Source organism: Erpetoichthys calabaricus, chromosome 17, assembly GCF_900747795.2.
Source record: "Erpetoichthys calabaricus chromosome 17, fErpCal1.3, whole genome shotgun sequence".
In the NCBI taxonomy this organism is placed as follows: Eukaryota; Metazoa; Chordata; class Cladistia; order Polypteriformes; family Polypteridae; genus Erpetoichthys; species Erpetoichthys calabaricus.
In genome coordinates this window covers 81346276-81468676 of record NC_041410.2, presented here as the reverse complement: position 1 = coordinate 81468676, position 122401 = coordinate 81346276, and the positions used below count along the sequence as shown (strand labels likewise).

General features: G+C 41.2%; 2 protein-coding genes across 2 annotated transcripts in view; one reads left to right on the top strand and one right to left on the bottom strand.

Moving 5' to 3' along the window:
* The first annotated feature begins 1576 nt into the window (after nt 1-1576).
* LOC114667806 (aminopeptidase N-like) lies at nt 1577-96640 on the top strand. The gene is made up of 20 exons (XM_028823279.2): nt 1577-2273; nt 16487-16629; nt 21433-21569; nt 25388-25514; nt 28215-28369; nt 33365-33478; nt 34660-34803; nt 46749-46814; nt 48323-48388; nt 48731-48906; nt 53447-53523; nt 58122-58255; nt 61627-61682; nt 66866-67013; nt 70650-70741; nt 76419-76529; nt 77202-77369; nt 87161-87301; nt 91238-91319; nt 95715-96640. Exons 1-20 carry the CDS (start codon nt 1642-1644, stop codon nt 95865-95867), a joined length of 2922 nt encoding a protein of 973 aa, XP_028679112.2. The 5' UTR covers nt 1577-1641; the 3' UTR covers nt 95868-96640.
* A 25684-nt stretch (nt 96641-122324) lies between these two features.
* Nucleotides 122325-122401, bottom strand: part of ankrd34c (ankyrin repeat domain 34C) — a 2920-nt gene continuing 2843 nt past the window's right edge. The window contains exon 1 of the mRNA XM_028823190.2: nt 122325-122401. This exon is cut by the window's right edge and continues 2843 nt beyond it. The gene's annotated coding sequence lies outside the window, so the exon portion shown is untranslated.

The following is a 122401-nucleotide window of genomic DNA, read 5'->3' as shown; positions in this document are numbered from 1 at the left end:
TAAGCATTGACAATTAAAAATCCTTAAATAACAGTGTTATTTAAGTGTAGTCAAATTTTTAAAGTCTGACATATACAGTACATGAAATGTGTGTCAGGCAATACAAGTAAGGAAGTAGCCCTGAAATGTGAGAGGCTTAGAAAACTGGGGTCATGTTTATTTTGCCAGGCTTTTTAACAAAAGGGTTTGTTTTCTCCTGTCTTTCATCCATCCGTTCATCTTGTGACCCTTTGATCCATCTGACGGAGTCGGAGTCTCATCTGGCACCGCGACTGCATAGCAGGATCCCACCCTGGCAGGGTCTCTAGTGTACTATGGGGGAAGGTAAAGAAGCACTTGCGTCTGGCCAATTTAGAGTTGAAGAGAGATAGGACTTAGACACCATCTCTGCAATATATAAAATTATTTTACAGTCCCTCCTTTTCAAAGATCCAAGAGGACAATGGGAAAAAGATCTCTTAATATATCAGAAAGGGAGTGGAAATTAGCAATGCAGAGAATTCATTCGAGCTCCACATGCGCAAAGCATACAATTATTCAATAAACAATGATATATCGAGCACATCTGTCTCACCTAAAACTGTCCAAAATGTTTCCAGGGCAAGATCCAACCTGCGAACGCTGCAATCAAGTCCTAGCCTCACTCTGGTCACATATTTTGGGCCTGCGCCAAATTAACATAATTTTGAACCAAACTTTTTAAGTGCCTTTCAGACAGCCTTGGTGTCACAATCCCTCCTAACCCATTAACAGCTGTGTTTGGTGTTCTTCCAGATGGGCTTAAAGTGGAGAAGGACAAACAAACGGTGATTGCATTCACTACACTTTTGGCACGCAGATTTATTTTGCTAAACTGGAAGAATCCTAACTCTCCTCTTTTAAGTCAGAGGGAAACCGATGTTTTATACTATTTGAAATTGGAAAAAAATCATATATTCAGTTAGAGGATCTGTACAGAATTTTTTTAAAACCTGGCAGGATATAATCAATAAAATTTTAGAATAAGCTCTTAAAGCACCGAGGAAGTAATTACGTCCGCATTTCTTTTTCTTCTCCATTCATCTCTACAGGCCTATTAAACTCATCAATTTAGTTGTTTACAAGCCTTACCCCGTTAGCCATGCTCTCTCTCTCAGGGGGCAGGGGTCGACTTGTTTTTCAATCCTATTTTTTGTAAAAATTGATTTGTATGAATGATTACAATAAAATTAAAAAAAAAAAAAAAAAAGAGTTGAAGAGAGACACACAGGAACGACATGACATGGCCAGCCATTGAACTTGGGGGGGCCTTGAGCTGTGAGGCAGAACACGTAATCACTCCATCATCTTACTTCAGACGTTAATCTTATAAATTCACTGATCTAAAACAAGACCGTTCTTTGTCAAGCTAATCTGAATTGCACAGTGGGAAGTTGTTAATTAACCTTTTGATAAAGCATTCACCACAAACAGTGACTGTAGAGCACATTTTAAACAGCACTGGTTATTTTTTTCCCAAAGGGCCCTCTCTGACCTTAATACATTATCATTTATCTGAAAATAGAGCAAAGAAAATGAAACATCTATATGTACTAGGTATAAAGGTGAGAGCTCAGCATGAGGAGTTAGTCTGCCCTGTTCATCTCATGAAGGGACTTCAGGATGAAGCAAGGCTTTTACATTAGCAAGGCTTTGGCAGTGGTGTTTGTCTTCTTGGCAGTAATCGGTATAGTCATCATAATCTCATTGGCAGTTGTCTGCTCCGAGGAGAAAGCTAAGAATGTGGGCAATGCTGTCACCCCTATTCAGAGCATCAGACCCAGCACATCCACTACCTTGTGGACTACACCTTCTACTGCCATGATGAGCACCTCTCAACCAAAAAAAACATGGAATCACATCAGACTCCCCATGACTTTGATTCCGGAATTTTACAATGTGACACTTTGGCCAAGGCTTACCCAGCCCATCAATGGCATGTACATCTTCACCGGAAATTCTACCGTCAGGTTCACCTGTAAAGAAGCAACCAACTTGATCCTGATTCATTGCAACATGCTGAATTTGACTCTGTTTGATGGCCACCATGCAATCCTCACTGGTGGAGATGGAGCAAACCCGCCAGCCATCATAAACAGCTGGTGGGAGAAAGACACTCAGTATCTGGTGCTGCAGCTACAGGGAGAACTGCAAGCTGGGAAGTCCTACAGCCTCTTCACGGAGTTTACTGGGGAGCTGGCGGATGACCTGGCCGGCTTCTACCGCAGTGAGTACACGGAAGATGGAGAAAAGAGGTAAACTAATGTGAATGAATATAAAGGGAGGGAGAGCTACAAGATGAGGATGATTTATGATAACTTGACACAATCCAGACTGGCTCACCAGTCATCTATTTATGAACCTTGTAAGGTTTGAATTATTGGATTTGGAGCCTTTCCCAACAGCATTGGACACAAGTCAGGAACCAGCCTTACAGAGGACACCAGTCTGTTAGGGAGTAAACTCGCTTACACATCCATACTGACTCGAAAGAGCATTAAGTAAGGTTATAAAGCAACCAAGTAAACCGTTTATACATTTTATGAATTCAAAATTTCACACATGTTGGGCACAACTTGCAGTTGAAGTTCTATGTGGCTTTCTATTATAGTACTATCTATCTATCTATTTTCCAACCCGCTGGATCTGAACACAGGGGTCTGCTGGAGCCAATCCCAGCCAACACTGGGTGCAAGGCAGGAACCAATCCTGGGCAGGGCGTCAACCCACCGCAGGACAGACACACACACACCAAGCACACACTAGGGACAATTTAGAATCACCAATGTACCTAACCTGCATGTCTTTGGACTGTGGGAGAAAACCGGAGCACCCAGAGGAAACCCACGTAGACACAGGGAGAACATGTAAACTCCACACAGGGAGGACCCGGGGAGCAAACCCAGGTCTACTTACTGTGAGAAAGCAGCGCTACCACTGTGCCGCCCCTCTATCTATCTAATCTTTTCATTTTTATGAATTGTCATGCTAATTCCATTCCAATTCATGCCGTCATGTCAGAAAATGATTTTGGATAAAGCAAAACTGATCATTAGAATTGGGCTGATTACTGTGCTGTATGTCACAGCAACTAAGCTCTGCTTCTAAATTTCCTTCTCTTGAAGTTATTTATGATATATTTATATATGTATTTTACTAGCTATTCTACCTGTGTAAGTTGGGTTGAAATCGAACTAATCAACATAGCCCTCAGTGTTAACATTTGCAGTACAGGGTCTATTGCAATGTATTTTGTAATGCACGTTGTAATAAAATGCATTACATTTGTCATTCCAACAGGTGACACTTCACAAATATTTGCAGGAATAAAATGCATTACTACAGTTGTCTGTGATGCGCCATTTGTTGGAATGACAAATTCATTTTATTTCTACAAATCTTTGTGATATTCAATCTGTTGGAATGATAGAGACATAGCAATGGATATACAGACACTCGGACACTCATCCAAATGTTATCATTATTTGCTTGAAGAACATTGACATAACATCCCAAAGCACTTTTTTGTCACCAGGTCTGTGTTTTCGTCTGTCAGTGGACTGATGTCATTGAAATTTAGTACACTCAAGTTCAGTTTTTGGTTGAAATATTTTGAATAAAATGCACTATGCAATTATTTTTACATTTAAAGAATGCCCATTTAAAAAGCACTGTCTTTATCAGCTGATCATTTTACTCTTCAAATTGTGTTCAGAACAATTACTGATGAATACTTCGAAATCATTTCAGTTTTTATTGGTCTAGTACCTCCTTACTCACTTGCCTGAAAACCCTCACACATGACATACCATTCAACTCAGCCTGACGTTTAGTTATGCTAGACATCAAACCTTTTATTATTCCCAATATTTTTGTCCCTCTAGACACAACAAACCCTCATTTTAAGGTGATTTTTGTATTATGCTTTGTTTAGGAAATTACACCCATATGATAATATGTAACCAATAAGTGTCTTCAGCAAAAATGATCAGAAGGACTGACCCCAGAGGGCCATCCCCTAATGGGATATGAGGGGTCAGAGTTACTCCGTTTCACAAAAGCTAAAAACAAACTAGTGATTGGTAATATAGGCATGTGGAGTGTCATTTCCCTCTGAAGCGCCAAGGTCCATGTTCTGTCCAGCCCCTGCTTGATTGCCTTATTGACATAAGGAGTTGGATGGCATTAAATTTTCTAAATTTTAATGAGAACAAAACAGAAGTCATGCTATTTAGGCCCAATAGCACCAGCGGGACCCCCTGCGTCGACTTTTCCACTGTGGCTCAATTTGAGAAATCTATGATCACAAATTTAGGTGTAAAAATGGATTCCACTTTAAAACTTGATAGCCATGTGAACGCAGTGGTAAAATCTTGCTTTTTCCAGTTGAGGCGGCTGTCAAAAATCAAGCCTGTTTTGTCTAAGCGCAACCTTGAAACAGTGATACATGCTTTTATAACATCTTGTCTAGATTACTGCAATGCGCTTCTTTTTAGCCAGGCCTCCATGGCTCGCCTACAGCTGGTGCACAACGCTGCTGCTCAATTTTTAACTGGCACAAGAAAGCTTGAGCATGTTACCCCGATTTTGGCTTCCCTCCACTAGCTTCCGATTCATTTTTTAATCCATTTTAAGATCCTTGTATTTGTTTTTAAATCTTTTAATGGGTGTGCCCCTCTTTATTTGTCGGAACTGCTGCACCCTTACGTACCGTCTCAGTCTCTCAGGTCAGCAGACCAGATGATTTTTTTACGCGTTCCCAAGGCACGATGCGAACTCCGAGGTGATCGAGCTTTTTCAGTTTCAGCCCCAAAACTCTGGAATGATTTGCCGTTGCACGTTAATCAGGCTCCTTCGCTAGCTGCCTTTAAATCCTATTTAAAAACACATTTTTACTGTCTGGCTTTTAACCCTGTATAATATGTTGGCTATTTGTATACTTTTTATACTTTCTATTAAGAATCTCTTCAGTTCTTATGTGGTTATGTGTTGTTTGTCTTTGTACAGCACTTTGGTCAGCCTTGAGGTTGTTTAATTTATTTAATTTAAATAAATAAATTTTATGCTATTTTGAGGTTACTAATCATGAATATGATTATATTTTTGATATTTGATTACTGATTAGTGGTCCTAGGCCTATAAGAGCCAATCTGAGAAGGTTACAAATTTTAAATATAAGCATGCGGGGTATCAGTTCAGATTATATCAAGGTACTTTCCTAGGGTTCTGGCCCTATATGGACCACTATCAGAGGTGAGAATATTGGGGGGGACAAAAATAACGAGAATTTTTTTTCTGGAGGCTGGAAGGGCATTAGTTCCAGTGTTAGCCACTAGGTGCATGCACTAGGTTGCCCTCTGCATCATTTAGCCAAGCGGCATCCTTGAAGTTCTCAAGCGATTGTGTGCTGCAGTGCGAAGAAAACGACGGAGTTGTGGTGATCAGACAAGTGGCTTCTGCATCACGACAATGCTGCCACCCTCACAGCACTGAGTGTGCGACAGTTTCTCACCAAAAACAGGATGACAACGGATTCCCATCCACCCAACTCCCTGGACCCCGCACCCTGCGGTTTTTACTTATTTCCAAGAATGAGGAGGTGACCTTAAAGGAAAGCATTTCCAGGATGTAGAGGAGGTCAAGAAGCAAACGACGGAGGCACTGAAGGCTGTCGCTTTGCAAGAGTTTCAGAACAGTTTTGAACAATGGAAAAAAGAGGTGGGACAACCGTATTATGTCTCAGGGAGAGAAGTTTGAGGGTGATTACATTTTGGAAATGTTCTGAGAAGTGTACGATTTAAAAAAAAAAAAAATTCTCATTATTTTTGGGTCCTCCCTTGTATTTAGACTCAATAAATTTAAGACCAAATTTCAATATTTCAAATATTTGATACAAGTATTCTTCTTGCAGTGGGCTGGCGCCCTGCCCGGGGTTTGTTTCCTGTCTTGCACCCTGTGTTGGCTGGGATTGGCTCCAGCAGACCCCCGTGACCCTGTCGTTAGGATATAGCGGGTTGGATAATGGATGGATGGAAGTATTCTTCTTTACTATTGTAATGTGAAAAAGACACAGTCATAGGCAGGTCAGGGGGCCAACAGGAGGAGGAGGTTAGGAGCATGCACTGATACAGCACATTGCTGCACCCATCACATGACAAACCACCTCAGGATCCCAGATTAGGACCCAAGTGCAGCCATGTGACGGGTGACACCTCCTCACCACACTAGATCAAATGGAATGGAACAGTGGGAGGTTTTGTATGGTGGCTGGAGTGCCAATCCTGCCACCAACCCCCAGGGTTTTCCTGCAGGTTGGAGGGCCTACATGCAGGGCTGGATGCAGATTAACGTCATACTCAGGACGAAGCAATTGCAGATTAAGGGCCCTGCTCAAGGTCACCCCATTTCATATCAACAGACACAGGAAAATGAAGAAAAGAAAAAAAAAAGTGGCTCTGGTTAGCTTCATTCTCCCACGAGATCTTATGGCTGTCGCTGGTCAAGGTCTGATGCCTGGCTCCCTTGTTATCTGTTTTTTTTATAGCACTGGTGCAGGAAGGGGAGGGGTGTTCCTGGGGGCATGGGGCGGAGCTACACTCTTCCTTCAGCAACATTTAGATGGTACTGAGAAAAGAGATGATACTGCTAGCGCCAGCACCCCCTCTCATCCTGGGGTGGAACTGCTTACCTCACCAGAGCCAGGAAGGTGATCCCCAGGCACACATGCATGACCTCAAGAAGTAAATGAATTAGATTATTATGAACACCCTGAGGGTGAACTAAACGCTAATTCAGACTTTCCGCCTTCAAAGAGGTTATTTCAACTTACATATTGTCTTCGTTTATATGTCTGATAGCTGCTTCTGTCACCAAAACTCATCCCTAATACAAATTGTTGGAATTGAGCACACAGCTAGCAACTTACCATCATGTCAGCTGCTTACTTCACATACGTTTCAACTCTCCATCGAGTATGTCTTTCAGATTATTATGTTTAAGAAACATGAATTAAATTAGCCATGGACACACCACATCCAACAGCTATGAGAACAAATGATGAGTCTCGAGTTGGCGTCTGCTGGGTGTCAAAACTGCTTCAGCTACTCCAAACCTATATGGGCTCAGCATTTAATTACATGATATTATAAAATGATGTTAAAAACATGAATTTTATTTACTCGTCTGAAATATGTAATTATATTTGATTATCACTGTTATTTCTGAATATGACTTATTGTTACAAAACAAGTTTTAATATCTATGTTGACATAAATAAAAAAATGAAAAATGCTTACCTAAGAACCAATTCAATGTTACACCATTCTTACGTTTTCTGTCATGCTATTGTTGTGCATTTCCCAGGAGAGGAGCTCAGAGTAAAACTAAAGGTAGCTCAGCGATTTCTCTTTGGCGTCTGCATGTCCTCTTCATGTTCATGTTGGATTTGTTCTGCTGTCCACGCATATGCTGTTAGGTGGATTGACAACTGTGAATAAGAGTATCTGTAAGTGGGCTCTACAATGACCTGGCATGCCATCCAGGGTTGTCTTCTGCCATGTGTTTGTCGCTGCTGGACCCAAATTTAGTGCTCTCTGGCCCACTACTGGAGAAGTGAATTCAGAAAAATGGGAAAATAAATGAATGAATGGGATTATCGCATGATTCTTCATCCAGGATGCAATTTAAGAAATGAAAGTACCACAATAAGAGGTGTCCCAAGTAAAGTTAGAAGTTTTGTTTAAAGCTGAAGCTTTCAGACCTTTTTTAAAAAACATTTGGGTGGGTTATTGGAATAATTTAGCTAACCAAACGAGCTCTATGGACTGGATAGATAGATAGATAGATAGATAGATAGATAGATAGATAGATAGATAGATAGATAGATAGATAGATAGATACTGTATTAATCCCAAGGGGAAATTCACATATGCCAGCAGCAGCATACTGATAAAAACAATATTAAATTAAAGAGTGATAACAATTCAGGTATACAGACAGACAATAACTTTGTATAATGTTAACGTTTACCCCTCCGGATGGAATTGAAGAGTCACATAATGTGGGGGAGGAACGATCTCCTCAGTCTGTCAGTGGAGCAGGACATTGACAGCAGTCTGTCGCTGAAGCTGCTCCTCTGTCTGGAGATGATACTGTTCAGTGGATGCAGTGGATTCTCCATGATTGACAGGAGTCTGCTCAGCGCCCGTTACTATGCCACGGATGTCAGACTGTTCAGCTCCGTGCCTACAGTAGAGCCTGCCTTCCTCACCAGTTTGTCCAGGCGTGAAGCGTCCCTCTTCTTTATGCTGTCTCCCCAGCACACTACTGCGTGGAAGAGGGCGCTTGCCACAACTGTCTGATAGAACATCTGCAGCATCTTATTGCAGATGTTGAAGGACGCCATTCTTCTAAGGAAGTATAGTCGGCTCTGTCCTCTCTTGCACAGAGCATCAGTATTGGCAGTCCAGTCCAATTTATCATCCAGCTGCACTCCCAGATATTTATAGGTCTGCACCATCTGCACACAGTCACCTCTGATGATCACGGGGTCCATGAGGGGCCTGGGCCTCCTAAAATCCACCACCATCTCCTTGGTTTTGTTGGTGTTCAGGTGTAGCTGGTTTGAGTCACACCATTTAACAAAGTCCTTGATTAGGTTCCTATACTCCTTCTCCTGCCCACTCCTGATGCAGCCCACGATAGCAGTGTCGTCAGCGAACTTTTGCATGTGGCAGGACTCCAAGTTGTATTGGAAGTCTGATGTATAACAGGACCGGAGTAAGTACAGTCCCCTGCGGCACTCCTGTGCTGCTGACCACAATGTCAGACCTGCAGTTCCTGAGACGCACATACTGAGGTCTATCTGTAAGATAATTCACGATCCATGCCATCAGGTATGAATCTACTCCCATCCCTGTCAGCTTGTCCCTAAGGAGCAGAGGTTGGATTGTGTTGAAGGTGCTAGAGAAGTCCAGAAACATAACTCTTACAGCACCACTGCCTCTGTCCAAGTGGGAGAGGGATCGGTGTAGCATATAGATGATGGCATCCTCTGCTCCCACCTTCTCCTGATATGCAAACTGCAGAGGGTCGAGGGCGTGGCGGACCTGTGGCCTCAGGTGGTGAAGCAGCAGCCGCTCCATGGCCTTCATCACATGTGACGTCAGAGCGACAGGCCAGAAGTCATTCAGCTCACCAGGACATGATACCTTTGGGACTGGGGAGATACAAGATGTTTTCCAAAGCCTCGGGACTCTCCCCTGTTCCAGGCTCAGGTTGAAGATGCGCTGTAGAGGACTCCCCAGCTCCAGCGCACAGACCTTCAGCAGTCGTGGCGATATCCATCTGGACCCGCTGCTTTGCTGGCACAGAGTCTCCTCAGCTCCCTGCTTACCTGAGCTGCTGTAATTGTGGTTGGGGGAAAACTCTCTCCTATGTTGGTATCAGCAGAAGGATGGGTGGAGGGTGCAGTACTCCGAGGTGAGAGTAGGTTAGGGTGGTCAAACCTTTTAAAAAAGTTGTTCATCTGGTTTGCTCTCTCCACATCTCTCTCGATGGTGGCACCCCGCTTTGAGCTGCAGCCAGTGATGATCTTCATCCCATCCCACACTTCCTTCATGCTGTTATTCTGCAACTTCTGCTCCAGCTTCCTCCTGTACTGCTCCTTCGCCGCCCTGAGCTGGACTTGGAGTTCCTTCTGCACGCGCTTGAGCTCATGCTGATCACCGCCTTTAAAAGCCCATTAAAAGGCTTTTAATGGTCCATCGTCTTCTGTTCTTCGGTAGGAAACCATTGCATAATGATAGATAAATAAGTAGAAATGGGACAAGACTGAGCAGCTACAATACTGATTGTTCACAAACAATCACAGCTCCTTCAATAGCAAATGCTTCAGATTTTAGAGATAAAATAGCCAGAGCCTTGAAAAGGTTAACATGGCAACCTGCAATCATGATACCACCTCAGAACAAAGTGTGTCTCCATCTGGCTTGGGCTTTTGACTTTTCCTTCTTTTCTTTGTGTGATGCCAAAGTGGCCCAAATGTCTTATCACAGAGAATGGCCAACACAGAAGACATGATGTGGAAAGTCACTTTAAGAATAAGTGAATGAATAATGGCCTGAAGGATGTTCATGCTAGGCTAATGCACAGTGTGTTCCTTGCACTGACTTACAAGTCCATGGCAGTCTAATCAACAGGTAGCTCTAATAGAACTCCAGTCTCATTAGTGAATGAGACCTTTGACTCCTGTGGGATTGTGGTTCAGTGTTCACAACATCACAGCCCTCATGTATTCAGCATTTATTTCAATGTATGTCCAGAACTTTTATACACACAAATTACTGATATTCTGTATGGACTGCACAATAAATGTTTCTTTATGTTGTGAATGCCATGGAGGACAAACGAGCATACCAGCTGGACGGTAACATGGCTCCTACCAAGATGGAAGGTGCCAGGAATGGATGAGTAGAAGCTGGAGGCCAGGAGCAGTTCCATCCCCCATACATTAGAGCAGGCATGTCAAACTCACTACCATTGGTGGGCTGCTTCGACTGGCATACGTGCGTCAGCGGGCCGCACTGTAACAAATACTATTATACAAAGTTACTGTAGCTTTCTTTCCAATACTGAAAAGTTTAAAGAAAAGCAATTTATTTCCATACAATCTCCGTACAACAGCGTACAATTAAGAGTCTTAGTCTCTTAGCTAGGTCCTTATATTACTATATTATTTTCATTACTTATATAGGAGTCTTACAGTGTGAGATTTATTTCTTTTGTCCCGACACTTGGTATCTCTTGTTAGTAACCAGTAAGTCAATATCAGGCTTAAAATCTTGTGCAGCTGTAACTTTTATGAGGGATGAAAGGTGCTTGACGGAAGTCTTGAGTGATGTGGGGTTTTGGTAGCTTTCATTAACGAAAACAATTGCTCATAAAGGTAAGTGCTTCTGCACATAGGCAATACTCTCGATGCCAACTTAAGGATCTGTACATACGAGGGTGGCAGGTAAGCATACAAGCCTGGCACACCAACTTTGTTGTATTTTGCCATCAGAATAGAATCTGACTGCAGTTCAATCAATTCCATTTGGATATTCTCAGGCGCATTCTCAACGTTGTAAGAGTATGGTGACGTAAACAGCAGAAAGTCCTGTTCGTGTGAACTGAAATCACGAAATCGCTCACTGAATTCATCCATCCATCCATTTTCCAACCCGCTGAATCCGAATACAGGGTCACGGGGGTCTGCTGGAGCCAATCCCAGCCAACACAGGGCACAAGGCAGGAACCAATCCCGGGCAGGGTGCCAACCCACCGCAGGACACACACAAACACACCCACACACCAAGCACACACTAGGGACAATTTAGAATCAGCAATCCACTTAACCTGCATTTCTTTGGACTGTGGGAGGAAACTGGAGCGCCCGGAGGAAACCCACGCAGACACGGGGAGAACATGCAAACTCCACGCAGGGTGGACCCGGGAAGCGAACCCAGGTCTCCTAACTGCGAGGCAGCAGCGCTACCACTGCGCCACCGTGCCGCCCTACACTGAATTCATTGCTCAGTAATTCAAATTGGAAAACAAATCCTCCAAAAATCTAATTTTACTTTACTAAGTTTACTTCAAAGCTTATATTGTAAAATAAGCCGTTATGCAAAAAGCCCCCTGACCTACACTAATTTTACAAACTCAAAATCACAAAAATTTGTTAATAAATCACCAACTTCTCGCGTCTACTTCAGATCTTCAGCTGTAGTCTGCACTAACTGTTCGTTACAATACTAGCACAAAATTACATAAAACTAGAGCAAAAAAACGTGAAAATATGCGAGCTATTACTACACGTGATGGTCAGTTCTGCCCAGTGGCCAGTCTCAGCAGCCCAGCCAGTAGCGGCTCTAGGCTCGTGGCGGCCCTGGGCAGAGAAAGAATCGGTGTACCTTCGCCCATCCGTTGCGGACACTGCATAGCCGCCTTGTGCTCATGACAAATTTCTATATGCTCGTGTCCATAACTTGAAAACCAAGTGGCGGCCCATGATATTCTCATTATGGCAGAACGTTATACTACTACATATAGCTTACTGCTCTGACTCAATCGATATTAGTAAATACAGCATACTAATTAACAAGAAACACAATGTCGTCAGCTGTGTCGTTATTTTCTCTTTCTGTTTTACATTCAATATATATTGGTGTGGCGGCCCTGTGCAGGTGCACAGTTTGCACATGCCTAAGGCTACCCCCTGCTGCAGCCTAGCACTTCAGTTGCGACATCGTGGCTCATTAACTTTGGTCAAGGCTCGTTGCTATACTAGCAGATGACGTTTCCGGTACCATAATGCCATGGGAAAACGGACTTTTGTCAGAAGGCAGAGGTAAGAAAAGTCAATAAATAACACTGAAGATGCAGAATGATTCAATCACAAACGGTAGTAATCATTTTGTACAAGATTAGTGCTAACTAGGATCTGTCATGCGGGCTGCACAGATTTCTGTTGCGGGCCGCATGCGGCTCAGGGGCCACGTGTTTGACATGTCTGCATTAGAGGGCAGTGGTCTGTTGGAGGCGTCTCAGCATGGACGCCCACAGGAGTTCAATGGAAGTGGAGTCCAGAAGTGCAGCCTGTTGGGGTCCCTGGGTGCATGCAACAAAGGGGTGCTATCGGGGGAGGACTGCCCTAGTTTGCAAACAACCAGGAAGTGCTCCCCGTAAATAATAATGGCGGGTCACGGGAAGCCACTCCAGATCCAGCATAAAGGAGCCTGACACTCAACTGGAGGTGGATGGAGAGGAAAAAGTTGAATGGTTTTGTGTGATCATTTGTTGTGTACATAACAGAAAGTGCTTGGTGGATTAAAAATCCACAGCTAAGGCACAATATTACACTGAATTAATCAATGAAAATGTTCACAGACCTAAAATAGTATTCAGCACAATTATCTCCATCTTAAATCCTCCTGCTGCTACTGCTGCTGTTGCCTTTTTGTCCTACTACTGAAACCTGTGAGAAGTTTTGAATTTCTTCATTGATAAAGTTAACAAACATAAAATCTAGCATTTCACCCCCAGACGCAGATCCCTTAGAGACGCGTCATCCAATCAGCTGCCTCCAGAAATTTCAGCCAGTGCCGTCTGCCCAGCTCTCTGACGTGGTCTCACAAATGAATGCCACTTACTGCCCCTTAGACATCATACCTTCACATCTTTTTAAGGAAGTTTGTATTACCATCTGCCCCCTTATTTTGACTATAATTAATAGCTCATTAATCAGAGGTGTCATACCTTCAAGTTTTAAACATGCAATTGTGCAACTTCTATTAAAGAAACCTAGTCTAGACCCCAACGACCATAAAAACCATAAAAAATCTCCAAGCTACCATTTATTTCCAAAATATTGGAAAAAGTTGTATGCTCCCAGATCTCCTCCTCCTTGATCAAGTTTAAATAGCATTTTTGACAAATTCCAGTCTGGCTTTAGAGCCCCGCATAGCACAAAATCTTCTCTGCTGAAGGTACAGAATGACATTCTTCTCACTGTCGATTCTGCTTCATGTGCAGTTTTAGCCCTGCTTGATCTCAGCGCTGCTTTTGATACCATGATATTCTTTTAAAACGCTTGGAGGCGGAAGTTGGTTTACAGGGCCAAGTGTTAAAATGGTTTACCTCCTACCTGTGAGAAAGAAGCTTCTCTGTCAGAACAGGCAACTGTTCTTCATCCTCCACTCCCATTAAATGTGGTTTGATTTTAGAGCCTCTTTTATTCTCACATGCTACCCCTTGACTGTTTTCTATCATTGTTACACAGATGACACTCAGTTACAGCTGATAGTGCCTCCTCTCTGAAGAACCTTTTTAATTGCTTCGATCACAGGTGTCAAACTCCAGTCCTGGAGGGCCGGAGTGGCTGCAGGTTTTCATTCTAACCCTTTTCCTAATCAGTGACCAGTTTTCACTGCTAATTCACTTTTTTTCCCCTTTATTTTAACAGCCATGTTAGAAGGATTCAGTTCTCTGAATTGATTCGTTTCCTCATTAAATGACAGCCAAATAGAAATGAGATATGAAACGAGCCAACAGATGACCAGCTTAAACTGGGGCTTCAAACTCCAACAAGTTTCTTTAATGAGAAGCCGATGCTTGCTTGCTGTTAATTAAACCCGTTATTTAATTCCACGGCTTGTTGCTGCTCTCATTATGCAACAGCAGACATTTCAAAAACTGTTGATTTTCTGTTTTTTTATAAGAACGTCGTCAAAGTTTTTTGAGATATTAACCTTACTGAGACCATCACCTTTCTTTATTTTCAGATATTGTGTGATGTGGCGGCTTGTTTTGTCTCATTATTGTTTGGCTGGTAATTAAGGAAAAAAACTAAAGGGCCTGAGTCAAGTTAATTAAAAGAAGTAATTAGCAGCAAAAATTGGTCACTAATTAAGAAGATGGTTAGAATGAAAACCTGCAGCCACTGCGGCCCTCCAGGACTGGAGTTCGACACCCCTGGTAGATGATATTAAATGCTGGATGGCAAGGAACTTCCTTCAACTAAATGAAAACAAAACTGAAGTAATTATATTTACCCCGCCAAACTCTGTCACTAGCCTGTGCAGCACATTTGGTCCACTACCTGTAAATCTGCATAATGAGGTTAAACACCTTGGTGTGTTTTTGGATGCTTCATTGAATTTTAATAAGTCAGCAATGTTGTAAAGGGTAGCTTTTATCATCTTAGAACTATAGCTAAGTTAAAGGCGATTTTATATCATAAGAACTTAGAAATAGTTATCCATGCTTTTATTACCTCTTGGCTTGACTACTGTAATTTCCTGTATATAGGGCTGTCCCGTTCCACACTTTCTAGACTTCAGATGATTCAGAAAGCAGCTGCTGGACTTTTAACTGGAATAAAGACAAGACAACATGTCACTCCTGTTCTAGCTCATTTGCACTGGTTACCTGTTTAAAAATTGTGCTATTTGTTTTTAAAGCTCTTAATGGATTAGCCCCTCAGTACACTTCAGATGTGTTATTTCTGTATTCAGCCCTCTGGTCACTTAGGTCATCTTCACAGCAGCTCCTCTCAGTTCCTCATTCACGTCACAAAACCAAAAGGGATCGGGCTTTCTCTGTAGCTGCTCCCAGACATTGGAATAGTCTTCCACTCAACATTAAGTCCTGCCGTACTACTGATGAGTTTAAAGCTAAATTAAAGACCCACCTTTTTTTTCTCTTGCTTTCATTTCAGTTTGAGGTTCTCCTAGGACTTTTGTTAGTCCACTAATAAAATCTCATTTTAATAACTCTTACCCTCTTCTTCTTAATCTGCTGTTTGTTGTATTACATTTAGTTTAATTTTAATTTAGTTTTTATTTTCTTACGTTTTTATGTATGTTTTCAGGTTATTTTATTTACAAGTAACCCCGCGATTCGCCAGCGAATCGGAAATCCTAGAATGGAAATCAGTTTCTGTTCCGTCCGATATGTGGATGGATGACATATCATGGAGGGCATGTGCGTCTGGGGAAATGTAATTTAATCCAATAAGCATATCTGTACTAAAGCGGTTTCATTTTGTGGAGACGTGAGTCTGTTGCCTTCGCTGACACCGACTGCTTGAACAGGTTGTGTTGTTTGGGGGCCACCTACTGACTCTGGGAAGCCGCTGCGTCTGACTGTGGGGCGAGCGCCACAGCGCAATACGCGCCTCGGTAGGAAGCCGCTGCATGAAGACATATCATGGAAGGTATATGCGGTGGTGTGGGCGGTCGCGTCCGGGTGGCTGTACAACCTGGCGTGCACGCTTTACCCTAGGTGTAGTTCACAGGTCGTAGTCTCGTTTCTGTGTTTTCTTTGGTTTGAGCCGTGACTCCTTTCGCAAGCGCGTTGTAGGCACGCGCGTTGTCACAGGGGTTTCCGTACTGTAATACAACCTTCGAATCCTCTCGTTTCTTTTTTTGCTCTGTGGCGGGCGGCAGTGCGCGTGCGCCTCGATGTGCCCAGCGCCCTGCGTCCATATCCGGTTTACAACCTTCGGTTAGTAAGATGGATATTTCTCATATTATACTATGTGATTTGATTTATAAAGTTTTGCTATGTATGTAGTATTTGTTATTTAATTCTTTTAGACTAGAAAGTACTTTAGGTCAGCACCTGTTGTTTTTAAATGTGCTATATAAATAAATGACGTGACTATTTAAACCAGTGACTGTGCTGGGCATTATTATGTCTGGCATTTTGGGGCTTGGTGATGCCCCCTACTGGTTACATTATGTATTTTCTGATATTTTTGTATCTTTACATTTGAATTATATGTTTTTGCTGCATGTATTTTTACTTTTTAAACTAAGTGTACTTTCCTTTCTGTGGGATTTGTAGATGGAAGTGTTCTTTACAAGAATACAATGAACCGAAGGAAAGGTGTCACCTGAGCCTTCATGACTCTGGTATTTTTCAGAATTATTGCAACCACCCAGATGCAACCTACAGATGCAAGGAAAGCGTTTCCCTGTTTTGATGAACCAGCCTTGAAAGCCCGGTTCTCGTTCACAGTCATCCATGAGCCTCAGTTCCTCGCCTTGTCTAACAGTCCTTTGGCAGGTAAAAATCCAAGGTTTTAGTGTATTTGAAAACCTTGATGACTAACTTACATTTATAGTAGTGAACTGATTAAAAACTAATGTTATTAACATATTGTGACTCAAGAGATCAATCCTATTTTTCTGCATTTCATAAGTGCATCACATATCCATCCATCCATCCATCCATTGTCTCCCACTTATCCGAGGTCGGGTCGCGGGGGCAGCAGCTTGAGCAGAGATGCCCAGACTTCCCTCTCCCCGGCCACTTCTTCTAGCTCTTCCGGGAGAATCCCAAGGCGTTCCCAGGCCAGTCGAGAGACATAGTCCCTCCAACGTGTCCTGGGTCTTCCCTGGGGCCTCCTCCCGGTTGGACGTGCCCGGAACACCTCACCAGGGAGGCGTCCAGGAGGCATCCTGATCAGATGCCCGAGCCACCTCATCTGACTCCTCTCGATGCGGAGGAGCAGCGGCTCTACTCTGAGCCCCTCCCGGATGACTGAGCTTCTCACCTTATCTTTAAGGGAAAGCCCAGACACCCTGCGGAGGAAACTCATTTCATCCGCTTGTATTCGCGATCTCGTTCTTTCGGTCACTACCCATAGTTCATGACCATAGGTGAGGGTAGGAACATAGATTGACTGGTAAATTGAGAGCTTCGCCTTGCGGCTCAGCTCCTTTTTCACCACGACAGACCGATGCAGCGCCCGCATTACTGCGGATGCCGCACCGATCCGTCTGTCGATCTCACGCTCCATTCTTCCCTCACTCGTGAACAAGATCCCGAGATACTTGAACTCCTCCACTTGAAGCAGGATCTCGCTACCAACCCTGAGAGGGCACTCCACCCTTTTCCGGCTGAGGACCATGGTCTCGGATTTGGAGGTGCTGATTCTCATTCCAGCCGCTTCACACTCGGCTGCGAACCGATCCAGAGAGAGCTGAAGATCACGGCCTGATGAAGCGAACAGGACAACATCATCTGCAAAAAGCAGTGACCCAATCCTGAGCCCACCAAACCGGACCCCCTCAATGCCCTGGCTGCGCCTAGAAATTCTGTCCATAAAAGTTATGAACAGAATCGGTGACAAAGGGCAGCCCTGGCGGAGTCCAACTCTCACTGGAAACGGGTTCGACTTACTGCCGGCAATGCGGACCAAGCTCTGGCACCGATCGTACAGGGACCGAACAGCCCTTATCAGGGGGGCCGGTACCCCATACTCTCTGAGTACCCCCCACAGGATTCCCCGAGGGACACGGTCGAATGCCTTTTCTAAGTCCACAAAACACATGTAGACTGGTTGGGCAAACTCCCATGCACCCTCCAGGACCCTGCTAAGGGTATAGAGCTGGTCCACTGTTCCGCGACCAGGACGAAAACCACACTGTTCCTCCTGAATCCGAGGCTCGACTATCTGACGGACCCTCCTCTCCAGGACCCCTGAATAGACTTTTCCAGGGAGGCTGAGGAGTGTGATCCCTCTGTAGCTGGAACACACCCTCCGGTCCCCCTTCTTAAAGAGGGGGACCACCACCCCAGTCTGCCAATCCAGAGGCACTGTCCCTGATGTCCATGCGATGTTGCAGAGGCGTGTCAACCAAGACAGTCCTACAACATCCAGAGCCTTGAGGAACTCCGGGCGTATCTCATCCACCCCTGGGGCCCTGCCACCAAGGAGTTTTTTGACCACCTCGGTGACCTCAGTCCCAGAGATGGGGGAGCCCACCTCTGAGTCCCCAGGCTCTGCTTCCTCATTGGAAGGCATGTTAATGGGATTGAGGAGGTCTTCGAAGTACTCCCCCCACCGACCCACAACGTCCCGAGTCGAGGTCAGCAGCGCACCATCCCCACCATATACAGTGTTGACACTGCACTGCTTCCCCTTCCTGAGACGCCGGATGGTGGACCAGAATCTCTTCGAAGCCGTCCGAAAGTCATTCTCCATGGCCTCCCCAAACTCCTCCCACGCCCGAGTTTTTGCCTCAGCAACCACCAAAGCCGCATTCCGCTTGGCCTGCCGGTACCTATCAGCTGCCTCCAGGGTCCCACAGGACAAAAGGGTCCTGTAGGACTCTTTCTTCAGCTTGACGGCATTCTTCACCACCGGTGTCCACCAACGGGTTCGGGGATTGCCGCCACGACAGGCACCGACCACCTTACGGCCACAGCTCCGGTCAGCCGCCTCAACAATAGAGGCACGGAACATGGCCCATTCGGACTCGATGTCCCCCACCTCCCTCGGGACATGGTCGAAGTTCTGCCGGAGGTGGGAGTTGAAGCTACTTCTGACAGGGGGCTCTGCCAGATGTTCCCAGCAGACCCTCACAACACGTTTGGGCCTACCACGCCTGACCGGCATCCTCCCCCACCATCGAAGCCAACTCACCACCAGGTGGTAATCAGTTGACAGCTCCGCCCCTCTCTTCACCCGAGTGTCCAAGACATGTGGCCGCAAGTCAGACGACATGACCACAAAGTCGATCATCGAACTGAGGCCTAGGGTGTCCTGGTGCCAAGTGCACATATGAACACCCCTATGCTTGAACATGGTGTTCGTTATGGACAATCCGTGACGAGCACAGAAGTCCAATAACAAAACACCGCTCGGGTTCAGATCGGGGGGGCCATTCCTCCCAATCACGCCCTTCCAGGTCTCACTGTCATTGCCCACGTGAGCATTGAAGTCTCCCAGCAGAACGAGGGAGTCCCCAGAAGGTATGCCCTCTAGCACCCCCCTCCAGGGACTCCAAAAAGGGTGGGTACTCCGAACTGCTGTTCGGTGCATACGCACAAACAACAGTTAGGACCCGTCCCCCCACCCGAAGGCGAAGGGAGGCTACCCTCTCGTCCACCGGGGTAAACCCCAATGTACAGGCTCCAAGTCGGGGGGCAATAAGTATACCCACACCCGCTCGGCGCCTCTCACCGGGGGCAACTCCAGAGTGGTACAGAGTCCAGCCCCTCTCAAGGAGATTGGTTCCAGAGTCCAAGCTGTGCGTCGAGGTGAGCCCGACTATATCTAGCCGGAACCTCTCAACTTCGCACACTAGCTCAGGCTCCTTCCCCTTCAGAGAGGTGACATTCCACGTCCCAAGAGCCAGCTTCTGTAGCCGAGGATCGGACCGCCAAGGTCCCCGCCTTCGGCCACCACCCAACTCACACTGCACCCGACCTCCTTGGCCCCTCCCATAGGTGGTGAGCCCATGGGAAGGGGGACCCACGTTGCCTCTTCGGGCTGTGCCCGGCCGAGCCCCATGGGTGCAGGCCCGGCCACCAGGCGCTCGCCATTGAGCCCCACCTCCAGGCCTGGCTCCAGAGTGGGGCCCCGGTGACCCGCGTCTGGGCAAGGGAAAACGGCGTCCAAAGTTTTCATTCATCATAGAAGGTTTGAACTGCTCTTTGTCTCATCCCTCACCTAGGACCAGTTTGCCTTGGGTGGCCCTACCAGGGGCATAAAGCCCCGGACAACAGAGCTCCTAAGATCATTGGGACACGCAAACCCCGACACCACGATAAGGTGGCGGTTAAAGGAGGGGGTGCATCACATAAACAAACCTAATCTGTCTTTTGTTCCACACCTCCTCTGCCATCAACACTGGGTGTTTTCTTTCTGTCACTCCACATCAGTGAGTGACATGGCCACGCCCATCACAATACATTTGGCCACGCCTTCTGCATACTGATGAGATCTGGCCACGCCCCCTCACCGCTAGGCCACTACAGTTACCTGGCAGTCACTTGAGGCCTGTTCATCTTAACTGTTGGGATTTATAAGCAGACGTCTCACCTTTCTCACCTTACTCAGTCTCTGACTTTTGTATTTCTTTCTTGATTTTTCTGTAGTCTTTATGTACATCATTCTTCCCCTTTTAGCTAAAGGTTTTCTTAATAAATTTTACATAAATTCACTTTTTCATACTTGAATATTTTTGACTACATTCTCAGACCAAATGAGTTTCATGACCACATCAACTTGTCCTTGTCAGCTTCATATTTTAAAGTCATTCTTTAACAGTGCTGTCTCCCGTAACATATCTAAGTTCCCAGTCTTCTGCTCAAATGGCAGTTAACTATGACTTCACAGCAGTGCTCCCCCATGAAGGTACTGCTCCCTTAAATTCTACCCATTTTGGGGTTATAGTAAATTAGAGCCTTTTTAGCAGGTTTTGATACAAGGCATGGATGATCCATGGATCAGTTGTCACTCCACAACAGGACACATGAACTCTTTGAATTTAGAGCTACTAACTCGGGTTTCCTCCCACATCCCAAGGATGTGTGTGCGCATATCATAAAGAAACAAGTTACGTATCATCCATATTCCTAACAAGCAGTGCCAAACACAATTGTGTAAACTCTTGAAGATAACACATCTGACTCATGAAGTCACCATTTTGTCCTGTGATGCTGCAGGGAGCATTCAAGATTTCTGCATTTTGGGAGGAGCAGCTCTGACATGAAGGTCTTTAGCTGCATGCTTTGACTTTTCTTTGCAGCCTCTAATCAAAAGTTTTGTAGGAGGTTTTCTTAATGGTTTTCAGATAGATAGATAGATAGATAGATAGATAGATAGATAGATAGATAGATAGATAGATAGATAGATAGATAGATAGATAGATAGATAGATAGATAGATAGATATGAAAGGCAATATATGATAGATAGATAGATAGATAGATAGATAGATAGATAGATAGATAGATAGATAGATAGATAGATAGATAGATAGATAGATAGATAGATAGATAGATAGATAGATAGATAGATATTAATGTGGTCACTTGTTAAAGTTTTTGAACTTTCTGTACCTCATTCTTTCCAACAGAAACAAAGGAGCTCATCATAGAAGGCATTACATGGACCGTCAGTAAATTTGAAGAAACAGAAATCATGTCCACCTACCTCACGGCGTTCATAGTCTGTGACTTTGCTAGCATAGAAGTTGTGGAGGAGAATATTTTGGTAATTTTCATTAATTTGATTCCCCCGTCTGGTTCCTTGTTTGCTGAAATGTTTCATGTTGTAGATGGCACTGGCCTAACTGTTGTACCCAGTCCAGGACACCCAGTTTCTCCATTTGTGTTCTTTGAAAGCTTTGACCTTGTTAAAATTGAAATATTCACTACCCCACCACTACTCACTCGCACAAAGTAAGTGATGCAGTAGACAAGGCATTCATTTAGATGTTTTGTTAATGCAGACTTCAAATTCCTAACAAAAATAACTGAAGAAAGCCCAAAACAAATTTGTGATGGCTTCATCATTGTTTCCTTCAATAGAACATGTGGAAGTTGTGGCAGTGGCAAAGAGTGGCACTCTTTGTAGTGCTTCAGCAATCCACACTGCCCCTTTGTGTGCCTTCTTTTACAAGTTTGTCTTTCAAAAACCCACCAGTCAAGCAAAACTAAATTTTTCAAAAATCATATAGTAATTCAACTAAACATCCATTTACTTTTTCTCCATTAGTTATCAGTAGAAAGGTTGTCATCTTCTCCTCTCCTATAACAAATGACACCTTCCAACATACGTATAAAACTTGTAACCTCCTACATTGTCTAGAAAGTTCTTCTTACCTCTACAACAATCTCTCTTTCTGTCTTTGAGTCTCTGTATGTTCACACATTTTGATCCCAAGCCAAAATCTTAAGCTCTTTTTGGTTGACTTTTATTACTAGACTCAGAAGTGTAGCTACCCAAGTTGGTAAAATATTTGTTCAAAATTGCTATTGTGACAGTTAGTATAGAACCAGAGGAAAACAGCAAGAATTGTCATTGAACCAACCTGGTAGCCCCATCTAATTATTTGTAAGCAAAAAGAATGTGAATTTATGTGAATTTCCCCTTGGGATTAATAAAATATCTATCTATCTATCTATCTATCTATCTATCTATCTATCTATCTATCTATCTATCTATCTATCTATCTATCTATCTATCTATCTATCTATCTATCTATCTATCTATCTATCTATCTATCTATCTATCTATCTATCTATCTATCTATCAAAATGGTTCACAGTGACCATAAAAATAGCCCACACAGAGTTCTCTGTCCTGAGTTTTAGCTGTCAGATCTTGCACAAGAGCTTGTTTGGTCATAAATGAGACACCACCTTCTGGGGCCATCCCTTTTATGCTGCCCTGACCAGAAAGGGGAGGAGCCTGCTCTAGGAGTCACAGACTGGCATGGTTGCCCTCATCGGGTGTCTCCTCTGAGCTGGGGAGGAAAGACAAGACACCATTAGTGAAGCGCCCCTTCTTATCCCGGAGTGGTATCGCTTACCTCAGTTGAGCACAAAGGATGGTCTTCAGTCACACATGCACGACACTGTGTGTTTCGTGTAGGTGATTGTTTTGTTAATCAGTCATTGTTAATAAAGGCACATTAAAATAACAGTGTACTTCAAAATTTAGCACATACTCCTCGTGCAGTTCTGCCTAGTCGTTTGCACACTTCAGTGATTCTCATAAAATGAAACATGACTAATCGTTTTTAGTTAAACATTCAAACACAATTATTAGCTAATCATGCCATAACTATCTATAATTATGTGTTCTGCAAGTCTTTATTTTAGAGTATTGTAAACTTTTAATCTACTGCAAGGAGACCTACATCTCATTTTCATTACTTTAATGTACAGTTAGCATTTTTCTCTGTTTAAATATCTAATTGTTCTCCATTTAGTAAATGTTTGGACTTTTTTAAGTTTCACTACCAGTTGCTCACAAACTTTGACCGCTCCCGCATCCGTCATTTTTTTACATCTGCATCTTTGAAGTACTGAACAAGACCCACAAAACTAATGCCAGGTACAAAATCTTAGAGGTGAAAGTCTTGCACCTTTAAGGCTTCACCACATTTGTCACAGCTCAGACAGTTCAGTTCTTTTCCATCTTAAGGCTAAAAACCAATGAAGATCTGGTCCAAATGTTTGACTTCCTCCTCTTCTTTATTGTGCTTAATTTGATGGTTCTCTGTGCATTTTTTCAATACACCTTGAACATTTGACACTTGGAAATGACACCATATTTATAGCAACATGATTTTTACTGCCGGTTTTATTGAACCTTCTAGGCAATTTTTCAACTTGCATTTAGCCTTCAATCTCAGTTGTTCACATGAGAGTTTAAAGGAAATGTTCTACTGTATCTCCAGGTCCCAAGGATCCCCAGTGTTAGTGCACACCCTTAATTAGTGTACTTTAAACTTAGAGTAGAGGGTTACAAGGCGTCAACAGGCTCAGCGGTGAATCCCTGACATTCAGTGCTCATATCATTACTATGCCCCATCATTTTTAATCACATCTTGCTTTTGCAAAACTTTTGCAAAACTTGTCACAAAACATTACAATACAATTTATTTTTATATAGCCCAAAATCACACAATAAGTGCTGCAATGGGTTTTAACAGGCCCTGCCTTTTGACGGCCCCCCAGTCTTGACTCTCTAACAAGACAAGGAAAAACTCCCAATAAACCCTAGTAAGAATAAAATGGAAGAAACCTTGGGAAAGGCAGTTCAAAGAGAGACCCCTTTCCAGGTAGATTGGGCATGCAGTGGGTATCAAGAAAAAGGGGTAAATACAATACAATACACTGTGTACATGCCCAGCAGGGACGCCCCTACTGCACCTGTTCCGGGGGAGCTACCATGGACAGCTCAATACCTCCCCCGGGACACTTGGTGGCAGCCTCCCTGGCAGACGATGATTCCCCAACTGGGCGCATGGCTCCATGGGAGATGGAGTCCTCCACAGCCTGGTTGGGGGCTCGGATGGCCGCCAGGTTGGAGCTGCATGGACATTGCAGCCCGGCTGGTCAATTCCTCAGCCCCACCCGGAAATGCAATTAGGCCCAGGTGATTAAGCACCTGAAATACTTCCGGTGGGGTATTAAAAAGGCCAGCCACCACCACTCGAGAGAGCCAGAGTCGGGAGGAGGAGGACTAAGCCTGAGGAGGAGTGGTGGTGCTGCCAGAAGGATTGTTGCTGTGGTGAATTGTGCTTGTGTGGGACTGTGTATTGCCTGTGGGTCACGGGGAAGACGTGCGCCCACGGGTGAAGAAAATAAAGAAGTGTGTGTTTAAGACATACGGTGTCTGTCTGTCTGTCTGTGCCTGGGGCCTGGTCTTTTACAACACACAACAGAACACAAGTAATCCTCAATACAATATAATATTGTATTAGAGATATGCAATAGAAATCTTACAAGTTCAGAGCAAAATTTGACAATAGATGATATCACATAATACGATTTGGATTTAAGAGTGCTCGAGACATCGGCCATCAAGCTGCCTCCCCCTATTGGCCATTCCAGAGCTGAGACAGCACAGGGCCAGCCAATCCGATGAAAGGACCCCTCTACCCAATGATCCCTGTGATCCTCCATTAGAAATGACTTTCCCTTAGGTAAGCAAAACAACTTGGCGGTAGGGCAGTGGCACCAAGTGCCACATTTGAGTACCGAGAAGACAATATGTTCTCCATAGAAAATGATCAGCCTTTGGATAACATTCACCTGTAAGCGGTGAATATGTATTTCAACAAATAAAAATGAACAAAGCAGGTCTTAGCAGTAAAGATTTTAGGTTTGTTCCAGCTTTACACCAAAGAGATGGGGGCTTTCATTTCTGGGTCACTAGCCTACCCATTCCATTTAAGCAGATATTTGATTATAGGTATTCAACTGATTTTGGCTCCATGACATTGCTTTATATCGCGTGATAGTTTTTAACACACCAGACAGTGAGGTTAACAAAAGTGCCCAACTTTTCCATTTCAGGTTCGCATTTGGGCTCGCAAGGAAGCAATTTATAAAGGACATGGAAACTACTCTTTAAAGACTGCAGCATCAATCCTGAAGTACCTCGAAGCTTATTATAACATCTCATACCCACTACCAAAGTCAGGTGAGTACTATCAAACAAAAAGGAATACTTGTGAACTTAAACAAAGTCCATTTTAGCCTCATATTAAGTTCAATTCAGTTTATTTTTGTGTAGCACTCTTCACCGAGTGCAGGCTCAGAGTGCTGTAACAAGTTCACAGGTAAAACACAATTTCAAACTTTAAAAATTACTTATTACATAATATATAAACACAGATACAGATTTGTTTAAACACAAAAAACAAAGCAGTTCCAAACTGGTTAATATAAATGGAACCTAATAATATGTGTCCATTAGCATAGTTGTTGAGCTATGGCCTGCTGGAATCTTTAGTAGGCTGACATCTTGAAATCTTAATGTGCACTCTGGTTTGGAGGCATGCTGTTGCATGTTCAAGAAAGTAAGCAGGGCCTTGGCCATTTAAGGCTTTTTAAGTGAGAAGGAGGATGTTGATATCATCTCTAAGCTTATCTGGAAGCCTTTGCAAAGAAGTAAGAGCAGGAGTGATGTAGTCATACTTCTAGTTCTTGTAATCATTCTTGTAACCTTTGAACTGACCAAATCCTGCATTAGCAATGATTTCAATAAGGCATTAAAGTACATTAGAATATTAGAACAATCTAGACAAGAACAGGCCATTCAGCCCAACAAAGCTCGCCAGTCCTATTACCTTAATTGTTCTAAAAAAAACATTGTCGAGTTTTGAAAGTCCCTAAAGTTCTACTGTCTACCACACTACTTGGTAGCTTATTCTAAGTGTCTAAACCTCCTAATGTTTGTGCATATTTACCCTTAACAAATTTCCAACAGTGTCCTCATGTTCTTGATGAACTCATTTTAAGATAACAGTCTCAATCCACCAGACTAATCCCTTCATAATTGTAAACACTTCAATCATGTCACCTCTTAATCTTCTTTTGCTTAAAATAATCAATCTTACTAGAGATATCAAACATAAATTATAGTGAATTTAGTTGTTCCTAATCTTAAAATAAGCTAAAGAGGGCAAAGCTCTAAAAAAGATTTATTGACAAAAATAAGAAAGGTGGGAAAGGGGAAATATAAAGAGTAGCAAAATGCAAAATACAAAATAAATAAACAAAACAAGATTCTGGCTTATGGTTTGGGTTGCAGTCAAAAGCCTTGGGAGACTGATCCCCAGATGCTTAAACCTTCTCCAATGACATGGAATGGGACTCCTCCGGCAGGGAAGGAACTCAAGCTAGAGCATGAGGTGGAGAGGTACCATCTAGATATAGTCAGGCTCGCCTCAATACATAGCAAAAGTTCTGGAATTCCTGAGGAGGGGCTAGACTTTATTCTGTCCAGGAGTTGCCCAGGATGAAAGATGTTGGATGAATGTGGGCCTACTCATAGCCCCCACCCCAGTATGTGTACATTGGAGTTTTTCTCTGTAGGCAAGAGGTTTGCCTTCCTGCAACTTCAAGTAAGAGGAAGAGCTCTGACTATTATCTGTGCTTATGCACCACCAGTTGACTTAGAGTATTTGTCTTCTTAGAGACCTTGGGGGGAATCCTGAAAGGTGTTCCCTTTGGAGACTCTATTGTTCTTCTGGGGTACTTCAATGCTCAAGTGGGCAATTACAGTGAGACCTGGAAAGGTGTGATTAGGAGGACCGGCCTACCCAATCTTAACCTGAGTGGTGTTTTGTTGTTGGACTTTTGTGCTAGTCACAGTTTGTCCATAACAAAAGAAAGAAAGTTGGACAAACTAGGTAGAACTAAATATGTAGTGAGGATGTGCTGTGAATGCTTGGTAGTGGTCCCTGTCCTTCATTGCTGAGGCAGCTGCATGGAAATGCTGCTGTAAGGTCATTGCTGCCTGCTGCTGGGGCAATCCTGGAACCTGGAAAGAACTGTTTGTTAAATGCCATGAAGATGAATTACAGGTGCTTTTATTTCCAATCTCAGTCAAGAAGGACAATAGGGAAGATAAGTCACATTTGTTATGCCCCTATTAAAAATGAGGAGATTTACCATTCTGAGAGGTGAACTCACAAGGGGTTCTGTACATAAAGATGTCTGCAGAGGACCTGGTTCCTGATCTTAACAGCATGTGTATACTCTCATATTAATCTCCTGGGCAAGTAAAGCTATTCTGGGCTATCACTGCAAAGAACTTGTGTGCAGATCTCTAGTGTGTTACATACATACTGGCCAATTCATGCTAGAGAGCAGGAGCACCTAAACTTTAAAGACCTTGACCTGTGGCACAATGTGCTTTTATGCTTATCCTTAAATTTGAAAACCTAAACCCTACTGGACATTCCTGTCATCTCCTGTAATGGTTTGTTTTCAATGCTCTGCCACTGTATATTCATAATGTCCTGTCAAAGGCACACACATTGAACCACTAGTCCAAATTATACCATTCTGAGCTGTCTATTTTATAAGATATTTGTGTGAACAGTTTCAACACATATGTGACATGGTGAACATAATTTTGTAGAACACCCACCCAGAGGATTCATCTCCATGACTGCTATTCCGTTGCAGGGCACACTCATCCACAAAGCCACACTTACTCATATTGATCCAATTTAAACTCATCCAGACATTGACTAGGTTTAGATTTCATCACCATCTCCTCAGAACTGTGAGGCAGCAGAGCTACACACTGCACAGTATTGAACATTAAAGCAATTCAGTTTACCTTTGTAAATTGTATAAAATATTTTTGTATTGTTTTTGTGATTTTCAGACCAGATTGCTGTCCCAGATTTCAATTTTTTTGCCATGGAAAACTGGGGCTTGCTTGTTTACCATGAGAATGGCCTTCTGCTTGATCCAAATGGTTCCTCGACTCAGAACAAAGAGAATATTGCGTTCATTCTTGCTCACGAATTGGCTCATCAGGTAACACGCACAAAATAAGTTTAACATTATGAAGTAAGTCTGTTTTAACATCACATCAGAGCAATTGCAAGTAGAACTTCCCAACAAGAAGAAAATTTGGTGTTAGTGCTTAGATCTGAAAAACAAGCTGGAAGTTTGGGAATCATCTATAGACCCTTGCTTTCTCTATGTAGTCCTTTGCCAGAGATAATGAAACAGTAAGCATTGGTGAGACAACTGTGATTAAAAATGTTAAGTCCTCATCGCAGTGCAGTGTCATTTGAATGTCATCAGAAAGTGATATTGATTATTAAGTTAAAAAAAATGGAGCTTCAATCAATCTTACGTTAGTTTCTGGGGCCATTGTCAAGGCAAAGACTGCAGGGGAGGGTGTCTGAAGTACTGATGGGGCAACAATTTTGCATTTGAAATGCTGTACAGCCTTTTAATAACTTCTACATTCACCTCTCTAAAATGTTTGTAGCTGTACATATTTATAACTTTTAATGCAAGATAGGTACCAGTGGCGGACCGTGCATTTCACACCTAGGCCTTCAGTAGTGCTCCGTCTGAATCAACCCGCCCCTCAAAAACTAATTTATGGTTATAAAAACCATCTTAATATGCAGAAATACAGTATAAAGAGCCATTGCATCGCAGATAGATAACTCCTAAAGCCACAATAAATGCCTTTATTGAATAGACAAACCAGGGATGAACAAATTCCTTTCTACTGCAGCTACAGGCTGCGACACACGTAAAAAACACCAATAATAACTCATAAACTTGCAATACTATTTAGGAAAATTGCAATATTTTACTCACCAAAAGTTCGGATTATTTGTAAACAAAATCCATCCTCCTCTCTTTCCTCAAAAACAGTTCAATTACTCTGTCGTACAGATTATCCGTGCGCTTCAGTTCCATCACGAAGTCCCTTTCTATCGCCATCGAAGCTAATGCTGAAAGTCAAACCTGCCCTGTCGTATTTCTGGCATAAGTTTTAATTGAAAGGGCTGAAAATGTCCGCTCGACAGAAGCAGTGGACATGGGAATGGTCACCGCCAAACATACCAATGTGTACAGCTGCCCCATGATGCTCTCATTCAGATTTTTATATTACACCATCCTATCCAATCAACGGGTCTGAATACGGTGACGTTGTCGTACGCCTGCTAGAGGGCCCTAGTGAAACCAACTCAAAATCTGATTGGTTGAAGCAACGGTTTAATCGACATCTATTTTGTGTTAGAGGGCCTGCAGAACAGATTGTGAAGACCTCCTGGCAGACTTCTTTGACTTTGACCCTGTCTGGCAACAAATGATGGCTGAAATGTGATTATTTAAATGCTTTAATACGAAAATAAAAGTCTGGAAGCAGCACAGCCATCGGAAAAGCTATGAAAGGAAGCGAACAGACTATTTGGAATTATTTAATAAGTATTCATGGACAAAATATAATTAACATCAGTTTGTGATTCAGATATTTTTTTAGGCCAGCAGAGAAGGCCTTGCAGGCCCTGACGGCCCGCCACTGATAGGTACATAAGCTACATGTGGAATGTAATTGTAATAGAGAAGCTCAATTCACTTACTAATCAAAAACACAGAGACTCAAAACAAAAATAAAGTCAACAGTAATGCATTTTATACCATAACTGATACACAAATGCTAAGAAATTACAACCAAAGATGGTTAGAAAATGTAGGGTTTGGGGAAGTTATGGGGCATTAAAATCTTGAAGGTTGATTACAACGGTTAGTTAATGTAAATTAATTTATATTTACTGTACCTTATCTGAAATGTACTTTATTTTTACCCATTGCTTTAGTTCATATATTAACTTACAGAAGACATGCTGTTCAAAAGATGCTGTTCTTGTTCCTGCTTGTGGTATTTAAATATGGAGTATGAGTCAGTGTGAACTGGGTGGAGGAGCTGTTACTTTGCACTCTCATGGGTCAGTTTTGACATGAATTATGATTTAGTGGTTAGTGTAGTTAGCTGATTACTGACAAAATACAACAATTTTCTAGGGCACAAGCTAAGTTAGCAAAAATGCTTAAAAGTCATGTTGTTCAAAACTGTGGGGATTGCTGCACTTCAGATGAGGGGTGAAGTCTCCTTTTACCTCAGTGTGGCACCAGCCTGGTTACCTTTCCACACTACACGGTGTGATACAATTTTAACTGCAACGTTTAAGCAACTTATTGATTGAAAATATCACGATATAGCTGACAAATATAACTTGTTTGCTAATACATTGTAGTGCATATAAAATATATGTAAAATTAGCAGAGTTACCTGGCACTGCCAGGAGTGGAATAAAGTGCAGGTATAGTCACTAAGTTACTTTCTCATGAGAAAATGTTTGACCTAAAACCAAAATTTTATTTAATAAAAACTGCTGTAGGGTTCATATATGCATACCTGTGCCAAGTCACAAAAATGCCTCCTAGGGGCACTTCCCTGTCAGATAGATAGATAGTGTCAAACGTGTGTGCATAAGGGTTCTGGTGATGATAATTCTCTGCCGCTCCAGAGGCTGGTGCTGTGTGATAGCTCCTCCATCTGCAAACCAAAAGATTTCCACCACTGACATCACTTTCTGTGTCCATCTGCGTGGACCTGCCTCTTCCTGGTGGGCATACACATAACCAGAAGCTCTGCCATCTTCGAATCAGTCAGAACCAGAGTGCTGTCTGAAAAGACATTTTGTTAATGCTCTTAATCTCGTTTTCTCTATTTTTTGAATTTCACTTATACAGAGTTTGACCACAGGTGCCCCAACCCTTCTTTTTGTGTCCTCCTGTTCTTATAATAGATAGTAAGGAAAGGCACTAAGATAGATAGATAAAAATATTATAACGATCACCAACCAAAATACACACAAGAATGTCTGGCTTGGATAATAATAAGAGATCTGTTGCCATCCAATAAAAGGCTTGTAGGAAGGAGTTGAATAGATCCAACTGTGATCAGATCTTCCCAGTGGTGCTACAGGGTTACATTTAAAGTCATTCAACATTGACATAAAGCAGGTCCAACTTGTCCACTACGACACATATTGATGGAGGTTTGTAATTGCTCTTTCCAAAGTCTCGTTGATGAAGTAATCATATATTCAAAATAATTCAACATTAGAGTGTTGGTAACATTTCTGTTAGTGAGTCCCAATTTGCAATATAAATATAAAAATGAATCAGGGTGATGTAATTTATCTCCACATTCTCCCTCTTGCCTTTTTGCTTCTTCTTCTGATTGAATTAGGTCAAATCCACCAGCATTAAAATACTGTCTGGAATAGCTGTCTGGAATAGTACGTTTAAACCAGTTTTCTGCACTACCTAAAATGCCACAGTATCTGAATACACCATAATTTTCATGAGAGGTTTATCCATCTTGTTCAAAAGCAATCGACCATTCATCTTTATTGGTGGCAGACCAGATTCTGAATACTATCCCATCTTTGTTTTATGCCCGCCCTGGGCCTTCTTCGGACAAGCCGCTCCTCTGTTAAGGTGTAACAGAGCTCCTCAGGTGCTAGTGATTACAGTGCTACCAGCTGACTATGGCAATATTTAATGTACTCCACTTAACAGACTCGCTTACAGTTTTGGATGCTGCAGAATGTAAGACAGCCATTAGATCCTTCCTTCCGCAACCTCTTACTTCTCTCAAGTTCACACCATGTCCAAAATGCAATAGAGACGAGCCAACGGTTGAGTTTGTGATGACAGCAGCATATCATAAATTTAAAATAAATTTATATATTTATAATGACAAACCTGATGCAAGATCACATCTGATCTTAACATTAATAGTTTAAAAAAAGTTCAAAAACGAGTAACTACTGTGGGAAATATGGGTCCCTGTGACCCCTGAACCCACAGACAACACGTTCTGACACCAGGTAAAATTCTCAATGATGAATTTATTATAACAAAAGTGTGCACAAAGCACCTCCACCTCCACTATACACAATAAATCAATAATCAATACACTAATCAATCCTCCACTCCCAGCAGCTCTGTTCTACACCCTCCCAACTCGGCTCAGTCTGCTGGGGTTTCCCATAGTCCTTTTATATTCCTTGACCCAGAAGTGCTTCTGTCCCTCAGTCCATGTGATTTCATAGCACTTCCGGGTCAGATGGAAAACTCTCCTTTTCTTCAGCCCGGAAGCACTTCCTTTCTTCCCTCTCCGTGACTAGGGAGTACTTCTGGGCTATAATAGAAACCATTGTGCCTCCCTGCAGTGTCCCCTGGCGACCCCCATGGTATCCAGCAGGGCTGTGCAATAAAACTCCATTGTCCATGGTGCCCTGCTGGAATTCGGGGCACCTCCATGTTGCAGGGAGGACTCCATCTAGTGGCGTGGGGGTATTGGCCGGGATAAACTGCTAGCCATATATCACACTACAAAAAAAAAAAAAAAAAAAAAAAGGAGCAGGCAAAGTTTGGAATGAAACCTGGGGAGTCTGGATAAAATTTGGTGGATTTGGTAACTGGACAAACAAACACACATTCAGCTTTAAATATAAAAGTAGATAAAAAAGAGGGAATGTTGTCCTTCCAGTCTTCCTGTTCTGGGATTGAGTTGTGTTAATGCCTTTAAGTTGTCTTTCAAATGTGTAATTTCCTCAGTATCGTTGACACTGCTTAAGCACCCCAACTAACAGAAATGGAAGAGGGAAGGGCCTGTCATCCCTTGAGTTTCTTCTTCTTCTTCTTTGTCTTCTTCAGTTTTAGCCATTACTTTCTAATTTATCTTCTGTGTGTAAATTGGGTGATTAGGTTCCAATAATATCAACAAGTTGGGTGGTAGTTATTGATTTTGTGGAATCCTCTGGGTATTGTAAAAGAAACATTTGTACTTTTTATTACACAAAGCTGTGAGGCCCTGGCCATGCACATGGTGATTATTCTTTGAACCTTATTCTAGACTTACTGTTCAACATTATTATTGTCCCTTTCCATTTTAATAACCTTTCTCAAACGTTGTTGTTTTTCAAGTGGTTTGGCAATCTGGTTACTATGAAATGGTGGAATGACCTGTGGCTCAATGAAGGCTTTGCAACCTATGTGCAGTATCTTGGAGTTGACTTTGTTGAACCATCCTGGAGCATTGTGAGTTTTGTAATGAGACTTGATCTCAATTAAATGTTTTGTGTAAATGTTTATTTAGTCTTAAAATAAACTCAAAATTAAGGTCTTCCATGTGGACTGTCCTCATTACTACTCTGTGGTATTTGTGCACAAGACTGAATCTGAACTGGGATCTACCAAATCTAAACTATCTCATCAGGAGTAAGATGTGCATGTCTTTATATTAATATTCACTTAACCTGGAGAGTTCAATAGAGAACATATTGCTGAGAATAAACGACAGACATAGCAGGATATCTGCTCATTGGTCAGATACCAACCATCTTAACTCTGATTTTGTGTTTTTTATGTTTTGTTTCATTAGATATGACTTATAAAATGTTATTGACCAGCCATCTTTACTAGAGAACAACAGGGAATAGGAGATGAAACCAAACCTATTTAACTCTCTCTCAGATTGGCCAAGTTAGCTAAAGTTCAGTATAAGGGGTAACAAGAGAGCCCCAGTTAAGGCATAACATTATGTCAGCTTAGTTGAAGAGGCAAACAAGAGCTCATATCTCCATATCACAATTCATTAGAATCAACAACTCAAGTATTGTGAGAAAACAGCGTCTTATTATTTTACATATCTATTGCTGGTTAGCTTAGCTAACAAGGGAATGGTGTAAGAAATAGTTCTAGCTTAGATGCTTCACTGTGATAAGTCAGCTTAGCTACACTCATATAAATAAATAATGCAAAGTTAAACCTCATCCATTGCTGATCATAAGAACCAACATAGCCCTCCTCGGATAAACATTGACCACACTGAACAACTCCATTACCACACAGAGAGACACAGGAGAAGCAGTCCCTCCCATTTTGGGTCACCACAAAAATATACCAACAGGTAATTCATTTCAGCACACCATCATGACGCCGAGTATTCTTTACTTTTGGTCTTTTCTTTTGGAAGGCAGTATGGTGTAGTGGTTAAGGTGCTGGACTTCAAACCTTGAGGTTGGGGGTTCAAATCCCAATACCGACACTGTGTGACCACGAGCAAGTCACTTGACCTGCCTGTGCTCCAATTGGACTGCCAAAAGAAATGTCACCACTTGTATTATAAATGTTGTAAGTCACCTTGGATAAAGGCGTCAGCCAAATAAGTATTTTTAATGTCTAATAAGCAAATAACGTTTCTTTTACTGTTCTTATAGAAAGACCTGTTTGTTGTCTATGAGGTCCATTATGTCTTTGGAGTTGATGCCCTTCCATATTCTCGTCCACTAAGTGCCAAAGAAGAAGAGATAAACACGCTTGAAGACATTAATGGGGTTATTGATGCCATCACCTACAGTAAGGTACAAAGCTTTGCCAGCTTAAACAACAAGAATAAAATATTTCAATGTTGGGTGGGATGGTGCCTCACAGCTCCACCAGACTGGGTTCGACTCCTAGCCCAGGTAGGTTGTTCAAACGTTTTGTGTCTCTGTGGCTTTTTGCTTAGTTCCTCCAGTTTTCCTCCTACATACAGGGTAGGAGAGCTGGAAACTTTAAATCAGTCCACCAGTTTTGTGAATGTGCCCAGAAATGACCTGGCACACTGCTCTGGGTTGGTTCCTATTATCATGATTGGCTCTGCTTTCCAGTGACACCAGTTAAAGTGGGTAAAGAAAGATGCATATTTCAGTATAAAATACATTACTAACTTCAGCAATGCCCAACATGACAGTCTGGTGGTATCTGTCTGGAAGACATGTAAATGACAGCTATCCTTTTTATGGTCCCCTGTTGCTATCAGCTTTGGTTGTCAGCCTCTTTAGAGACCCTAAATAAGCGTAATTGGCAGTAAACTGATTTCTTATTTCAGCAACCCATGTTACCTGACACTGAATGAATAGATTGTCTGCATTGAGAGAACTCTTGCAGTGCATTGTAGCATCTGTTTGTATTTACTGATCATCTTACTTACAACCAATCTTTGAATGAGCCAATGATCTGTTCACGTACAATGCTTTATTTTATATACTGCCTTTCTCAAGTATTACCAACATAAGGTGCTTTACATGCACGTAAATGTAGTGTATTTTTCAGAATAGTGCCAAAAGTAATGAGAGAACATTAGAAAATTACCATCTGTGGCTTCACCTGGGGTTTACAAATTCCGCGAAGGTCTACTAACAGGAGTGTGCACCAGGGGAACAGTAAATGAGCCTGAGACCAGACATGCAAGTAGATATACAGTATATATTCTTTCATTGTGCCAAAGTTAATCTATAAAAAACATTTTATTATGACAAAGTTAATTTCAAATTTTAAAAACATTTCAAAGTGCAATTATTTGAATAATAAATATTGAGTTAAAACAACTGGCAAAATTGTTCCTTTAAAAATTCAATTATTCAAATTCCATCCATCCATTATCCAACCCGCTATATCCTAACTACACGGTCACGGGGTCTGCTGGAGCCAATCCCAGCCAACACAGGGCGCAAGGCAGGAAACAAACCTCGGGCAGGGCGCCAGCCCACTGCAGGGTGTGCACACACACACACACACACACCCACACACACACCAAGCACACACTAGGGACAATTTAGAATCGCCTATGCACCTAACCTGCATGTCTTTGGACTGTGGGAGGAAACCGGAGCACCCGGAGGGAACCCACGCATTATTGAAGTTTTCATTGCAAAATCCAGGGTTTCAGTACAATACATTTTCAAGGGCCCTAAAATCAAAATAAGCGCATGATTTCTGTCTCTCTCTAACTAAAAACAAGGTCAGACAGGCAGCTGTGATACCAACCTCATCTAGCAGAGAACCAGCGGTCCAAGTCTTTAAACTTTCCACAAGCTCTGTAACTCCAGCGTTTCCAGAACTCACCTAGAAAATCTAAAATGTGCAACTCTGCACTCCATCCAGAGCTGATCACTCAGGCTGATTGACTATACAATCATCTGTTATGTTAATGACTCTTTTCAAAATTTATTTCTCTGTGAATAATTTTTTCTAGAATTTCCTTTCAGAGTTTTGGAGTCTTTGAATTGTAGAGAACTATTATGGGTTGATATTGTGTTGATTTTTGATTTGTGGAATTATGTATAAATTATTTTTCTTATATTTACATTTTACCGTGTTACCATTTTGTATCTATTGCAGGTGCCGCCAATTTATGGTTCCATATTGCAACGTCTGGTTGTCAGATTTGTGGTTTTTCTGCGGGCATGTGTCATGACATCTTTAGCGATGTTTTATTTATTGGCAAGCTTTCAAGGAAGCTAAGGCCCTTTCATCAGGCAAGGTGTAACAAAGAATGATGAAGGGGCCTTAGCGGCCTCAAAAGCTTGCATTTGTAATCTATTTAGTTAGCCAATAAAAGGTGTCATTTCACCCTACTTTCTCCTGTATCAATCTATGGCTAACATGGTACAACACTCTACTGCTATTCCTTTGTTAAGTCAAATTGTCTTCATTATGATCTTTAATAAAAGTTTTAGCTAACAATTCGGCCTTCTCCACTTCTGTTACCATCATTCATTACCCTCCTCATCTAATGGTAGAAGTCTCTTATCCTTATTAAACCCTGCCATTTTTTAAAATCATTCTACAGATATCTATAACTGAAGTCACTTTCACAATACTTTCACAGAAAGACCTCCAGTAAGTCTTTTTAGCCTGTTTCACCGCCTTTCTTACAACTGCCTGGGCCCTTTTATACACAGCTAGCTGTGTAAGCCTGTGCTGTAAAAAGCCCGGGCTCCTAGAAACTATGGATTCTGACACTTCAATCAATCAATCAATCAATCAATCGCATCAGTTGTGCATTAGCTGCTAAGCGAGGTTCTCTTTCCTTGGCAGTTTTGTTTTGCCAACGTGCTTGCCTCCATTGTCTACTAGCGGCTAACCGAGTTTTTCTCTACTCGGAGCTTTCGTTTTGCCGATATGCTTGCCTTGCTTGTGTACTAGTGGCTAAGCGAGTTTCTCTTCTTGGCAGTTTCACTTTGGCAGCAGAGTTGCTTTCTTTGAGCTTCATGCTGTAGTCTTGCACTTCTGGGCCAGACAGACAGTAATAGTAAACATGACAAACTTTAAAAATCTAAAAACAAACAGGTATTATTAGCTAAGCAGAGGCAAGGTAAGGTCAAAAACGTGGCCAGAGGAAGACTGATTCGAACGGAGGCTGGCATGTGAGTGAGGAGGGCCCCGCCCGGCTCCCCACTCCTGACATCACCCACCCCTTGGCCCACAGCGTCTGCCTCGGATTAACGCAAATTAATCTCTCCTGTAAGCAAACTACGGTTCTTAGCGTGATGAGAGAAGTCGCAAAATCAACCAGAATGTTCACAAGGTTTATAAAAGATTACTACCTTAACTCCCCCTTTCTTATCAAAGACTTCAACGAGTAGTGCGTCAGCTCTTTAATCTACATTCACAACCCTATACTCTACGCCTTTTCTATCAAAACTGGCAACGCCACTCCCTTTCCCCGTTAATCTATCTCACTTTATAGTAATATCGCCAGGAGTCTGAAAATTTAAATGTGACAATAGCCATGTTTCCTGTATCTGATACATACTACTTAAAATCTTGGCCATTTGCAATCAAATTTCTTGCGTTCCATTGCAAAATTCTAATCTCTTAGGTAACTTATCAATTTTGGACTGTTGATGCTCCTCCCATCGAGGTTTCATTTACTGTTTCCCATGTGATACATAGTAATCCCAGATATTTTTCTCCAGCTTTCACTATTATTTTAATTTTTTAGTACGTAGTGTTTGTGCCATACAGTTAACTTCATCTATTATAAACATCACAAAGCTCATTTCATCCACTCTTAGAATATCCATTTTTGGAGAACATTGACATTGACACCCTTTCCCTAATTCAGTATTCTGTTCTTTATTTATTTCTCCTCTCTCAACAGTATTATTGTATTTAACTGTTTGTAATGCCTGTTTGTAATGCCTCTGAATACGATACACCTAATTTTATTTTAACTTCTTGAACCTCTTGTGCTTTCCTAAATGCTTCAAATCCTCTACATGCTGCACTATGTTCTCTACCACAATTACATTTAAATGTCTTACCTTCCTTACACTCTTCACATTTCCCACATCTTTCTTTTCCTCGACATTTTGCCGCCATGTGACCAAATTTTTGGTATTTATAACACATCTTATTGGAAGAGGTAGATATTCTCGCACTGGATAACTAACAAATCCAGCTCTATCAGGGAGTTTTACTTCATCAAAGTAAATCAGTATTGATAAACTATTTACTCTTACCCCATCTCTAAAGACTTGTAACCTCTTAACCTCCTTTAATTTAAGTCCTATTAAATAAGCTTTAATTTGTTCAACACAACACCAGTTATTACACCTGTAATTCACTGCAATTCAATCCACTGCAAGAAACCTCAGTTTTGCAAATACCTACCGCCTTCGCCCCTCTGTGACCAAACTTCATACAATGGGTGACCGAGCCTTTGCAGCTGCTGCTCCACAGCGCTGGAATGTCATACCAGAGAGCCTAAGAACACAGCAGATTGTGGGCTGTTTTAAAAAACAGCTAAAGACTTTTCTACTTAGGAAAGCATATTAACAAGAATGCTATAATTATTGTTGTTTTATCTCTGTTTTTATCTTGCTTTGCCTTTGTTTAAACTTTTTATGTTGCACTTTGAGAATTACTGCTAATGTAAAGTGCCCTATAAATAAAATGCATTATTATTATTCCTGTATTTTCATGTGGCAATAATGGCTCAATTTTATTTACCCAACAGTATTTTCATATGCAATGATTTCTCACATTGTTTCATAACCTTACAAACCACTAACACATTTCCTCCTCTTAAAATTCTGGCATTATCTACATCACCTATTGCTGACTTCAGTTCTCTAGTCATTTTAATTAGATTTATAGCAGGGGGTTGCTCCAAATCAATTTAAGTAATGCCTTCAATTCTTCTTGTCTTTTTGCAAGAAAATCGTAATCTTCTTCTTCATTACTAGATGTTATGCCAATATTTTGTTACTTTTAGGCTTCATAGCTCTGGATTCAACTTTACTCCATCCTTCTTCTACTGACCTTCTTTCTCCACCTATCTTCCAGATCTTCCTCAAAACCTTTCTCTGCTCTGCTACCCAACATCCCTGCATAGGTACTTCCTGAAAATGTGTCAAGGGTTTATATATGTACTCACTAACCTCCTTAAGAACTTAAGGACAAATATCCGGTCCTAGTGATTTGATTTGTTTAATTTCAGCCTATTTAATCTGAGCAGCACTTCTCCCTCTACAATTTCCAAATCACTCACACTCCTTAGAAGTCGCTGGGAGGTTATCCATTTCTTCACATGTGAAGACCTCAGAAAAATTTGAGTTTAGAGTATTCATTATTTCACTGTCTGCACAAAGCCAGCACTAAGATAGATAGATAGATAGATAGATAGATAGATAGATAGATAGATAGATAGATAGATAGATAGATAGATAGATAGATAGATAGATAGATAGATAGATACTTTATTAATCCCAAGGGGACATTCACATACTCCAGCAGCAGCATACTGATAAAGAACAATATTAAATTAAATAGTGATAACAATTTGTAATTTGTAAGTTTATTTATGGTTTTATGGTAGACTAGTTGATTTAAATGTTTCTTTTCCATTAATGTTATGTCTTGTTTTAAATGAAACAGTCATTAGTGTTGCTCTATTGTGAAATTGGGAAGCTCTCCGCTACTTAATGGGGTCAATTGACTGCACTTCGATATGGTGGATGAGTGTTTGGCAAGAGACTGAAAGTACAGGGAAAAGAGTAGCTGTGTGGCTCAGTGATTGGCTGCTAGCAGGAATATATACCTCCTATAAGCCAGGGTGAGTTCCTGATTTTTTTCTTTGTTGATAGAAGAGCTTTATTTTTTGTTTGTAGGCCGTACCAGAGCCTGGACTGTTATTAGTACCCTTGGGGTTTACAAGAGAGGTAGCCCTTACTGCTTTGCCAGATTTTTGCACCTGAATTTTTGTTTGCATTTTGGATTTATTTTTATTCTGAGACACAGGTTTAGTGTTTTTGGGTCTCTTCTTTAATTTTTGTTCATTATATATTTTTTGCACCTTGACCAAGAACTATCAAGGATTGTTATAACAACACCTTGACATCTCATTTAGGTTTCTGTGGTCATCTACAGTTCCAGTTGGTCCCTACTACTAGCTGCACACTTGCTCCTGCATGTGGATTGTGACACAAATCTGTATCCTTATATGTGATTGTTCTGTATTCAATGATTGGCATAATCTATTCTTGCATTTTGCCTTGAGAGTTGTTGCACCACTCTGTGCTTGCTCTTGGTGAGTAGCGATGTACAAAAAGAAAGTACTTTGCATTGTTTTCTTATTACTTGAATTCTTTTTTGTGTGTTGTATATACTGTACCCTATTTTTTGATATTCATTGCATGCTCAACCTATATGGAAGGGGATCTCTCCCTGAATTGCCTTTCCCAAGATTTCTTCCATTTTTGGGGGAGTTTTTCCTTCTCTTCGTAGAGAGTCGTGGCTTTCGGGGCGTCAAACAACAGGGTCTGTTAATGCCCATTGAGGCATTCTCAGTGTGATTTCTGGCGATACAAAAATAAATTGTTGTTGTTATACTCTTTGTATAAAACTGAGTTTGGTTTAGTGCTTTGGTTTTGCAAACAGAGTTTTTGATTTCTTAGTTCCAACTCTAATACATTTAAAGACTTATGTTCATTTCCTAATCCTTCTTTAAATAAAATGGATCAGTCTGCTAGTACTGGCAGTAAATTACTTTTTGTGACAGCCCCAAGGTGCATTTAAAGAAAAGTCAAATAATTCCAAATATGTCATATACAGTGTTAAGTGATCAAGTAACCAGAGCAAATTATTATTGCTCAAAGTACAGCAGCGTAAATTGTTAATGAATAGTACATTACATATTATATATTGTATTACATTAGTATATTGCACATTACCAATATAGCTTATTGCACATGTTCAATTAAAAATTATCTCAGACTGAGGAGATTCAGAGTTCAGAAAGTTTATGACAGATGGGAAAAAGCTATTTTTTAGTCTGTTTGTGCGTACACGGATTGACCTAAAGTGTCTTCCTGACGGGAGGAGCCAGTAGCGTAGCGTGGGTGTCAGCCGCCCGGGGCAGAGGAAAATTCCGCCGTCCCCTTATTTAGGTATGGTTCAAATTTTTACAAGATATTATTATTATTTATTGTGAAATTTTGCCGCCCCCTAAAAGTGCCGCCTGGGGCGGGCCGCCCCTGCCACCCCCACTACGCCACGCCACTGGGAGGAGCTCAAACAAAGAATTTCCAGGATGAGTTTTGTCCTTGAGGATGTTTCTGGCCCTTCTCACACAGCGAGTCTTATACAAGAGTTCAAGTGATGGCAGTTCAGTCCCAGTAATGGCCTCTGCTGTTTTTACGACCCGCTGCAGGGCTTCTTTAGCAGCCTTGGTGCAGCTGTTGTACCTGCAGGCCATCATGCAGTTAGTTAAGATACTCTCTATAGTGCATCTGTAGAATTAACCAGCAGATTCTGGGGGAGGTCAACTCTCCTTAGCTTCCTGAGAAAATAGAGGCATTGTTGTGCTTTGCCTATTATAGCCAAGTTGTTGTCAGCCCAGGACAGGTCCTCTGAGATGGTGACTCCTAGAAACTTAAATCTGGAAACTCTCTCCACAGCATCTGCATTGATTGTTATCGGTCTGTGATTGGTCTTTTTAGTGGTCCTAAAGTCCAGAATAACTTCTTTCGTCTTTTTGGTATTTAAGACCAGGTTGTTGGTGTTGCACCATTCTGTCAGATTCTGAGCCTCTTCCCTATATGCAGCTTCACTGTTGTCTGTTACAAGCCCAATGACAGTTGTATCATCCGCAAATTTAACAATAATGTTTGATTGGTGGATGGGTTGACAGTCATGGGTGAAGAGTGCATTGAGAAGGGGACACATGATGGAGCAGGCAAAACCAGCCGCTCCCTCATCACTTGCATGCCTTTCTTTATAATTACCACAATATCGTCGTGTTCACATGAGATGCTGAGCATCCTCTGAACACTCACCACTCACGCATGTCATGTGATGTCTCATATCCCCTCTAAGCTCCAACATAGTTGATCTGATCTCATTTGCCAGCTGTATTCTGTACTTAATAAAAGCTGAAAAAGAATAAAAAGAAACATCAATGAAGTCCTGCTTTCTGTGGAATTACAGGGAAATGCCTGACACACCTAAGTGCCTCATTCGAGTGTTCATAATTCAGCATAAAAATGAAGAAAAATGACAAAGAAGTCACTGTGCCCTGATTATATTTCATGTGAAAGTGGAAATCCCCCATCGTTGCACTGCACATGGTGAGCCATCATGGGCATTAACAGTGTCAGTCAATGGGTTAAGTGCTTCAAAGAGACATTTCTGATAAGTTCGGTCCATGAACTGCTTTGGCTTTGAGCAATGAATAAAATGTGGCACACTGGTTACAAATAATGAAATGTGAAAATCAGAAGGCCGTCAATAAGGTTCTAAAAACACACTGAGTGGTCACATGGGTGTGTTTAGTGCAGATTGTCAAAAAAACATCAGCCATCTTCTCACTTTAACCTATAAAGTTTTCTTCTGTGGGTATGAGACAAAACTAGTAGCTACGATATGACACATTTAACACTTCCTAGTAATTCTAATATGACATTACATTTGGTATGATATCAGAATTTAAATACAGTGCATCCGGAAAGTATTCACAGCGCATCACTTTTTCCACATTTTGTTATGTTACAGCCTTATTCCAAAATGGATTAAATTCATTTTTTTCCTCAGAATTCTACACACAACACCCCATAATGACAACGTGAAAAAAGTTTACTTGAGGTTTTTGCAAATTTATTAAAAATAAAAACATTGAGAAAGCACATGTACATAAGTATTCACAGCCTTTGCCATGAAGCTCAAAATTGAGCTCAGCTGCATCCTGTTTCCCCTGATCATCCTTGAGATGTTTCTGCAGCTTCATTGGAGTCCACCTGTGGTAAATTCAGTTGACTGGACATGATTTGGAAAGGCAGACACCTGTCTATATAAGGTCCCACAGTTGACAGTTCATGTCAGAGCACAAACCAAGCATGAAGTCAAAGGAATTGTCTGTAGACCTCCGAGACAGGATTGTCTCGAGGCACAAATCTGGGGAAGGTTACAAAAAAATGTCTGCTGCTTTGAAGGTCCCAATGAGCACAGTGGCCTCCATCATCTGTAAGTGGAAGAAGTTCGAAACCACCAGGACTCTTCCAAGAGCTGGCAGGCCATCTAAACTGAGCGATCCGGGGAGAAGGGCCTTAGTCAGGGAGGTGACCAAGAACCCGATGGTCACTCTGTCAGAGCTCCAGAGGTCCTCTGTGGAGAGAGGAGAACCTTCCAGAAGGACAACCATCTCTGCAGCAATCCACCAATCAGGCCTGAATGGTAGAGTGGCCAGAAGGAAGCCACTCCTTAGTAAAAGGCACATGGCAGCCCACCTGGAGTTTGCCAAAAGGCACCTGAAGGACTCTCAGACCATGAGAAAGAAAATTCTCTGGTCTGATGAAACAAAGATTGAACTCTTTGGTGTGAATGCCAGGCGTCACGTTTGGAGGAAACCTGGCATCATCCCTACAGTGAAGCATGGTGGTGGCAGCATCATGCTGTGGGGATGTTTTTCAGCGGCAGGAACTGGGAGACTAGTCAGGATAAAGGGAAAGATGACTGCAGCAATGTACAGAGACATACTGGATGAAAACCTGCTCCAGAGCGCTCTTGACCTCAGACTGGGGCGACGGTTCATCTTTCAGCAGGACAACGACCCTAAGCACACAGCCAAGATATCAAAGGAGTGGCTTCAGGACAACTCTGTGAATGTCCTTGAGTGGCCCAGCCAGAGCCCAGACTTGAATCTGATTGAACATCTCTGGAGAGATCTTAAAATGGCTGTGCACCGACGCTTCCCATCCAACCTGATGGAGCTTGAGAGGTGCTGCAAAGAGGAATGGGCGAAACTGGCCAAGGATAGGTGTGCCAAGCTTGTGGCATCATATTCAAAAAGACTTGAGGCTGTAATTGCTGCCAAAGGTGCATCGACAAAGTATTGAGCAAAGGCTGTGAATACTTATGGACATGGGATTTCTCAGTTTTTTTATTTTTAATAAATTTGCAAAAACCTCAAGTAAACTTTTTTCACGTTGTCATTATGGGGTGTTGTGTGTAGAATTCTGAGGAAAAAAAATGAATTTAATCCATTTTGGAATAAGGCTGTAACATAACAAAATGTGGAAAAAGTGATGCGCTGTGAATACTTTCCGGATGCACTGCATGTCCTTTTTATAGTCTAAGTGACTTTATACAGTAATGTAGAGGCAAGGAGTAAACTAGCAACACTGATGATAGCACATCTCTCTGAGCTACTAGTCCATAATGCTTGTCAATGGCTTATTTTATATTACCAGGGCATTCTCTAAGTAGCAGTGTTTTCTGTTTCTACTCTAGCAGCACTCTTTTTTTACAGCCTGTCAGGTGGTGTCTGACTAGTATGAGACTGCTATGGAAAGGTCGCCACCAGGTTTTCACAGGGTTGAAGAGCTTTCTGCAGACAGCCTCCAGGAACACAAGAGAGCCTCACTGGCAAAAGACGAGGTCCTAGGAATGATTAGGACTGGGTCTGCTAGGGAACTGTAAGCCTTGCAAGTGTGTGGAGTACCTCAAAAGTGCAGCAGGCAGAGATGCCAGCCTAAATAAAAGAGAGAAGAAGACTGGAAGGAAACAATGCAATGCTACCTCAGGATCATAGAGAGCAGAGGAGTTGCCAAGATTGTCCAACTTTCTTCCAAGAAAGAGTGCAAAGCCAAGGAGGGAACGTCAGTGGTGGTAACACCTCCCAGATGTTAGAAGACACACAGTCCCAGATCAGAACCTAAGGAGTGGTGTTGTCCCTCATACAATCTAGGCAGCAGGGCAATTACCTTGGTGGCTTAGCCTTGTTAAGATAACTGAAGGTTCAGGGGGTCTGTTACACCAGGAGCATCTACATTGTGTTCTTCCCTAGTGTTATTGGCTGAAATAGAGGGCCACTCCGATCCCAGAGGTAATTCTAAGGCTTTGGTGAAACTGATTGGTTTTAAAGCCACCTCATGGCCTGACATCCTTTGAATTCAGGGTTGCAAGGAGAATGGAACAAACATACTCATCTTGCACAATAAAGAGAGACCAGGATTATAAGAGAGAAAAGAGAGGTAAAGGGGTTGCTTGGTCTGATACCATAATGTGATATATGATATAATGGACAGCAAGCAGGGGTTGGCATCTTTGCCAGGGTGGTTTAAGGCTCCTTACCTGGCTGGGAGGCCAAGGTAGTGAATAAGCAAGAAGAAAGGCAGGGTGCTCCTTGCCTCAGCCAGGAGACTGGCAGAAGATACCAACACAGAAATGGATAAGCTGGCGTCCCACAAGGCTTGACTAAAGATCCTTGCCTGGCCGGGAAGCCAGTATAATGGAGGGACAGGGGGATACAACATGCCTAGACTGTTTGCTCCCTCTACACACTAGATGGCAGCATACCTGGGCTACGCGAATGTACGGACCACTGCAGGGCTTGCTTGGCACTTTAGTTTTGTGGAGCAGCTTATTGGGTTCTATGGGTGTCTCCAGAGAGTGCTGCAGAGATTAGTGACACACTACTGTGTGGGGCTTCCACCTGACCTGCGGGTGCTTGTTGCAGGCGATGTCCTGGCACCAGAAGTACTCCTGGGCTTTATGTTAAAGGAGCCATTCTGCTTCACCCAGGCAGGTTCATGTTGGGTGGAAGAGAGTAAAGCCCACCTGGGAAGATTTGAGAAAGAAAGAGAAGAAAATAGAAATCTAATTGTTTAATGAAAGTGACAGGAAGCCTGTTTAATTATATTTATTTTAACCAGGATCTTGAGACTGTGATGTTGTGTCTGGTGTGCTATTACACCCCTAACATGTCACAGTGGGTAAGCTAAACCAATGGATAAGTGGGTAAAAAACAACTTAGTTAGGCCCAGTGGCAGCAGGTTTGATGTTTGGGTTATTACTTATTTGTACTTTCAGTTCTCCTTATTGGTAGTCTATTTTGGTAATACGTATGCCATTTTTAGTTTGTCTTTTTTGTGTTTTTGAGGGCTTCCACCTATCGTGTCTTGGAAACTGATGTTTAAGTAACTTTAAATAACTTTCAGTTTGACCAATACTGTATCATGGTTTGAATTTGTCTTCTGAACAGGGAGCTGCGGTGCTGAGAATGCTCTCCAGTTTTTTAACAGAAGACCTCTTCAGGAAAGGACTCAGCGTGAGTTTGTGCTCTTTCCTATTAAGCTTAAAGGACCAAGATGGTTATACAAATTTGGTTAAAAAACACACATAGTAAATATTCAGTAGGGTGGATCAGGGATAGGTTTCTGTATTGGGTTACAAACATTTTAAGTGCTTTCATAAATATTTCTATATGACAAATTCACTAGATGCTGTACATTCCTAGATGCATATCTTGATTTTTATGCATGTTAGAAGACAAATACTTGAAACTTTTACAGGAAAGTTACATATAAAAGAATATTTCTAAATGAAATGAAAGGGGATTCAGGAAAAGTCTTTACATGTAGAGAGAATCAGGAATTGTAGTGGCACAGAGGGCGACATGATTTATGAGGAAAAGAGACGTGTCACCAGAAACTGTGTTTGTGCGGAAGTTTCAGCTGGTGTGTGTGTGTGTGTGTGTGTGTGTGTGCGTGTGTGTGTGTGTGTGTGTGTGTGTGTGTGTGTGTGTGAGAAGACCAAGGCTTTGATGACTTACGAGAAGAGACACTGAGGTTGACAGATGAGCCACCTTATAGTGTGGGCAGAAAATGAGAAGTGAGCTGAAATGAGAGGTACTTGTGCAGCCAGACGGGCACTTGGAGGAGATCATTAAATAGTGAACATATCTGTTCAGTTTTTAAAGGTTTGTTTTGAACACCCATAATTATTGTTTATGTATGCTTATGAAAAGCTGTAAAATAATTTTTTACAATTCTTGTCCTTTTAGTTGAGTGTAGTGATGAGTGAAATGATGTGTGCAAAATTGAATGTTCACAGGAAAAATTTGCAAAATAAATGACGTTTGGATTCCTGCAAAATTGGCAGAACAAGAAAAGTATTTAATTCCCATCTGAAAGCATGTTCATGCATTAACTTTGAATGGTCTGTCAGCCATTTAGTATTTAAATAGGAATCTCTAATGAAAAAAAAAATCACTCATTTTCTGTCATACAAAGACATTTTGTTGAACCGTCAGCCATGTGCTGTAGTTGTTCTGGTACTACGATGCCCACTTTGCCAATTATGGAGGCAATCTTGGCCATTACAATCCTAAAAATACATTGTAAACAGAAAATAACACTCGAAGATGAATGTTGCATGAAATGTTCATATTCTCAACCAGGATAAGGTAGTTGAAAAGTAATGGGGAAATGTATAGTTTTAATAAGAAAAACACAGTAATGTGCGGGTGATGTATTTTGGTGTGGAAAATATGCAGCATAACATATTTTTAATACACACTGCACTTCTCTGCAGTTATGTGAACAAGAGACATAAATATAATTGACTTTGCTGCCATGCAAATTACATGTATTACATGCACAGTTCTAGGAAAAGACATAGGTAAACAGAGAAGTGAAACTAACGTGAAACTAATTTTGTTCTCAGCTTTGCAAAAGTGTATGGGGTTTTGACATGACTAGTTGCAAACAAATTTGCCCAAAGATTTTGAAATCTGACGTCAACCTCTTCAGTAAGGTTTGTGTTTTTCCTTTGCAGTCTTACTTGAAGGCCTTCCAATTTAGAAATACTGTCTACCTGGACCTTTGGAATCATCTGCAACAGGTAATATATACTAAATCAAGAGAAGATGATCAATGCCCTCAGTAGAATGAAGGGCAAATAGTCGGCACAAGGGGCACCAGAACCCTGAAGTTCCCTCATATATCTAGAACACACCTTTATATGTATGAATTAGAGTTAATAATCAATATGGATATCATGCATTTGTGCTGTAGATTATGATTAGAATGCCTTCAGAGAATACATAATCCTTCCCACACATTAATCTATAGGATCGGAAAACTGTTTCTTCTCAATTTATTGAAGGCTAAAAAGTTAACAGGCAATCTGCTGGCTAGCATCTGTCATGAATGTGATGCTAAATGAGATTTCTTCTCACTTCAGGCAGTAAATGAACAGCAAAGCATCCAGCTCCCCACATCGATTAGCGACATCATGAACCGCTGGACAAGGCAGATGGGCTTTCCCCTGGTTACATTCAACACTACAAGTGGGGAAATCTCCCAGAAACATTTTCTCCTGGATCAAAAGGCCATTGTCAGAAGGACATCTGAATATAAGTAGGTCACAAAGCTGGTGGGTTTGGGGTCATGCAGGATCTCATTTAATAAAACATGCTCCACCTCATCAGTATTGAGGTATGTTTTAGAACACCATGATTTAGAATAAAAGTGAAGGGGTCTAAAAATGAATAGATAAACTTGGAGTTTAGCCGAAATGTACCAAAAGAACATAAAGGCAGGTAAAACAGCATTCTCTTCTTTAGACAAATTGTGGTTAAATGTTATGGGTAGCATGGTGAAAGTGCTGCTGCCTTACAAGTCCTGAATCTTTTGTTCAAACTCCAGTCACTGGCCTTTTGTAACTGCGCATTCTGAGTGAGTTTTCTCCACTCTGACCACCATGAGACGTATCTGCACCCCAAACCCCGAGACACAATTAGATGGCATAATTCTGGGTTCAAATACAAGATGGCTTATTGAAAACAATACCTATTACAGACTTCCAAATTTCATCCCAATTAAAACAATACAATGACAGGCTTTCTGTTTCCTCCTTCCACACCTACGACGTAATCTCATCTACCTCCTCCTGGCTCTGATGACATAGGAGAACACTACCGTTTATGGTGCACCTGGGAGTACTTCCAGTGCCACAGCACAGCACCTTGGAAGCACTTCTGGGTCTTGTGGAATCCCTCAAAGAAGGGACAAAGCTCCCCAGTAGACTCCATCTGGTGGCCCCAGGAACCCTGACAGGACTGTCCCACAGGACTGCAATTCCCAACTTGCCCTGTGGGTATTCGTATAGTAGTTCCAGTGGGATGCCGCCACCATATGTACTTGAGGGAACACATAATCCCAGTCTGCATACACCTTCTGTTCTTCTGAGCAGGTCCTCAATCCTGGTAAAGAACTAGCACCTATCCCAGTTAGTACATCATTACATCCTCAACGTTCCATCATGGCCAGAAACCATCATCCATCCAGGTTGGTATGCCAACACATACCATATGGTACTCACACCACACATTCTAATTTGATGCCATGCCCAAAAGACGTTCATTTTAGGTTAACTGGGGAGTCCTGATTTGACCCAGTGTGATGGAGTTTATGTGGGTTTATACATGAGTGAGCCCTTTGATATTAACAAAAAGACTCTGAGCCCTGTGACCTTGATCTGGATAGACAGATTAGCAGATACATGGGTAGATGAATTATTTACGTTTACATAATTGCCTTTCATTAGTGATTACATTCAGCACTCATAGGTTTAGGAAGATAAACATTCGCAGGTCAAATGTCCTCTGAACATAACTTTTCTTGATTATTAGCTATAAAAAGGAATTGTATAAGGCATTCAACAAAGGCAATTAAAATGCAGATATGGAGAGTGATTAAGAACAATAAATTTATATATACACGTAAGGAGGGAATATTTTGCTCAGTGAGGGTGTCTTAACCTTTTTCTTTGAGTATACAAACTTTACATGACTTTATTTTACTTGTTGGTATACATCTAGTTTCTTTTGTTTTTGTTTTTTGCATTTTATTGATTTTATCAAAATCAAATAACATTCCATACAAACAAGTCAAGTTTTACAAAACTAGATTTGAAACAAATCAACCCCCACCCATGAGAAAGAGAGCTAGGCCAGCAGATCAAATAGATAAATTGATTAATGAATAAAAATAAATAAAATTAAAAAATGGGGGAGAAAATCTGCTTCATCGATTAAAAGGCTTATTCTAAAATGTTATTGATTAGATCCTGCCAGGTTTTGAAAACGTTTTGCACAGATCCTCTAAGTGAGAATTTAATTTTTTCCCATTTCAAATGATATATAACATCAGTTATCCTCTGACTTAGAATAGGAGAGTTAGGATTCTTCCAGTTGAGCAAGATAAGTCTACGTGCCAGTAGTGTAGTAAAGGCAATTCCAGTTTGTTTGTCCTTCTCCACTTTAAGCCGATCTGGAAGGACACCAAACACAGCTGTTAATGGGTTAGGAGGGAAAGGCATTTAAACATTTTGGTCCAGAATGATGTTAATTTGGTGCAGGCCCAAAGCATGTGACCCAGTGAGGCCAGAGCTTGATTGCAACGTTCACAGGTTGGATTTTGCCCAGGAAACATTTTGAACAATTTTAAATGAGACAGATGTGCTTGATATATAATTTTAAGTTGAATAATTGTATGCTTTGCGCATATGGAGTTCGAGTGAATTCTGTGCATTGCTACCTTCCAATCCTTTTTTGAGATGTTAAGTGAGAGATCCTTTTCCCACTGTACTCTTGGAGCTTTGAAAGGGAGGGACTGTAAAATGTTTTTATATATTACGGAGATGCTGTTTGAGTCCTCAAGACTGATCAATATTTTTTCCGGCATAGAGGTAAGTGAGAGGTGAGGAAAATTGGGCATGTTCTGTTTAACAAAGTTTCTAATTTGAAGACAGTGAAAGAAATGTGTTGCTGGAAAGTTAAATTTGGAGTGTAATTGTTTGTAGGATGCAAAAACGTCTATGTACAGATCTCTAAGTGATTTAATCCAGAATGTTTTCCACACATTAAAAACTGCATACGTTGTGAGAGGGTGGAATAAGGTGGTTCTCGTGCAGAAGTGCCACCGATAAAAGATTCTCTATCTTAAAATACTTCCTACACTGGTTCCATATTCTGAGTGAGTGAAGTACAATTAGGTTGTGTGGCACCTGGCTGGGGTTCATGCACGTCTGGGATGCCCAGGAGGACCAGAGGAGGTTTTGTGTCTCCTCCAGAACACGAGGGGGCGACCGCCCTGGTTGCTTTGGGGGCCATGGGTACAGAGCATGGAAGCTCTACCCTGTAGGGGCATGTGGTCACCACCAGGGGGCGCCCCAATGCCTTGGGAGCCCTGGACCTCAGCACTTCCACCACACCCGGAAGTGCTGGGGGGAAGAGGAGCAGGGACACCCGGAGTCCTTCCGGTTGCGCAGCCGGCACTTCTGCCACACAAGGGAGTGTCGGTGGAAGAGTGTCGGGAAGCACCTGGAGCCCATCCGGGGTGTATAAAAGGGGCCGCCTCCCTCCAGTCATTGGCAAGAGTCGGGTGGAAGTGGACGAAGCTTGGTGGAGAGGAGTGGAGGCGGACCAGAGACTGAAGGCATTGTGTTGTGTGGCCAAGGACTTAAGGGGTGATTGGTGCTGCGGCACTGGGTTTGTGCACTGTAAATATGTATAATAAACGTGTGTGTGGTGAAACCAACGTGTCTACCTGTCTGTGTCCGGGCTGTTCCCCACAGTTGTTAGTATATTGGCGATGAGTTGTACTTATTGGGATACAAAGCAAGGAATATAAAGAAGTACTGCAGGATTTTATTTCTGTTGTATACCAAGCTTGTGTCTCTTCATTTATTTGTGTCAATGTTCAGGTTTTTATAGCTCCTATATTTTCAGCCCAGTAGTAATATTGAAAGTTGGGTAGAACCATGCCACCTTCTGCCTTAGGTCTTTGTAGGGTCGCTCTTTGGATACGTTGATGTATTAAGTTCCAATTAAATGAGGTTATAGTTGAATCTAATTGCTTAAAAAATTGTTTATTTATGTATATTGGGATGATTTGAAATAAAAAAGAAGCTTAGGAAGGATATTCATCTTAACAACGTTAATTCTTCCAGCTAAAGTGAGATGGAGGGTTGACCATTTATGCAAATCTTGCTTAATGTTTTCCATAAAGACGGCAAAATTTTGTTGATAAAGAGCTTTATGTTTACTTGTCATGTTTACCCCTAGGCATTTAAACTGATCTGCGATGATTAAAGGGAAGGTGTCCAATCTAATATTGTGCACTTGTGAATTCACTGGAAAGAGCACACTTTTATTCAAATTAATTCTGAGACCAGAAATCTTTTGAAATTCTGTAGGTGCTGTTAGGACTGCAGGTACAGTATTTTGTGGATCTGATATTTACAGTACCATATCATCTGTATATAGAGAAATTTTCTGTTCAAGCACTTCTCTGATAATCCCCTTTATCTCATAAACATTTCGATTGTGAACTGCCAGTGGCTCAATGGCGATTGCAAAAAGCAGTGGTGACAAGGGGCATCCTTGTCTGGTACCACGTTCTAGTTTAAAGTAGTCTGAATTAATGTTGTTAATACAAACTGAAGCTTCTGGACTGGTATACAGTAATTTGATCCATGCACAAATGTTCGGGCCAAACCCAAATTTCTCCAATATAATGAAAAGGTAGTTCCATTCAACCATGTCAAATGCTTTGTTCTGCATCCAACGATAATAATATCTCTGGGGTGTTTGACTTTTTGGTTGAATATATTACATTAAGATGTCAAATATTGGAAGCTAAATATCTGCCTTTAATAAATCCAGTTTGGTCATGTGATATTACCGAAGGCAACACTTTCTAACAGAATCCCACTTGAGAAGAAAATGGTGACCCTGACAAAATTACAAAATGTGCTAACAAGAAGCACATTGTACTTTTCCCAATCTACAACACAAAGTCTTTTTGATAGCTTGCTGGTGATGATACTGATTCCTTAAAAGGTATTAATAAATAACAATACATTTGGCCTCCTCACTGGTATCGTTTCTTTCAGCTACACTTGGCACATACCAGTCAGCTGGATGAAGAGTGGCATTCTGCAGCCTCTAGGATGGCTCCTAAATAAGTCAGGTAGGTTTAAAACTTGACTGTCCTGAGTATAAGTTGACTTTCTTTTTTGTAATTTGGTATTATATGACTAGCCATACTGAAATTCGACTGGTTCATCATCCCTTTTCCAAATGTTATGTTACTCTAAATTGCATGAGAAGTGAAATTTTCAGTATGTTGTAAGTGAATAAAGGAGGGCAGCAAACTGATGATGTGTTTTCTGGTAACACTCTACATGACTCTCACTACTCTCACTACAATATAACTGCTGCCGTAATGGGCACCACCTCGAAACAAACCTTTAAATTGAGCTTCTCTAAAAAGACAAATAAAGTACTTTGTATCTATCTAAAGCCTGCTCTGCTGGTGCCATGTAGCCCAGTTTCAGCCTCAGGCCTAAGTCCATGAACATTCAGGTCTTAAGGCATAATGGTGTGATATCTGGCAGTCATCTACTAATGGCCGTATGCCGAGAGTGCTTAGACTTGCCTGTGTGGGATGTAGGAGGAAAACACATTGCCCAGAGAAAGACACACACACATACTAGCAAACAGAGATTAGCAGTAAGATTGTGTCCAGTACAAGTGGACCAGGTTCAATTCTGGGAATCACCCTATGGAAAGATCATTCTATTTACAGTGCTTCCTCGAACCCACAAGAGCAACAAAATAACCACAACAATAACTCAAATCAATAATAATATATTTATACTTTTGTATATTAAAGAATCTTTCAGCATTCAAATCCACAACAAGACTCTGTCAGAGACCCAAGATACTTGTTGTAACTTTAGGATAATATTGTTTTGGTACAATAAATCAGTGTCTAACTTGGGGCATTGCCATTCCTTTTCTATACATCTTTCTCCATACAGAGACCAAGAAGAAATGAAAATGAAAACAAAGAATAAATAATAATAATAAATTAAAACATGTATATGAAAGAATAATATTTAATAATCTGGATATTTATAGGAGTGTATAAAAATTTCAAACACAAGAAAAAGGATTAAATGTAACTCAAGTCTTAACCAAATGTAGCTTAAAGCTGGAAGCACCTGAGGTCTCTGCCTAGTCTTAGAGAAGCCACCAGCAACATTTCCCAAGGTTAGAATCACGTAAACGAGTAACAAACAACCCTCCAGAAAGCAGGAATAAACTGATGGGAAAGCCTATATGTCCCTCTTAAGAAGAGGTGCAAAGAGAATTAAGAGAATCCCCCAAACACCCCTCTTAATGAAGCGGTGTTCAGAATAATGGGAGAGTCGACAAGAGTCAGAAATTACTGGCAGCATTAGTTGGTAATAAAGTTCTGTAAATTAAGAGTCAGATGACATGATGTATTAGATAAGGTCATGTAATTAGAAATTGTCCTGGGTATGACGTTAAAATGCATCCGGCCCTGCAAGCGGCCCTCCAACTTGCAGGGAAATCATGGGGGTTGGTGGTAGGATTGGCACTCCAGCCACCGTAAAAAAAACTTCACAAAGCTCCGAGACTACAGAAAGGACTCCTTTTTGCTCTCCGCAGGATTAGCTCTGCTGCAGCCACCCATAGGAAGGCTGCTTGCATCATGAAGGAGATGGGGGAAAGCCCTTCGGAGCCCCATCCCTGGAAGAGTCTAAACCGTTGGAGAGCCAATAGGGTCAGGTCTGTTGGGGATCGGAACTGGTGAGATGCTGAGGCATCGCCCACTGCACGGCAGCACTCGGGGCCCAATTTGAGGTGGCCCATACGGGTGGGCGCATGGAACGTCTTGTCTCTCCGGCAAGATGATCATCTTCCTCTGCTGTCGGAGGAGCTGCGTAAACTCTGCTTTTCAGTGGCAGCACTTTAGATAGATAGATAGATAGATAGATAGATAGATAGATAGATAGATAGATAGATAGATAGATAGATAGATAGATAGATAGATAGATAGATAGATAGATAGATAGATAGATAGATAGATAGATAGATAGATAGATACTTTATTAATCCCAAGGTGTGCAGACCGGAGACTGGCCAGATCTCTGTAGGTGAATACGCCTTTTTTTGGTCTGGTCAGTCTGATGGCTGTCATACTCGGGGAGTTGCTGTTGCTGTAGCGGATTAGCTTCTTCCGATGGTGTCGGATGTCACTCCTTTCAATGAGCGTATAATGAGACTCAAATTACGGCACTCTCTGGGTGCCTTGTCTGTTGTCTCAGTGTGTGCTCCAACCGCGGTGAGTGATGTCTCAGTGAGGGAGACATTCTATTTGCAGCTTCGCTCGGTGGTTGATGGGTGCCCACGAGGTGACACTCCTCTAGTCATGGGTGACTTCAATGCAGCCACTAGCACTGACAGGGCTAGCTATGAGGATTGTCTTGGTCCCAATGGGTCTGGTGACGGTGGTGAAAGTGACTCCATGTTCCTTGACTTTGCAAAAGCTCAGGGACTACAAATCGCTGGATCCTGGTTCCAGCGCCCTGAACCATATCGTTGGACTTGGTACTCCAATATTGATGGTGCGGTGAAGGAGATCGATCACATCCTCGTGGGCAGACGTTGGAGGCTCTTGCAAAACTGCAGGGTCTACAGAAGTGCCCAGTTTGTGAATTCTAACCACAGACTTGTTGTTGCTACTCTTAGGATGCAGCTTAGGTTCAGTAGGTTACCACCTACTAGGGAAATGAGCCTGGACGTGGCCAGACTCCAAGACCAGGCTGTTTCTAATGAGTTAGCACACAGTTTGTGTGAGGAACTTTCAGATTTGGGTACGACTGCCGATCCTAATGTGACGTGGGAGACTTTCCGTGATAAGACCCTAAAGGTTGCTGAGGGTTGTGTTGGTGTTACCGGTGTTCCCAGAAGGAGGTGTTTCATCTCGCAGGGCACCCTGGATATCATTGAGAGAAGTCGCAGAGCACGGCTCAATGGCATCTCTGGTCTGTACCGGGAACTGAGAGGGACGGCTGCGAGGGCTCTGAGGGCAGATAAGGAGCCGTTTGTTAGAGGAATCTGTGAGCAAGTGACACACCATCTGTGGTCTAGCGACCCACGTCCTGCTTACAGAGGAATAGAAGCATTACGCACATCTGAATCTGTTCCTCGGAGAGTCGCAGTCAGGTCGGCTGATGGAACGGTCCTTACGGATGACACTGCAGTTGTGACCCGCTGGACTGTCTACTTTGAGCAGCTGTTCAAAGCTGATCCTCCGACTAGGACGTTGGACATCTCTGGGTCCACGGTTCTTGAGGCTGATCCTCCAATTGGCTGTGATCCACCCAATCTCACTGAGATTGCACAGGTGGTGAGCCAGCTGAGGTGGGGCAGGGGGAGGCTGCAGGAACCTGTGGTATCCGGGTTGAACTTCTCCAGGGTGGTAGTAAGGCAGTCCTCCTGGCATTGCAAGCAATCTTTGCTTCCATTTGGGAGACTGGCATCATCCCCACTGACTGGAAAATGGGACTTGTCGTCCCTATCTGGAAAGGGAAGGGTGATAGCCTGGATTGCAGCAACTACAGGGGGATAACACTGCTCTCGGTGCCAGGTAAGGTCCTTACTAGGGTCGTCCTCAATAGGATCCGTGATCACTTGCTCACCTACCAGCGACCAGAGCAGTCTGGTTTTCCGCCTAAGAAGTCTACCATCGACCGCATCCTAGCATTGAGGGTTCTCATGGAGTGCAAACGTGAATATCGGCAGAGTTTCTTTGCAGCCTTTGTCGATTTTCGCAAAGCGTTCGACTCAGTTGATCGAGTCCTGGTTCTTCCTGTCTTGCTATATGGTTGCGAGACATGGACGCTATCCAGTGACCCGAGACGAAGACTGGACTCCTTTGGTACTGTGTCTCTGGAAAATCCTTGGGTACCATTGGTTTGACTTCATGTCGAATGAGCGATTGCTCATGGAGTCCCAAATGAGGCACATTACCTGCATTGTGAGGGAGCATCAGTTACGGTACTACAGGCATGTGGTGTGTTTCCCCGAGGGTGATCCGCCTCGTAAGATCCTCATTGTTGGGGACCCGAGTGGCTGGACCAGGCAAAGGGGTTGCTCACGTAACACCTGGCTGCGGCAGATAGAGGGTCATTTCCGGAGAGTGGGACTGGGGGGTTGCCTGGGGGGTTGCAAACCGGGCTCCCGAGTTGTTTTGTTGTGTAGTGGGTGCGGCAACGTACTGTACCAGTGCATGCTCCCCAACTTGACTTGACTTGTAATTAGAAAAAAAGTATAAAAACAGATTAATTGTTTAATTAATTGCTCATTCCATCTACTGAGACATTTTTCCATAACTTCGTGCTAATAAAGAAATGTTCTGTGTTCTCATCCGGTGTCCATTAATGCCTTCTTTGAAGATGGAGAAATGTTTTTTTCCCACAACAGGTGCAAAGCGTATTCAATACTTAGACCATACTTACATACTGTGCTGAATATCATTAATGTTCACTGCTTACTACAGGGATTTAAATGCAAACTTTTGGAGATGTGATGGAGCAGAGCTGACTACAGTGTCTTTATGCCACCCTGTAAATATAAAATGAAATGCAAAGTTTTATTTCATAATCATTTTCTTCATATATGAAATTAATAACACTATCTTGCTGTTGGGTTCAGTTTCATCAACTAATTATTTTTCTTTTCTTGGTAATATAGAAACAAAGCCTGAACTTAAGGTGACTGGAGCCGAGTGGGTGCTGGCAAACATCAACGTCACTGGATACTACAGAGTTAACTATGACATGCAGAACTGGGAGAGACTTCTTTCACAATTACAAAGGGACCATTCAGTAAGTGCTGGAGTCCAAGTCATTTTTGGCATAGACCAAACCCGAGCAATTAACAAAATTCTGAGGCTTGATGCACGTAATGAAGCTCTCAGCTGACCTCCACAGGGAGCCACTGAGTGTCTTATCATCAGGTGTCTGGGTTATTGTCTGGTCACTAGCCCCTGGCTTAATGATGTCAGTGTGCAGCACCACACCTACCATGCAGCTGGTTGATGTACTTATTTGGGAAGTAAATGTTTATGATTTGAGTGCACTACCATAACAAAAAGGGTGTGAAGTTTCCTATGGATTTCAGAAGCTAGGCTAAATCTTCCCAGTCTGCCTGGAATAAGCCACACTCCAAGCAGTATGACCTCCCAACTCCAATAGGAGGCTTCGACCTACTTAGGCCAAAGGGGTCCCAGGCATTCACCGTTCAAAATATTTCTTTACATGTCTCAAAACAAACCAAAATATATACGTAAATGCCCTCCTAGGTAAGGGAAACATGAAAACCTTTAGCTAGGAAGAACAAATCCACAAGTAATCTTTACAAATACAGGATATAACAAAAAGAACAAAAATGACAAAAGGGTGAAAGGGTTTGCCTGAAAGATCTACAGCTAACAAGTTCCAATACACGATCCAAATGACAGCACCCACAAAACAGAATAAGCAATACTAAGGAACAACAATGGACCACTGAAGGATCCACTCTTAGTCATTAAAGGCTAAGGGCAGCCCTTCAATCATGAAAACAGGGTGGGACAGCACAAAATTATTGAATAACAAACAAAATCAATAGATATCACAAAGGAACATGGAAAATAATGATTCATAGTTAATGAAAACAACATATATATATAGAAAATAAATACAAGCCAGAGAATAGACCCTTGTTGTAATATAACAAAAATATAGTTCTCACAAAAATATTCATAAGTGTGTACTATTCTTTTAAATATTCTCCATTTTTGAAAAGACAGACAGACAGACAGGCAGGCAGACATGCAGATAGATAGACAGATAGATAGATGGTCAATACCACAAGTTTGCATTTAAAGGATTTAACATTGGAATACTGCAGGTCCATCTTGTTGTGTCCCCAACAGGAATATGTCATTAGAATTTTGTTCCATCCAAATTTCCCTGGTTGAAGTCACTAGCAATCAGAATGCTGATGTCTGCTTGGCAGCAGACTTCAACATATATTATAACTCTCCTGCAGGTACTTACTTCAAAAATTATATAGAAATATGAACTACAATTAGGCTTAGATACCCCACAACCAACAAATATGGTTGGTGCGTTAAATAATGTCACCTGAGGTGAGACACACTTCTGCCACCCGTCCCATATACAGTATTATCCTTATTAGCCATGAGTTGATACACTCATTCCACTTACAATACAACATATCCTTGGAAAGATGGACAAAATAATACATAAATAACATAACAGTGAAGAAATAAAAAGGACTAATTTAAAATCAGTAAGATAGATCCCAAGAGGCACTAATGACACTAATTCTGCTAAACTGAAATATATACTTTTATTGAGTTTTGCAGTTGCAAAACTGAATGCAAAACAAAACTCGGCCTCCTCCTGTGCACTTCTCTAAATACCTTGGTAGTTTCAAATTGTCTCACAAGGTAATGGGCGGCTGCCATTTTTAACTAAACATGGGTGATGTAAACTTGAGAGACATGTAATAGACATTGTACCTGTACCTGTGACTGACACCTCAATGACATTCCAGAACTTAACACAGTTTAAAAAAATGACATAATTAATACATGCACAATGCAATATGTGAAAATCGGGAAAATGAATGCCAGCCTGATGCACTGACATGCAGCTTTGAAATGCACATGCACTGTTTTGAGACACAGAGGCTCCCTGTGCTTCGAAGCGGTGACAAACTGCCTTATGACAAATTTTCAAACCTTTAAAGTGAAAATATTTTTTAAGGTAGTATATAAATTAGGCACTTGATATGCATGCAACTCTCAAGGTTAGTATGTAACTCATACTTTACTGTCAAGTCAGAAGTTTTTTTTCTATTTAATTTTCTTCTTTTTTCGTCATTCTGGTATGTGTTCACACTATCTATCTATCTATCTATCTATCTATCTATCTATCTATCTATCTATCTATCTATCTATCTATCTATCTATCTATCTATCTATCTATCTATCTATCTATCTATCTATCTATCTATCTATCTATCTAAATAGCTTCTGTAAAAAGCCGGATTTCTCCCTGGGGACTAATAAAGTCTTACCCGTACAACTCTCATTTTTCGTATTATTTCATAATAGTTATTCTGCATAAAAATGCTACCCAGACCAAGGGTGCCACCCGGGCTGATGACCTTGTCGCCTCTTCACTCACGCTGGCCCTGCTAACAATAGCACATCAGTTAATGCAGTTTTTACATCACTTGAGCTAAAATTTCACAAGCTTGCTTTTCAACTATATTACTATAAAATACTATTAGAATCACTCTGTGAAAATAAGTCATTATTACTCTTATTTTTAATATGAAACATTATAATAGAAATAATTACTAAACAAAAATGTGATATCTCAGTCTATGATAAAGTAGGTAAATGAAAATTAAAACACTCCAAATTTCTAGATGGTTAACCAAGTCCCTGAATGCACCTCAGCATTTTGCCATGTGTAAATTTCGGTGTTTATTTTTTAGGCTGGAGTCCCTGAAAGAAATGTAAAATATTATCAGCAAAATGGCTTTGCGCTTACTGAGTGGGTCTGTTTTCAGTAGATTTGTACTCAAAATCTGTGTTGTGTCATTTCGGCTCTAGTGTATAGAATGTGTAGAGATGGATGGATCACCACAGCAAGATACCAATCAGATCAAACGCTCCTCTCATTTCTCACAACCATATAAAGAAATGAACCATTCTGTATAAGGCCATCCATGGCTGCACACATGGATTTGATCTGAACTAAAAGAATGATGCAGGGAGAAACTTTACATGCATATTTCTACAAACACAATGAAGAAATTAGTAATAAAACTTAGTAATAAAAGGTTCCTGTGGTCAATTCTATTTGTGTAAACATGTAGAAACACCCCTGTTGTTTCTCAGTGGGGGTAACATCACCCAGATATGGTGTACAGATTCCTCTTAGTGCCATTTCAATTAAATTATTGGTCAAGGGAACTGCACAATCCAGAATTAGAGTTTCTTTTCTTTCCAAGCACTATTGTGAGGCTTTTGTGCTTGTTTGTTCATTACCTGGTGGTGAGGCTTTATGGATCGTAAAAGGTCACTGTAACTTGTGAACAACCCAAAGGTGATAGTTGTGACAGTTTTTAAGCATGAGTACATTTTTACATGAAGCTTTTCTCCTTCTGTTTTCAGATCATTCCTATAAATAATAGAGCTCAGATCATCAGCGATGCCTTCAGTCTTGCACAGTAAGCCTCTTAAAAGTTTTTTTGTCTAGATCACACTCAGAACTTGAATGTACTTTTCCAATTCGGCCTGCAGAGACGAGAGAGAACTTTGTTAGATTCAACAATCTTTTCCATGTGGAGAGATAATTATTTTTTTAATCTGCAACTTCTTATTTATCTTTTCTTGGAAATGTAGTCAAATGTGAGATGCTGTTAACATGACAGATTTTCACACAGTCTTAGAGTACTCTTTACTGCATGCATAATTGTGTAAAAAATTATTAAAAAAAATTAGATTCCATCTAAGCTAGTGCATTTCTTCAAGTTTCCAGTATTCAGCAGGATATACCTGTTTTACCACCAAAGAGAATACATCTAGCTAGCATCATCTTTAGAAACTAACATTATCCTAAAATTAGCCTTAATCCTCCCTATTAACTCAAAACAATATTGTGGTGGGCAGAAAATAAAAAGAAATTACTTCAAAAAGTACTACTGTCATTTTTCTGTCATTGGCATGATGGTGAGGTGGTTAGCACTACAGCTTCACAAACTCATAATCTTAGGTTTGAATACTTTGTGGAGTTCACTGTATGTGTTCTCCTTGTGTCTGCTTGGACCTTCCATGAGATACTCTGGTTTTCTCCCAAAATCCACAAAGATGTGCATGTGTCAGATGGCCTGGGGCCTCATTTATAAACGGTGTGTACGCACAAAAATACTGCGTACGCCCGTTTCCACTCTCACATCGCAATGTATAAAAACTAAACTTGGAGTAAAGCCATGCACATTTTCACACTAGCTCAATCCCTTGCATACAGCAGGCACATGCACATGCGTTACTTTTCACGCTGACCAGGATTTATGTAGTGGAAGAACGTGGAAATTGGCGAACGCACAGATTTATGCAACTGCATTTTTTTGTCTGTACGCCATGTTTTAGTGTGAATTCTACGCACTGCGTTATGCATGAGGCCCCTGGTGATTTTAAACAGCCTCAGTGCAGGTCTGTGCATCAGTGAGTGGTCCCTGTATTTTGTTCATAGCTGATTTAAAGCCTTCTCCCCAAATGATGATAGGATTGACTCCGATCTTCTGCAACTCCAAAACAGATTGAGCAGGGCTAAAAAATTTATGGTAGCGATACCTAAACTTTGCTTTAATCTTGAAACGAATGTTAAGTAAGTTTATAATTAATAGAAGCTGTAACAGTATAAAATTTTCGCCCTAAATGAAAAAGTAAAGGCAATCTGAAAATGATTTGCTTAACACAACAGAAAGAAGTTAATGCAATACAATGCGTTCACTGTGGGTTATGGATAGTTCAAACATGCATGGTGCAGCACTCCACCTTTAGTCTATTTGACGCCAAAGTCAGATGAACATGTGGGGATTGCACTATTGTTACACAATGAGCTATGACAAGATTTCTTTGGGCAGAAGGAGTGAAACCTGCTGAATTTCACCAAAGGATATTGGCTTGTGCAGATCAGTAAGCTGTTTGGGTACTCATCTTGTGCAAACTTTACTTTTGTCAGCTATGGATCTGCACAAGCCATAGTGTATGATAACTTAGGATATGTAATTGACTCATGGCCATGTGACATGAATGTGTGAATATATGATCTCAAAGCGACTCAAATCTGATTTGAAAAGATCCGATTTATATTTCCAAACAGTCCTTTAAACATCACATTTATATCACATTAAGGCAAACAAATTAGATTTGAATTACTTCAGCCTGCTAATGTGAACATAGCCTTACACAGCAAAATCACCAGTGTTAGCTGTATGACTAGAAAAATTCATTAATTTTTTAAAAAAGTACTTGCAAAGTTCATATATGGATGGGAATCAAATAGCGTAATTCTGTATAACAAGGTTTAAAAAAAGACATAAAATGGATGTAAAATGTTGTCAATCACAGCCATTCAAAACAGGCAGCTATCAACTAGTAACTTGCTGATGTCATTTAGTGCCCTCGCTGAGGTCCGCTGAATTGATTTGAATGATTCATTGAAAAATGTCGCTCAAAATGAACTCATTTGTCCCATCACAATTTATTGTTGGGCTGTGTGTTGTTGGAGAGAAACGTGAACTTTGTTTCTTTGTTGGATGTTACTTTAAGTCTTACTGGCGAAAGGAAACAAACAGAAGTGCAAAATACACAAGAGTCGGATATTGGCACTGAAAAATTTGGTGGTTCTCCAGTGGCGAGTGGAAACCCTACCACTAGCTGTGTTTACTTTAGCGATGAGTGTACTAAACAACGCTATTACTGAGTGTGCTGGAAAATCTACAACCACCCGGCCACCCAAAGACAAATGATCAGCCAGGGTGTGGATTTGTCTGATATCCATGAGCCAACTCAATCGGTATTAAAGATTCCAAATTCTGTTATAGCAGGTAATGCATGCAGCTTTGGGCTCATTGATACACCAGACAACAGTGTGTGGGTAGAATATAGGATATCAACAGATACAATTTTGGCATTTTTGTAATAATCTAGTTGAGGACAGATTCACATGAGTAACCCGAGACTGGAAACACACATATCACAGATGCATGCACAAATTTCAAGGAATGTCAAAATGGTAACCAAACTGTTTGCTGTTATATAATGCTAGTCTGGCCAAACTTACAATCGATATTATTTGACCATTTGTGCCCTACGATGGTCTGGTATAGCATATCTACATCATTAAAAGGTAGGTTGTTGATTTTCATAAAGCGTTCAACTCAGTTGATCGAGCTGCCCTGTGGGACATCCTGAGGGTTTGCGGGATCCCCTCGAGGTTGCTGGATATCATGGCTGGCCTGTACACTGGTACTGTGAGTGCTGAGCATTTACATTTACATTTACATCATTTAGCAGACGCTCTTATCCAGAGCGACTTACAACAGTGTTTGTTAGGTTTTTTTTTTTTTTCGCATACCCCCTTGGGGTCAGAGCGCAGGGTCAGCCATTGTACAGCGCCCCCTGGAGCAATTACAGGTTAAGGGCCTTGCTCAAGGGCCCAGCAGAGTAGGATCACTTTTTGGCACTGACGGGGATTCGAACCGGCAACCTTCGGGATACCAGCGCAGATCCTTAGCCTCAGAGCCACCACTCCGCCCAGAGTGGGGGCAGAACCTCTGTGTTTTTCCAGTTGATTCTGGGGTTCGTCAGTGGTGTGTTCTTGCTCCTACTCTGTTCAATGCTTGTATGGACTGGGTGTTGGGCATGGATGTGGGGTCCAGCGGCTGTGGGGCATCTGTTGGTGAAGAAAGGTTCAAGGATCTTGACTTTGCTGATGATGCTTTGATCTTCACGGAGTCAATGGAGGTTCAAGAGACTGAGTAAGGAATCTGAGTGTCTGGGCTTGCGAGTGTCCTGGATAAAAACCAAGAGCCAGGCCTTTAATGACCTCTTGGGCACAGCCATCAGCAGTGTGTCTGTTTGCGGAGAGAGTGTTGACCTTGTCGAGAGGTTTACTTTCCTTGGCAGTGACATTCATGTCTCTGGTGACTCTTCCTATGAAGTTGGTAGACGGATTGGGAGAGTATCGGGGGTCATGAGGTTGCTGGAAAAGATTTTGTGGAGCTCCCAATATCTATGCAAAAGGACGAAGGTCCAAGTCTTTAGAGTCCTGGTTCTTCCTGTCTTGCTATATGGTAACGAGACATGGACGCTATCCAGTGACCTGAGACGAAGACTGGACTCCTTTGGTACTGTCTCTCCAGAAAATCCTTGGGTACCATTGGTTTGACTTTGTGTCAAATGAGCGGTTGCTCATGGAGTCCCGAATAAGGCGTATTACCTGCATTGTGAGGGAGTGTCAGTTACGGCACTATGGCCATGTGGCCCATTTCCCCGAGAGTGATCCAGCTCGTAAGATCCTCATTGTTGGGGACCCGAGTGGCTGGACCACTCAGTGCTCTATATAGCACTGAGAAAAAAATCTCTTCAGGCATTTGGGCTGGTAATTGTACAAATGAAGCTGATTGGAAATTCAGAATGGGTCCATTGTGAATGAGGATGGATGTATCCATATCTGTGACCTGCAGTGGATTGTCATCCTTTCTAGGTTTGGATTCTTTGTTGGAGCTAATCGTGCTCTTTATGACTCTCCAATGAACACTGAAGATTGATAACGTGGATGGATCATAAAATTAACCTTTTAACCTTGTGCAGACATTTTTATAGGTATATTTTGTGCAATCCAAGTTGTTCTCCCCCTTGTGATGGGTGGCACAGTGCAGTGGACTAGGAGACCACAGAAAAGAATAACATGGAGCCTTTTCATGTGCAGTATCACTGCTGCAAATGTAGTGCAAATGTAATAGGTGTTCTACATGGTCTACAGGCAGAAGAATAGGACATGATGGCAGAAAGAAAGTAAAATGCAATCTTTTGTGAAGAACCAAGTTGCTCCCCCATGATTCTAGAGGGCATGTGACAGATTGGTTTGGGGTAATACGGAAATGCCATTCCTATTAACCACTTAAGTAAGTTGAATCATTATTAATTTAATTGAAATATGTAAAGCTCTCTCTTTCAATCTCCAACTTAAAGTTACGAAAGTATTCTGTGTTTGCTGCTCTGTGTTGTTCAATGACAAACAACTTCCAAGAATTTGTGTTTCACAGTAGACAAAGTTGTTTGAATATGTAAAGCTCCCCTTCACATTATATGATTTTTGCAAGGATTTTCAGCCACTGAATTCCCTTACATAATCTTAATCATAATCCTGTGACTGTCGTTCGCCTAGTCGGAAATTTCAGTCAAACCAGTTTGTGACTTATCTGGACTAAATCAGGCAGATTTGATTTTGTCTTAAATTTTAGGGACGGACTTGTGTATATGCTGACAACCAATGAGTGCTCACCTAGAAGTACAATGCAGCTATGAGGAATAAGAAATCAGGGTGTTTTGAATATTCTTAAATAAAACATCAGCAAACTGGCAGACAAACTTGAATAAAAACCAGGAGATGCACATAAAAAAATAAAACTAAACAAAAAAAGATAAAAAGCAAAATTAAACCGAAGCCCAGTACAATTGGCAATAATCGTGGGCGAAAGAGCCAGAGCATCAAAACCAAAAATACACGTGAAAAAAAGAGCACAAAGATAATACTTCAGAGATATATACACCATGTTTTGCAATAGTTAACAGGTAGACCCTTTTTAATGTCTCTTCTTCTTTGTGTTTATTTTCAAAGGGCAGAATATATCCCAATCACACTGGCCCTCAACACCACCAGGTATCTCTCTAAAGACACCGAATACATACCATGGATTTCAGCCCTGGCAAATCTGAAGCATTTCTTTCTTATGTTTGATCGCTCAGAGGTTTATGGACCAATGCAGGTGTGTACATATTCACCTTAATAAAAGGCTACGTGTCTGTGTGTCTTTCCAGTTGCTGTGTCTCTGTCATTTCAAAAAATGGCACATCACAAGCATTTTAGTAATAAAATGCATTGTATTTGTCATTTCAACAAATTGCGCATCACCAACATTAGCACTGCTTTTACAAATCTCATTACAAACAGCATATTATAGAGAGAGATATACATTGCATGGTGCACTGCATACATTAACACCGAGGTCCACGTTGATTACTTAGATTTCAAGTTGTCTTAGTCGGTTAGCGCATCTCATTTTTATCTATTTCAACATTTACATGTGATATGCATTCATTTTCAGACCCACTTGCTCCTTTTTAGGGTCCTGGAGAAGGGAGAGTACACTCATGCATGTGGTCACAATGAACACATTTAAAGTGACTTTTCAATCGAAAGTGCATTTCTTTGAGAGGTGGGAGGAAAATTGGAAAAGCAGGAGAAATGAAAAACAACAACAGAGACACAGACTTTCCACTCCATCCAGGTAGCCACAGGGCCAGGGGTTGAAACCTGGTGCTCTGGGGCAACAACACTAACCACAGCACTACCATGCCACCTACTGAAAGAGCTAATTGAAGAAGCTAATCAAGCGTGAAAGAGGGAGAGACACATAGCAACGGTGAAAGGACGATCACAGCTACACCGGCACTGTAACGTTAAGGAGGGGAACAGAGTGCGACTGGCAGCAAGTCTTCTTTCACCAGGCATTTCCTGTGGATTGTAACATTGTAAACAATGAGGTCTTTAGGATTTGATTGTTCATTTTATTATTGTTTGATAAATGCACCCTGAGGTGGGTTGGCACCCTGCCCGGGATTGGTTCCTGCCTTGTGCTCTGTGTTGGCTGGGATTGGCTCCAGCAGACCCCCGTGACCCTGTGTTTGGATTCAGCGGGTTGGAAAATGGATGGATGGATGGATAAATGCACCCATTGTTATATGGTGTTCCTCTGGGATCCATTTTGGGCCCTATTTTATTCTCTATATACCTTCAACATATTGGAGCGATTTTTAGGAAATTTAACATTTCTTTTCACTGCTATGCTGATGATACTCAGGTTTATATTCCTGTCTGCAACTCTGCAACAAATCAACTGCACAACTGTCTGTCTGAACTAAGATCCTGGACTGCTAATAATTTTCTTGATCTAAATCAAAATAAAATGGAGGTGCTTATAGTGGGTCCATCGGCTAAAGCCCAAATTGGTCTTGGACTTCTTGGCTCTTTCTCTGTCTTTTCCAAACCTCAAGTTCGCAATCTTGGTGTTACCTTTGATAGTAACTTCTCTTTTGAGAAACAAGTTCTGTAGTCAAGAGTTGCTTTTCCCAGCTTCGTCTATTAGGTAAGATAAAGCCTTTTTTTATCTTCTAGGTATCTTGAGATAGCTACTCATGCTTTTATTTTTTCTCGCCTCGATTACTGCAACTCGCTGTATTCTGGGATTAGCAAATCCCTGATACGTAGGTTACAGTTGGTCCAGAATGCTGCCGCTCGCTTTCTGGTTGGGATCAAGAAAGTATGACTCTGTTTCTCCAATATTAGCTTCTTTACACTGGCTGCCTGTCAGTTTTCGAATCGATTTTAAAATCTTGCTGCTAGTTTTTAAATCTTTACATGGACTTGCTCCTGCCTATTTATCAGAACTGTGTGTTTTACATCAGCCATCTAGAGTGCTTAGATCTTCTGGTCAGTTGTCTCTTGTTGTCCCTCGTACCAAGTGTAAAACTAATGGGGACAGACAGGGATTTTGCAGCTGCTGCGCCTCGCCTGTGGAGCTCTTTACCTCATTACATAAAGGAGTCGTCTACAATTGAACTTTTCAAAACAAGATTAAAGACTCATTTCTATTCACTTGCATTCCGTGACCTTCAGTAATACTGATGTTTTCCTCTTTGTGATTATATAACATCACTTCTATTTATTATGTATCTTATTTTATGTTCATATATTTTATTTCTATTTATGTTTTTTATGTTAATTGTTTTGTTTTTCTTTTATTCTATTGTTGTACAGCACTTTGGCCACAGCATTACTATGTTGTTTTAAATGTGCTATATAAATAAATTGACATTGACATTGCTTAACAGTTACAATATGTTAAATTAGCGCCATATATTTTGTTCACAAAACTAGCTATCACAAATAATACTGTCTTGATTTTTTTCCAGTTTGTGAGAAAAGTATAAGTACAGTAATCCCTCCTCCATCGCGGGGGTTGCGTTCCAGACCCCCCACGAAAGGTGAAAATCTGCGAAGTAGAAACCATATGTTTATATGGTTATTTTTATATTGTCATGCTTGGGTCACATATTTGCACAGAAACACAGGAGGTTGTAGAGAGACAGGAACGTTATTCAAACACTGCAAACAAACATATGTCTCTTTTTCAAAAGTTTAAACTGTGCTCCATGACAAGACAGAGATGACTGTTCCGTCTCACAATTAAATGAATGCAAACATATCTTCCTCTTCAAAGGAGTGCGCATCAGGAGCAGATGTCAGAGAGACAGAGAAAAGCAAACAAATCAATAGGGCTGTTTGGCTTGTAAGTATGCGAAGCACCGCGGCACAAAGCTGTTGAAGGCGGCAGCTCACACCCCCTCCGTCAGGAGCAGAGAAAGTCAGCGCAAGAGAGAGAGAGAAAAGTAAGCTGGGTAGCTTCTCAGCCATCTGCCAATAGCGTCCCTTGTATGAAATCAACTGGGCAAACCAACTGAGGAAGCATGTACCAGAAATTAAAAGACCCATTGTCCGCAGAAATCCGTGAACCAGCAAAAAATCTGCGATATATATTTAAATATGCTTACATATAAAATCCGCGATAGAGTGAAGCCGCGAAAGGCGAAGCGCGATATAGCGAGGGATTACTGTAGCCCTAAAAGATTTTTGGTAGCCTACCACCTATACCATATAAAAGTAATCAACTGCAAAGGATCTGCCTATTGGAAAAAGCTCCGCCCATTATCCTTGATTGACAAGTAATGAAACCATTGTAAGAGACCCCAACAGACTCCAGCTGCAGACCTCCAGATCTCCACTTCGTTGAGGAGGTTCTTGAGGAGGTTGTCTCCTTACATTATATGTCAATGATAGGCCTGGTTACACTGTGGTTACGATTAGGGTTGGGGAGGGTAATCTGACTCAAGCTGAGCAAATAGCACTTGCATTAAAAGGGCCATTCAGAAATTTGCCGTTGTGAAATAAAAACGGTCTTCAAAAAGAGGTCCTTACGAAATAAAACCTGTAATAATAGTAAAATGTGACTTTTTTTTTTTTACACATTTTTTCTCAATTTATTGTATATTGCTATACTTTTGCATGGCATTATTTATTTCATAACTGTCATTTTATTATTTAATTTCAGCACAAATGGTATTCCATACAAAACAGTTCATAAAAACAAATAAGGTTTTCAGGCATATAAAATTTTTGGAAAAAAAGCTAAAAAAACAAGTAATGCTCCAAAAACTGAACAAGCAAATTAATAAAAGGCAGTCTTTTTCAAAAACTAAATGTAACTATGACTCCAGACTGCATTAAGGAAGTTCAGTAATGGCAGTAGATATTTGACAGTGTGAATGTAAACCATCTGTTTCAGGCTTACCTCCGGAAGCAAGTTCACCAGTTGTACGAGCATTTTGAAAACAGCACAGAAAACTTCAAGGAAATCCCATCTGCTCTCACGGCTCAGTAAGTGTTAATAGTCTTTTCTGCCTCTCTTATTACTTGATAATAAATAGAATTGGTATATTTTCTGTCACATACCAAATTTTATTCAGTGACTTAAGTATAATGCAATAAACTATTGTACACTCATCCTTTTTTATTTTCTTGTACAGCTCATCAGTCATCTCAGAGCCTACCATAATAAATTGACCAATGTGTCTGCCTCTCTAACTTTTAATTGGGGAAGAAAAGAGTTTGAAACAGACACAACCACACAGGAATGCCCTGATTTAAGCAATAAAACACAGACAGGAGAAAGCGTCAATCATTATTGTTTATCTAAATCTCGCAAGAGGCAACAACTGCATATCTTATTAGTAACATGTTACAAAGAAAAAAGTGTCCTCTGCGCTATATTTATACAATTCATTGATTAGGTCACTACTCACAAAAGGAATTCATTACATAATTTAAAACTTTTAACATGATTGGTTACACCTAGTTGTTAACGGGACATGGCAAACGTTGATATCTTAAATCAGGGGTTCTCAGACCTGGTCCTGGGGGCACACCGTGGCTGCAGGTTTTTGTTCCAACCAGATTCCTAATCAGTGAGAATACCTGATAACACTGATCTCATTTAATCAGCTGGTATTTCTTTTTCTATTCTCTTATTCTACATTCAGAAAAGCACAGCAGCATGATTTTTACATTTATAAGAAACTTACAAATATTTCTGTTTTTGCTATGGATTTAAATGCTTCACTGTCTTTCTTTATATTTTGTCCTTTCTCTGTGCAGTTTGCTCCCTTCATAACGACAATTAAAAACGAGCAGAGCAGACACCCAGGCAAGCAGCACTGAATCATTAAAGGCTGCAACTACTTTAGTGTCAGACCCTCAAATTAGTAAATAATGGATTGATTAAATAATTAGAACACTTAGAAAAACAGAAAGAAAATTAAGATGAAAATATTGTTAAAAAGAAAAAAACATCAATTATTCCCATATAACTACTTAGTGCATTTTAATATTTTTTTACTTAGTTTTCTAATTTCTATATTGTTCCCAAAACAGGGAATCTGGGAAATAACAGTTCACGTAATTATCCCAGGAGTCCGATTAAAAACTGAGGCTAGTTGGAACAAAAGCCTGCAGCCACAGGGGGTCCACAGGACCAACATTGAGAACCCCTGCCTTAAATGACCACAAATAATTGATGCAATAAATAATAGTCCTGTTAGCTTAGGGTGTACCTGACTTTTTAAATGTATTATTTTTTATTCTCATTTGTAGGAGATGTACTAGATCCTGTCCAGATTTATCCTGTTTTGAACAAAAAGGACGAAGATTTAATTTTTTTTTTATGATCCAGCTGGGTACAAAACAGGAAACGTAGTACTATTGAACAATGGTTATGCTATAACTATAACATTTTATCTTAAGGGGTTATATAAAATAATAAGAAATACATTTATCATATCATAGGGGCGGCACAGTGGCACAGTAGTAGCGCTGCTGCCTCGCAGTTAGGAGATCTGGGTTCGCTTCCCCGGTCCTCCCTGCGTGGAGTTTGCATGTTCTCCCCGTGTCTGCGTGGGTTTCCTCCCATAGTCCAAAGACATGCAGGTTAGGTCGATTGGAGATTTTAAATTGGCCCTAGTGTGTGCTTGGTGTGTGGGTGTGTGTGTGTCCTGTGGTGGGTTGGCACCCTGCCTGGGATTGGTTCCCTGCCTTGCGCCCTGTGTTGGCTGGGATTGGCTCCAGCAGACCCCCTGTGTTCAGATTCAGCGGGTTGGAAAATGGATAGATAGATAGAAAGATAGTACTATAATAGAAAGCCACATAGAACTTCCACTGCAAGTTGTGCCCAACATGTGTGAAATTTTTAATTCATAAAATGGAAAAACGGTTTACTTGGACCTTGCAGTGCACCCTCTGTATTTACTTTCATGCAGTCTTCTCTTTATGGTAGACTTGGATATCGATACGCCTACCCCCTGGAGAGTGTTGTTCACTTGGTTGGCTGTTGTGAAGGGTTTCTCTTCACCATGGAAATGATTCTGTGATCATTCACCACTGTTGTCTTCTGTGGACGTCCAGGTCTTTTGCGTTGCTGAGTTCACCAGTGCTTGCTTTCTTTCTCAGGATGTACCAAACTCTAGATTTTGCCACTCATAATATTGTAGTAATTTCTCAGATGTGTTTTTTCTGTTTCCGCAGCTTAAGGATGGCTTCTTCCACCTGCATGGAGAGCTCCTTTGACCGCATGTTGTCTGTTCACAGCAAAATCTTCCACATGCAAGCACCACACCTCAAATCAACTCCAGGCCTTTTATCTGCTTCATTGATAATGACATAACGACGGACTTGCCCACACCTGCCCATGAAATAGCCTTTGAGTCAATTGTCCAATTACTTTTGAGACCCTGAAATGAAGGGATTGTGTTCAAAAAATGCTTTAGTTGCCTCACATTTTTATGCAATCGTTTTGTTCACCTCACTGTAAAAAGTTGTCTCTGTCCAAATATTTATGGACCTAACTGTAAACCCATTCTTTAATTTCATGGCTTGTTGCTGCTCTCATTGTGCAATAGCAGACATTTCTGAAATTGTGGATTTTCTCTTTTCTAAGAGCAGATCAGCATTCCTGAGACCTTCACCTTTCTTTATTTTCAGCTATTGTATGATGGTCACAGTTTGCTGGTCCTGTTTTGGCTCATTTTGTACCTCATTATTCTTTGGCTGCTAATTAAGGAAAAAGAAGCAATTGAGGGGTCTGAGTCTTCAAGAGCAAGTCAAATAAAATGAATTCAAAAGAAGTTAATTAGCACCAAAAACAGGTCACTAATTAAGAAAAGGGTTAGAATGAAAACCTGCAGCCACTGCGACCCTCCAGGACTGGAGTTGGGCACCCCTGCCTTAAAGGAATATTTCACCCGAAAATTATATATTTTTTATATGCTGCTTACCATTTGTAGTTGTAAATGTCATGTTACTGCTGATTTAAAAATAATCTAACCACAAGGGGGCCAAATCAGCCCAACTTGATGCCAGTCCCAAGCCCAGATAAACAGATAGGGTAGTGGCAGGAACAACAATAACAACATTTATTTGTATAGCACGTTTTCATACAAATGATGTAGCTCAAAGTGCTTCATAAGATGAAGAAAGAAAAGTTTATAAAAAAAATAAAAATATAAAAGTAATATTAGGTAACAAAGAACAAAGTAAGGTTTGATGGCCAGGAGGACAGAAAACCACAAAAAAAACTCCAGAAGACTAGAGATAAAAAACAAAATCTGCAGGCGTCCGAGGACATGAGACCACCCAGCCCCCACTGGGCATTCTACCTAACATAAATTATCTAAATGAGTCCTCGTGGTTTTCAGGCTTCATGTAGAAGAATTAGATGATGATGATCATGTGGACCTCTGGCCTTCAATCCATCAAAGGCATTCAGGAAAAACCTTAATGATGGAATCAGTCTAATCAACCTCTTAATGATGATCAGGATTCAGAAGTTAGCCTGCAGGAAGGGATTTTGAAAAGTGTGGATATGTGGCTCAATGATATTAGTTTTTAAAAAGTTGTTTGCACTTCCTACTGCCTATATGTTGTGAATTTATGGTCCTGTGTTTTACAAGAACAGGTCCATCTTTGTATTGTGAGTTTAATCCCAAATGGAATAGCCAAGACTGTAAAAAACACAAAGAAGCCACTAAAATCAAACATTTGCACTTATGATTGATTTCCTTTGTTGTTGTTTGCTGATGCCTGCCTGTTTTGACATTATCTCATATGATATGATTCATCTGATTGCTATTCTGGATCCTGAAAACACCATTACTGGCTTTCATGCTCCACGATAGTTGACTATGACCTACCGTTCACACACAGCATTTTTATGTTAAGTGACACTCAAAGCCCAGCACAAACAATATGAGGAGACTTCTGTAGGAAATGATGAGTCTCATGCAAAGTTTTCTTTTGTGGAAATGAACAAAAAAATGCACAGACTTTTCTCTTGATGAAAAACTTTTAATACTAGCCAACCCACGGCGTAGCATACTCCGCATAATTATGTATTGATGGGTGAACACTTCCTGAAAGACACAGTTGTTCAAATGGGATTGGTTTTGAGGATACGACTGTAGGTGAATGAAAAGATGGAACTCTGGAGAGGGCAACATACAATACAGCGTTTTACACGCTGCATACAGCGATTCACATCGAAGCATAGACACTGCTAAGACCATGGGATACCCCTCGCAAATTGTTTTACACGCTGCATACAGCGATTCACATCCGCAACAAATATGATTCTTATTAGATGGTCCTGTCGCATCTACCCTCACTCTGGAAGCATACACACTGCCTGGTCATGTGCCTGCTCACAAGAGCAACTAACAGAGACCCACCCACCAACTGTAAGACCATGGAATACCCCTCACAAACTGTTTTACACACCGCATACAGTGATTCACATCCGTGCCAAACAAACTGTTTTACACGCTGCATACAGCTTCTTCTTATGGGGTGGGTTTGAGGAACAACTGTAAGGGAACTCTGGACAGAGCAACATACAATTGTCTGTGACTGAAAACTGGAGGACCACCGCCGCGCCCCCACCTCCCAGAGCGAGGGACGGGGCTGGATGGCAGGCGCACGTGGAGGGCAGAACGGGGTGTGAGGGGAAGGACGCCTAGTGAGGACGATGTATTGTATTGAACAGTCATCTCTTAGTCATCGTTCAGTACGCACTACCTGCTCATGTGCCTGCCCCCAACTCCTCACCTGAATTGGTTTTGTCTGTGTACAGTCCACATGCACTTGTGAGTCACGTTGACTATTCATTTTCCACACACCGCCTCAGTCGGTTTCGCATCTGCTACAGTCCACATGCACCTCTGAGCCACATTGACTTTTCATTGTTCTGTTTGTCCGGGCCGGGTGAGGTTTCCCGTGTTGAATCTAATTCAGCCAAAGGCTCCACACATGGTGGTGCCCTTCCGTCAATTCCTTTAAGTTTCAGCTTTGCAACCATACTCCCCCCGGAACCCAAAGACTTTGGTTGCCCGGCGGATCATGGGAATAACGCCGCCAGATCGCCAGTCGGCATCGTTTATGGTCAGAACTACGACGGTATGTGATCGTCTTCGAACTTCCGAGTTTCGTTCTTGATTAATGAAAACATTGTTGGCAAATGCTTTCGCTCTCGCGCGAATTGTTGGTGGGCAGGGCTCTGACATGCATGTGCCATGGTCGGCTGCTTAGTGAATTGTTGGTGGGCGGGGCTCTGTGAGTTGGCGGGCGTGGCTGTCTTGCGTGCGTCTTGCTTGCCATGGACTTAGTGAATTATATATTTACAGGTAGATGTTTTAAGCAGAGCATTGAACAATTTGGCATATCTTAACATAGGAATGGCAATGAATCCAGATCTCATTAGTCACTTTGGCTGCCTAATAAAAATAATGAGATCAATTCTTATTATTAGCTTTTACTTTCCACATTTACATCCAAGAAGACTTATATTTTCGTGGCTCAACAAAATACAGTAGATTTGTGGCTTCTTGAAAAAAACAATAAAAAAAGCTCTTAAGTATAAATACGTGTAACTGTAGTCATTTGCTACTTCCGTGATCACTGTAAAAACTGAAATTGAATATGGCTTCCTCACTCTTTGTGTTCTTATATTTAGATACAGCCAAAGGGTTGCTGTGTGGATTGCCTGTGAGTATGGATTGAAGAAGTGCCGTGACCTATCTTCTGGACTGTACAAACAATGGATGGATAAACCCTCTGCCAACCCGTAAGTTTGTCTATGCCACTTAGGAGAAGCAGACGGCCAGGGAAAATAGAGGGTGAAAAGGCCAAGATGGCAGTATGTGGAACTCCAGTGGCTCAGGAGTTCAAAGGCTCCGCCCCAAGTTTTTGTTTCAGTCTTGTTGTCACAGAGATGGCAAATCCTGATTTATCTGAATTTTTGTTAAAAAATTTCATTATGAAGACCTAGACATCACCAATTTCAGGGTGTTTTTCTTCTCACTAGACATTTAGAAAATGGAATATTTGCTGATTAAACCTTTAGCTCAGACATGTCTGCACATTATTCTCTTAACTCACTTGCTTGTTTTAACTTTAAGAAGTGTACATTTCTGGAGAACATACCAGTGACCACTGAGTTCTCTAAGAACCCAGTTTGAAAACTGCCATCTCACATCTTCAAATCTTACAAAATCAATTGAAAGGAAATACTCAGTCTCTTGCTATGACACTAAGACTCAGTGGCTAACTAATGCAGCTGCTATGAAAGTGCTCTAATGTCAGTAAAACAGTGATTGTCAAAAAAATATCTGGATTTGTATTTTCAGGAATGCCTTATAATGGAGCCATGTGCGGTTCAAAAGGAGTTTAAATATGGTGTCACACTTACAGATGATCTTAATGGCACATCTTTACTGTGTTTTCCTTTACTAAACAGCATTCATCCAAACCTGAGGTCACTCATCTACTGCAGTGCGATTGCTTCAGGAGGAGTGGAGGTGTGGGATTTTGGATGGAAAATGTTCAGGAATACAACATTCACTGCTGAATCTGACAGGCTGAGATATGCCCTTTCTTGTGCAAAGGAGCCATGGCTGTTGAACAGGTGAGGGTCAAAAAACTTTGAGTTAACAATGTTTTTACTAACTTGAATCACACTGTAGTGCTATAAGTGGTCTAGCCATATCTCATTTAGCATGGCTGTGCATACATTCTCAAAGATACTTGATCCAAGTCAGGACTCTTGGGAAGGTAGGGTGGAGAAATCTATTTTAGCAGCATTCGGTGTAAGACAAGGGAGCCAGTACGTTGCCAGTCCAGGGTCCACTAAAAACACACACACACATTCATGCTCACATGTGGTTGATAGAATCAACAGTAAACCCAACACACATGTCTCTGGGGATGTGAGAGGAAAACAGATTGTCCGGAAGAAAACCCACCCAGACCCATGGAGAATCTGGAGACTCCACAATGACAATAGCCAGACACAGGATTCAAACATAGGATGCTTAATCTGTAATACAACAGCATCAACCACCATGACACCCATATATTTATATTATATTATATTGTTTCTCAACCACTAAGTTGTAAGCCACTTGGGATGTGGGCTGCCGCTGGTGGTTTCTGAGTTGCCATTGTTTACAATGGTAGTGTGTCACGGTGGGTCACTCCGCTCTGACAATTGTGCATGAATTACCAGGGGGTAAGTGCTTTGACAATCACCCTCTATTCACTAAGAGGGAATCCCCACTTCCTTCAGTGCGTTGCAAAGACACATTCATGGGAAAAAGTGGGCCACGACACCAAAAAAGGTTGAGAAACACTTTTATAACACTTTAGTTTAAGTACTGCAAAAATGCATTCATTACAGTGTTATGCAACAAGACTTTAACAAAGGCTTCTTTTGATCTACATAAAACTTATAAAACATTAGTAGATCAGTTATTCATCTCTGTGCTGAAATGATGGTAAAATTACTTGTTAGTATGAAGAATTCACAGGTCTTATACTAAATATGTAATATCAAGAGAAATGTGTCTCAGTTAAGCCACCTCAGACTACTCTAAAGTGAAGTTTTGTTACAATTGTCACTTTGAAGAGGTGAATAACTTATCTATTGATGTTTTATAAGTTTTATGAAGTCCCAAAGAAGCCCTTGTTAAGGCATTGTTGCATAAGAGTAAATGATATGAAATAGATGCATTTTTGCAGTACCTAAACTAAAATTGTTACATATTATATTATATTATATTATATTATATTATATTATATTATATTATGAGAGAGGTATAAAAAGTTTCCGCACTTTCGTATTTTCGTTGGAAATGGTGAAGGCAGGAGGAGAAGTAATTGGGCATTAAAAAGTTGGTACGACGCTGGGAAAATTGAATTGCAAAGGATGGTGACTATGTAGAAAAGTGATGTTATTTGTTTATAAAATTCTTAATAAATAAAGTTAAAAAAAGTGTGAAAACTATTTGAACATCCCTTGTATATTATATTATATTATATTATATTATATTATATATTATCCAGCCCACGGTGTAGCATACGCCGCATAATTATTTATTGATGGGTGAACACTTCCTGAATGACACAGTTGTCCAAATGGAGTGGGTCTGAGGATACGACTGTGAGTGAATGAAAAGATAGACCTCTGGAGAGAGCAACATATAATTGTACGTGACTGAAAACTGGTTTTGGCAGATACAAAGTTGAAAGTTTGTCCCTGTGCCTTATTAATTGTCATTGCAATGGCCAATCTAACAGGAAATTGTCTGCGTGTAAAAGTAAAAGGCAAATTTGAATCTGATGGGGGTCAGGGAAATCCGGGGAATTAGGACAGTTTGTGAGGTAGCAGCCGCGATTGTTTTACACTCTAGTACATTGCGGTGAATGCTGGTAACAGTCAGTATTCTGTCCCCGAACGCCGTATTAGCAAGGCTTCTCTTCCAAGACCCAGTCTGTACGGAGTGTGAGTCGCCCCACTGTTTGTAGTGAACGTGGACAGATAGTTTACTCACCAAGAAGTCAAGGCTGTGAATCCGTATACTTTAATGTAGATTTCTTGCCAGAAGTAATACAAGTATTAGGACATAGAACCATTGATAACTTGAAGGTAAAAGGACGATAATTTCCTTAACCTAAATACAATATGGTGGGAACTAAAGTAAAAACAAAAGCAGCGCCAATAGCAAAAAGGGAGGTAGGGACATACCAAATGTATTACTTAAATGGGGGTGGAGGTAGGAATGTACCAAACAGTTGAATAACAATATTAACACGGGCTGCTGTAGCAGCACACTCCCCGTCTGGTATCGTCAGATAGCACCATTAATCTTGAATATTAACATTACAAGAACAGCCACAATCAACAATAAACCTTAAATGAGTTCTCAGATTCAATAGTCACAAGTAAAACCTTTTCTAACTGAAGATGGTAGAGATTGGTGTGACCTCTGAAGGTTCACGGTACATCAGCCGTGGTGGGACTGAATTGGTCTTTCTGACGAAGTAACAGGACAACTTCGGTGACTGGTCTGAAGAAGGTCTTAACAGTCCCATCTCTGGCAGTCTTTACTTCAACCTTGCGGACCCTTCCGTCATCACTGGGCATGGTCTTTACAATAAGACCCATGGGCCAATCGATCCGATGAGCTTGGTGATCCTTCAGTAAGACCAAATCCCCTTCTTGAAGGTTAGGTATTTGTACTTGCCATCTTCTGCGGTCTTGTAAAAGGTTCAGATACTCTTTTCTCTCTGGTCGTTTCTTCAGTGTTCTCTTAAGTGAAGCAAATCTTGACACCGCTTGCTCACGATTATTGGGAAGAATGGGCCTTGGATTGTGGAGGGGTAATGGAGCTACCCAACTGTTAGAACTATGTTTACAGAATTCCTCGTCCATACTTTTGATGAACTCCTTATCTTCAACAGAAGGAGCTACCTTATTGTCGTCGCTGGTTGTCTGGAAAACTGTATGACCAAGATCGTCTTCAGGCATAACCATACCGAGCTCTTGTATGTTATCAAATACCTGTGTGTGCAGATTAGGTCTCTCTTTCACGAAATAGTGGCATGGGCATTGTCTGAAGTAAGAGACACGCCCCCTTTCAATCACACTTGTCTTATAAGAATGGATGCTGCAAGGTCTGTGTGTTTTATTTATGCAGACATCTCCCACAATGACCCAACCTAAATCAAGTCTCTGGGCATAAGGGGCATCATTTGGGCCATTACACTGTTGACGTACCTTATGGACTCTTAGAATGTCTCTGCCCAGCAAAAGCAAGATGTTAGCATCCTTGTCAAGAGGTGGGACACAGCTGGCTATATGCTTCAGGTGAGGATGGCACCGTGCTACTTCAGGCGTGGGGATCTCCTCCCTGTCACTTGGTAACTGGTCACATTCAATCAGCGTAGGAAGTGGAAACTGTGCGTTCCCTCGCACCGCTTCCACGATAAAACCATCTGCTCTTCTTCCTGTAGCATTCACTAGGCCTGCACATGTGCCTAGGGTATAGGGTGAAGAGTTCCCCTTTAGATTGAACAGGTTAAAGAACTCTGGATCTGCAAGTGAACGATTGCTCTGTTCGTCTAAAATAGCATACATTTTAATGGCCTTCTCTGGTTGTTCCTTGTGGAACACCTTTACAAGACATATTTTCGCACAGGATCTTCCACAAAGTCCTTCTCCACATACCTCGGTACATTTAGATGATACTGGCCTTGGCACTTCTTCAGAGCTCTCCCCGCCATGCCTGGAGAAGGGGATGGAGTACTCTTGGGAATCTGGATGGAGCGCAGTAACATGCTGGTCGCTGCCACACTCAGAGCATTGAATAGTGGCCTTACATTCTCTGGCAAAGTGCTCCATTGAAGCACAACACCTGTAGCAGATTTCATGCCTTCGAAGAAATTCCCTGCGCTCTTGCATGGGCTTCTCTCTGAAAGCACGACACTTCTTTAGAGGGTGCGGTTTTTTATGTATTGGGCAGTAATGGTTGGGATCGTCAATTTTCTCTTCTGTCACATCCTTGCTGGCAGTTGATGTGTTGTCTGAGATTCCAGTCTTACGAACGGAAATAGTGCTCCTTAGGTCCTTATGTCTAGCACTCAAGTTCTCATACCTTGCTGTTGTTGAGCTTGGCACGTGTGCTTCATTCATTGAGAAGCTTGGATCATTTTTGGCCTTGGCAATCTGTCTAACAAATTCTGAGAAAAAGGAGAAAGGTGGAAAGGAGACTTGATGCTGCTGCTTGTACTTGGAACCCGCCAAAGTCCACTTCTCTTGAAGATGGTATGGCAGTTTTGCCACCAAAGGGTTAACACCATGAGCAGTATCTAAATAACTGAGACCGGGTAGATGTGGATCTGTTTTCGCAATTTCAAGTTCAAGAAGAAGGTCACTAAGTTCCAAAAGCTTGCGGTCATCCTTGTTGGACAGTTTAGGAAAGTCCTGTAGTCTTTTGAATAAGGAAAGCTCAATGACTTCGGGGCTTCCATATGTTTGGTTTAGTCTCTCCCAGACAAGGGTGAGGCCTGTGGATGGATTGTTTATATGGACATTTTTAAGTCTTTTGGCATATTCTGTCGATTGCGGCCCAAGCCATCTCACCAGTAGATCTAGTTCTTCCATAGGTGAGATATCTAAGTCGTGGATTGCTGTCTTAAATGTGGATCTCCAGCTCCTATAGTTTTCTGGGAGGTCATCGAACCTTGTGAGACCAGTATTGATGAGTTCTCGGCGGATCATGTACCTTGCAAAGTCCGACATTTCAGCTCTTTCTGATTTCATGCCCACAGGTATTCCTTGTGGATTACTGTAGCTGATGGCATCTGGATCGTGCTTAGGTACTAGTGGGGTAAATGGAGTTGCAGATGGATTCAGCTCAGGTTGTCCAAAGCCTGGGTGTCTTACGACATGACTCATTAAAGAAAACTGAGTCTCTGGAAGCATATAGCATTTCCTGGGAGGTTTAACGAAATTCTGATTATCTGCATCTGGGAAAGGTCTTGGCAGTGCATCAGTAGGTGGTATGAGTTTTGAATACTTGTGGGGATTCATGGTACTCACAATGGGGTGTGGATTAGAGTGGTCTTCCCTACTGGGTGGTGTGGCATCTTCTGGCAGGTTATGTGCTGGGGTATTGTATGTAAAGCTTTCTATTGTGGACTTAAAGGCATTGTCAGTATTCTGATCTAAGACAAACTGGGAAGTTCGTTTTACGGGATCTTCTGTGGTGGTCAGCCTGAGGGGATGGTTGACTTCGTCCTCTTCCTCTACGGCCTCTTCCAAAATACTCAATTTGGCCAAAGCTGCTGCCTCCTCTCGTTGCGTTTGGAGGACCTCTAACTCTGCTTGCATGCGGGCTGCTTCTGCCTTAAGGGCTGCTTCCTTTTTAATAAAGGCAGACTGAATCTTAGCTGCCTCTGCTTCTGCACGGGCTAAAACCAGTTGGTTGCTTAAGTCTGATCTCTGGGAATTTGATTGTAGGGATTTAAATGATTTTCTAGAGTGCCTAGATGAGACAGAATAGCAGGATGCGGTATCATTAAACTGCCTTATCCTATTTTTTAACCTTGACTTGACTTCAAGAAATGTGATGTGCCTTTGCTGATCAAGGAGAGTAATGCCATTTAACTCCTGTAATGCTTCTTCCATGTTTATATTTAACAAAAAGGCAGAATACTTCTCAAAATGTCTTTTATAGTTCTCATAGGTATGTTTAAGTCTTGCAAACAAGTCCTTTAATTGCTCTGGACTGTCACTGGCATCATCAGCAATGGCAATGCAATGAATAGTTTTGCTCCATAAATCTAAAAGTCTGTTTGACATTTCTATCCTTTGACTTTCAAACCCTTCTCTGATTTTTAAAGATGGCTTAACTGTGCGTTTAGGTCGGGCAGACAGTTCACCTTCTATTCCAATATCATCTTCAGGTGGGAGTAATTCACCTTTTGGTTCCTGGGACTCCAATTCTAGTGAATGCGCTGATTCCTGCTGAGACATACTGCGATGAGGAGCGCTGGGCGGGGCCGAGCCGAGTGCGAGCACGCAGGGGTCACGGAAAGTTCAGCAAAACAGCGGCGCAGCAGTGTCGGCGCGAAAGTTCCAGCTCCTTCGTTACGCAGTGAGTCAATAAACAATGATATTTGCACAGAGCCCTTCAACTGCGTGGAAATTTAAAGTAAAACTACTAAGTAAACTGAACAAAGACAAAAATAGCAAGATAGTCGCCGTTTGAGCTGTCGTTGACTAGTAGCGTTTAAAGAGTTCAGCGTTTTAGGTATAACGAAGACAAGTACTTAAGGAACAGTTCTTTGCTAGTTGCCCCAAAGTAACGGAGTTAGGAATATATACAGCAGTCTTTGATTAGCCCCAGGCTTGACACGATCAGGCATTAGAAATCCGTCCTTTTACTATTCTGTCCCCGAACGCCGTATTAGCAAGGCTTCTCTTCCAAGACCCAGTCTGTACGGAGTGTGAGTCGCCCCACTGTTTGTAGTGAACGTGGACAGATAGTTTACTCACCAAGAAGTCAAGGCTGTGAATCCGTATACTTTAATGTAGATTTCTTGCCAGAAGTAATACAAGTATTAGGACATAGAACCATTGATAACTTGAAGGTAAAAGGACGATAATTTCCTTAACCTAAATACAATATGGTGGGAACTAAAGTAAAAAGAAAAGCAGCGCCAATAGCAAAAAGGGCGGTAGGGACATACCAAATGTATTACTTAAATGGGGGTGGAGGTAGGAATGTACCAAACAGTTGAATAACAATATTAACACGGGCTGCTGTAGCAGCACAGTCAGTGTAGTGCCTTTACAGAGACTTCTTGCTGGCATGAGGTTTCTGAGAAGCATGACGACTGAAGTAATTTTAAGTTTGAGTTTATGCGGAGGCATGCCAGTGGGAGTAAGACTACTAAGAAATTCTTTGGGGAATGAAAGTTGATGTGCGGGATCTGAGCGCCTCTGTGTGTGTGTCTCTCTCTCTCTCACGCGCCTGTATGTGTGTGTCTCTCTTGCACACCTGTGTGTGTGTGTCTCTTTCTCATGCGCCTGTGTGTGTCGCTCTCTCTCTCTCTCTGGCTCGCTCGCTCGCTGCACAGGGAATGCACAGGGAGAGACTGAACACGTGTGGAAATCATTGGCGCTCACGGCTGCTTAGTGAATTGTTGGTGGGCGGGGCTCGGTGAGTTGGCTTGCGGGGCTCTGTCTTGCTCCTTGCCTGCCATGGTCGGCTGCTTAGTGAATTGTTGGTGGGCGGGGCTCTGTGAGTTGGCAGGCGTGGCTCTGTCTTGTGTGCGTTTTGCTTGCCATGGACTTAGTGAATTATATATATAGATTATATTATACTAGCCATGTGTGCCCAACTACGTTGTTAAAGTTGTCTGTGAAGGGCTCCCTGTTTAAACTCGGCTGCCAGTCATGAACTGGGCCCTTCGTCACACAGCATTATGATTTTTTATAAGGGAAACAAAATTACAAAACAAAACCCTTGGACATTGATTCAATAGGAACGGCCTACTCGGAATCACTGTCCGAATAGTAATTATGTGGTGGTGGAGGAGCATTTCTGCTTCTCTCCGTTCACAGTCCGTCTCGTTTTCATGACTCTGTCGTTTCCTCTCACGATCTCTTCTCAACCTTTCTCCAATCTCGCAGGTTGCTTTGTGGCAATCCAAAGAGTAAGGAAGAAGCAATGCTTCTTTCTTGAACTCCAAACGCCGACTCATGGAAAATCACAGAAGTGTGTCCGACTTATATACTCTGACTGCCAACTCCAAGAAGTGGGTGAACATTCGATTTGGACGAAGTGCTGCCAACGACGGTCGATAGAAACACAAAAAACCACAGTCTCGACAACGAAGCAGGTGTCGACGCCAGATCTAAACACAAAGAGTGGTGTCGACGCCAGATCTAAACACAAAGAGTGGTATCGACAGTGTTTGTAAACAAAAGTAACAATCAAGGTGTTGTGTATTCAGCCAGTACAAACAGCACGTAGTCTCCTTTAGTTCAATCCTCTTTAATCACCACACTCCAGCCTCATCAAATGATCCTCCCCCTCACTTCCTCTCCTCCTCCATCACTACTGCCCTCTACTGAACACAGCAGGAACACCACACAAGGCAGTGAATTCGCAGACAAACAATGATCAAGATCCAAATGAAGATTATATTATATTATATTATATTATATTATATTATATTATATTATATTATATTATATTATATTATATTATATTATACTAGAGAAAGAGCCTGTTTCGACAACGTAAGATGATACGGGCACAAGTGGAATAGTAAAAAGTATAAGCACCACAAACCTGATATAGGTGTATTGAATGAATGCGTAATTAGGCCTCGAGCTGTAGTTGAAATCGCCTTTCAGGCCTCTAGAGCTTTAATCGAAGTTGCCTTTCTCTTTGAATTTTTGTGGCCGTAAATCTGTGCATTCGGCTTCGGACAGACGTGAGTGAGTGACTGAGTAGGCTGGCGAATTATATATAAGATTATATTATGACTACACGGTGATGAAGATGTTAGTACTGGTGTCTCAAACATTCAGAAGAACAAAATCAAATTCTTTTCTAGTGAATGTCTGTGTAGAATATTCACAAACGCCCTCCATCTGTGTGAGCTTTTCTATGGATACTTCAATTTTCCTTCCACATTGTGCTTGGAAGATTGGTGACTCTAACCTGGGCTGGTGTAAATTAGTGCATGTGTAGACGAGTGTGCTGTACAATGGACTGATAGAATATCTAGTGTTGGTTCTTGGTAAAGCACGTTTAGTAAACAGATATTGCGGACCTACTATATTCTATGACTGTTCATGTGTTCATTAGTTTTCACTTCACGTAAAGCTGCCTTGAATGATTTTTGGAAAGCATTTCTATTGCTGCCTCACTTACAATATCTGCTGCCTTATGAGAGTTTTCAGAGTTGCTCTTTGTGATATCAGAGGCTTCTACTGTGTTGGATTCATGTGCATTTCTGATTAGAATTTTGGAAGTCACTGTTGATTTACTGCATGTTCTGTTCCAAAGATAATTCAAGATTTGTTCTCATTACCTTGAATGTCAAAGCCAAATGACAAAGCCAGTTTCAGGATAGGAAGAATACCGTTATTTGACACACGTGCTGAGTCACCACAGTGCCACAAAAGAGAGGACTGGATTACAGCTGCTGACTGTACTTCTTAAATACACAGTTAAGTACACAAGGATGTGATTAGTTTCATTTCCCATGTCCTTGCAAGTTACTGATAAAGGACCATTGGAGTCAGGATTCCACAGCAGTAGACTATACTCCTTCTCTTATCAATACTTGCACAGAAGCAGGAGCAGGACTGGCTCACAGATCAACAGGCTTTATTTAATTAATATGCCTTCTATGAGTGCTAAAGGCAAATAGTAAACAGCTACAGCTGCAAGGACTTAATGTATTCAATATATTCAATATACTGCATAATCAAATGGTGAAAATCATATTTATCCGTTGAAATGAACTCTCGTGCTAAATCTAAAAATGTTTACAATGTGGGAGGATGTCCAACACAAACCTGAGGTTCTGGAACTGTGAGGCAGCAAGCAGCCCTTTTTATTGTACTGCTAGGTTTCACTTTGTACTGGTGAAATAAACCCCAAAAATGGAAGATTAAATATATCCATAAATTCAGTTATAAAATTTGTATCTTCAGTATAAGTCTGTTCTAAACAAATGTTGTATTTTAAATGACAAAATTGTGTTGTTTTCACAAATCTACTTTGTTGAAACATTTATCTTAATTTCCAATATTATTACCGTAAGTTAATGTTATTGGTAAAGTATTCTGTAAACAATCAGGATTCTGATGTCAAATGTTTCTGTATTTACCAGATATTTAGAATATTCCTTGAATCAAGAATACATACGAAAGCAAGATTCCATATCTACCATAAGTTATATTGCAAGCAACGTGGTGGGACAGTCTTTGGTTTGGGACTTCATTCGATCCCGTTGGGAAACTCTGTTCAATAAGTGAGTCTTCTTTTTATTGATTTCAGTATGACTTCATATTCCACTGTTAAACATACATGGGAGAGACATGAAGGTATAGTTGGTCCAACAGGATAATTGCCACATTGGGTTTCTCTACTTTTATTTAGAATGATTAATCATCATGTCTTTATCTTCTGGGCCAGGACTATAAAAATTAATGATTTTAGACAGAATCCCAGTTTTTTGTTGTGTTTTTGGGTGGTATAAATTAAATAAACAAACATACACACCTCCAAATGTCATGTGAAAAGACAATTACCCCTCAGGGATTAATACAGTGTACCAATAAAATATATATAGGAAGGACAGCTCCATTAAATGAAAAACTTTTGGGTACCAACTGTGTCATGCTATGTATTGTCCAAAATAATAACCAAAACAACACTCTTTACTAATTGTGGGTGTCTCCCAATGCAGGGCTGAAATTCAAATCAAAATAATTTAGCTAGTTAGCTAGGTCACATCCACAGCAGAGCTCCATCCAATTGGTAGCTGTTGCTTGAAATGACACCTCCTGGGAAGCTTGGGTTTTTACGGTGACTGAACCTGAATTGGCAGAGTCTGTTGCCTCACTGGGGGGTTTCTCGACTCCATGGCAAAAGAAAGAGATGACACTGTTAGCGATTGCCCCCTCTCATCCCAGTTGCTTATTACATACCTCGACAGAGCCTGTAAGGAGATTTTCTGACATGCATGCGGGACAATATATATATATATATATATATACTGTATATCTTCTTATATAATATGCTACCGTGGCTGTTCGTTTGTCAGTCCAGGATTTTAAATCACCTGTAGCTCGCAAACCGTTTGACCTATTGAGCTGAAATTTGGTACACATATACTTTGTGACGTCTACTATACTTTTTTGGCGTGATGATTGACCTCCAAGGTTATTCCTCTTTTTATTTATTTTTTTATTGTAGAATCAACTCTCGGCAGTGGCCAGCAGGGCGGCCGTGCGGCGCATGCATTTGGGCGCCATTCTCATTCCTACCACCTTCGCCGTCACTTCCCCTACATCTTCATATCTTAAATCATTATTAAGTCTTCAATCTGCCTCAAGTGCCAGCTTAAGTGAAAAATTAAGGAAAATGTACTAAGTAATTGCAACATAAACACTGACTTAATCACTTTTAATGCGAAAAGATGCCGACAAAAGAAGAGAAGAAGCGGGCCTCTAGGGTGAAGAAAAGAAGAGCTGCTCAGGAAGCAGCAAGCGCATCAACCTCTGAGCAAACGAATGCTAAACGTACGGAGAAAGAGAATGAAAACTATGACTGCTCAAGTCAAGTGTATTCAATGCTCATTATCGTGCAGTGCGCCATTACTGTCTAGTCTATTATAATAAAAACATCCTGGGATGAGACGTGACTCTGTAAGAGAGATACTTTCACATCCCGTGAGTCGAAACTTTGTGCCAAGAGATTTAACCATGCCCGGGGCTGAAAATAAAAGACAAAGAGTAGATAACAAACTAGAACGTCGTAAAGAATTCAAAAACGTTTGCACGATACACATGCAGAGCAGGTTAGAGATAACGAAAGTACTAAAATTCAAAAGTCTCAAAAAAATGATAGTAAAGATCGCATTAGCGTAAACAAACAGAAATTATTACTCCGTGAAATAACGGAACAGTGAAAAGAGACTGAATATATTGTTCAGATTTAAACTTTAAGTTGGAGAATTGTCTAATTCATGTTGCCATCAGGGAAAAGTAGTGTTTCTTCCCAATTAAGAGGCGTATCCGCAAGAATTAAAAGATTTGTTGTTTGGTGAAAGTGAAATCCACATACGCAAGCGACAGAGACGTGAAGTTGCTGGCACATAGTGCAGGCCGGGGGGTTGGTGAGCAAAGCGAGCAGGGGGCAAAACCCCCTAGTATATATATATATATATATATATATATATATATATATATATATATATATATATATATATGCACACTGTGGTCTGAACACACACTAGATTGACTAAAAGGGAAATAAAAATTAAAAAGAAAGATACTTCTGATTTGGCAGTTACAGTTGTTGAATGATGAATTTATGTGGAGGACTTCATTCAGACTGAGTTATGCTCATAATTAAATGAACTATAGCTTGGCTATTGTTTGAAAGGCTGTCCAATCTAGGATGTACAATTCTACTTAGACATTTATCCACCCATTATCCAACCTGCTATATCCTAACTACAGGGTCATGAGGGTCTGCTGGAGCCAATCCCAGCCAGCACAGGGTCGCAAGGCAGGAAACAAACCCCAGAAAGGGCGCCAGCCCACCGCAGGGCTCACACACCCACACACCAAGCACACACTTGGGACAATTTAGGATCGCCAATGCACCTAACCTGCATGTCTTTGGACTGTGGGAGGAAACCCACACAGACATGGGGAGAACATGCAAACTCCATGCAAGGAGGACCCGGGAAACGAACCCGGGTCTCCTTACTGCGAGGCAGCAGCGCTACCACTGCGCCACCGTACCGCCCTTAGACATTTATTCATCTTCTATAGGATTATTTCTTTTTTGCACAGAAAATGTTTTTGTTGAGTCTGTAACATTCCATTTCTGTCCCTTCTTTCATGAATTCCTTCCTCTCTGTAAAATAACAAACATGCCATTCCTTAGCCTTGTGATCCTTTGAGTATGTTGGCTTTTTAATGAAGTTTCTACTAAGGTTTTTATATACCTTCTCTTTGTGTATATTGGCTATTTTTTCATTTCATTTGTAAAGAGACAGATCTGTTTCAAACATGAGAAATCTCAACAAAAGTTTAGTTTATGAAATGGGCAGACGTCGACAAGACAGGCAGAGAAAGACAGAGCTGCTATTTACAGTCATTCTGGCTGCATGGCCAGACGCATGAAATTCTCAGACTCACATGTAAATCTTTTTTTTTCAGAGTGTTAATTTCTTGGATGCACTTTCTCTATACATGTTGTTCTAATATTCCATGCAGACACCCTCCACAAGTTACAGGACCTCTTTATTTACTTAAATTACAATGGCAGCTGACAGGTCATGACCCACAATACTCCTTACTTGGGAAGCAGAGCACTGTAGAAGCTGTTGTCCACTCTTGTGCAGTTTCCTGCTTTATCGGGCAGTCAGTCTGGTTTTCCACAATTTTTTGCATATGATACAATATGCCGGAGACAGCTTAATAACCTATTTGTATCTAAGCAGAGTGTAAATATTTATCCATTTGCAGTTCTGTCATAGAATCACATGAGTGTTCAATGGGGATGTGGGATTATGGATCAGTTAGGGTGACTTGAGTGGACTGGCATTGATTCCTGACGTGCAACTGTAGCAGACTCTGTGGACCTGTGACCCTTATAAGTGCCATAAAGGACAGACAGGTATGCAGGCTGGACAGGAAAATGACTTCTTACCCGGCTGGAAGTTTTTAAAGGATGGACCTGCAGAAGTAAAGGACTAACTGTCAGCCGCTGCTAAGTTGTTATCCTGAGTCTTGCATGTACTTCACATTCAAGCAGACGTTTGGTGCTCATTCTAGTAGTAAACAGATGATGAACCCTGGGATTACCTCAGTCGCCCTTAGATTTTTAAACTGCTATTGAACCAAACGATTACAACATTCTAATTTTCAAAAACATTGAATTACTTTTGCCATTTAATTTTATTTTCTTTCCCAGCGGATTTGACAAATCTTATCCTTTTATTCTCAGCATCCCTTTTTCTCATCCACGATTTTAATTAAATTTACATTTTATAGTACCAATCTGATAGCAGGAAATTAAAGGACCCACAAGTCACCTTGAGCCTTGAGCTGCTTGTACCTTTGCAAAGACGTTGATGCGACAGTGGGATTGGCTATACAGTAAATGTCATTTTCTTGTGATGAGTGTGCAGTGTTGACACATCAGACTATAACAAGTTTGCTTTTGGCAGGTATGGCTCCAGCTTTTTCCTGTTTTCACACATCATAAATAAGGTGTCTGAGAGATTTGCATCGGAATCAGAGCTCAGACAGGTATGTATCCTCCCATTTGGGCAAGGGGCACTAATGTTTCCTTGACTTTAAGTACACAGGGAGCCATGCAGAGGTCTTTATCTTGGTTCTTGTCTCGTTCAGGGTGAATTTGCTTCCATGTTTTAAAAATAACAATTTCCTTTGATAATGGAAGGGCCACGAAATAGTACACAGTAGATTGTTGTTAATTATCTTATTCATCTTTAAATAAATTCTTTTGTGAATTTCCCCTTGGGATTAATAAAGTATCTACTCTATCTATCTATCTATCTATCTATCTATCTATCTATCTATCTATCTATCTATCTATCTATCTATCTATCTATCTATCTATCTATCTTACTGCTGGCTTTGTGCAGACAGTGAAATAGTGAATGCTCTAAACCAGGGGTAGGCAACGTCGGTCCTGGAGTGCCACAGTATGTGCAGGTTTTTGTTCCAACCCAGTTCCTTAACGAGAACTCAATTATTGCTGATGAAGCACATATTGCTTAAGTGACATTTTAATGCTTCATTTTAGTGGCCTCGCTTGTTAAGGTTCTCCAACCTTAATTGCTTATTTCAATCTTAAACTGCTGCATTCAGTGTTTTAATTGCTCCTTATTAGCAATAAGATGTAAAAGACAAAGCAGCCAGCAGTTCTCCAGCTAGCTTTTTTCCAATTACATCTGTGTGTGTTCATCATGCACGGTTTGATTTAATAAAACACTTAATAGAAAAATGTGACAGACTGAAAATGATCTGTTTTAGGCTTCAAATCATTTGGATGATATCCTTGGAAAGGAAAAAAATCTACGATATAAAAGGCTTACATTGCACAGACTAACAAGCCATAAAATTAAATAAGGTCTGAGATTGGCAATGATTGGTTTCTAATTAAGCAATTGGGTTGAATGAAAACCTGTAGCCACTGTGGCTCACCAGGACCGACATTGCCTACCCCTGTTTTACATCTTATTGCTAATAAGGAGCAATTAAAACACTGAATGCAGCAGTTTAAGATTGAAATAAGCAATTAAGGTTGGAGAACCTTAACAAGCGAGGCCACTAAAATGAAGCATTAAAATGTCACTTAAGCAATATGTGCTTCATCAGCAATAACTGAGTTCTCGTTAAGGAACTGGGTTGGAACAAAAACCTGCACATACTGTGGCACTCCAGGACCGACGTTGCCTACCCCTGCTCTAAACTCAAATTTTTCTGAGGTCTTCACATGTGAAGAAATGGATAACCTCCCAGCGACTTCTAAGGAGAGTGAGTGATTTGGAAATTGTAGAGGGAGAAGTGCTGCTCAGATTAAATAGGCTGAAATTAAACAAATCAAATCACTAGGACCGGGTAATATTTGTCCTTAAGTTCTTAAGGAGGTTAGTGAGTACATATATAAACCCTTGACACATTTTCAGGAAGTACCTATGCACTGGGGTGATTCCAAAGGACTGGAAAATGGAAAATATTATTTACTGATAAAGAAAGGGTGATCAGGCAGATCTAAGCAACTATAGACCAGTAAGCTTACCGTGCATCACAGGAAAAATAATGGAAGGAATTATTAAAGAAAAGCTTGAGCAACTCATGGCAAGAACAGGAGATTTACTGAACTGTCAGCATGGGCTCAGAAGAGAGGAGTTCATGTTTTACTAGCATGCTGGAATTCTACCAGGAAGCAATAAAAGGATATGATCAAAGTGATGCATATGATTTTACTTATCTTACTTCATAAAGTATTTGATAAGGTGCCACCTGATAGGACATCAAACTAAAAGAAGTGGGAGTTCAAAATGAGTGTGTAGAAACTTGTTAAGAGTAAATTTCACATAAACATTATGAAATTTTCTTCACACAGAGAACCACAGACACATGGAATAAGTTACCAATCAGCGTGGTTGACAGTAGGACTTTAGGGACCTTCAATATGTGTCTTTATGTTATTTTAGAAGAATTAAGTGGTTAGAAATGGTGAACTTTGTTGGACAGAATGGCTTTTTTCTCATTTAGATTTTTCTAATGTTCTAAAGGATTTTGTTTAACTCATGTCAGTCCCAGATGAGCCTAAAATCAGAGACTGAGTTCAGAAGATCGAGTAATGATCTGGCACACCAAGCTAGCTGCAAAGATAGCTAATAGCAGTAGCTCTGATCATTCAGATGAGCTCCCTGCCCCAATATTTGCCTGTTTCATGGTCTTCAGCAAAGCAATGACAGGGAGAACACTTCCACCTCAGGTAAACATGTCAAAACAACTTCTTAAAAGATTATACACCACCCTGCTTACTGTGCTGTTCTACTGATGGCCTTCTTGTTGTCATATAAGTTCATCTGTCTTCATTTGGAGGTCCGACTGCTTTGGAGCTCTCTCCCTCTTGATTTTAGCTCCTTTCATTTTGTTTCTTTATTTAAAAAAATGTAAAATTCACCTTTCTAGAATTTCCTTCTTAGTGCCATGAGTTACATCCTTATTTGTTGTATAATTGTATTTTTAAAGGTGTTTTATTTTATTTAATTACCGTATATACTCGTCTATAAGTTGGGTCTTGAAACCTGAAAAATCAATCATAAAATCAGAACCCGACTTATACACCCATTCAAAAATGCGGCATTTAATTATTTTATTTTTTTTACGTCTTCTTGCTTTCTCCAATCTCGCTCCAGTTTCTCAGACACATCGAATTTTGTTGCAGCAGCGCAGTTACCAATTTCTTTTACTACTCCAATGATGTTTAATTTAAAACCAGCTTCATATTTTCTTCTGATCGAACGCTCCATCATAGATAAGGGATGCTCTTATGATAAAGGTGTATGAGGGTGTGAGATACAAAAAACACAAAACAGTGCAAACGTCACTTTGGAATAGCTTGGGTATTACTGTGTGGTCACGTAGACACAATACATAGAAAAAAAAGGCCGTGTGCTCCATGGTTACTCTCTCAGGTGGGCCATAGCATATCATAATCTCTTGGACCAATAGCATGAGTTTTTCTGCATTTGACTTATACGACTGACATTATAAAATACCAGAAATTAAATGGTAAAATCAAGTCCCAACTTATCTGCGGGAGAATTTATTCCCGAGTATATAATAATAATAATAATAATTCATTACATTTATATAGCGCTTTTCTCAGTACTCAAAGCGCTATCCACACAGAGAGGAACCGGGAAGCGAACCCACAATCTTCCACAGTATCAATGGTATGTATTTATACTGTTTTAAGACTTTATCTTGTAATGAATCCTTGAGTGTCTAGAAAGGTGTAATGACAAGTAAATACAGTGAAAATCGTTTAACACGAAACTGAGGGGACTGACATATTTTTTCATGTTAAAAGAATTTCGTGTTAAAGGATATTACAAAAAAAAACATACAGTATATTCAACAAAATTAAGTTTATTAGAGTACATTTTATTTACATAGATATGTATATATGCATGTATTTAATAAAAATGGGAGCATTCTGAGATCTTGCTTGTTTGAACCAAACAAGTAAAGCCATCTCTAAATCCTCGTGCTTGGCCGTTCTCATCTGTTTTCGCTCTGGCTCAAACTTACTCCGTTCAAATATTTCCGTAATTTGCTCTCTTTTTTTAATTACTGTATTGTTGATAATGTACTGTAGAGTTAGCAATATCAAAATCTTTACAGATTTCCGTTTTCGTCTTCTGTTTTTGATCAACAGCCTTAAGAAGCTCCATCTTCATTTTAAGCGAAATAGCAGTTTGCTTTCCCCCTGAGCTCTTTGCCATTGTGCTCGTAAAAAAATTCTTCTAAAACAGAAAAAAAAACGAAAACCAAACTCACTGATTTTTACTCACACTGCGATGTACTCGTCACCGAATTCCAAAGCTAACTGATGAGAGATGAGATGTTTTTGTGTGGCGTTTGTAGGGGTGGAGGGTGAAAGTAGCTTAGATAAACAAAATTGGCTCGGGTCACAGGCTATTCCGAGGGTATTTCAAAGCCAAGTTAGCCTCCTTTCTACGAAACATGTGAAACCACCACTCTTTCATTTCACACCCCTCTTAAATCTCGCCTGCGCGGCTGGTGTTTTTCGTATTTTGTTCATTCCCAGAAGGGAAATCTTTTCGTGTTAAGCGATTTTCGTTTCATGTTAAGAGAAAAAAATGCATGAAAATACATAGTAGTTTGTCGGGACCGTTGTATTATTTTGTGTTAACCGATATTTCGTCTTAAGCGTTTTCGCGTTAAACGTATTTCACTGTATAATGTATTATTATTATTATTATTATTATTATTATTATTATTATTATTATTATTATTATTATTATAGTAACAGTTCAGTTCCCAGTACTGTGGGTGAGCTGTTTCTTGTGATGGAAGGAACCCATCATTGTGAGGCCAGTTCTGCTTATTTCTCTTTTTGCTTTTCCAAACCAGCTTGAGCAGTTCAAGAAGGACAATGAACACATTGGCTTTGGTGTGGCAGCACCGACTATGACCCTGGCTTTGGAGAGAACCAGATCAAATATCAAGTGGGTGAACAAAAACAAGCAAGAGGTGCTAAAGTGGTTCCAGGAGGCCTCAGAGTAGCACAGAAATGTCACGGCCATTATCTCGGCTGGATCACATCTGACATTGACATGCTGAGCAGGGAGACATTGAAGGCCTTGAGGCAGTGGCATAACTAGAATTTGATGGGCCCAGTTTCTAAAAAATAAATCAGGACCTCCCCAATGTTAAATTAAAATAAATTTGAAAATGACTACCATCAAAGAGATATGTCAAGCATAAAAGCTATATAAAATCATAATTAACCTTTATGGAGTTGTGGAAATGGTAACCTCATTAATCTTTTCTTTCCAGTGTTAAATAGGCCAGCATGTTAATAACAAGACTTTTAAAACAACAAGCATGCAGTCACCAGGGTCCCTTGGACCCTGGTGCAAATGCAGGCCACACTACCTAGTGGTATCCCACTGCCCTGTGGTCCTGAGGGCCTCTCCATTTTATGCCATGTCTTGTCTTTACAGCAGCACATTAATGTCACCTGGTTTGGCTGATGTGTGCTGTGTACGGTGTCATGTAAAGTAAAAATGGAGGATTAAAACCTAGAGAAGGTGGCATGATTTACTTTGAGGATACCAATTTGAAATTAAGAGTTCCTCTGGAGTTTCATTCAGCCAACAGATAACAAATGTCTTTAAGAAAATGGAAGCAATAAAAATTCACAGCAGTGGACATTTTCAAATTTTATTACTGGATGTATAGGATCATTATTGTATAGTGAAATTATGTTAGAATATTGAATCTTAAAGAATGTGGTGGAAATATTTTTCCTTTGATTAAAACAAAAAGTTGTCCAATTTAAAACAAACTTTTACATATTCATTTTTATCAATAATAAAGAAAAACAAATTTCTATTTAGGCATTTTTCAAGTTTATTTATTCAATATTTGGTGATTCTCTCAGCTATGTGTCATTTATTTATATTTCTTTTTTGCCATCAATTTTTTTTATTGAAGTTAAATAAGAAAACAGCAATGGAAATCAATCTTATTCAAAAATTAAAAATGAAGATAAGTAATAGAAACAATGCCCCATGACACCTGTGCCTCATCTATCCCACCCTAAACACCCTTTAAAGAGTTCCTTTGTGGATCATTGATGACCGTGTAGACTGAAGAGGAAGACATGACAGACACTACGATCCCAAAAGCAGAGAAGAGACTTGGCAAAAAGGAGAAATTAGAAATTAAGTCATTAAGACTGACAACGCAACACTGACTGGCGGCCAACCGGCTCCCAAACATGTGCATAGAAAACTGCCACTTGTCAGGATTGATGCAAGATGATCTGTTGATCTGTGCAAAAGTTCTGTGAAAGTTCAACCAAGACTAGGTTAACACTATGTTTTAGTTTGGGAAAATGGTTCAAAGGTTTTAACAGAAAATAAGCAGGCAAGAATCAGAGAGGAAAGGTCCAATACTTCAATTGTTTACTTGTTCAAATATAATATCAGTTACATACAATATAATAGCAATATACATGCAGATATAGGAATTGTACTATTGACAAAGATATATGATTTATACTATTGACTTACAGTAATACAGATATGTGAATTATACTATTGACTTACAGTAATACAGATATGTGAATTATACTATACTTACAGTAATATCAAAAGACCCAGAGCCATCATCCTAGACCAGTAGACTGAGGGAGCCCGCGTGTCAGTCTCGTCAGAGGATCAACTCGTGAGCCTGGTCCAATACCGGGCGGTGTGCACATTCCCCACGGTTGAGCTTCCGAAGAAACTGAGGGCGGAACCTTCCCTTATATACTAATTGAGTGTCCTTACCCAAAATGGCTTACGTGTAAGCAGTGTATACAGAAGTGATCAGTTTCTGCACACCTTCTTCCCACGGGACATCTTATTGTTTTTCTTCTACTTGGCCCTCACTGAGATGGTGCCTAGTATCAGAAGACACACAATAACAAGCGTTGCCCTTCAATGAAGCCCCTCGAAGTGAAAAACAAGTACATGGCCTTGACTGTATTCCCATAACATTCTGAAACTCTTTATGAGAAGCAAGTTTTTGCACATTCTTTCGCTATCATCCCAAACATTCCAATCTTTGTAGCTGGTTTTGCACTGAAGCGACCAATCCCCCCCCTCTTACTCCTTTATTTCATCCCTTCTCCTGTTACAGAGAAAACCTTTTTTTATTACACACTAGAATCCCTGAAGCCTATGAAAAAACTTGTAATTCCAGGTCCCCTTAAATTCCTTTGCACCTCTCCATTCAGCGTTTTTTGTTTTGCAAATATGTCGATCAGCACAAGCAGCCTGCTATCCCATCCTCCCCACTGCCACAGCTCAAGTTGGACAAAAAGTTCTGCCAACTCAAGTCTCTTTATCTGGGTGTGAGGTGCCTGGAGTTGCATAGGGTAAATAACATATCGTTATTTAGAACACATGCATTTCATGCGTGTTCCATTTCTACAACTATCTGGCTAAATGTAGGATGACAGACAATGTGAGAAATGCAGAAATGTTGAACACATAGCTAAAACAGAAACTTTTTGCATGTTATAGTACTAACAACAAACTTTTGACATGAAGTGTATAATGTGTGAAGACTGAAGTCCAAATATCAAAAAAACACTTTCACAAAAGGTACATGTATAACAAAACAAGTGCGCTTTTATTCAAGAATATAACCGAAGAAAAAGAAATTGGGTTAGGGTACAACAACTTTTTGGGTGGTGCAGCAGTAAGAACTGCTGACTCATAATCAAGAGGTTGCAGGTTCGATTCTGGGCGCTTTCCAGAATTAGCATTTTGAGTAGTGTGCTGCTCTTATTGTTACTGTTATACAATAAAAACACTCTATATATACACAATAATAAACACTGATTTATTTGAGTCTGTAACAACCAGTGTAAATTTATGGTACTTTTAAATTTAGCGTTTTGTGTTATTATTCATTTTTATTCTCTCATTCACATTCACGCTCCCCCTGATCTGACACTGTCAGATTTTAAATAAAGATGTGCTATAGCAGAGGTGAACATCAGAGGAAGAGAACAGAAGCCCTCCCCGCAAGAAATGTCCACTCACACATAAGAACAACACAGCTGCACCAGGCGTAAAGGTGAAAGATGGCACCATTTGGATGTAGCAAAAGGTCGGCTGTTGTTCTGCCAGTTAATCTGCCACATGCATGCCCTTCAACAAAACAGCAGGGCATACCGACCTTGCCAAGGTATTGTGCAAAATTCCTAATCTCTCAGAGATGGCACTGAGGCTAAGGATCTACGCTGCTATCTGGAGGGTTGACGGTTCAAATCCCCGTTACTGCCCAAGGAGATCCTACTCTGCTGGCCCTTGAGCAAGGCCCTTAACCTGCAATTGCTCCAGGGGTGCTGTACAATGGCTGACCCAAAGAGGTATGAAGAAACTTACAAATTCCTAATACAAGAAATTGTATACAGTCATGGCCGAAATTATCGGCACCCCTAGAATTTTCCCAGAAAATGCTCCATTTCTCCCAGAAAATTGTTGCAATTACAAATATTTTGTATACACATGTTTATTTCCTTTATGTGCATTGGAACAACACGAAAAAACAGAGAAAAAAAGCCAAATCTGACATCATGTCACACAGAACTCCAAAAATGGGCCGGACAAAATTATTGGCACCTTTTCAAAATTGTGGGTAAATCGTTTTATTTCAAGCATATGATGCTCATTTGAACTCACCTGTGGCACGAAACAGGTGCTGGCAATATAGCAATCACACCTGAAGCCAGTTAAAATGGAGAAAAGTTGACTCAACCTTTCTGTTGTGTGTCTGAGTGTGCCACACTAAGCATGGAGAACAGAAAGAAGAGCAGAGAATTGTCTGAGGACTTGAGAACAAAAATTGTGGAAAAATATCAACAATCCCAATGCTACAAGTCCATCTCCAGAGATCTTCATGTTCCTTTGTCCACTGTGCGCAACATAATCAAGAAGTTCACAACACATGGCACTGTAGCTAATCTCCCTGGACGTGGACGGAAGTGAAAAATTGATAAAAGACTGCAACGAAGGATAGTCTGAATGGTGGATAAACAACCCCAATCAACTTCAAAACATATTCAAGTTGTTCTGCAGACTCAGGGTGCAACAGTGTCAGCTCGAACTATCCGTCGACATCTGAACGAAATGAAACTCTATGGCAGGAGAGCCAGGAGGACCCCACTGCTGACACAGAAACATAAAAAAGTCAGACTGGAGTTTGCCAAAAAGTACTTGAGGAAGCCAAAATCCTTCTGGGAGAATGTCTTGTGGACGGATGAGACCAAGGTAGAGCTTTTTGGTAAAGCTCATCATTCTACTGTTTACAGAAAATGGAATGAGGCCTACGATGAAAAGAACACAGTACCTACAGTCAAACATGGTGGAGGTTCTAAGATGCTTTGGGGATGTTTTTCTGCCTCTGGCACTGGATGCATTGACTGTGTGCAAGGCATCATGAAATCTGAAGACTACCAAAAGATATTGGGGCACAATGTAGGGCCCAGTGTCAGAAAGCTGGGTCTGTGTCAGAGGTCATGGGTGTTCCATGACCCCAAACATACCTCTAAAAGCACCCAGAAATGGTTGAAGACCATTGTGTTAAAAAAATGCTTTAGTTGCCTCACATTTTTATGCAATCGTTTTGTTCACCCCACTGAATTAAAGCTGAAAGTTTGTACTTCAACTGCATCTGAGTTGTTTCATTTAAAATTCATTGTGGTAATGTACAGAACCAAAATTAGAAAAAAGTTGCCTCTGTCCAAATATTTATGGACCTAACTGTAGGTCCTGTTTTATTCAAGGCACACACTCCTTGGCTTTCATCAATAGCATTCTTGCGAACCCAGATATTATTCTGCAAAATTAACAAAAAAGGTCATTGTGTCAATTCGATCCAACTCCAACTGCACTACTCTTTGCATGTGTCTGAAAATGGCTGTTTTTATTTTGCTTTTTTATTTAAATATATACATCAAGTTAATGGCCAGAAATTAGTGTCATCTCCAGTGTCTACCTCCTGTCCAAGAATAGTCTGAAGAGTACTGTTTAAGCATTACCCAAAGTTGAATGGCCTGGCCTCTGGCGTCAAGCAGAAGTGTACAATACAATACAATACAATACTATTTATTTTTGTATTGCCCAAAATCACACAAGGAGTGCCACAATGGGCTTTACCGATCCCTGTTTTTTGACACCATAGCCTTGATTCCCTAAGAAGGCAAGAAAAAATTCCCAAAGGAACCCATGTAAGGAAAAAATGGAAGAAATCTTGGGAAAGGCACCTCAGAGAGAGACCCCTTTCCAGGTAGGCTGGGCATGCAGTGTGTGTCAAAAATTAGGGTAAATACAATACACAAGACAGAACAGAATACAAGTAATCCTCAATACAATACAATAGTACAATAGTAAGAGTACAAGTACCAAGGAATATGTAAGAGTAGATGATATCACATAAGAGGATTCCGATTTGTTCAGAGTCCTGGAGACCTTGGCCATAAAGCTGCCTCACCCCTACCGGGCATCCCACAGCTGAGTCAGTGCTGGGCCGGTCAATCTGATGAAAGGACCCTTCTACCTGATGATTCCAGTGCTCCTCCATCAGAGATGACTTTTCCTAAAGCAGGCAGACAACTTGGCATTGAAGTTGGTCAGATTTAGATTTCTAAACACTCCTGCAAGTGCAGCACAAGCGGCTTTCATTTTTTATTCTTTGTTTTCTTTTCTGTGCTCCTGACTGGTGTTGACTTGAAGCCAGCTCTCTACTCCATAATGGAAAATGATCACAACGGATGACTTTCAACAACGTTAATTTGACAATTCATGAAATAGCAATAACCCTGACAGAATCAAACTGCGGACCTCCAGTGCTCCACTCCATTGAGGAGTCTGTTGCTTTGCATTACACGTCAGTGATGTTACATGATACTCCCGGTTACACTGTGGTTAGGATTAGGGTTGTAGTAAGAATTATCTGACTCAAGACAAGTAAACCAATAGATTAAAATGTGGAATCCAACTGGCTGTCCAGCAGAGATCCTGAATCGTGGATCTGCATATGGGGTGGTGGGGCATCTGCACATCGATTGTCAAACCTGTAATCCCATTCAGTGTTACCAGAACCAGAACTGGGTGGAATTACAAATATTGTTTTAAACAGTTCCTACCCTCACCTATGGTCATGAACTATGGGTAGTGACCGAAAGAACGAGATCGCGAATACAAGCGGCTGAAATGAGTTTCCTCCACAGGGTGTCTGGGCTTTCCCTTAAAGATAGGGTGAGAAGCTCAGTCATCCGGGAGGGGCTCAGAGTAGAGCCGCTGCTCCTCCGCATCGAGAGGAGTCAGATGAGGTGGCTTGGGCATCTGATCAGGATGCCTCCTGGACGCCTCCCTGGTGAGGTGTTCCGGGCACGTCCCACCGGGAGGAGGCCCCGGGGAAGACCCAGGACACGCTGGAGGGACTATGTCTCTCGGCTGGCCTGGGAACGCCTTGGGGTTCCCCCGGAGGAGCTGGAAGAAGTGGCTGGGGAGAGGGAAGTCTGGGCCTCCCTTCTGAAGCTGCTGCCCCCGCGACCCGATCCCGGATAAGCTGAAGAAAATGGATGGATGGATGGATGGATGGATGGATGGATGGATGGATATAAGTCGATCCATCAGTCATCATACATGTTTTGGCGAATACAAGCAACACACACTGTTAGTGGGAGATCTAGAAAACATCACACAGACATTGACTGGGCTGAGATTCAGACTGGCCTCTATCTGAAGTAAGTGTCTCATCTTACATGAGAGAGTGGAAACTAATATTTTATCCCGTGAGCTGACTAAAACGTGTAAGAATATAAAGGGTATGTGTGTTTTAATATGCAGAGGTAGGAAGTGATATTCTGTATTTTTGCCTCACATTCTATTTTTCAGATCGATTTTCTATTCACTGTTCTTGTACTTATGGAAGACTCTGTACTGTGTGTAAACAAAAATATAAGGAAAGATATTGTCACGTGTGTGTGACAGGTGTCTGGTCACACTTACAGGTAATCTTACTTAGACACCTTTAAAATATCCGACTACGCCACCCAGTATTATTAAGAGACTGGGAACTCTTGAAATTTACTGATAATAGCACACAGGTTTCTTTAAATTGGGTGGTGAGTAAACACACAATGAAAGACACAACACTAATTTCAGGGAAAGCAACAGTAACTTCTATTACACAAGACATTAAAAAGATAAACGAACATAACAAAATCTAAAAATATCAGGAATGAATTTCCTTTTTTTTAAAAAAAGGAAAACACACCGTCCACACTCTAAAAGTCCATTAAAAACAAGAATCGGAGGATACAACCATTAATGGTGCTGAGTCCAGTTTGTGCACTGTTACCCCAACGATTAATCGTCCAACTGTCCACAGATGCACTCTGTTCACAGGACACTCGTTTCCCAACAGAAGTTTTGTCAAATCGTGGAATCCCTGTCAGTGTCTCCTCGTCATTCTTTTTTTCCCACTCCTTGTGTTGCTGTGACCTAGGAACGCCTCACTTCTCGTCCGCCCACTTTGCTCGGTCCTTTAATGCGGCTTCCCTCTCTCACTGGACCCACAACTGGCATCTCCTTGTGGAGCTGTCTCTTCCTCCCTGGAAGTAACTGTTACCGTCCTTGTGCCTCACGTTGTACAGCAGACATTTCCAAAACTGTTGATTGTCTGTTTTACTGAGACCTTCAGCCTTCTTTATTTTCAGCTATTGTGTGATGGGCACAGGGGAGCTGGTCATGTGGCTGCTTGTTTTGTGTCTCATTATTGTTTGACTGCTAATTAAGAACAAAGAAACAACTAAGGGGTCTGAGTCACGTCAATTAAAACAAAGGCAAAAGAAGTTAATTAGCAGCAAAAACTGATCACTAATTAAGGAGATGGTTAGAATGAAAACCTGCACCCACTGCGGCCCTCCAGGACCGGAGTTCAACACCCCTGCCCTAAAGAAGAGGGTAGAACAATAGGAGAATGGTGGGACGTAATGAAATTCAGGGCTAAACAATTCTTCCAAAGGAAAGGAATAGAAAAAAGTAAGGGAGAAATGGAGGAGTTGGAAACATTACAGGAAAGACTAGAAGAAATGTACAGACTGGAAAATGGAGGGACATGTACAGGAAGACACGTGGAACAGATAAAAACAGAAATGATGGACATCTGTAGAAGAAGGGAGGAGAAACTGAAATTTCAAAGTACAGTAAGGTACTTGGAGGAGAACGAGAAACATACATGCTTCTTCTTCAAAAAAATTAACCGAAGGAACAAAAGGAGAGGCGTCGAGGGACTGAAGGTGTGACAGATTAAGGTCTCCGTGACCCCTTGAACCCTCAGACTAGACGTCAGACACCAGATAAAAGTCCAAATAATGGTTTATTAATAATAATAATAATAATAGTGCACAAAGCACCCTCCACTCCACAATATTCAAATAATAAACACAGAATAATCAATCCTCCACTCCCAGACGCGTTGCCACCCTTCCACCCAGCTCAGCTCGACGTCTGGGATTTCCCATAGTCCTTTTATATTCCCTGATCCGGAAGTGTTTCGCCCTCTCTGTCCACGTGACTAGGAACACTTCCAGGTCATATAAAAACTCTTCTTCACCCCGGAGGCACGTCGTTTCCTGTCATGTGATCATGACACACCTCCGGGTTATAGGGCACGTAAGAGTCCGACAGCCTCCCTACAGTGACTCCTGGTGGCCCCCATGGTATCCAGCAGGGCTGTGCATATAAACTACAAAGTCCATGATGCCCTGCTGGAATTCGGGGCACGTCCAAGCTGCTGGGAGAGCTCCTCCTGGCGGCCTGGGGGTGAGGGCCAGAGTAGAAAGCCGGCAATCCTTCACAAAGGATAACGAAGGAAGTCTACAAAAGAGAAGAAACAAGAAAACAAGAGATAGTAGAAACCTTCTTTAAAGATCTGTACAGCTTCAAAAGTAGAGATGTTCAGAAAGAAAAAGAAGTGTTAGGAGAGATTGATGGGAGGATACAAGAAGAACAATGGAAAGAAATGTTAAGGGAGTTTGAAATGGGAAAACTAGAACAAGACTTGTAAGAAAAACAGGACACCAGGTATCGATGGCCTTACAGTGGAATTTTATGTCACCTTTTGGCATTTAATAAAAGAAGATCTGTTACAAATATTTCAAGAAATATTAAAAGGAGAAGAGGCTCCTAAATCATAAAAAAAAAAGTCATCACCCTAATTTCAAAAGATGGGAACAAATCTGATATTACAAATTGGAGACCGATAACCCTGGTATGCCAGGATTACAATCTACTAACAAAAGTCATAGCAAACTACCTTACAGAAGTTCTGGGTGACATTATGCAAGAAGAACAGGTGTGTGCAGTCCCCGGATAGTCCATATATGACAATCTGATTTTGGTTAGAGGCATACTGGAATACACAAAAGAACAAAACATACCATATCGACATGGAACAGACATTCGACTCCATCAACCATGACTTTCTGTGGGAAACTCTGAAAAAGATCCAAACACCCAAACAGATTATGGAAATAATTTAAAACATAACAAGTAAAGTGCCGATGAATGGGAACCTAACAAAGAACATAAAAATCAATAGAGGTGCACAACAAGGGTGTCCTCTCTTCACAATTTTGTTTGTCATCGATATTGAAGCCTTGGCAAGCATGATTAGAAAGAGCAAGGACATCAAAGGGATAGAAATTCCCGGAAGTGGAGGAAAGGAAGCAAAGTGCATCTTGTACATGGATGATATACAGTAACTATCCTCACTAAGGAGGTATACTCCATTAATAAAGCACTAGACATAACACGTTTATTTTGTGAGCTCACCGGTACAAAAATAAACCTAAGATCTTCTTTGTAAAACTGCTCAAGCTCTGTCAGGTTGCACGGAGATGTCAAGTGAAGAGCTTTTTTCAAGTCACTCTTTTACTCTTAAAGATACATGTTCATAAAAGGGGAGAATATAAGTGCTGTTTATTAAAACTTGTAAACTGCTTAAGTTTTTTTATATCATATGAAAAGTGTGTTACAGTTCTTACTTACTATTCCATCACCTAAGAAGATTTCCCGGTAACATCATATTAGTTGTTGTTCATCTTTGTTACCAGTAGATGGAGACATTCACTAGACTGTTGAGTGAGTAAAGAGGCTTCGCTCTCAGAGCTGTTATGCTGTTTCTCTGAGGGGCTGCAAAATTAGTATATTATTTTTAATATTTGTATTTTAATATATTGAGTAAGTAGACAATCGATAGCCAGTACTTATAACTGACATAATACAAAATTTAATCCATAGTGGCACACTGCCACATCACAGCTATAGACTCCTGGATTCAAGCTCTTGATGCTTCCTGTGTGGAGTTGTTATGTTCTCCTGGTGTCTGTTGCATTTTTCCCAGCTGCTTTGGTTTTCCTTCTATATCCAAACAGACATGCAGGTTAGGTTGACTCTAAACTGACCCCGATGTTGGTGTGTGCACAAGTGCACCCCTGGGATGTACTGGCATCTGTTGCCTTGTGCTCTGTGCAATGGCTATGTCCACTCCCCCGACAATAAATTGAATTACGTGTGTTTGAAATATTAAATATTCATGTTTTATTTATTTAACACTATAGAGTATGAGTGTGCAACTCTGATCCTGGAGGGCCAACGCTGGCTTCAGGTGTTCCTTCCTGCCACTTTCTTAATCAGTGACAGATTTCTGTTGTTAATTCAGTTTTTTCCCTTCGTTTTTATTGCTTTGATTTTTTTTAAGAATCAGTCCAAAAATGAGATGTGAGGTGAACCAGCTGATGACCAGCTAAGTTGGGGCATCAGACTCCAACTAGTTTCACTCCAAGCACTTTCTGTAACAAGAAGCCAATTCTTGTTGTTAATTGCATTAAACTAAACCCATTGTTTAACTCCATGGCTTGTTGATGCTCTCAGTCTGCCCAAACAGACATTTCCAACACTTTTGATTTTTGTTTTACTAAGAAACATGAACACCTTGTGTCCATTGCTATTATGAATTCACCCAAACTGAGTGTGGTTAGGTACTTGAGTGAGGCCTATAATGGACGGGCACTCTGTAAGAGTTGTTTCTTGCCTTGTTCCCCACTGATGGTGGCATTTGCTCTAGTCCCCTATGATCCTGAAGTGGGTTTGAGAATGTAATGACAGAGTGATGATTTCTGCTTGATCTTCATCTCAATGTTGCCAATGGTTGATTTTTGCACTACTAATGTTTCATGTTTCTGCTGCTTTTAACACTCTTAATTATAAAATCATCCAGAAACGTCTAAAGCAAAGCACCACCCTGACAGCAATCCTTCATCTACCTGTTTCAGTTGACCTCAATGGCACATCCATCTCTTGTGATGTCCATCTTGGTCCACTTCTTTGGAATTTCTCCTTGCTGCCACTGAGTTATCCAAATTACAGAGGTGGCCTCATGTGAAACTCCTACACTAAAGACACCCAGCTCTACATGGAATTGAGTGAAGGAGAAGATGACTGAATTTAGCAAAGACCTTAACATCTACACAGTTACTCCAAATTAACATAGACAACAGTGGCTAGCTTTCGTAGGATAACCTGAACACTCCACAACACTCGACTCCTCAAATGTTACAAAATGAATGCATCACTGTCTCAATGCATCACCTCTCAAACTTAACAGATGCCACATTTTTCAGTCTTACATGTCTCCTCCAGTCAAAACATCACTTTATCATATACAAAATATCGCCCAAGTCTGACTCTGCCATTCTAGTTCAGTATTCAGTTGTTTCCATGCATTGCTCATTTCTCGACTGCAGTCTTATGGTCTTCCTGTGCAAAGTATTAATTGACTCATCACGCTACATCTCTAGTTTTGGTCTGAAATGAACATTGTGACCACATTACAATCGCTCACCAACACTGTCTTCCAACCCAAGAGCGGGTCTTCCTCAAAACTCTCTTTTTTGCCTCATTTAGTTTTTTTGGCCCTCCAGAGAACTTGTCCATGTTGTATAAACACGACAGACTCTTGTCATCTTGACTGTTGACCGTCTTGCTGTTCCAAAGCTCCAATACGTAAATTTTGTAATTTACGTAAATATTTTTAATATTTTAATAAAATTTTTATAATTTATGTAAATAATTTACGTAAATACGTAATACGTAAACTCTTTCATGTTAATGGTTCCTACTATTTAGAACTCTTTTTCTCTAATTTACAAGGGGGCTCCGCCCCCTGCTCGCTTCGCTCGCCTACCCCCGGCGTTTTGAACCCGTGCCCGCTGGGCAGGCACGTGTGAGGATGACGCACGTTTAATACGGAGCGTTCACCCGTGTCACTCTGGGGCCCCCCACTGTTAATACGGAGCTCCGTCTGTACTATTATGCGGTGCATTGTGGAGTACAGCGGACCCCGTAGTGTTTCCCGTTTCAGTTTGTATCTCGGTCAGTCGAGCTTTTGTTTTTGAAGCTTTTGAATTCCGGTCTTCATTATCTGTAACCTGCTGTCCATGTGTTTGGCCCCCTCGTTTAACCTGTTTATGACGTTTTACTTTGCTTTCTACTCTGTCTTTCATTTCTGATCTCGCTTTATTCTGATTTTGTTTCAATGACACCTGGTCCGTGGTGAATATATTTTCCCTTTTTCAAGTAATAATTTTCATTTGTTTGCGATACTGTGATGTTTATCGTACAGTTAATAATGCATCACTGTAATGTGATTCACCTATGCTGTATAGTTTGGACGTGTGAGGATGACGTATGTTTAATACGGAGCGTTCGCCGTGTCACTCTGGGTCTCCCCACTGTTACTACAAAGCTCTTTCCGAACTATTATGCGGTGCATTGTGGAGCACTGCGGACTCTGTAGTGTTTCCCGTTTCACTTCATATCTCGTTTAGTCGAGCTCTTTCTTTTTGGAGCAGTGCCTGCCTGGTCTGCGGCATTTCAGACGCACGTTGTATGCGCCTGCGTTCATTAATTATATCCAGGCAGGCGCGTGTTTGTATCTCGGTCACTCGAGCTGTGTCGTGTTGAATCCGTGCCTGCTTTGCCTACGCAGTTTGAGACGCGCGTTGTAGGCGTCCACGTTCATTAGATCTGTCCACGCGGGCTCGGTGTCGAAGCTGTGTTAGTTGTTGAGCTGTTTGGTTTTGGAGCCGAGACAGTTTTGCTTTCGCGGTTTCAGACGCGTGTCCGTACCATCTCGGGTTTGATGTATGAACCTTTGTGGACTCCGTAGTGTGTCCCGTTTCACTCTGGGGTGGGGCGTCGACTCCTCTTGTTTTACTATGTCTCCTCCTGCGCCTTCACCACGCATTAGTGCCACTCACAATATGGCGGCGACGCCTGCGCCTTCCGTATTATGTCGGTTTTTACCATGCTGTGTAGACGCCTTTGCCTTTTGTACTTTACCGCGCCTTCCGACGTACGATGTAGGTGCCTGTACCTTCCGGGTCCGCCTCCGCTGTGTGGTGTGGACGTTTAACTGTCGTTGTTTCTGCCTTTATATTCTGTATCTCGCTGTGCATGTGTTTCGTGCCTAGGTTTTTTTGAAGCTGTTGCATTCCAGTTTTCATCATCTGTAACCCGCTCTCCATGTGTTCGTCTCCGTTCTTTAATCCCTTTATGAAGTTTTACTTTGTTTCCTACTCTGTGTTTTATTTCTGACCTCGCTTTATCCTGTTTGCGGCATGTCAGATGGTTCGTAGTCTTTCTCGTTTTACTCTGGGCAGGGCGGCTTTGTTCTGTAACCTGCTCTCCATGTGTTTGTCCCTGTTCTTTAACCTCTTTATGACGTTTTACTTTGTTTCCTACTCTGACGGTTCGTAGTCTCTCCCGTTTTGCTCTGGTGTTGGGGGGGGCTTTGTGTGGCACCTTCGCACGTGGGTAGTCTCTCCCGTTTCACTCTGGGGGGGGGGCTTTGTGTGGCACTTGCGCACTATGTCTTTTGTGTCCACAAGCAGGTCCCTGTGTCCATATCCGGTTTACCATTCTCGTTTAGTAATATGGATTCTGTAGACTCTGCCTTTATTGAAGTTCACACCCAATATGAAGAGTCCCCTGGCTGTGCCCCATTAAATTAAATTCCCTTTTTTTCCCAAATGTCAGCAGTCCCAGTCGTGTACTGTATACTAAACTAACTTGGATTGGATTTGAAGGCCATACTAAGAATTCATCAATTTATTCCATTTTGTCTCTTTATCACATTCCCCATGTGTTTCTATTATCTATATATTCTAGCTCTGTTTGGATATATATTTGATATCGTTATTGTAATCAACTCTGCACTGTAAAGCGCCCTGTGAGGACACATGCTGTAGCTCATCCTATATAATATAATAATTAATTAAATCATTGGGTAATTGGCAGCAAAACCCTAGACACTGTGTAGAATATTGCCCTTTCTTTTCTTGTGTCTATGGGTTTTCTTTGGGCATGCCGGTTTCCTTCCACATCTCAAAGCTGCATATTTTAAATGGAATCTCTAAATGAACCCGATGGGAGTCTCTTATGATCGTCTGGCATCTCATTCAGAGCTGGTCCTTGGTTTTCACCTAATGCTGGCTGGATATGTTGTACTATAAAATCAGGTTTAGAAAAAGAATGGACTACTAATTAAGAGCAGCACTGTTTAGGTTTGTCAGGACCACAGTGCTCAGCATAAATGAGTACACCCCCTTTAAAAAGTACGAATTTAATCAGTAGCTCAATGAACAAAAGAACAATGTCCAAAATTTTCACAAGGCTGAGTTTTATTGAACACTTGTTAAACTCCATAACATGAAATTAAGGTTAATAATATAACTTAGATCACAAAATCTTCAGTTTCACTCAAATTGGTTGAAGCAAAAATGAATACACCCCGCAACAAAAACTACTACATCTAGTATTTTGTATGACCACCGTGATTCTTAAGGACAGCACCAAGTCTTCGAGGCCTGGAATGAACAAGTTGGCGACATATTGCAACATCTATCTTTTTCCATTCTTCAAGAATAACCTCTTTTAGAGCCTGGATGCTGGATGGAGAGTGATGCTCAACTTGTCGCTTCAGAATTCCCCACAGGTGTTCGATTAGTTCAGATCAGGAGACATACTTGGCCATTCAATCACCTTCACCCTGTTGTTCTTCAGAAATGCAACAGTAGCTTTAGATGTGTGTTTTTGATCATTGTCGTGTTGGAAAAGTGCACGACGACCAAGTGCACGGAGTGATGGCAGCATCTTCTCCTTCAGTATAGAGCAGTACATTGTTGAGTTCATGATACCATCAATGAAATGCAGCTCCCCAACAGCAGCAGCACTCATGCAGCCCCACATAAGGACACTGCCACCACCATGTTTCACTGTAGGCACCATGCATTTTTCTTTGAAATCCTCACCTTTACGACGCCATACAGTTTTGAAACCATTAGTTCCAAAAACAGTGATCTTTGTCTCATCACTCCAGAGTATAGAGTCCCAGTAGTCTTCATCTTTTTCGGCATGGGCCTTAGCAAATTCTAGGCGTGCTTTTTTGAGCATGGGCTTTAGGAGAGGCTTCCTTCGTGGACGATACCCATGCATGCCATTCCTCTGCAGTGTGCGCCGTATTGTGTCACGGGAAACGGTCACTCCGGTTTGGCTTTCTACTGCTTTAGCTAACTGCAGTGAACTTGCATGGCGATTTTCTTCAACCCTTCTCATCAGAAGACGCTCCTGTCGAGATGTTAACTTCCGTGGACAGCCTAGACGTCTCTGTAAGATGGTTGCACTTCCATCTTTCTTAAATTTTTGGATCACTTTTGCTACAGTATTTTGACTGATATGTAAAGCTTTGCTGATCTTCTTGTAGTCCTCACCTTTTTTGTGTAAAGTAATGATTTCCTTTCTCAGATTTTTTGACATTTCTCTTCCATGTGGAGCCATTGCTGACAGCATGAAATGGAAAGGGCTTTTCTTTGTTAAGTAATGCCCTTTTATAGTCACCTGTCTGCTGGACACCTCTTAAATGAATCATTAGACTCACCTGTGGTTGAATGCCTGTTAATTGGACTTTTGTAGTCTTAAGTGTGGCTTTTCTCCTAAGACTATAATTGGGGTGTACTCATTTTTGCTACATGGGCTTGAATGAATTTGTTAGGATAATCACTTTTTTGTGTGTGCAAATTAACAAATCTTGTTTGCAATCAATGGCCCACATTGTGGGAGTATTTTGTAGTACAGTATCTCATAGACAATGTTGATACTGAAAGGAAACTAAAAGTTTTCTGACAAATGTAGTGGGGTGTACTCATTTATGTTGAGTACTGATGAGCTTTTCATGGAGCAGATTACCTACCAATGACAATAAACATCCCAGGCAGTTTTTGGACAGGATATTCAGTATTTGCAAGTAAGACGAATGCCAAAATTCAGGGATATTCCATCATTAGATCTGAAACCAATGAGTACATTAGAGTGATGTTGGGAAATAGATAGATAGATAGATAGATAGATAGATAGATAGATAGATAGATAGATAGATAGATAGATAGATAGATAGATAGATAGATAGATAGATAGATAGATAGATACTTTATTAATCCCAATGGGAAATATGGATGAATCTGACAACTTTGTACGCCAAGCACATCCCAATGGTGGATTATCCACTAGTCCATTGAAGTACACACACACACACACACACACCTACACCTACTTTGATCAGTTTCCATGTTCATCAAGCGTCTCAGAATTTCTCATAGGAGTTGCACTCAAATTCTAATTAGGATAAGAATTTCTCTTACCTGAGAGTAGAACATGAGGAGCAGTTAAGAAGCATCTTACACCTACTCCCAGCTAACAGTAGGAGGCCATGTTTGAGAATTAATGACATCATGATTTTACGGTGCTCATGGTGACATTTTGTATTTTTTTGATCGTAACTGCAAGGTCTCACCACAATGATAATAATAATAATAATAATAGTAGTAGAAGAAGAAGGAAAACATAATAAGGTATGATATTGCCCTAAGCTGCATGTAATTGCTACCACATCACAACCACATCAAGAATAATACTGTAATGAACACCGAATGAGAGTTAATCCCGATAAGGGGCACATTTCTTTATGACTGATTGTAACTGCCTTTCTTGAGGGTTTTCAAATAGTTTAAAATAGTTCAAATGCAGCTACCTGAACAGCATTCCAGCAATAGTATACCTCATTGTATAAAAAAACTCACACAGTCCAAGTGTCTTCATTTTAAGGCTTTTAGAGAAATTACAGCAAACAGTTTATGCTTAAAATAAAAAAATGTTGATAATACCTGCAAAAAAAGAAGAAAAGGGAAATGTGTCTGTGGCAAGAGTCTAAGTTACATTTCTTAAGGTTTTCATGTGTTATTACATACACTAGGACCTACATTTGACCTGCGTATATAACGTACGGAACGGTCAGTCTGCCTAACAGTTCATGTTTTTTCTAGCTGTCTAACTTCAATTTGAGAGCTACACTACTGTCCCACAGAGCCAACATTAAGAACATTCCATTACCATGAACTTATTGGGGATTAAACGGAATCTTCCAGTACCAGTGTTAAGGCTACATTATATTCAAGTTCAAAAACTAAGCAAACTAAAGTAAATTTACCACTAAAACTAACTTAAAGGATTTATCTCTTACATTGATCCACAGATGTACTTTCAGAAGAATCACCTTCCCACTATTATGGCCATGGGAAACGCCTCATAAAGTAAGAGTCATATTGAAAATAGCCACAGTGCTGTTTTTGAAGTGACATTCACTTCCCAAGTGAAGTGTTCCCAATTCGTTGTTAAGAATTGCATGTCATGTCTCTCCCTGTGAACCCCCCCATGTTCTGTGAGGTTCTATTTATCCATTGCCTTGCAGGCCCGGTCTTAGGTATTATGGGGCCCTAGGTGAAAGGGGGGTCCAGGGGCCCCCTGAGGGGGGCAGAGCCCCCCTGGAAGCTCTGTGAAATGCGTGAAAATTAGACCAAGGAGTCGATCCGGGGCCCCCCGGATGCCGGGGCCCTAGGCGGTCGCCTACTTCGCCCTTGCCTAAGACCGGGCCTGTGCCTTGGGAGTCTCTACCTGTCTTCTTGAACCTTCCTGGGCTTGTAAACTGTATTGTAAATGTTCTAGGAGTTTGTGGAATGCAGAGCTCAGCGCTGTCACCCATCCAGTCCCGCTTATCTTCAAGGTAGTATACTGATTACTAGAGTACAGTTTATATCCATGACCACCTGTGTATTTGTTTTGTCTTGGTAGAGTAATATATATTGCTCTACTTTCCCCTATTGTATTATTAATAATGTAGTCTTAGAATACCTAATCTCACAGACTTACCACTGTTTATAAGGTACAAGTAACCCCGCGATTCGCTAGCAAATCGGAAATCCTAGAATGGCAATCAGTTTCTGTTCCGTCCGCTATGTGGATGGATGACATATCATGGAGGGCGGGTGCGTCTGGGGATATGTCATTTAATCCAATAAGCATATCTGTACTAAAGCGGTTTCGTTTTGTGGAGACGTGAGTCTGTTACCTTCACTGACACCGACTGCTTGAACAGGTTGTGTTGTTTGGGGGCCACCTACTGACTCTGGGAAGCCACCGCGTCTGACTGTGGGGCGAGCGCCACAGCGCAATATGCGCCTCGGTGGGAAGCCGCTGCGTGAAGACATATCATGGAAGGTATATGCGGTGGTGTGGGCGGTCGCGTCCGGGCGGCTGTACAACCTGGCATGCACGCTTTACCCCAGGTGCAGTCCACAGGTCGTAGTCTCGTTTCTGTGTTTTCTTTGGTTTGAGCCACGACTCCTTTCGCAAGCACGTTGTATGCGCGCGCGTTGTCACAGTTGGTTTGAGCCGTGACTCCTTTCGCAAGCATGTTGTAGGCCCGCGCGTTGTCACAGCTTCGGTTAGTAAACCTCTGGGGTTTCCGTACTGTAATACAACCTTCGAATCCTCTCGTTTCTTTTTTCGCTCTGTGGTGGGCGGCAGTGCGCATGCGCCTCGATGTGCCCAGCGCCCTGCGTCCATATCCGATTTACAACCTTCGGTTAGTAAGATGGATTATTGTATATAACTTATCCCCACCTTCCCTTCTATATCTATAACCTCAGGCAATTAGATGTAGTAAAAAGACAAGCAGAAGTTAAGTTACAGTTTAAATAATGTATTATTGATAATATTCATAAATAATAACAAAATGCAAAGTATATTTGAATATTGGCAACCATACAACCTGATTAAATGGTGATATGTAGTTCAGGCGGCACAGACTTGTGGTTACTTAAATGTCTCTAGTTAAGGCATCATTGGTGCTCAGCTTTGAGCCACATGTCTGTTCAAAATGGCTGCTGAGCTGTGCTCTTCATTGTGTTGTCTTCATCATCACAGGTTAGCAAGAGAGAGATACTTCTTCATCATATGTTGGTTGGTAAGAGCGAGAGTGTGAGGTTAAACAAGTAAATATATAGATTTTCTGTCCAACCCCTACAGCCAATAGGGCGTCGTAGTACTTAAAGGCTTCTGAACCAAGCCAATTCCAAACAGCCATACCTCAGACCAATGGGGGAATAGAACATCTTAACACCTGCCCCCAAACCATATGTTAAAGTACACCTTAACCCATTTGCGGGGGTAGAAATGACTTTAGCAAGGAAACACTTGCCAAACTGGTTTAAAACACACATCCCCCAAATCCTGTCATAAAATTCAAACAGACCCATTTCTAAGGGGGGGTAAACACTAAATTACATTGCTTTGCCCAAATTAGAAATAAAGACATACAAAACATTTATCAAGTTATATGTAAAATCTCACATCACAACAGTATTGATACTATTTTATTTCTTGCAATTCACATATGCCTGCTCATCCACACTTGGAGCAATGATTTTTATGTGCATGATGATTTGTATGAATGCAGCCAGTTTTAGTGTTATCTCACATGGAGTGGTGGGGAAATGTACACATCTGTATATTATACTTCACATTGTACAGGCAGTCAAAGTTTTTATGCAAAATTTGAGAAAGGGTTGGTTGGTTGTGCCATACCCAAATCATCACTATTGCAAAACTGCACGTTCCCTGTGGCTGGCTGCTCCTGGCAAGTGTGGACAGTTCACCGGCTCTCCTAAACACTGAGGAAGTTAGGAGTAGTTTCCTAAATTAGAAAAATTGGTAAAACTCTTTTACTTTTGCTCCAAAGGGTAGGACCAAATTGCATTACCCTGAGATTTTTGGGCCAATTAGATTTTTGGAGAATGACTAGGTTCCCAAAGGCTCTTCTTCAATATGCAGGATGACCTGAGGGTAGATGGAAGGCACTGTCCATCCATGTTTCTACTTTGAGATGATTGATAAATACGGGCACAGGTCCATTTGAAGACATCTACAGTATTAGTGTAACATGTGTGACGACATTGGAGAATCTGGTGTGATACATGGCCGGGGACTTTGCCTGGTCGGGACGCCCTTTTGAGGAGGGGACCAGGGGAGTGGACATATCGCCAGCAGTACCTCCCCCGGGACATGAGAGGGCAGCCCCCCTGGTTTACATCGGGGCTAAGGGACTGGAGCTTAGAAGCTCAACCCTATAGGTGCCCGTGGCCACCACAGAGGGGATGCCTGAACAGTTCCAGATCCGTGGTCTGCAGCACGTCCGCCTCACTCGGAAGTGCTGCCGGAACTTGATCGAGGAGCACCTGGAGCACTTCTGGGTGCGGTATAAATGAGGCCGCCTCACTCCACTTGGGGAGCCAGAGTCGGGAGGAAGAAGACAGAGCTTGCAAGAGAGGAGTGGAGGCGGCAAAAGAAAAGGACAGAAAAGAGAGAAAAAGGACAGTGAGCATTTGTGGAGTTTGTGCACTGTGTACATTGTGGTGGTGCAAAACGTTAATAAACGTGTGTGATGGGACATTCTGCGTCCGTGTCTGTCTGTGTCTGGGCTAAAGTTCACACTGGATAAAACACACATGGACACAGAGGGAATGTACAAACTCCACACAGACAGGGAAAGAAACCCTGCCCAAAATTCCACACAGAAGCTGTGACAAAATAATGCTAATTATTATCTCTTAAGATATTTTTTGTAATGTGTTTATTACCTAATTCTTCTCCCTCTGTCTCTCCTACAGATCAGATGACCAACAGCATCAGTGACGTCACTTCCAGGTCACAGTTCCCTGGCCCCGCCCCTTCCATCCTGGCTTCTTCTTAAGGGGTTCCACTGCCAATTTGAGTGAGTATATCTGTTGATTCTAATCTGAAAAGACCTCTTGCTATTTTTCAACCATTTGTTATTTCTCCAACAATTATATCAAGGTTCACCTATACAGTGCCTCAACTTTTCATATTGTTTGTGTGTTTTGTTTTACATTAGACATCGTTCTTGGGTCTGCAATAACTACAGTTGTGGGCTCATTTCTGATGACCAAAGGCCTGTGTAACATAACAGTTAATGGCAGCATTGCAGCTATTGTCCAAGGAAGGTGAGGACACACAGACCATGTCAAGAAAATATAAACCCTAACATTAATAAACCTTCAGTACCCTTCACTGTTACAAATAAACACTTTGGTTTATACACATCCTTTAATGTGTAGCACACCACACATTCACTTATTATCTAAGGACAACACGATGAGGAACGAGTCATCTGATCACATCAACTTTCATCAAAGTTATGCACTTTCTCCCCTTTCTGCTCCATTGCACTACTGAACATGTATTGCTGGGTATAATGAACAGTTTATGCGACTATAGCAGCAAAGTCAAGGATAAATGAACTCTCTGGTCCTAGTCATATGTGCTACTCAAAATGGCCTGCTGACAAGCCTGCCTGGGCAGTCCATGGCACTGAGCACGCATGAATATTGTTTAGTTATTTCCAGAGCCAAACCACCTACACTTCACAACAAATAATCCATCTAAAGCTTAGAATCCTTGAGTATGGCCAGTATTTGGATGGGAAACCATCTAGAAAAAGCCTTGGGTTCCTGATGAGATGTTGGTGAGACCTTCAGGGGCATTACCCTGTAGTCTGTGTGTGAATCCTGAAAACCCAGTTCTGTGCTGAAAAATGGTGGATGTGGTTTAAAGCTGATGTCTTAACTCTCTGTGGTCATAGAAAATCCCTGGGCATCTTTCAAAAAGAGAATTGTGTACACCAATATCCTGGCTACATTTCCCACCATAGCCTAATAATCATTCTTGGCTCCTAATCACCCCCTGACTCTAATTAACTATCTATCACTCCCACTCCTTCACCACCTAATACATCATGTGTGGTGAGTGTACTGGCGCAACAATGGCTGCTGTTGCCTTATCCATTGCCAGCTTTCCCTGTAGGGACAAAAAAAAAGTTTTATCTATCTATCTATCTATCTATCTATCTATCTATCTATCTATCTATCTATCTATCTATCTATCTATCTATCTATCTATCTATCTATCCTGCCTACTATACTACAATTAATACTACAATTAATGTCTGATCTATCTATCTATCTATCTATCTATCTATCTATCTATCTATCTATCTATCTATCTATCTATCTATCTATCTATCTAGCCTACTATACTACAATTAATACTACAATTAATGTCTGATCTATCTATCTATCTATCTATCTATCTATCTATCTATCTATCTATCTATCTATCTATCTATCTATCTATCTATCCTGCCTACTATACTACAATTAATAACACAATTAATGTCTATCTATCTATCTATCTATCTATCTATCTATCTATCTATCTATCTATCTATCTATCTATCTATCTATCTATCTATCTATCTATCTATCTATCTATCTATCCTGCAGACTATACTACAATTAATAACACAATTAATGTCTATCTATCTATCTATCTATCTATCTATCTATCTATCTATCTATCTATCTATCTATCTATCTATCTATCTATCTATCTATCTATCTATCTATCTATCTATCCTGCCTACTATACTACAATTAATAACACAATTAATGTCTATCTATCTATCTATCTATCTATCTATCTATCTATCTATCTATCTATCTATCTATCTATCTATCTATCTATCTATCTATCTATCTATCTATCTATCCAGGTGGATACTGCATATTGGTGGTGATTGTAGATGCTCCCCTCTGTCTATGCAAACTGCTTTGAGTAGCTATAAAAGTGATAAATAAAAAAAATACAAAAGTTATTTATTTAAATGTGCCTGCCTTACTGTACTTTATATATTTAATTTATATTCTCCTCTGTTTTGCCTCCTGCCTACTGTTTCTCCATTAAAAAGGCACACTATTCAATAATATTGTGTGAGTACAGCAGTAGCCATAATAACTAGAACATATAACACAGCATTGAAGACTTTAGTATATTTTCCATGATAGATATTCATAAGCGTAGCCTTTAAATACACTGATAAAGACACTCAACAGCACCTGTGACAAAACGTTTATTGAAAATATACAGACGTACAGTAAGAAAATAGTCTAAAAAGCTTGATCTCATACGTATTCATGTCACATATCTCTCACATCTACTGTAATAGGGTAAAACTGGCTCACAAAAATAGGATTCTGCAGTTTAGGAATTCATTTTGAATCTGCTGCTGAGGAAGAACAAAATAAGCAGCATGGCGGCACAACAGGTAGCCTCAGAAAGTGATTTAAACCTCGTTCAGTTCCCAGAAATCCACCTTGGGAGAGTACTGGCAGTAAGTTGGCCCAGTGAATGTGAGTGGGTGAGTGTGGGGTTGTGGAAGTGCGTCTTACAGCGGGTTGGCATCTTCTTGAGAGGTGGTGCTTTCCTCGCAACCACCAGTGCCAGTATATTCACCAGCTGCCCACAACCCTGCACTGGAAAATCAAGTTCAGGAAATGTAACAGATGGATGGATGGAAGAAAGTCCAGAAGTATTCTAGCTATAGCAAAAAGACAAACCCCGGACCCTGCTGAATAAATCTTTGGAAGAGGAAGCAGACAGCTGTGTGACTGGATGAGGCTGTAACCAGTAAGGAAAACCAGCAAACAAACCATCTCTACTTTCATTTTTTTTTCTCAGAATGGAATGAATACAGCTGCCTATTTGATTCTCTAGAAGTTAGTTCCTTTTTGCAGGCATTGGGAAGCTACATTTGAACTTTATAGTGTTTTTTTTTTTACATGAATAAAAGTAATTTGCTGTTTCATTTAGCAGAGAAACAGAATGCCATCCCTAGACTGCTGCATCCTGTTTTGAATTCTCCACGTGAACATTCTGGTAAAAAAGTAAGTGCACCCCATGGAAACTGTTGACTTATTCAACATAATTGAACAGACAAGCAGCAGATCTTCATGCATACAATGTCTGCAGATAAAGTGTATACTTGAACATATGACACGCAAAAATTGACATGGTGATATTCATTCTCATAATCTAAATGAACAAAAAATGTCACGTGAAAAAAGTAAGTCCACCCCTACATTCCCCACTACTTCAAATCTGTAAACTAAGAATCATGTGTTCCAGATGAGGGGGCCAATGATTCGAACCTCCTTAGGGAGTATGTAGGTAGAACCTTCCTGATTTAAACTGCAAATATCGAGGGTCTGATGTTGCTGTTGATGTGAATGGTGTCACCATACCAAGATCAAAAGGGCTCTCTACGGCCCTCAGAAAGAAGGTTCTAGATGCCTATGCAGGAGACGTGAAAAGATCACCAAATCATTAGAAATGAATCATTCCATTGTAATTAACACCATCTACAAGTTTCAAACAACTTCTAATTCTTTCAGGACTGGCTGGCCCAGCAAATTCAGCCCAAAATTTGACTGTTTGATGCTAAAATGCCAACAACCCCAAAACTTTATCCTGGAAACCTTCAAAAACTCTTGCAACAGTTGGTGTCAAAATGCTTACATCAATAATCAAAAAGAGGTTGCACAGATTTACCACATGCATGTGTGGTGTGCATGGAAAAAAGCCTTCTGCTATCCAAAAAGAACATTAGAGCAAAACTACAGTTTGACATTGAACATCTAGGCAAAGCCCAGGTCTTCTGGAACAATGATCAAAGATTGAATTGTTTGGCCTCAGTAACAGTAGACATGTTCGGTGCAAACCGAAGACAGCATTTCAGGAGAAGAATCTCATACCCGCTGTGAAGCAGGGTGATGGAGCATTTATGGTTTGGGGTTGCATTGCTGCCTCAGGGCCTGTCAAGTCAACTATAAATTCTGCATCAAATCAAAATGTGCCTCAGGAGAATACAAATCCATCCATCCGAATGTTAAAGCTGAACCTGAAATGGACCTGTCAACACAATAATGACCTGAAGCACATTAGCAAATTCACCAAGTAATGGTTCAAAAAGAAAAAAATGGAAGGCTATGGACTGGCCTAGTCAAAACCCTGCTTTGAATCCCATTGAAATGTTATGGGGGGTTTTGAAAAGGGCAGCACATGCAAGAAAACCCACAAACATCTTGCAGCTGATGGAGTTTTGCATGGAGGAGTTCACAGAGTCGATGTCAGAGAATGGTGGGCAGTTATGGAAAACACCTCCAAAAAAGGGGGCAATACCAGCTACTGCGGCCAAGAGCGGACTTACTTTTTTTTCCACAGTAGGCCATTACATTTACAGTAATCCCTCGCTATATCGCGCTTCACCTTTCGCGGCTTCACTCCATTGCGGATTTTATATGTAAGCATATTTAAATATATATCGCGGATTTCTCGCTGCTTCGCGGGTTTCTGCGGACAATGGGTCTTTTAATTTCTGGTACATGCTTCCTCAGTTGGTTTGCCCACCCAACTTACTTTCTCTCTCTCTCTTGCGCTGACTTTCTCTGATCCTGACGTAGGGGGATTGAGCAGGGGGGCTGTTCGCACACCTAGACGATACGGACGCTCGTCTAAAAATGCTGAAAGATTATCTTCACGTTGCCATCTTTTGTGCAGCTGCTTCCTGAAACGACATGCTGCACTGTGCTTCGCATACTTAAAAGCTCGAAGGGCACGTATTGATTTGTGCTTGTTTGTTTTTCTCTGTCTATCTCTCTCTCTCTCTCTCCCTGCTCCTGACGGAGGGGGTGTGAGCTGCCGCCTTCAACAGCTTTGTGCCGCGGTGCTTCGCATACTTAAAAGCCAAACAGCCCTATTGATTTGTTTGCTTTTCTCTATCTCTGTGACATGATCTGCTCCTGACGCGCACTCCTTTGAAGAGGAAGATATGTTTGCATTCTTTTAATTGTGAGACGGAACTGTCATCTCTGTCTTGTCATGGAGCACAGTTTAAACTTTTGAAAAAAGAGACAAATGTTTGTTTGCAGTGTTTGAATAACGTTCCTGTCTCTCTACAACCTCCTGTGTTTCTGCGCAAATCTGTGACCCAAGCATGACAATATAAAAATAACCATATAAACATATGGTTTCTACTTCGCGGATTTTCTTATTTCGCGGGTGGCTCTGGAACGCAACCCCCGCGATGGAGGAGGGATTACTGTACTTGCATTATTGTTGAATAAATGATTAAAAAGGCAAATTTTCCTTTGCATTTTTATT

Excerpts from the sequence above, each read along its gene's own strand:
- LOC114667806 (XM_028823279.2), top strand. The coding sequence starts at position 1,642 with ATGAAGCAAGGCTTTTACATTAGCAAGGCTTTGGCAGTGGTGTTTGTC. Across the intron at positions 21,570-25,387 it reads TTGTGGAGGAGAATATTTTG|GTTCGCATTTGGGCTCGCAA; the intron begins GTAATTTTCATT and ends TTTCCATTTCAG. Across the intron at positions 58,256-61,626 it reads AATTACAAAGGGACCATTCA|ATCATTCCTATAAATAATAG; the intron begins GTAAGTGCTGGA and ends TTCTGTTTTCAG.